Source organism: Triturus cristatus, chromosome 10, assembly GCF_964204655.1.
Source record: "Triturus cristatus chromosome 10, aTriCri1.1, whole genome shotgun sequence".
NCBI lineage: Eukaryota > Metazoa > Chordata > Amphibia > Caudata > Salamandridae > Triturus > Triturus cristatus.
The window spans coordinates 1087901378-1088045556 of record NC_140593.1 but is presented as its reverse complement, the minus strand read 5'-3'; positions in this window follow the sequence as shown (position 1 = coordinate 1088045556).

The following is a 144179-nucleotide window of genomic DNA, read 5'->3' as shown; positions in this document are numbered from 1 at the left end:
CATTTTGCGTCTACTGTCTTACATGTCCTTGCCCAAAGCAATATATTGGCAGTACGATCCACCCCACAAAAAAACGTATCCTAGAACATGCCAGAGCAATTGAAAAGCAAGACCCCTCATACCCTGTAGCGAGACATTTCGCACAATACCACAATAGTGACAGAAATCTATTGTCATTTTTTTGCCTTGATCATGTCCCAGTCAGTGACCGAATGGGAAATCGGGAATTGAGGTTGAGGAGATTAGAATCTCGCTTTATTATTGACCTCCAAACCACTACACCTTATGGTTTGAATACAGAGGAGGAACTGTCATGTCATCTAGGTAAACGCTGAAATACTTTTTGATATTTGGGGACCGAGATGTTATAGTGTTTTTCTGCTTCTTTGTGACGAACAAACTACTGTCACTTTATGCCCATACAGGGCTCAATTATGTTTCGAATGTTTGAAATGAATTACATATATTTACTTATTTTTGTTGTATGCAGAATTCTGACTTGTCAATCATTGTAGGCTGATTTGACTCATCTAGGGTAACAATTCGCCTAAAATTGACCGCCTATCGATGTATTTACATTATTTGTTCCCAAGTGCTTTTTTCACTTGCATTAATGAACTTCAGAACTGTATTTAATTTATGATGCAATATATATATTATTTTCTTCAAGTGAACAAAAGTCCGATGTATAACTGTATTGGCAGTCTTTTCACTATGTTTTTGATTAAGTGAACCGGAACTAGATCATGTGAACCGGATATAATACTGCCCACGTAAACTGCACGTTGTAACTCAGTCGAAAAAGGCGCGAACGCCGAAACGCGTCCTGCTGTTACTGCTGCTATCTCGAAATAATGCAATAAATTAATCGCATCGAGAAACCTTGCTGAGTGCGGTCTCCTTCATTCTTCGAGTGGAGTTCTTGGAGCCTAATATATATATATATATATATATATATATATATATATTACCTCATTAAAAAGCATTGCAGTTAATAGAAGGTTTTAAGACTTTAGTTACATTATAAATCATTTGTTGATGGTACCATACTCATTTTAGGGATTGTGGTATGTTCTGAGGTGATTTTACCATGTGACAAAGCCTTCTGCTTGTATATCATAAGTCATGATTGAGAGAAAAACATTTTCTCATGCTTTTCCCACAGAGGTTTGGAAGGTGTTCTATAAGCTAAACTGAGAGCATATTTTCTGTAAATTCACATTATCTTTCTCAGTCATGTGAGAATGAAGTCTGATATTCTCAGTAAAACATGTACATCCAACAAGGGCAGAGACTGTCAGTTGATTCCTTTGTGTTCTACTGCAGCTTCCCAGAGTGTTCCAAAGAACAACTAGAGCGCTAACAGTCCTACTTATTATAAACGTATGGCACACCTGAAACCATCTTGATTGGAATAAAGTGGTAACTCTTAAATCATTTAATTTAAAAAGGAACAACATGAGGGGGTTCATTTTGCCATAGAAAGTATGAGTAGTGCTGCAGAAAGAAAAATTAGGGCACATTTTGACTTCTCAAATCCTCTTCTATTTCATTAAAAAATTCTGACATGCAGACTGAAACATGCACTTTGAATACCAGCAGCAGACTTCCCTGGTGAGCAGTAGCTTTACTACAGTGATCTAATTAGGCACTAGAGTGCAACCATTCAGAATTTATGGCAAATGTGTGACATATCTGAATACCTTCTTGATGGAATCAAAGTAAAAAACTGAAAGCATTTCCTACTGAGGAGACTGCAGTAAATGAGGAAATTAGGAAACTTCATAACAAATAAATCTCCCAAGATGGCCACCAGAGACAAAAGAGCCCAAATGTAGCCCAAATATCACCCAGATGTTGCCCAAGTATAGCCCAATGACAGAAGTGTGCAAAACACTTATTTTTTGTGTTTTTGCAGTTTTATATAGTGCAGACTTGTCAGGTATTGGAGTGCTTTACATGAGCATTGATTACATCACACAAGAACATATTTATTTTGGTTGTAGACATGGGGAGATTAAGTGATTTGACCAGAATCACAGAATGTCGAGCTGAAGCAGAAACTCCAACCTGATTCCCCAGTTGCAAAGTCTGCAGCTCTGGAAGTAACACCACATCCTCTCCCCTAAGTGCAACATTTAATCAAGTGGTCAACTGGATAAAAAAACATAAAGATAACAAATAATTTAAAAGTGCTTTATCGCTATTTGAAAACTTAGAAAATATGTCCTCATTTTAGTTTTTTAGAGCACTAACCATAATTATGATGCAAATAAGACCCTCTCATATATGTAATTTCTAAAGGAAATGCTCTAGGTATTACAGTTTTGATTACATCAAGATGACGTCAGGCGTTCCACACTTTTGTAATAAATATAGAATGTTAGCAATCTAGTTGTTCATTGGGATACTGTTGAGAGGCAGAGGCCAGGGGCACGGACTCTGAAAATTGAAGGGAGGTAGGAGGGTGTAGAGGCAACAATTTGACCACACTGGGCAGGCAGGAAGTGCCGTGGCAGCACAACAGACTATGGAGGGCAGTGGAAAGGGGGGCAGGGGCAACAAACCAACAATACAGGACTGGCAAGAGAGGCTGTGGCAATATAATAGACCATTGTGGGCAGAAGGAAGAGGCAGTGGTAATACAACCATACATGCCAACAGACCCGATTCAGCCAGGAAACATCCAATGTTTTTAAGCTCAAATGGGCTTTATTTGATCTGTCTCCTGTCTACAATCTCCTCTTTTTCAATGTAACTCAAAGGGGAAAATCAATACTCCAGTTTTTTTTCTCAAAATCTCCCGCTTACCAAGTTCAAAATGTTCACAAGTATGGTACATTGGATCATGGAAGGCAGGAGGAATTGGGGTAGGGACATGGACTTGGATAACGGAGGACAGGAGGGACATGGAGAGGTGCACCAAACTGACCCTGCAGGGCAGGCATCAGGGTTTGCAGCAGCACAAACACCACACAGGACATGTGGGACGGGAGTGCAGCACAACAATCCATAGAAAGCAATAGGGAGGGGACAGGACCATGCACATGGACAACAGAGAACAGAGGGGAAAGAGGCAATGGTAGCTAGCTGACCATAATGGACCGACAGGAGAGAAAGCTGCAGCATAACAGAACATAAAGGGCAGGAGGGACGGATCAGGGGCATTACAATGGAACAGACAAGCCAGGAGGGAGGGAATAGGGGTCTGCACATGGAAACAGAGGGAAGGGGGCAGGGCAGGAGCAGCAAGATGACCATGGAGGTCAGGCAGGATGGGCACTAGAAGCAAGACACACCATGGAGAGCAACAGTGAGACTATCATGGCATACGAACAGACCATGGAGGGAAGGTGGGAGGGGGTCAGGGGCAGCTAGCTGACCACACAGGGAAGGTGGGAGGGGCCGTGGCAGCACAGAAGACCATGCATGGCAAGCGGGAGGGTTAGTGGCAGCACAATGGCTATGATGGGCAAGAAGGAGGGTGCAGGGGCATGCACAAAGGACCAAGGAGGATAGAAGGGAGGGACAGGACCTGGACACAGACAAGAGAGTTCAGGGGAAGGGGCCTCACAACAGACCGCACGGGGCAGGCAGGAGGAGCAGTTGCAGCACAACAGACCAGGGAGGGCAGAAGGGTGTGGCAGTAAAATGGACCATGGAGGACAGGAGGAAGGGGATAGGGGCATGGCATGTGGACAGGCAAGGTGGAGGTGGCAGGGACAGGTTACAGTCATCTGACAATTCTAGGCAGGTGGGAGGGGAGTGGCAGCTCAACAGAACACTCAGAGTAGATAGGAGTGGCAGGTCCATGGAACATGGTGGGCAAAAAGGATGGAGCAGGAGCATGCACAAAGACATCGGAGGGCAGGGGGAAGGAGAATAGGGGCAGCAAGCTAAGCACAGAGGCTAAGCAGGAGGTCAATGATGGGGCAAAGAATTGGGCAATGGAGGGTAGGAGGAGTGGACTGGTACATCATGCTAAATGGAGGGCAGTGGCAGCATATCAGACCATGCATGGCAGGAGGGAGGAGGCTAGTCCATGGATTCAGACAACAGAGGATAGGGAGGAGGGGGATGGGGCAGCAAGCTAACTGTTCAGAGAAGGTGGGTATTAGGAACTTTATTGTTTTTAAAACGTGTGTCTGTGTGAACTACTTAAAATATGAACAAGTATGCAGCATAATCTCACTTTTATTCAGGAAGACGAGGACGTTTGTGACTGTGACTCCAGGCTCACTTGGCAGAAACACCCCCTGACCCTCCACCCCCCCCATCGCAAAATGTAATGCCCGTGAAAAGGCTAGGTGAACGCAGTGTTATATAGAACATAGTCCTGAGAGCACCATGAAAATGAAAGCTAGATATAGTGTATGGTACAAACTATGCACCAAAAAGTGTGATATAAGATGAACCGGGCGTGATATATAATATGCAATTTTTATTTTTTATTTTGACGGTTTTGTATAGCGCGAACAAGACCCTTGCGGGTATCAGAGCGCATTACATAGCAAACATAGGAAAACAGGAAGACGTGTACATATAAATACAGGATTATGTGTATACAATATACAGAATACAGAGAAAGGCACATAGCTATAGGTTCATGTGAATTTGGACATGAGGATCGATTTCACTTCTTTTTTGAAAAAAGCCGTAGATGCATTGAGTCTCGTTTCTGGGGGTCAGGCATTCCATATCCTGGGGGCCATTCCTGAGAAGGTACGATTGTACGTTTTTTTCTTGGAGAAACGTTGCAGTTTCAGTAAGAGGTTGTTAGAACTCCTGGTAGACCTGTTACCACCTGATAATACCAGTTTTTCGGCTAGGTACCTCGGGGTTTTGTGGTGTAGTGCCTTATGAGTCATACAGGCGATTTTTAGCTGGATCCTGGCCTCAAAAGGTAGCCAGTTTAGGGCATGCAGGTCAGGGGAAATGTGGCAGTTTCTTTTGGTGTGATTAAACAAAGAGGACTAGCTTAAGTTGACCAAAGTGTTACAGTACTCAAATAAGTTCTTTCACGGGCACCTTGTTGGTGTATTCATGAAGCCCTCACCCACCAACCTAGTTGGTGGCATGCTTCATCATCGGGCCCACCCAGTGACACCTAATATGTCCCGGGTGTGCTACGATGCCTGATTACAGCGGAGCTGGTATATTGCTGAGAGTGCAGTGAGGTGGGGTGAGTTGTGATTTAAAACGGCTTGGTGGTGGTCCCAGTACCCGAGAGTAAATTAAATTTTAATAACTGGGCCGTCACCAGCGGTTAAAAGTAAGGCTACAGGACGCGTGAGGGTGGCGAGTTATTTCCCCCTGCGACCTTCAGATGGTCGACATGTTTCAGCCAGTGCCTTAGAGTGTTCTGCCTTTCCTCAGGACCGTTTTTTTAAAAAAGGTGTGGTGAAATAAAACAGACTTAGTGTTGTGGTACAGACTATGTGATACACTCACTAAGGCGTTTTTCTATATGTGAGAGGGGGATTCCCTTCTCATGCATATCTGTACAAACAAACATTAAGAACAAGGACAAAACATTTACAGAGAGAGTCAGTAGTCAATTTAGATATATGGTCAACAATGCTTAGGTGGCCGGATCTATAGTGCAAGGTGAGGGGACTATAGTCGGCTGGGTGTGATGGTACTGGTGGTGCCATCAGAGTGAAAATACGCGACTAATTAGGAGCGTGGTGTGGCTAAAACACGGAAATCACACTGAAAGGAGTTGACTTAGTGTGGCAGGGCGCAAGAAAATTGTTCTTACGCTTTGGGTTATTAGCCAAGGCTTCCTGGAGGGAAGCGGTAAGGGGATGACCCTATGGGAGAAAAAGAGATAGGCTGTACGGGTTAGGGACCTGTGAGGAGAGAAGCGCTTCCCCAGTTTGTGGTTTGGAGGCTTGTCAGGTATGTCATACTCACAGTCTTTCTGGTCAGTGCCTGCCTTGTACCTGTTGTCCCGCTGTCGTCCTCCGGTAGAATGAGCCTGTCGGCGTGTGGGCTTTTTATACTATGGTTAACAAGGTAATGATGAGCACCTGTGGGAATAGTAAGGGTGGAAAGACTACCCCCTTGTGTTGTTGCTGCTCATGCTCGTGGTTTGCACACTAGTCTCTCGTGCATGCTCAGTATATCAGCGCGGTTGCTATGTTGTTGCTCATGCTCATGATTTGCACACTAGTTTCTCGCACATGCTCAGTATGAATGCGTGATTATAATGCAGGTGATTTGTACTCTAGTCTCTTGCATATGCTCAGTATGATAGCGCGATTGCATTAAGGTACATGTAGCAACTAAAATATGCCGCCGTTGGTACGGGGAAAGGGGCAACACCCGTGTTAGGTGTGGCGTGGTCTTATCTGCGCAGGCGCGAAGGGATCAGCGTTGGCTATGTATGCGCTAATATTGGGGAAACATGCCTGTGGGACGCGCCGCCTCCCAGAGTGGTTCGGCCCGTTAATCACTGCTTAGTGTGCATGCGCTGCTAGGCGCTGCGCGCTAAAGTTGACATGGCAGTATTAGGGGGGTTGAAGCATGTGCCCATGATTATGGCAGCCTAGTGGTACACACAAGGGGGAGCATGATCTATGTCTATGTACAGAGGGACTATGGCACGGGGGACTGACCACTGTACACAGGCGAGGTAATTGTGACTAGTGTAGGTCTAGGGTGTGACTGAATTCCACGGTATGGCGTCGTTGAGGCCATTGGTTTGGGTGGATAGGCGATATATCCAACGTTGTTCCTTGCTGAGTAATTTCTTCTCATTATCCACTGCCAGTTCCGGTAGTTGTTCGATGATGGTCCAGGTCAGGTCACTGGGAGTGTGTCCCTGGGTGATGAAATGACTGGTCAGTTTACTAATGTTCTTCTTGCACCTGATTGTGCTCCTGTGTTCTGTGACTCTAGTTCTTATTTTGCGGGCGGTCATGCCGATGTATCGGAGGCCGCAGCTGCAGGTAAGTAGGTAGATCACGTTACGTGAATTACAGTTTGTGTGGCTGCGTTGAGTCCACACTTTGTCTAGTTCTAGTATCAATGTTTTCGTATGGCTGGTAAGATGGCACACGCTACAGTCATTGCATGGATAATGTCCAGAGATTTTAGGCAGTCCCCACGCATTCAGGATAGTGTTGGGTTCTCTATTGGTCAGGGGTCTGGGGCCTGGGGCGGGTGCTCACGAGTTGGTCTTTCAGGTTGTTGCACCTTTTGTAGGCAAACCTAGGGGTTTCCCATTGTCGTTGTCCAGAGTTTAGGATTTTCCAGTTTCTGCGTATGAGCTTCGCCACCTCATTGGAGGCTGTGTTGAATGTGGTGACACACGTGATGGGTTGGTCACTCTTGTCCTTGGGTACAGTTTCCAGGAGGGCCTCCCTATTTTGGTTCCTGGCTCTTTTCTTGGTTTTGTTAATGATGGCCCGGGGGTAGCCTCGTTCCTCCAGTTTCTTAGACAGGTCTGCCGACTGATTTTTGTAGTCGGTTGCTTGAGTGCAGTTTCTGCGTATACGCAGAAATTGCCCAAATGGTAAGTTTTCCCTTAAAGGGCGGGGATGGAAACTTGTGTAGTGGAGGAGTGAGTTTCTTGAGGTAGGCTTGTAATAGGTGGTAGTGATCAGTTGGCCATCTTTGGCCCATATGTTCAGATCAAGGAATGCCAAGTGGCTTGCACTCGAGGTGCTTGTGAATTTCAGGTATGGGTCTCTTTCATTGAGCCAAGTGAGGAAGAGTTGTAGAGTTATTTCTGATCCCTGCCAGATCATAAGGATGTCGTCTATATATCGACGCCATGTGAGAATATTCCTGGTATAGGGATTGGTGTTGTGGGTGATGTGGGTCTGCTCAAAGAGGTGGACATAGAGTCCTGCCACGCTGGGGGCGAAGACGCTGCCCATTGAAGTTCCGTTGGTTTGGAGGTACAGGCTTCCCTCGTACTCGAAATAGTTTTCCTTTAGTACTATTGTGGCACATTGGAGGATGAAGTCTCTGGGTGTGCGGTGCGGCCATGGGGACTCCATAAGTACCTGTCTCAGGACTTGGATGGTGGCGTCCTGGGGGATACTGGTGTAAAGGCTTTCAAGATCCAGGCCCACCAGGAGTTGGGTTTCTGGATTGAATTCAGTGTTGTTGATGACTTGTAGTAAGTGTTTGGTGTCCTTGATGTAACTGGGTGTTTGCTGGACCAGTGGGTTAAGAAAGAAATCGCAATAGCGAGAGAGGGGTTCCAGAAGGGAGTTGATGCCAGACACTATAGTTCTCAGAACCTAGAACCAACCAACTACTTCAACAACCTGTCGAAGGAAGACAGAGAAACCATCCAGGAATTCAAAAACAATCCCTCTATCATAATAAAACCTGCCGACAAGGGAGGAGGCATTGTGCTCTTAGATAAACAGGACTATGACACCGAATGCCGCCGACTACTAAGCGACCAAAGAAACTATAAGAAACTGGAACATGACCCAACCAACTCACTACAAAGCACTATTCAGGCACTAGTGAAGACCGCCCATCAGGCGGAACACATCTCCAAACAAGAAGCAGAGTACCTCTGCCCCTAAAAGATAAAAGTACCATACTTTTACACAGTACCGAAAATACATAAAGGTATTCTCCCCCCCCCCCGGGCAGACCTATAGTGTCTGGCATCAACTCCCTTCTGGAACCCCTCTCTCGCTATTGCGATTTCTTTCTTAACCCACTGGTCCAGCAAACACCCAGTTACATCAAGGACACCAAACACTTACTACAAGTCATCAACAACACTGAATTCAATCCAGAAACCCAACTCCTGGTGGGCCTGGATATTGAAAGCCTTTACACCAGGATCCCCCAGGACGCCACCATCCAAGTCCTGAGACAGGTACTTATGGAGTCCCCATGGCCGCACCGCACACCCAGAGACTTCATCCTCCAATGTGCCACAATAGCACTAAAGGAAAACTATTTCGAGTACGAGGGAAGCCTGTACCTCCAAACCAACGGAACTTCAATGGGCAGCGTCTTCGCCCCCAGCGTGGCAGGACTCTATGTCCACCTCTTTGAGCAGACCCACATCACCCACAACACCAATCCCTATACCAGGAATATTCTCACATGGCGTCGATATATAGACGACATCCTTATGATCTGGCAGGGATCACAAAAAACTCTACAACTCTTCCTCACTTGGCTCAATGAAAGAGACCCATACCTGAAATTCACAAGCACCTCGAGTGCAAGCCACTTGGCATTCCTTGATCTGAACATATGGGGCAAAGATGGCCAACTGATCACTACCACCTATTACAAGCCTACCTCAAGAAACTCACTCCTCCACTACACAAGTTTCCATCCCCGCCCTTTAAGGGAAAACTTACCATTTGGCCAATTTCTGCGTATACGCAGAAACTGCACTCAAGCAACCGACTACAAAAATCAGTCGGCAGACCTGTCTAAGAAACTGGAGGAACGAGGCTACCCCCGGGCCATCATTAACAAAACCAAGAAAAGAGCCAGGAACCAAAATAGGGAGGCCCTCCTGGAAACTGTACCCAAGGACAAGAGTGACCAACCCATCACGTGTGTCACCACATTCAACACAGCCTCCAATGAGGTGGCGAAGCTCATACGCAGAAACTGGAAAATCCTAAACTCTGGACAACGACAATGGGAAACCCCTAGGTTTGCCTACAAAAGGTGCAACAACCTGAAAGACCAACTCGTGAGCACCCGCCCCAGACCCCTGACCAATAGAGAACCCAACACTATCCTGAATGCGTGGGGCCTGCCTAAAATCTCTGGACATTATCCATGCAATGACTGTAGCGTGTGCCATCTTACCAGCCATACGAAAACATTGATACTAGAACCAGACAAAGTGTGGACTCAACGCAGCCACACAAACTGTAATTCACGTAACGTGATCTACCTACTTACCTGCAGCTGCGGCCTCCGATACATCGGCATGACCGCCCGCAAAATAAGAACTAGAGTCACAGAACACAGGAGCACAATCAGGTGCAAGAAGAACATTAGTAAACTGACCAATCATTTCATCACCCAGGGACACACTCCCAATGACCTGACCTGGACCATCATCGAACAACTACCGGAACTGGCAGTGGATAATGAGAAGAAATTACTCAGCAAGGAACAACGTTGGATATATCGCCTATCCACCCAAGCCAATGGCCTCAACGACGCCATACCGTGGAATTCAGTCACACCCTAGACCTACACTAGTCACAATTACCTCGCCTGTGTACAGTGGTCAGTCCCCCGTGCCATAGTCCCTCTGTACATAGACATAGATCATGCTCCCCCTTGTGTGTACCACTAGGCTGCCATAATCATGGGCACATGCTTCAACCCCCCTAATACTGCCATGTCAACTTTAGCGCGCAGCGCCTAGCAGCGCATTCACACTAAGCAGTGATTAACGGGCCGAACCACTCTGGGAGGCGGCGCGTCCCACAGGCATGTTTCCCCAATATTAGCGCATACATAGCCAACGCTGATCCCTTCGCGCCTGCGCAGATAAGACCACGCCACACCTAACACGGGTGTTGCCCCTTTCCCCGTACCAACGGCGGCATATTTTAGTTGCTACATGTACCTTAATGCAATCGCGCTATCATACTGAGCATATGCAAAAGACTAGAGTACAAATCACCTGCATTATAATCACGCATTCATACTGAGCATGTGCGAGAAACTAGTGTGCAAATCATGAGCATGAGCAACAACATAGCAACCGCGCTGATATACTGAGCATGCACGAGAGACTAGTGTGCAAACCACGAGCATGAGCAGCAACAACACAAGGGGGTAGTCTTTCCACCCTTACTATTCCCACAGGTGCTCATCATTACCTTGTTAACCATAGTATAAAAAGCCCACACGCCGACAGGCTCATTCTACCGGAGGACGACAGTGGGACAACAAGTACAAGGCAGGCACTGACCAGAAAGACTGTGAGTATGACATACCTGACAAGCCTCCAAACCACAAACTGGGTAAGCGCTTCTCTCCTCACAGGTCCCTAACCCCTACAGCCTATCTCTTTTTCTCCCATAGGGTCATCCCCTTACCGCTTCCCTCCAGGGAGCCTTGGCTAATAACCCAAAGCGTAAGAACAATTTTCTTGCGCCCTGCCACACTAAGTCAACTCTTTTCAGTGTGATTTCCGTGTTTAATCACACCACGCTCCTAATTAGTCGCGTATTTTCACTCTGATGGCACCACCAGTACCATCACACCTAGCAGACTGTAGTCCCCTCAACTTGCACTATAGATCCGGCCACCTAAGCATTGTTGACCATATGTCTAAATTGACTACTGACTCTCTCTGTAAATGTTTTGTCCTTGTTCATAAATACACCAACAAGGTGCCCGTGACAGAACTTATTTGAGTACTGTAACACTTTGGTCAACTTAAGCTAGTCCTCTTTGTTTAATCACATATAAACCCTCGGGGACTCGGACTAGCTAACTAGTCCTCTCTCTCCCTCTTGTTACATGCAGTTTCTTTTGGTGCCTGTAACGAGTCTGGCGGCTGTATTGATTGATGCTCTGAGAGGAGCGGTCGTTGACTTGGGAAGACCACAGAGAGCGACGCTCCCATAGTCAACTCTGGGAATTACTAGGGATTGAACCGTCTGTTTGAAGTCCTTTGCTGGAATGAAGGGTTTCGATTTTCTCAGTGTGTTAATCTGAAAGTTTGCTCCTTTTGTTGCAGCGCTAATGTGCTTCGGCATGTTTATCTTATTATCCAGGGTTATTCCTAGAGATTTAGCGGAATCAATGATGAGAGGTTGAGCGTCGAGTGCAATTAGGTGCTTCATCCACTCACGGATGATAGTTTTTTGTTTAGGGGGAGCGATTAGGAGAAATTCTGTTTTTAGTGTGTATAGTTTTAAATGGTTCTTAGCTAGCCAGGTCTGTGTCTTTTGGAGCGTTGAGTTAAGGGACTGAATGTCTTCAAGAGATTGGACCTTAATGTAGAGTTGTGTGTCAGCCTGCAGAGCTCATTCGTAGAGCTCCTTACTTGCCACCATCTTGATTGGCACATATACCGTGTATAAGTCAACCATATAATGCCTTCCAAAAAAACATGATGATATGAAAGAGGAACAAAATGTATGTCCGAGGGAGGATAATGGGTCCGCCACGATAACAAGCCAATTCCTGTAAATGCGTCAGTTTTCCATGACAAACGGCCTATCATCATTCGCTGCCCACCTGTTCAGAGTTGTCCAGGGATGTTCCAGGCTTTCCAATGCACTTCTTGAAGCATTTGTCGGTCATTATCTGCAGCAGCTCCTGCGCGTTGGCCACGGCTATCTGCACCTTTACTTGCTCCATGATGAGGCCCGGGTCCACCTTCCCAGAACCCCCTGCCCCCGCCGGGGCAAAGTCAGACGAGAAACCGTCCATTTCTGCAGGGACGCGGATCAATGTCACAACGTGCAAGACATTACATTGTGCACAATGACAGATTCATTGGAGATCGCGAGATAGCACAGGCACTAGCGCGTGCTATGCGATATGCGCCTTGGAGTGTAATATGTAACCCTGGGCACAGCGCTACGCTCCGGCCGCGGAGTGTGCGTAGCGTTGCCTACTTCGTGATCCGCGAAGTAGGCGTAGGGCATGCAGGCTACGCACACCCACGGCGGAGCGAGTTGCGAGTTCTTCCTCACAAATGCGCATGCGCAGCCGCCCGCGCATGCGCATTTGTCGCGACAAATGCGCGGGCATCCGCGCATGCGCATTTGTGAGGAAGTCGTCGGCGAGAGAAGGAAGAGGAAGCCCGGGATGCCGCAGCTCAGGTAAGTTATTTAAATTACTTAAACCTTGTTTTTTAAAAGTTTAGGAGTATTCTTAATGTATTTTAAAAGCGGGCGGGAGGGAGACGGGTGGCGCGTAGTGGGGCTACGCGGAGTGTGCGGGTGGGCGTAGATTTGCCCCCACTCCGTGATGCTCCGCGTAGGCCCACTACGCCCACTACGCCCAGCCTTAGTAATATGCACAGGGCAGTGTTGTGTAACCTAACTAGTCTCTAAAGTTGTAATATAAAATATGTGCTGGGGAGTGTAACGTTGCATATGCACTGTGACAAGGATATGGATCCCAGATTGTAATACGTATGGCATAGCGCTGTGCGTTATAACATAGGCATCGAGGAAGGCACGTTAGATGGCGCAATATAACCCGTGCGAAGGCAAGTGTGGCATGACATATTCACGGGGTGGTGTTACAGTGCACATGGGCTAGAGAGTGTCATAGCATATGCACTAGCTGGTGGAATACAACACAGAGGTGTGTGGCACTCGGCAGGCACTGGTGGGTGTAACACAGCATTGGGCTCAGCCAGGAGCGCGCTGTGACTCTCAAGTTAGGTTCGTCGCCTTTGCAGAGAGTAAAATAAAAAGTATTACACATCCGGCGGTGGATGTGTGTTTTATTAACCGTGAGGGGGGTTTCTTGCATAGTTTTGGTTGAATTTTTGTCAAATCCCCTTTGAATGGCTTGGTGTGCGTGTGTATTAAATGTGCCCGTCAATAGCTACCCATGTTTGTATAAATAAACAACAAGGGTGTCTACTTGGAAAGTACCCACCGGCGGGGGCGCCGGGATTAGGCTCGGTAGGGCGTCAGACACGTCAGAGCTTCACTAGCGGTGTAAATACATTCCACATGGATTCATTGTATGCATAGTCGCCTTTTAATGAATATCACGCAATGGTGATAGGTGCGTACGGTTTGTCCAGCATGTCCTAGGTGTTTCTATAAATATATATTTTAAAAAAATAATAAAAAACAATGGGCGGCCCCGGGGGATGGGGTCCCTGGGCCATAAGTGGCCTGAGGAGGGGGGCAACGCAGCCCCCCTCCTAAAGAATTATTTAAAAAAAAAGGCCATGCCATGGGGGTTGGGGTCCCTGGGACCGATTAAGGCCTTGGGAGGGGGGCCACGTGGCCCCCTTCCAAAAATGTATTTAAAAAAAAGAAATTAGGAGGCAGGCCCTGTGGGATGGGGTCCCCAGGTCCAATAAATTAGACAAAGAAGGGGGGCCACACAGCCCTCCTCCCTGCAGCACTCTGCAAACGCACCCCCTGGCGAGTTGTAAGTTGGGGAATTAATTCCTCTTCAATACTGAGGGTCCCTGAGGGCCAACTAGCCCAACAGGTATCTCCAGTATGCGCCAGGGAGCTGCGTTGCAGACAGGTGGTCTGAGGCCACACCCCTTTTTACACCTCTCTGCAACGCAGCTCTGTGGCGCTTACTGGAGGTACCTAGTGGGCTAGTTTGACCCTAGGGACCCTTAGGATTCAAGGGGACTTAATCTCTCAACTTAGAACGGCCACAGGGCGCGTTTACACAGCGGTGAGGGGAGGGGACGGGGCCTGAGGTGATGTGCGCAAACACGCTCTGTGGCGCGTTTTAAGTTGGGGAAATAATTCCCTTTCAATCCTGAGGGACCCTGGGGGCCAACTAGCCCACCAGGTGCTTCCAGTAAGCATCACTGCGCTGCGTTGCAGAGAGGTGGTGCAGGTCGTGCCCCTTTTTACACCTCTCTGTAATGGCGCTTACCGGACGTACCTAGTGGGCTATTTTGCCCCTAGGGACCCTTAGGATTCAAGGGGACTTAATCTCCCAACTTAAAACGGCCACAGGGCGTGTTTACACAGTGGGGAAGGGAGGGGACGGGGCCTGAGGTGACGTGTGCAAACACACCCTATGGCACGTTTTAAGTTGGGGATATAATTCCCCTTCAATCCTGACGGCCCCTGGGGGCTAACTAGCCCACCAGGTGCTTCCAGTAAGCGCCACTGAGCTGCACTGCAGAGAGGTGGTCCAGGCCGTGCCACTTTTTACACCTCTCTGCAACGCAGCTCTGTGGCGCTTACTGGAGGTACCTAGTGGGCTAGTTGGACCCTAGGGACCCTCAGGAGTCAAATGAACTTATTCTCCCAACTAAAATTGGCCACAGGGCGTGTTTACACAGTGGTGAAGGGAGGGAACGGGGCCTGAGTTAACGTGTGCAAACACGCCCTGTGGCGCATTTTAAGTTGGGGAAATATTTCACCTTCAATCCTGAGGGACCCTGGGGGCCAACGAGCCCACCAGGTGCTTCCAGTATGCGCCACTGCGCTGCTTTGCAGAGAGGTGGTCTAGGCCGTGCCCCTTTTTGCATCTCTCTGCAATGCAGCTCTGTGGCGCTTACTGGAGGTACCTAGTGGTCTAGTTGGACCCTTGGGACCCTCAGGATTCAAGGGGACTTAATCTCCCAACTTAAAACGGCCACAGGGCTTGTTTACACAGTGGGGAAGGGAGGGGACGGGGCCTGAGGTGACGTGTGCAAACACGCCCTGTGGCGCGGTTTAAGAGGTAGTTTTAATCCCCCTGCCCTATTATATACTAGGGGCTTACAGAGGAGATCATGCTAATCACAGGGGGACCCCAATGCATAGTGTTCCCTAGTGTATGTAGGTGTTTTCACTGTATTCTAAGTGTCTTTTAACATAGCACTGGCTCTAGGACTGGTTAGTCAGACTCAGTTACCACCAGTATCCGTCTGAAAACGTTGAGGATACAGGATGATTTTGCAACAAGGCTTTCTGCTCTTCTGTTTGTTCTTTCTGCACGTTATCCTTCTTCCTGCACTTTTCTTCGTCTTTGAGGACTTCTGTTGCTTCTTTCTGCATTTCTTTTTTTTATTTCTGTGCATTTTTTCTTCTTTCTTCACATGTCCTATCTCTGTAGGCATAGTTAGAAATTAGCATTTAAAAAACCTTTGAAATTCACTGAAAAAACCATAGGTTTCAGGCATGTTATAGTTAGGAATTAGCATTTAAAAAACCTTAGAAATTCACTGAAAAAACCATAGGTTTCAGGGGCGTTATAGTTAGCTGGACTTTTCACTCATACAAAACCATTGAAATTCCCCCGTTATAGTTAGTTCAGCTAACTATAACTCGCACACCCGCAATGCACTGCTGATGACGTCACATATTACATCACTCATGACATGGTCAGTGACATCACTGATGACATCACTGATGACATCACTGATGACATCATCCTTGTGATAGAGTGGCAGACCTCCTCTCACCCTAATATAGCCTTTGATACACACATTCAAAAATAGAAACTAAAATTTTCAAAACAATGAACATACCAATACCAGTTACAACAACCTATCCAGTAATTCTAAGATCCACATCCACATCCACTCATTCACCAACAGTCCTATGCAGTCACTCATACATGTACTCACTCATCATATGTACTCATACACCTATACATCCTGTTACAAAACGCCACTCATCCATAGAGTTACTCACACACATAATCACTCATGCTAATAAAGAATCAAACATCCATTTACTTGCATATACAGTTATACACATACCACCACACTTACTTCTACAGAAACTTACACATAGAATCAAACATCCATTTACTTGCATATACAGTTATACACACACCAGTACACTTACTTCTACAGAAACTTATACATACTTAGTCTTTTAAACAATCACTTATAGAAACACATATTTATTCATACAGGAACTCTTCCAATCTCTCACTCTCACATATACTCACTTATATACACCAATAGTCACGTATACTAGTTTAAAACATATGTAGTTACTCATAAAGACACTATTGAGACAGTCATTCACTCACTAACACACCCATACACACACTCATCCACCCATACAGTCCTGCACACATGCTGTCTTCAACACATACAAACAGTGAGTCACTCATTCATGCACCTATGCACTACGTAATACCCCCCACTGAAACATACAGACACTCAGACACTCATACTGATACTCAAAAAACCAACTAATAACCTATATAAACACTCATGTAGCTACTCACCAACCCCTGCAGCCACTTAAACACAAAGTGAGAGACTGATACAGATATTTACATATTTAAACATTACTCACTAAGCCATGTATTCACTAAGATACACTTAATCAGTCAGTTATACAATCAATTTTTCAAAAACAAATCATCCATTTAGACACTTATATACCCATTTATTCTTCCATCGACCTTGAGATATACATATACACCTGAGGCTTGAGCCGGGTGTGACAGCAGGCGCGTTCAGCGAGGTTCTGGTAATTAATTTTAAACTATCTTTTAACCTTCTTTTATTTTGAGGCGAATTTTGCACAGAGAAACGTTTGACTTGCTAATTTGCACAGCTAATCTGCGCAGCAACCTTTACTCTACCTGGTTAAGCGAGGGCTGGCCGCCATCTTTGTTGTACTGGGGTCGGCGCTCTAGGCTTCCACGGTACTCTCCTACTAAAAGCCGATGCCAGCGCGAGCGCGCTCAGAAGACACCTGAGGCTTGAGCCGGGTGTGACAGCAGGCGCGTTCAGCGAGGTTCCGGTAATTAATTTTAAACTTGCTTTTAACCTTCTTTTATTTTGAGGAGAATTTTGCACAGAGAAACGTTTGACTTGCTAATTTGCACAGCTAATTTGCACAGCAACCTTTACTCTACCTGGTTAAGCGAGGGCTGGCCGCCATCTTTGTTGTATTGGGGTCGGCGCTCTAGGCTTCCACGGTACTCTCCTACTAAAAGCCGATGCCAGCGCGAGCGCGCTCAGAAGACACCTGAGGCTTGAGCCGGGTGTGACAGCAGGCACGTTCAGCGAGGTTCTGGTAATTAATTTTAAACTTGCTTTTCACCTTCTTTTATTTTGAGGCGAATTTTGCACAGAGAAACGTTTGACTTGCTAATTTGCACAGCTAATCTGCACAGCAACCTTTACTCTACCTGGTTAAGCGAGGGCTGGCCGCCATCTTTGTTGTACTGGGGTCGGCGCTCTAGGCTTCCACGGTACTCTCCTACTAAAAGCCGATGCCAGCGCGAGCGCGCTCAGAAGACACCTGAGGCTTGAGCCGGGTGTGACAGCAGGCGCGTTCAGCGAGGTTCTGGTAATTAATTTTAAACTTGCTTTTAACCTTCTTTTATTTTGAGGCGAATTTTGCACAGAGAAACGTTTGACTTGCTAATTTGCACAGCTAATTTGCACAGCAACCTTTACTCTACCTGGTTAAGCGAGGGCTGGCCGCCATCTTTGTTGTACTGGGGTCGGCGCTCTAGGCTTCCACGGTACTCTCCTACTAAAAGCCGATGCCAGCGCGAGCACGCAGCGGGCGCGCCGCTGGCGCGCCGAAGGCGTGCCCAAGGCAAGCCCGTCCGCGCCCGTCCGCGCCCGTCCGCGCCTGGCCCGCGCCCCGCGCCAGTACTCCTGGCCGGCTCACTACGGATTTCTCAGGGCGCAGGACTTATTCAAGTGAGATGCTACACAGGCTAAGCACTACTAATTCTAATTGTAATCGAAAATACATTTTTCCGGATATTACAACTGGTCCCAGTATGACCACTTGTACCAATTGCGGAACTAGGATTCAGCTTCAAGGGCATAAGATCGCCAACAATAAAAAAAAACACAACTAGGGCAGGCATAAATAAAAGTATCAAATGTCTATTACTCAATGCTAGGTCCCTAGTAAAACATAGCATTGAATTGGCCCACCTCATAGAAAACGAAGGGATAAAAATAGCATTTATAACGGAGGCTTGGACAGACGAAGCTTCTGGCCCTGACATTGTGAAAGCCACACCCCCCGGTTATAATTGTCATACCCAGAATAGAATCAATAAAAAAGGTGGCGGATTAGCCATAATCTACCATGGATCTTTTAAAGTTACTTTTAACAACTCCACCAACGCTGACTGTGAAGCACTGGACTTCTGCTTTCGCCTCTCTCATCAATATACTTTTAGAGGTACCTTACTATACAGACCACCTGGTCCCAAAGCAGGGTTCCTAACAAAAGCTAGTACCTGGGTCGAAAACGAACTAGGATCAAGTTCCTACTCGATCCTAGGTGATTTCAACTTCCACTTAGAAGTGGAAGATGATCCGGACACCATTAAACTCACCGATTTATTTAAGGTAATTGATCTAACTCAACGAGTTGCTGGACCAACGCATAAAGCAGGTCACACCTTAGACGGTATTTTCACCAATAACACGGAAGTTACCGTGAATGAAATATTACCCATCACTTGGTCGGATCACAATGCTATTATTTTCCTGATCTCACCTTCGATGCAAAATTTAATAAAAACTACGACCAATTATACGGAGTTCCGCTCCTGGAAAAAAATTAATGCCGATGTCTTTAACAAGATGCTGAAAAAATCACTCCCCATTATTCCTGAGGATTTGGAGGCCGCAGCCACTGACTACTCCATGTGGCTGGACTCTGCATGCACGCAATTGGTCCCCAGGATAACTCGACGCAATTTCAGAGTTCATCCATCCGTCCCATGGTACTCTCAAGACTTGAGAGAAATGAAACGTGAGTGTAAACGTTTGGAAAGACTATGGCGCATTAAATATGACACGCAGGACAAACAACGATATAAGATTTGTTTAGCTCAGTACAAACAACATCTCTTCAAAACCAAACAAGATTTTTTCGCCGCCAAAATTAAAAAAGCAGGAAACTCTTCCAAGGAACTGTTTAAAACGGTTAAATCCCTAGCTGAACCTACCACTCCACAGCTCGAATCCAGCCAAGAACTGTGCGACAAAATAGCAAATTTCTTTGAAAAAGTGGATAACATTTTTTCAACTTTTACCCAATCAACCATTTTTGGGGTGCCAAACTCACACGACTCAGCAAATAACCTCGGGACGCTAAAGACTTTCTCACCCACCTCCCCTGTGGAGGTTCTTAAACTTTTAGACTCAACTAGATCAGGCTCCCCGATGGACCCCTGCCCCCTTTCAGTACTCAGGCTAGCCTCCGAACCAGTCACGGAAACCCTCACTTCTATTTTTAATTCGATATTTGTCAAGGGTTATTTTCCGAGGACCTGGAAAGTAGCCTCCATTATACCGCTATTAAAAAAAAACCAGCTTGATCCCCTTGACCCAAATAACTTTAGGCCCACATCAAGGCTGCCTCTCCCTGCCAAACTTATCGAGAAAATCATGAACACACAACTAAGCAGATTCTTGGATGAGACACATGGTTTAGACCCTACACAGTATGGTTTCAGATCAGGACACAGCACCGAATCGGCGCTGGTCAAATCCACAGAAGAAATCAGAGAGACTTTAGACCAGGGTGGTAAGGCGGCTATGATCATGTTGGATCTGTCTGCAGCCTTTCACACGGTCCATCATGGCTTATTGATGGACCGGCTTCAAGAAATTGGAGTCAAAGACAAAGCTTGGAGCCTTATCAAGTCTTTTTTAGCAGACAGAACCCAGGCGGTCTCGCTGGGAGACTTCACTGCTAAAGCCTTTTCCCTGCCATGCGGTGTGCCACAGGGATCCTCTATTAGTCCTACTCTCTTTAACGTATATGTTAAACATCTGGCATCATTGGTAGAATCTTTTGGTTTCAACCTCACATCATATGCAGATGATACCCAGATAGTGGTATCCTTATTACCGGCGACACCTACCAATGTTGCGGATGACTTTAAAGAGTGTATGTCAGCAGTGGGCAGTTGGATGACCCTTAATTGCCTCAAACTAAACTGCAATAAAACGGAGGTAGTCCTGTTTGGAAACGATCCCAGTTTCTGGACACCTGCATGATGGCCAGACTCAATGGGTTCATTACCTACGCCCAGCAGGAAAGTCAAGAACCTGGGCATTATCATAGACGATAAACTTTTGTTCAAGGACCAGGTTAATTCAGTTATCTCCTCCACATCTTTCATTCTTAGATCATGTAGGAAGATACTTCCACTGCTTCTCAAAGAATTACATCGAACGGTTCTCTCGGCCCTTGCCCTATCCAGACTCGACTACTGTAATAGTCTTTACATCACCATGCAAGAAGGACTACTTAAAAAACTGCAGCTACTTCAAAACGCGGCGGCAAGACTAAAATCAGGCATTCCTAAATATGCCTCGATCTCTGCCGAAATAAAAAAACTACATTGGCTCCCAATAAACAAACGAATCCGGTTCAAAGCTTTATGTATGACTCACAGAGCTCTTCATAAGAATGGACCGCTTCACCTCACCAGGCTCTTCCGATGGTATTCGCCTGGAAGAACTTTGCGGTCTTCTCAGGCTAATTTGGTTGTAGTCCCCAAATTAAACAAAGCCAACTGGGGAGGACGCAGCTTTCTGGTAAAGGCCGCTACTGCATGAAATGCACTACCGCTATACCTGAGACATATACCCAATCACTTAGAATTCAGGAAGGCACTTAAGACCAGCCTCTTTACCTCTTAATACCTGTTACACCGTCTTCTACTCAGGACTGTTTTCTGTTCTACAGCGCCAGGACACCTATGGGTATTAGCCGCGCTATATAAAACGGAATAACATAACATGACATAACATATATAAAACATATTTAATTTTCAGAAAAACACACATTCACTGGATGATGTGATGTCATTTGAGATGTCATCAGTGATGTCATGAGTGATGTCACTGACCATGTCATGAGTGATGTAATATGTGACGTCATCAGCAGTGCATTGCGGGGGCGCGAGTTATAGTTAGCTGAACTAACTATAACAGGGGAATTTCTAGGGTTTTGTACGAGGGAAATGTCCAGCTAACTATAACACCCCTGAAACCTATGGTTTTTTCAGTGAATTTCTAAGGTTTTTTAAATGCCAATTACTAACTATAATGTGCCTGAAACCTTTGGTTTTTTCAGTGAATTTCAAAGGTTTTTTAAATGCCAATTCCTAACTATAACGTGCATGAAACCTATGGTTTTTTCAGTTAATTTCAAAGGTTTTTTAAATGCTAATTCCTATCTTTAACTTATCTCTGAAGATGTCATGTTTAATGATTTTGATTGGATTTGTATATTTTTCAAATTCAGTGTGTCAAATTCATTAATTTTGTTTTTTATACACTTTTTTATCACCATTTTTTAAACTTATTTTTTCAATTAATTCTTTAAAAAATTAAAAAATATTATTTGAAGTTAATTGCTTTTTCAAACATATTTTTTTATATTTTTCTAAATATTATTTGAACTATATGTGCAAAACTTTATTTTATATATATTTTTTTTAATGTTTTTGGATCCGCGCACCCTAAGCGCACCGTTCACGATTCCTACGGGCATGGTAATCTTTATCTCCCAACAATTTCATTTTTTTTCCCCTGGATTCGCGAACCCACCGCGAGAGGATCCGTGCATCCAACGCGTGCATCCGTGCGCGCATTTTGCTGTATTTTTTTTTTTAAATGGGGCCCCAAGGGGTTCTTCTGGGACCCCCTAAGCACCTCTAGAGGGTTAGAGTATTTCCACTCTGCCCTCTTTGTATGTTTTACACACTTTTTCCCCTTGCTTCTTCAGAAAATGGCCGCCAACAGTTCCTGATTTCAAATGTAGAGAGACACTCGACAGCCAATTAGCATTCAGCGCGTGATCGGGAGGGTGCGCGCTTGGTTCGGGGAGGGTGCGCTTACGGTGCGGGTAGGGTGCGCGGATCCTCCGAGGCCATAGATATATATGTACTTTTAACTCTAATTTTCTCAGGAACTACTGAACGGATTCACACCATATATGCAAAAGGCACGAGTTCGAACTGGGGACTACCTCTTTGCCAAATTTGGTGTCATTCCATTCAGCGGTTCGGGCTGTAGCTGCGACAACAGATCCTATGGGAAATTGCATGGGAAAAACGTGTTTTGGGACCCCCCTTTTTTCTCGGCCCCTGCTTGACGGATCACCGCAAAACTTTCAGGGTAGGAGCGGAGCGGAGCTGGCCAAAAGTTTGGAAAATTTCACGAGGATTCGTCAACCAGCGCCAGACTTATTGGTAATAGAATGTTGCGGATTTCCTATGGAAAATAGGTCCTAACTATAACTACCTACTGGCGACCGCCAGTAGGTAATATATATACACATGCTGCCATACTACATGTCCCATGATTCATCAGGAGTCGAAATGGGCAATATTCATAAAGTCCTTGACGCACTGCAAGCCAGAGGATTTACCGGCGATAAGTGCAGTGGTGATGAGAAAGGGAGCGGAAGGGGGGTTGATACCTCCTGGTAGGAGGCTCTGGATTCAGCGTCTTAATTTTGACATTGTGCAACTGCTACGTGAACGAGTGTGCACCAGAGTTTGCCAGCAACCATACTCACCTGTAACATCATGTCGGAGTTTGAGGTGGGATTCAACAACATTAGGACTTTATGAATATTGTCCATTTCGACTCCTGATGAATCATAGGACATGTAGTATGGCAGCAGTCCGGCAGGTACTTACCAACTACTTCTGGGACATTGCACACGTGTTGTACCTCTGAAGAAAGCAATACGCTGAAACGCGTCAGGTGCTTCACCATCGTTGCAGCCTGCGCCAATCATAATAAAGGCCAGTTTTTCCGGAACCAGTGTTGTGGCGCATTTTTGGTATGGATATATATATATATATTCGTCCAAAGTGTTATCCACAAGCGGAGGCGCACACAATGATAGGCAGACCCCAGTTTACGTTGAAGTCCTTTATTCAGCATGAACTGGCAAACACAGAAAATTCCCCTGTAATTCCCTACGCGTTTCACGGGAAATATGCAAATATGCAGAAACGGAAGAGAAAGTCCCTTAATTGGCCATTATATCGCCCTCCAATGGGAATTCTTATTTGAAAGGCTTCTGGGCTTTGTAGTCCTTCCGTTGAACATACGATCCGAAATGGATTCTGCCACCAGCATGCTTTGGGGTTAATCTCCCAATGGAGCCTTCCGTGTATTTTGACAGTTCAAATCCACGCAGCCTATCATCCTGCATACCGGACCCTGAAATCAAAATCCACAGTCCACTCCTTTTGTAGTGTTGATGCTGCCCCCCAACCTGGACCGGCCGGTATACATTTGTCCAAAGTGTTATCCACAAGCGGAGGCGCACACAATGATAGGCAGACCCCAGCTTACGTTGAGGTCCTTTATTCAGCATGAACTGGCAAACACAGAAAATTCCCCTGTAATTCCCTACGCGTTTCGGAGCTCCTGCTCCTTGCTCACGGGAAATATGCAAATAGGCAGAAATGGAAGAGAAAGTCCCTTAATTGGCCCTTATATCACCCTCCAATGGGCTTCCTTATTTGAAAGGCTTCTGGGTTTTGTAGTCCTTCCGTTGAACATACGATCCGAAATGGATTCTGCCACCAGCATGCTTTGGGGTTAAGCTCCCAGTGGAGCCTTCCATGTATTTTGACAGTTCAAATTCACGCAGCCTGTGGATTTTGATTTCAGGGTCTGGTATGCAGGATGATATTTCGGATCGTATGTTCAATGGAAGGACTACAAAGCCTAGAAGCCTTTCAAATAAGGAAGCCCATTGGAGGGCGATATAATGGCCAATTAATGGACTTTCTCTTCCGTTTCTGCCTATTTGCATATTTCCCTACTCCTCGTAGTGCAATAAACTTGATTTATGTAAATTTCATCTGGCAGATACAAAAATGTATAGCGTCAGACACCTGAAGGCCCCCGCTGACCCTGCTGGCTCCCCGCTTCCTGCGGGAGCCGGCATTGCTTTGAGACGCAGGGAGCTGCTGAATATGCAGCTCACTGGATCCCATACCAATGTGTCTGTTTCCCTGCTCGCTGCACAGCGGGCAGGGAAACAGACACATACTCTGCTTTCAGAAAGCTAGAGCATTTTGTGCTCTCAATTGCTGAAAGCAGGGCACTTGTTTGCTATAGCCAAGACAAAGCAAACTGCAATGTCCCTGTGGTGGGCACCCCAGACATTGCTGTAGCTGGCCTGAGGGGTGGCGGTCCCCAGGCCCGTGTAGGGTTCCTGGAGGGGGGGCCCCCCTTCCTTTGTTCAAATTTGCCCCGGGAGGTGGTGTTCCCCAGGGCCGGGGATCTGCAACGGCCCCTTTAATTATTGCATATGTGCCCTGGGGAGGTGGCGGTCCCCGGGACTGCTGGGCAGGCCCTAGGGCCTCCCCCACATTACTTTTTTTTATGTGCCTGGGGAGGTGGCGGTCCCAGGGCAGGGGGCGTCTGCAAGGCCCCCCATATTATTTTAATTAGCCCTGGTGAGGTGGCAGTCCCTGGGGCAGGGGGGGTCCACAAGACCCACCCACATAATTGGAATTAGTCCCGGGAAGGTGGCGGTCCCAGGGGCAGCGGATGGGTCCAGTGAACCCGCTCGCATTTGTAATTAAAAATGTCCCGGGGAGGTGGCAGTCCCTGGGGCTTTAATTAGAAGGGGAAACAGACGTGTTTTGAGAAGCTTTCTGAATACTTACAAGGTTGGCAGCATACTTTAGAGTGAGTGGAAGATTGTTCCATGCTTCCCCTTGTTTATAACCTGAACTTCGGGATAGCTAGAAGATTATTACAGACAGATCTCAACGTTCTTGGTAGTGGGTAGGGAACAAAATGATTAGAGAGGAATTTGAGACCAGTTTCATAATAGGCCCATACTCAATAGTTAAAATATCTGTGATTGACCTTTGACAAAGGAGTTTAAGTACCAGTCTCTGCTGCATTTTGTACCACTTGTAGCTTCTGGATCAGATAATTAGGCACACTCAAGAGGAGACTGTTGCACTAATTGTTTTTTGCCATGGGTATGGGGTACCTGGGGCCTCTCAAGGCTGAGGGAGGGGGGACAATGTAGCATTGAGGTAGTACCACAAGAGTAGTTCTTGGCAATATCACGTGAAAGTGTTTTCATGCACAAAGAACATTTTACTTTTTTTACAGTAGTCTTGCTCTCACCCGAACGGATTGTAAGCAAATTCCAAGCCACACTCTGCTTCTTGGGTGGCGGCTCTTCATCATTAGGGTCTTCCTCTCCTTCTGGCACCTCCAGCTCTTGAGACTGGCTGGGCAGATGTTCTTACTCCTCAGTTGACCCTGATGCCATTTTATTTTTCCAAAAAGAACAAAGAAACTGACCAAAATGCTCAATTTTTTCAATATCCCCACCAGAGCTCCAAAAGTGTTCCTATCCCACAGAGGAACATTCAAGAAGGAAGAAAGAGATGGGAAGTTCCTTCCAATATTACTGAAAACTGACTTCTCAAATCAGATGTCTTCATTTCCAAACCACATGATGTTTGCGTGTACCGGCGTATTCGCAATCACATAGATTATTGTGGTGGCCGGCACCATTGCAAAAGTGGGAAATACCAACTAAAAGTAATTGTGTTCAAATATCTTTAATTAAGTACAAGTTTAGAGACCATACTACTAACCAACTGGGGTCAAATACTGCTTCAAATAAAAATGTATATGTGTTTCAAACTTTTAGTAAAGCACACGCTCTTCGTGGTCACCGATATCATCGAAGTAACCAACACCATTGCGAAAGAGGGAAACACCAACTAAAAGTAATTTTGTTAAAAAATCATTACATATGTACAAGTTTAAAGACCATACTAATAAACAACTGGTGTCAAAGACTGGTTGAAAAATGTGTATATATGTATTCAGACTTTTCGAAAAACACGGGCTCTTCGCAGTCACCGACATCATCACAGTGACTGGTACCACCAGGAAATCAGGAAACACCAACTAAAAGTAATTTTGTTAAAATATCATTACATATATGCAAGTTTCAAGACCATACCACTAAACCACTGGTGTCAAAGAGTGCTTCAAATGTGTGTATATATGTGTTTGAGACTTTTTGAAAAACACACGCTCTCCGCGGAGTTCCCGCGGTGATAAAAATGTATTTAAAAAAAAAAAAACAGTTATAATCCATTTAAACAAATAATGATAGGCACGCACTAAAAGGCCTCTCCAGCATATTTTCTAATGATTTTGGAGAGGGGCTCTTCATGTCTAGGAATACAGTTACATGTGCACCACATAAAAAGGCACTTTCTTCTGCAAAGTAAAAATCAACAACTCTGTTTTCTCTGCAGTACCATCTTCTATAGTTATCTGTTGAACATGGTTAATCAACAATTACAATGGGAAACTTACATACACACGTGAGCACTGGAGACATTTCCTCAACATTCTTTACAATATTACACCGCTCTGCCAACGCACCTACTAGCTAAAAAAAGTATACATTCACTTAAAAAAACCAAAAGTTACAAGGACGTTATAGTTAGCAAATGGAATTTTTTTTAAACTTTGAAATTCACTGAAAAAAACAAAGGTTAGAAGGACGTTATAGTTAGCAAATGGAATTTTTAAAAAAACTTCGAAATTCACTGAAAAGAACAAAGGTTACAGGGACGTTATAGTTAGGAAATATTATTAAAAAACCTTAGAAATTAATTGAAAAAAACAAAGATTACAGTGGCATCACAGGTAGGCTGATATTTCACTCGTACAAAACCAGAGAAATTCAGCAGTTACAGTTGGCTGAGCTAACTATAACTTGTGCCCCCACAATGCACTGCTTATGCCCTCACATATTACATCACTCATGACATGGCCAGTGACATCACTGATGATATCTCAAATGGCATCACTGATTACATCATTCACAAAATAACTAACACACTCACTCACATCCCCATAGAACCATTCATACACTGGCTTCCACTCCCACACAACCATTCAAAAACCCATTCATAGACCCACACCAGTACTTTCTACATACACACCCATTCACTGATTCATAGACCTAGATAGACATCCACTCAATCATCCATACTGTCACTCATACACCCACACACTTCCTAATACAGCCACTGACATATCCACTCATACACCCATACATCCACTCACACACTGATGCATTCACCCATACAGCTACTCACACACCTACCTACTCACCCATACAGTCAATCACACACCCACTTACTCACCCATACAATGACACCCACCCACGTACTTACTTATACAGATACTAAGATATACTCACTCACCTTTACAGTCACTGACACAAGCACACACTCACCCATACAGCCACTCTCATATTCACTCACTCACCCATACAGTCACTCATATACCCCATCACTCACCTATAATGTCTTTCACATATCAAGTTACTCGCTCATATACCACTGACACATCCACTCACTCAACCACAAACCCATTCACAAACACTCAGTCACCCATACAGCCCCTCACATACACACTCACTAACCCATGCAGTCACTGACTCACCCACACTCTCATCCATACAGGCAGTAACACACCTCCTCACCCACCAGTACAGACACTCAGACATCCATACAGGTACTCAGACAACCAATCACTCACCCATACAGCTGCTCACGTACCCACTCACACACCCATCAGCCACTTAGACACCAACTGACAGACTGATACAGACATTCACACAGCCAGTCACTCTCCCATACATTCACTGAGACACCTAGTAATCATTCACTTAAACAGTGAGTCACGCACCCATTGAATCATCCATTCAGGCACTCATACACCCACTGATTCACCAATACACCTTGGTATATATATTTAACACTCATAAACTTTTTTAAAACACTCACAGTCACTGGATGATGTCATTAGGGATGTCATTTTAGATGTCATCAGTGTTGTCACTGACCATGTCATGAGTGATGTAATATGTGAGGTCATAAGCAGTGCATTGCAGGGCGTAAGTTATAGTTAGCTCAGCAAAATATAACTGCTGAATTACGCTGGTTTTGAACAAGTGAAATGTCAGCCTGACTATAACGTCACTGACACCTTTGTTTTTTCAATTATATATATGTGTATATGTATATTCACCACTGTGTAGTTATATATAAGCCGGGGTTTACATCGGAAGAGCTTTTTTGTTTAGCTAACAACTTTGGTGCCGTTTGATAAATCTTCATGAAACTTTTCAAAAAAAGTTCATCCACCTCAACCCCTTATGGAAAGTTTCAGTGCACTCTGTCAAGCGGCTGCCAAGACAAATGAAATTTCCAAAGGGAAAACTAAACAACGATACAGAAAAAAATGGGACAACGGAATGACCCCAAATTTGCCAGAAAGCTAGGGAGCAGATTTATCATAGTGTTGAGTTGACCTTGCGTCATACAACGTAATGCAAGGGCAACGCAACACTAAAGTCAGATTTACCAAGCAACGCAAGGCCACCTTGCGTGGCCCTGGGGTTCTTGGTAAATCTGGAGTAACGCAAGGCAGCGCAGGTCACTGCCTTATGTAACTCTGCACCAGGGAGGAGTTCCATGTGTGGAGCGTGGGTGTTCCCACGCATCCACCCATGGATTCTGGCGCATTCCCATATTTACTATGAGTAGTAGACCTGAGAATGTGTTGAAATATTATGCCCTCTCAGGGTGGCATAATTTATTCCTCTTTCTACGTGTGCTACATTCAGCAAAACCCATAGAAAGAGGAAAAAGCCTCAGAGGATTGTTTTTGTTCAGGAAGGTGTTCCTTCCTTCTTAAAACCAATCCTGCCTACAATGGCGGCACCCTTGCACCATGGCGCAAGGATGCCTGTGTTGGCACAAGGCAGCACATTGAGTGTGCCATACAAGGTCACATATGACACATTCCTGCCCTCTCCACTTCATACAGCACAGCAAGGTGTCTTGCTGCATTGCTTGAAAGTTTGATAAAGCTGGGCCCAGATCTTTATCCAGAAGGCGTGCTTTTTGTGACTTGGTGTAAATCTGTTATGCCGTTTCAGGGAAATTTTTAAAATTTAAAAATCGTGATATCTAGCGCAGCAGGAGTGTCCAAGTAAAAAATGACAAAATAACCATTCTGATTGGCTGGGCTCATGGTACGAGAGTTCTGTTTGGCAGGCTGCTACATGAAGAGAAATGCTGCTGCTAGTACAGGCCTTGAGGACTCAGTCCCAATGTCCTAAAAAATAATTTTTTAAAAACTGTATTGGAGTTAGGATATACTTACCACATATCCCTCTTTAGGGTGGTCCCAGAAAGATCCTGCCTGCGAACAAGGTGCCATCATGGTCCCTGGATATTTTTTTTTAAAAAGGCATACTTGAGGTAGGACCTGTATGGTGTTGTCCGCCTGTCTTGTCAGGGTCCGCCTGTCAGGGGTTGACCTCAGGGCCTGGTAGTAGGGCAGGACCTGTGACCAACCCCAAGCTACACACAGTCAAAGGGCGTGCTTGGCAGGGATTTGTCTGTCCGCTTAGGGTTGGCAGTTGCCCATCTGTGCAGTGTCGACCGGAGACGTATCATAATAGGACTTAACTTTATGTTAAAAAAACATAGAAATTTACTGCAAAATAGGAAGGTGAAAGTGGATATATATGTAAATAAGGTAGTAAGATTTTAACTTACGTTCAAAAACCTTTGAAATTCACAGTAAAATCAAAGGTTAAAGTGGAGTTAGATGTAGGAAATTCTCCAGTTATATGTAACTGCCTTAAGTATAACTTGCATCCCTATGATGCACTGCTTATGACCTCACATATTACATCACTGATGACGTGAAATCTATGGCGGTGCAAGACTAAGGGCCTTATGAATTTTGCGGTGTGGCAGCGGGCCGCTGCACCAGCGCCCCGCTGCTGCACCACCAAAGCCATATTGAGAACACCTGCCAGATTCCGAGTGGAATCCAGGTTGGGCGGTTCTGCGGCAGCTGGCCCGCAGCTGTGCAGTACTATGGCTCATACTTGAACCTTAGCAAAGCACTGCAATGGGAACGCCATTGCCCGTTCCTGCAGGGCATGGACTATTAAGTCCATGCCCTGCAGGAATTGGGGATGCATGCATATAGGGGGGCACACAATGTGCCCCTCTCCATGCATCCCCTAGCAGAGAGGCAACAGGGGGCTCTGTAGGGCCCCCTTTGTTTCCTCACCACCACACTTTTAATTGTGCGCTCAACGCCATGAAAACTGTCGTGGTGAGGAAACTCCTAATATGCTTGACGGTGTCGCAGACGCACCACCAGCTTATTTGGGGACTCAGACCGCTCCAAGACCGCCAGGGATCGGGACCCCTGGCAACAGCAGCGGTCTCATGGCAGTCCAACCGCCCTTCTTGTAATAGGGCGGTCGGACCGTGGGTTTGACTGTCAAATGGACCGCCAAACTCATAATAAGGCCATTAGTTAGGTAACTTATGTATAACTAGTGAATTTCAGTAGTTTTTAGTTTTTTTTGTTTTTAAAATGGTCATTTTATTATTAGGAGACCTACGTGTAAGTCCACCTTAACCTTTGTTTTTTTCAATTAGAAATAACAAAACATTAGTTATAGTTAGGAAATAGAATTAATAAACCTTCAAAAATCACTAAAAACCAAAGGTTACAGGTACGTTATAGCTAGGTTCATATTTTACACACACAAAACCATATAAATTCAGCAGTTATAGATATCTGAAGTAACTATAACTCGTGCCCTAAGGTAACTATAACTTGCACCCCCACCACGCGCTGTTTCCTCATTAATAATTTCACTGCAAATGTTGCAGTGATATTATCAATGATGTCACAGAAGATGTCATGAGTAATGTAATATGTGGGGTAATTAGCAGTGCGTTGCGAGGGTGCATTCTATAGTTATCTTCGGCGGGCACGAGTTATAATTACCAGTAGGTAATATATATACATATATGCGCCAACCACAAAACAGGAATACAGAAAACTTTTCTGGGATTACGCTCCGAAAGTTGTGATGCGGCACTGTTTCAAGTTTTGATTCGGAAAAGTTTGTGAAACCCTAACTATGCATAAAAAATGTATATTTGGCACCGAAAATTGCTATTCATAGTTTCACTCTTTTGTTTGTGAATTTGGTGCATTGTATTCAAAGTGCTTATTCTATGGGCCATATCATGATGGGCTGCGCTAGCTCAGAGCAAGTTGGAAACAGTGAGTGGGGATTGCCTCTCTGCCTCGGTTTTTGACTTATTCTGTCTAAAGTTCATGCATTAACTAAGAGAAATTCCAAATAATACATTTGAACATTAGACACCTCTCACGCAAAAAACCCCACACAAATAGAATGTTAGCTCTGCACTGAATCAATGCAGCCTGTCATGATACAGCCCTATATGTTTTTATGCACCTGTATAGCGCCCGACCAGCGGCGGGTTCTTCCCAAGGGCAGGGGAGCGTCCCGCTCCCACCCGCTGCGAGCTGCACAGGAAAAAATAAAATGGCAACGAAAAGATGGCATTTCCATTGCATTTTTTTACCGATGTGCGCACTGCAGCAGCCAGCCTACCGCGAGCCCAGAGACATGTAGGGCGTGTCACCTGCTGCCGCTTGGCAACATGGAGTACTGATGCAGTGGCTGGCCATACACTTCAAAGAGCCCAAGTCACTTTGGCCGGCTGTCTTACACAGGCCAAAGGGACACGCCCACATTGAAGCTCTCCACGCGGCTGTGTTAGACAGTTGCGTGGAGACCAAGCACAGGCCTCCAGGGCCTGAAGGAGCGTCCAGCCAGCCAGCTCCATCCAATCCAGGCACTTCTCTCATGCTGGTTAATAGCGTGAGAGCAGCGTCTGGATTGATTAGGGGACTTCGACTTCCACAGTAGACTCAGAAGTGGAATACCGAGGAGGACGTGCAGTCATGGGTAAGTTTCATTTATTTATTAAAAATGTTATTGCCGTTTTTTTTGGCTTTTGTAAGGAGGGGTTGTTTTATTTGGTCTTTTGGTGGGAGGGGGTATTTTATATAGGGCTTTTGGAGGGAGCAGTGTTATACTCTGGGGTTTTGGCGGGATGGTGCGTTTTATTTTGTTTTTTGGGAAGTAGTGGGGCATGTCACTCGCCTCACCACTTTGAAACAGTACCAGCCGCCCCTGGCGCTGACGCCCTCCAGACATCATTGCGCTGATACCTGGAGACAGTCAAAGACACAGCAGCGGCATCGACCTCACTCCTACGCAGCACTCGACGTGTCCGCCTCGGGCGCCATATTTGTCGCTGTGATGTTCATTCAAACAGCTCTCCGGGATGTTCCGATTGCCAGACCATTGATACAGTCTGTTAAACGATGCAAACTCATGCGCCGTGGGGCTTTAATTCCAGCGAGAGCATCCAGAGGCAGCAGCGCTTGTACCAGCCAGAGAACAAGTGGTAATTAGCTGCTTCCTTGCTCTTCAGAACAACATAATGGATGAATGCCTATTAAAAATGATATCATAAACAGACTACCACATGGGCTGATTAAACACATAGCAGGTGCTGCTGGGCCGCGCGCCTGACCTTTCATTAGTCACTCGGGGCATCTCTTCATTGCACTTCACCACACTTCAGGTAATCAGGTCATCAGGAACTCAGGGAGACATAATATAATTTTAAGCACAAGTGGCCCTCTCTGGGAGATGTGCCGGATAATGTCGAAGATCAGCAGCAGTGGGGTTTGAGGCAAAATGGAAGCCTGGGCTGCCCGGGCTTGTTCTGCAAGAGATAGGCCCCTATTTATAAAAGTTGAGCCCATTTGGGACCTTAATATGGTTAGTAAACTGACTCTATGGTTGGCATTTTATTGCACTGTCCTTGCACACAACTTTAGTAAATAAAGGAACCTAACTTTTCTGTAACTGTGGAACCCGAAGAGTACTTTAGCATATGAGGTAGCTGCTGTTTTTGGTTGCTACATCTGGCACTGCCCTTTTAATGCGCCATTTCTCAGGGTCCATGAAGGCAGCGGCAGGAACAGGAAATAGAGTCACAGAGCGCGAGCAGCCCTGCTTACTTCCGGTAGCTTCCACTTCTAGCTCTTCCTTCTTGAAGCCTATCAGAAACAACTAGGATGCAACTGAGAAACTAAGGATGGGGCAAGGTGTCAAAAGTAAGCTGGTGTGCACGTGTTACTGTACAAGCGTAAAATTGTCTTGATCCCAATTACCCAGCAATGCTGAGCTCACGTAATTTCCTGTTGCCCTGAACGTCTAATGTTTGCTCTTAGAGCTGCGCTAGCAGGGTTCACCCTATGACGTATAGAGACTTAACAGTGGACAGTCGCGAGGAAGAGGTAAGCTACAACTATTGTTTTTGGAACAAACGGTGAAAAGGGGATCTTGCAATGAGAACCATCCCCAGTTTTTATGCTGATTGAGATACTCGCCTATCACACTCAAAACTCAAAGTTGTTCCAGAAAAAACAAGCATTTGCAATGCAATAGGTTTCGCATTCCTGAGAGTTTGAGCTATTGGGATTGTAAAGAACAGTGCCTTTTATTTATGTGTTTTGAAAAGCTGCAGGCGGTGCATAAAAACGCACTTTGTACTTATAGTCCTTGCTAACAAAAAGCAAGGCTGGCAGTAAAAGAGGTGTAGTTACTGCCAGCGTTGCTTCACATAAGCAGCGACTGTAAGTACAAAGTACATGTTAATGCACCGCTTGCAGGTTTTTAAATTGCGTAAATAAAAGGCATTGGTATTTACAATGCCAATAGCTCAAATGTGAGACCTAGTGCATTGCAAATGCTTGTTTGTGGAGTCATTGAGGCTGCCTCGCACATCTGACGCATCTTCACAAAACATTATGGCCAAGGCAGGCTTCAGACATGCAAATCTATCCATGTGGCCATTTGCACCCTATCTGTGAACGCGGCCTGCCAGACCCTGGTCTTACAGTCCACGAACTTACACATACTTGTTGGTAGTAACACCCAGTTATCACACCTTCCTAAGGGGGACAACAGTAGCATGCATACATTGCAATTTACCCTCTAGATAAGGGCATTCCTCCTATGCCTAGTCACCGTGCTAGCTAGTCCTTTCAGTCTGTAGGACTATAACAATATTTTATGAATGCATGGATCTGACCCTGTATGGTATTTAATTTAGTATGGTTCTGCGATATTTGGTAACAGTGTGTTCAAGTCCGTTTCTATTTCCCTCGTTTATATACGGCTGGGAGGTAAGCTACAACGATAATTGGAAGATGGTGTGTCTTAGTGAAGCAGACTTTGAGTCTAGGTTATGTCTGTAATGGAAGACATCTGTTGAGAAAGATGAAGAAAGGTCTGTGGGAGTACGTTTGTGAACCTAACTGAGCGATGTGGGCTTCAAAGTGAAACACAGCCTGCTGATCAGAGGTCCTGGTGGTGTGCTCGCACAGGTCCACAGAAACAGCCTTTACTTACCTGCTCCTCCACATTAGGAAGCCTTGCTCTCTGTAAAGGTTTCTTTGGCCGGTAAGGGAGTTCCCTGATAAGGTGTTCTCTTCAAGAGTGATTTTCTAATTGCACTTCCTTTTGAGTGCCTTTCTGTGCTTAAGCCACACCAGGGGGGTGGGGGCTTTAACCCCTTGTGCGCTCATGACGGAACCACGCCGTCATGAGCCACGGGCGGCGTGTGCTCATGACGGCGTGGTTCCGTCATGCTGCGGCCGTTGGCGGCCGCTCCTCCCACGCGGCACTAATTCTCCGCCTGTGCGGGCGAAATAGACAGTGGGCGGAGTCGTCACGGAACCACGCCGTCATGAGCACAGCTCGCCCGTGACTCATGACGGCGTGGTTCCGTCATGAGCATGGCGGCGCCACGCTCACCCCTCACCCCCCCCCAGCGCTGCGGCGGAATTCGCGCCGCAGCGAAGGGGTTAAACTATTACAAGATACTGATAAACTAACGTTCAAACATTACTACAACATATCAGTTTCCCCTACAGTTACCCATCACAGCAGAGCTTGATTTCTGGAACTCTGAAATAGCACATAAACCCACTGCACCAGAGTGATGCGAAAAAAGATGTACGCCCTCTTTATACAAGTGCATTCTCAAGGAAAATGTGAGTTCAGTTAACGAACAGCTATAGCATAGCTGAGAGTTCACAATGATACAAATCACATGGGTAATTCTATAACTCAATGCCTGAAAAAAAAAAGAATCGTGATACTAGAATCGCCTAGTCACAGCTTAGGCCTTAACCCAACTTGGATGCTATGTTGGGGTCTAAAGACAACTGTGTATACTTGAATGCCATCAACATCCGTTTTCATAAGCAGTTTTATGGGGAGGAGTGGGCCCGAACTACTCCCAGACAATGTTAGCGGCTAATAAACTATCACAGGAAAATCTTTATTCAAGTTATTGCTACTAAACTGGGCCCCATCCTTCTTATATTTGTCCCTCGATGCTGTTCCACGTTCCATGTTCTCACACTCAATTGCATTGTGGGAATTGTGGTTTCTTTATTCTTAGCGCAGTTACATGGTAACGTCACCTATTAATTGTAATTAATTGCAACTCATCTTTTATCTATACACTAAATGATGTTATTTTATCTATATAGTTAGAATTGATCTTTCTCTCCTACCCAGGTAATTAATGAGATGTGGAGGATGGCTTCACATTCACCTTTGCTGTCCAGGTCGTACCAATAGCCGGGACAGGTACTTACATCTCCTTTTGAGTATTTTCATCTTATTATATTTCCGTGGTGTTTGTTGAAACCTCAGACGCTATATTTTCTTTTTTATTTTTTTTTTTTTTTTTTTTTTTTTTGAAACCGTTTATTACATCCATAAAAAGGTTACAGTTATGGGCCTACAACCGCACGGCCGGCCGCTAGAGCATCACAAATGTAGTACACCCAGACAGTAAAAGTCTCTCAGCGGTGCACAATAGAAACACAGGAGTAATCAACGGTGCAGGCCTCACGGCGTCCTGCCACAGAATACGGTTTCATTTTAAAGACTAACAACAACAACAAAAACCACAACCGCAGGGCAACCCAAGATTCAAGGTGACAACACTTGCTCCATAGTGGGGGATCCAGAGTGGCAGGAAAGATCTGAAGAGGGGGATGGGAGGAGATCAGGGACTGGGGGGCCGCGTGCCCGCGGCCGAGCAAGGGGGTCCAGCTAGGGAGACGGAGCAGGCGAGGCAGCCGGCAGCTGTGGCGGCTCACAAATGCCCCCACGGTAGGCGTTCCAGGGGCCCCAGAGTTTCACCCACGCCCCAGGCTTACCCCTCGCCACATACACCACCTTTTCACGGAACATACACCAATCCATGTGCTCTTTCCAGGCCGACACCGCAGGGGGCCTCTGGGATCCCCACAATTGAGCAATATCACGTTTCGCTATCATGTATCCCAGAGTCACCCACCGCGTCTGCGGAGCCAAATAGTCATTCGGTTCCCATACATTCAACAAGCACCTCCTCGCTTCAGGCAGCAGCGCTACACGCGTGACCACACGCAGGACCTCATGCACACCACGCCAGAATCGCTCCACCTTCGGGCACTCCCACAGTATATGCATAAAAGTCGCCAACGCACCACAGCCACGCTTACACAGTCCGTCCACGGCATAACCCATACGTAGAAGCCGTGGCCCCGTCACGTAGACCCGGTGAAGGATCTTGAGCTGGACGAAACGAAGGCGAGCCGGGATGGCCACCTCTTTTGGAGAGGCCACCGCGGACATCCAATCCTCGTCGTCCAGCTCCAGCCCGTCGGCCACCCAAGCTTCGCGCAGACTAGTCAACAGGCACGATCTATCATTAATCAGCTTCTTATATATGAGGGAGATCGTGCTGTCCGGGACATGGCCATCTAGCACTCTGTCCTCCAGGGGGGAAGACTCCGGAATGGATGCAACATCCGGGAAGACGGAGCCCAGCGCATGGCGGACTTGTAGGTACCGAAAGTACTCACTGCCCAGCAGCTGGAACTCCGCCTGCAGCGTCTCAAAAGTTTTGAATCCCCCCCTCGTCCAGAGATCCCCCACTGTGCTGATTCCGATCGTGTCCCACTTCTCGAAGCCCTTTGATGTCCACAGGGAGCCCAGCCTCTCGGAGGCATACAGTGGAGACGCCCGGGTCAAACGGTCCTTCCACCCCATAGCTGCATTTGCCGCGTGCCAAACCCGCACCATGACACGCGTCGGTCCCGTCAGACGGGAGTCGGGCGCGCCAGAGTACAGTGCTCGATTGTAATCGCCACCGGGAAGGAGCATCTTGTCCATCTCGAATGCCGGGTTCAGGGCGGGCCCGTAAAGGCCATGATTAATTGCAGCTAGCTGGGAGGCCCAGTAATACCGTTTAATGTCCGGGAGGGCGACCCCTCCATCGTACCACGGGAGCGTCAGTTTAGCCAGAGCAATACGCGGCCTCCCGTCCCAGAACAGGCGCCGCTGAAGGCCCTCCACCTCACGAAAGTAGCTTGCCGGGACCATGTCCATAGTGTTCTGGAGGGCATAGAGGAAGCGCGGCAAGGACATCATTTTAAACAAGGCCGCTCGACCGAGCGGCGAGAGCGGGAGACGCCGCCAGCGCACCACATCCTCCCTCAAACGCTGGAGAGGGGGCAGGAGATTCCGCTCATAGCGGGCCTCCGGGTCAAGAGTGATATATATACCCAAGTACCGGAAACCCTGGGAGGCAATCTGGATCGGGCAGTCCCGCGGCAGGACCGGAGCCTCCCCGGAGAGTACGTAGACACAGGATTTCGCCCAGTTAATGACTAGGCCTGAGTTGCGACCGAAGGAGCGCAGCACATCAACTAGGACGATCAGGGACTTGCGCGGGGAGGCGAGATACAAAAGGATATCGTCCGCGTAGAGGGACACACGGTCCTCGTGCTCGGGGGTCCAGCGGAGACCCCGGATGGAAGGGTGCCACCGCAGCCACTCCGCCAGGGGCTCCAGGGCCAGGGCAAACAGAAGAGGCGACAGGGGACAACCCTGTCGCGTGCCCCGTCCCAGCGCGAACGGGGTCGACACACGCCCGTTCACCACCACCTGCGCCATTGGGCCCGAATATAGTAATTTGACCCAGCTGATGAAACCCGGGCCGAACCCAAACTTCGCGAGCATCGCCCAGAGATATGGCCATTCGAGCGTATCAAACGCCATGGTGGCGTCCAAGGACGCCAAGATGGCTGGCTCCCGCACAAATGGAACACGCGCAAGCACGCCGTGCAAGCGCCGTAGATTAAGCGCCGTGTTGCGGTGCGGGATAAAGCCCGATTGGTCTTGGTGGACCAAATCGCCCACCACGCCAACCAACCGGTTAGCCAACACCTTGGCGAGGATTTTGGGCTCCGCGTTCAAAAGCGAAATCGGCCGATAGGATGTGACCCGTTCACGGGGCTTTCCCTCCTTATGGATCACCACAATTGTAGCCAGACGCTGGTCCGGCGGGAGGGAGCCCTGCGAGTGAGCCGCGAGGAACATCGCACGCAGGTGGGGCGCCAGCACATCCGGGCGTAGCTTATATAGCTCAATGGGAATGCCATTGGGGCCCATGGCCTTGCCAGATGAAATCGAGCGAATAGCTGAGGCAATTTCGTCCGAGGTGGGGGGGACGTCCAGCGAGTCTCTGTCTTCCGCCGTAAGGGAGGGGAGTGCAATATCCTGAAGCAGGGCAAAGGAGTCCGCTTCCGAACAGGAAGAAACAGGGGAGTAGACTCCGCGGAAATAATCCGCGAAACAGGAGACAATGGCTTCCGGCTCCGTGGCACACGCACCATCCACGCTCTCAATCAAAGGCACCACTCGGCTCGCTCTCTCTCTCTTATCCAACCACGCAATCAATTTACCGGCCTTATCACCCACATCGTACAAGCGCCCCTGCTGCTCTCTACCAAGGCCCCTGGCCGCCTCCGTGACGAGGGCCCGGTAGGCCGCCTGCTTTAACTGCAGAACATGTAACTTGGCGTCTGTTACCCCGTTCTCCAGGTCACCCTCCAATTCCGCAATCTCGGCCTCCACCCGGGTCACCTCCTCCCGCTCGCGCCGCCGGGCATTGGCAATAAAGGAGAGGGCCTCCCCTCTAAGAACCACTTTGAAAGCCTCCCATAGGGAGAGGGCAGATGGGACCGACCCCTCATTCTCCTCAAAATAGCGCTGCAAGGATGTGATCAAGTCTGCACGAATGGAGGGGTCGCGCAGATACCAGGCGTTAATCGGGGCCACCCTGCCATCCCCCCTCGGGATGACATCGAAATGCAACAACAATGGGGAGTGGTCTGAAATACCCCGTGCCAGATGGCGCACCTCCCCCACCCTCCCCGCATGGGCCGCTGGGACAAGGATGTAATCAAGCCGCGAGAGACTGCCATGGGCCCCCGAGTGGAAGGTGTATTGTTGCAATACGGGATGCTTTAGGCGCCAACAATCCACCAGGCCCAGTGTGTCTAACAGGCCAGGCAGCCACGCCTGTGCCCGAGGGAGGTCCCTAGGGGGATGGCGATCCAGAGATCCAGATACAACCGCATTAAAGTCCCCTCCCACCACCAAGAGGCCACTCGGAAGTTCCAGAAGGAGGCGCCCCAGGTCCGCAAATGTAGTGGCCTGTAGCCCAGGCGGGACGTACACCGACACAAAACTGAACACTCTACCCTCCATACGTCCCGCCAGAGCAGTGTAACGTCCCCTCTCATCGTGGTGCACCTCATCAATCTCCAGCGGGAGCGAGTTCCTAATCATAATACCCACCCCCCGCGAGCCCGAGGTGAAGCCAGAGTGGGCCGCCAAACGATATCCCCTCCGATTCATTGCATGAAAGGTGTTACCTATAAGGTGCGTCTCTTGCAGAAAGACAACATCTGGTGAAATACGTTTTAAATACTGCAGGACCACACCACGCTTAATCCTATCCCCCAGACCGTTAACATTCCATGACAACACCGTCAAGTCCCTACCCCCCATCATACGTCGAAACAATCGGTCGTCCCCCACCGAGCAGTCTAAAGACAACAAAACAGCTGCAGGATTGCCTTGCGGTACAAACAAACAACACACCCCCCCCACCCCCCGGTCCCAACAAAACTCCCCCCTCCCTGCACCCCTGCATGAGCCCAGACAGCCCCCCCAAAGTGCAGTGTGCCTGTCGCCCCATAGCTAAATACTAACTAGTCCCCCAGAGGAGGAGGGAAGCCCCCAGCAGGCCCCACACGACCTCCATGGGAGGGGAACCTACAGAAGCAGTATGTGGTGAAGGAACAATGTCCCGAGCAAGGCAATACAGTCATCCCTCAATTCTGATCCAGCGGGCCCTCCTCGCCAGCCGCGCTCCCCCCACCCCCCCGGCCCCGATCCCCAGGCAAGGCGTCCAACCAGTCCCCAGCCGCCTCGGGCCGGTCGAAGAAGTGCGTGCGACCATCCACCTCCACCCGCAGCTTAGCCGGGAAGAGCATTGAGTACTTAAGATTTAGGTCCCTTAAACGACGTTTGACGCCAATAAAGCTCTGCCGCTGCTTCTGGACCGCCGGAGTAAAGTCTGGGTAGAAGTTGACGTCCATGTTGTCCAACCTGACCGGTCCCTGTTGCCTGGAGGTCTGGAGGATGGCATCTCGGTCCCGAAAATTAAAGATTCGGGCAATAAGGGGCCGTGGCGGGGCACCGGTCTTAGGGCGGCCCCCGGGGACGCGGTGGGCACGTTCCACCGCAAAAAACTTACTCAGCCCCCGGGGCTGGAGGTGGGTCAGGATCAAGTCTTCCACGAAGAGGTCCGCCGCCTCCGCCTCACGTCCCTCCGGCACACCAATAATGCGGATATTATTCCTCCGGGCGCGACCCTCGGAATCCTCCAGTCGCCGGTCCATCAGGGCGCTCGCCTGGCCAAGCCGGCGCACCTCCTTCTGGAGGGCCACCACGTCAGTCGTGAGGCTCGTTGTGGTGTGGGTCAGGGAGTCGACTCGGTCATTCGTTTTTGACAAGTCCGCCCTCACAAGTCCCACATCCACCAGGACCGAGTCAATTTTCTGCGACAAGGTGTCAAAACGCTGGTCCACTGAGGCCTTCAGTTCAGCGATGGCGCCCATGACGTCCCGGAGGGTTAGATCCACTGGATGGGCGGGTGCCTCCGTCGGGCCCACCGGGGATGACCGCGTTGTCTCCGGAGAACCCCTTTGGAGCGTGTAGCGGTCCATACTATTGGCCTGGTGCGCCGTACCACGGCGGGTCGTCTTCACCTTCGCCCGGTCGCCATCTTGTTTGGTGGCCATGCTGGCCCTTCCACCGTCGCGCCAAGATCTCCAAACGGGCCGTCACACCAGATCACGGGTGTCAAGGGGGGGCGACCACAGAGCTGCGGGTCGATCCACCGCAGGCGGGTCAGCTGGGCACCGGGACAAGGCAACACCACCGCACCCCGCTCCGCAGCCCGACCTCGCCAGAGAGCAAGGAGGGCGCAAAAGCGAAAGTGAAAGTGCGGGGTACGCGAGTCGCCCAGCCCCGCTCGCCGCTGTTATTCACCTTGTCCCCGGATCACGCCACTACTCCAATCCGGGGGGCCGGCGAGGAGAAGGCCGCAATCTTCAGGCGATGTTCCCACCGGTGTTCGGGGTCCGATTCGAGCCCAAAAAACGGGTAATGCCTCAGCTCGGGTTCCCCGACACAGTCCCCTTAACAAGGACAGGATATTTCCAGGATTTATTCAGGAGGTCGCGGAGGTCCACGGGAGCCTCGCACCTACGCGGCCATCTTGGTTGCGCGCTAGGCTCCTCCCCATATTTTCTTTTTTAATACAGTACTAGGGCGAGTAGTCAATTGTTCTTTTCTCTCATTTGAGTATACTGGTGTACTCATCTGACAATTGAAAATACATTCTCATCTGTTGCATTGTTTGTATTTTTTCTGTATCAAGAAAACCTGTACAGAAGTTAATCATGGATGTTTAGACTGATATTCTGTATTCTGGCTTTTTGATGAAACATCTATTTCTTGCTTTTAAGCTTTTTTTTGTTGCTTTTTGTCTTATTAGGTTCTGTTTTGAAAACTAGCACGTTTACATAATTGTGCTCTTCCTTGCAACGTTCAACTACTCCAATACGCTTTAATTTTGTCCAGAACTGGACCGGTTCTTAATAAGGACAATCTTCTTCGCCTTAATATACAGGTATGAGGCACTCATTTTAGTAGTTTTTGGATCACAGGTTAGCGAAACGCTATAGGTTTAATGCCTCTTTTTCTGGATCCATTATTCATCTTTGATATGTTTTTTCATTTAATATATAGTGAGCACTTCCTCTTGCCTCTGTAATTTCCACAAGAATAGGACCTATCCACTTCTTGGAAGAATTCCACAGGCTTGGATGGTAAGTGGAATTCTTTTTGTGTTCGTGATGGATTGGACCATTACATGCAAATTATTTTTCTATTCTCTGACGTGTATAAATGAGGTGCTATCCAGTTTCTGATAACTAACATCATGGTTTTTTTCTATTTATTCTTGTCAACTATACGTTGTTTTATCAGACACCTATGACATGAAATGAATTATATATATCTAAGCTGTTTTCATGTTTTGTGTTTTTGTTTCCCTTGTACTGTCTGACATAATTTTGTTTATACTGGCATTTCCAAACACTGTCATATTTATTTTTTGTGTATTCTTGCATCCTTTGTATAAATTTTGTAAGGCGTTGACATTGATGTCTTCAACAACATGTTTTCTAAGATCTTTCTTGTATGCTGGCTTTTTTGTTGTCTCTGCTTGGTTTTTAAACATTTTTTGCTTTGGAACTCATGTTGTAAAATCTGTCTGTATTCGTTGAGAATTAATGTTTGTGTATTTATGTATGTTGCAGTCCTGAAGAAGCCCGCAATGGGTGAAACGCGTTGGTTGTATCTATTTAACTGCACTTGTCCCTTGGAATCTTAAACCATTGAAATAAAGGATAAAGAAAATTCAAGACCTCCTCTCGCTTAATATCGTCATTGCTAGGCATTCATGCCATGTACCTTGTGTAAATGCTTACATTGCCTCTCAGATTCCTGTTGTGCATAATTTAATATTTGTGGTTTAGTGGTGGCAAACCAAACTCTGAGGTGGGCATATGTAAAGTAGTTGGTTTGTGTCTCCATACTCTATCATAACTACACGAGTCGGTGCTTTAGTACACTTCCCTGGCCATCATTGTTCATTTAATCTCTGGGCCCCATACGAGGTGCATTTTGTTCACACAAAGCTAATGAATGTTGGCTGATTTTTCAGAGCTAAAGATGTATATGAGTAGGCAGGGCACTGGGCATTCTAAATAAGTAAACTCACTTTCCCCTTCCACTGCCATCAGCCCGGACAGCGCCATCTTCTTCAAGCCAGCTTTTCACTTCTGGGTTTGTGGGCGTGGCCAAGGCTAAATTGTGGAGTCATAGCAGAGTTATCACAGGTTGTGTCAAAGCAATGCCAGGCACAGCCCCCTCTTTAAGCTAAACTGAATAATATATATATATATATATATATATTTTAACTGCACCAGATAATGCTGTAGCTCATTATTTAATTTTATATCACGCGAACTGGGAGGAGTGAGTGCCTGCATAACCCTCCTGTGTGATCATGGACTTGGCCCGGAGGCATCGGCGCTCATTACAAAGGGGATACTGCCGTAGTTGGAGTGAGCATCATGAAGATAGAATTTGTAGGAAAGTGGCGGGTGGAAAAGAGACGGGCAGACAACAACTTACTGCGCAGACTGTATCCTCCTGTTATATAACACGAGCAGCAGTCTGCTGCTCGGACCTTCAGACTTCTGCAGCCAGTCCTTCAAGCCGCTGTGCCACGGCGCTTTGCCACGGCGCCGACGAACCAGATTTGGCGCCGCCGTCCCCCCCTTTTCGAGTGAACACGCTGCGGGCAGTGTAATGGATAATTAAGAGTTCCCCCGCTCCACGATTTGCATGTGAGCTGACAACCTTGCATAGAAGATAATTCCAAATTGAACACGTTCGCCATGGAATTGGCCAGTCTTTTCTAGGCTTACATTGCTGCCACTCTGTGTCTTGGTCCTGAAGAGAACCCCTCTTTTGACACACTAAGATCAGGGGTTCGAAACGCGTCGACCTTTTTGTTTTTCTGTTTTGTCAATCACTGGTGTAAATAGCACAAATAGGTGCATTCTCAAAAAAAACTTCCTTAAATGTGTAGGTTTGTTCTAAATAGATTGATATGCACCTTTAAATTCATTGTAGTTTAAAGTTCACCAGGTTTGTTTAGTCCTTTGGCTATTTTTGACTAGCAAGGAATAATTGTCCGAAGGATATTTTTGTGTGACTGTTTGTGTGGATGGATGAGGAGTGGTGTCTGTATGTTTACAGAATCTAGCACATCGGTTTTTCCGGCAGAAAAGTGTAAAATATGTTTCTTTTTATTATGTTTGTATAGGTTTTTGTATGTTTATGTATTGACGGCTCTTCGTTCTTGTATATAAAGAATTGTCATACAAGATGGGAAAAAAAACTTCAAGAAAATATTTCGAAATAAATACTATTAACTAGTACTATCGTGGTTGTTTCATTCCCTCTTCCACAGTCTTCTAATTATTTAGACTAACCTATCAGCACTGGCATCTCTTTGTTCTCATAGTGCCAAACGTAGAGACACACACAACAGCACTCTGCCTTCTAGTCACTGTCCTGGACCGTGGGGTAGCTAAGTGAGATTTTATTATTTTTACATCATTTTCCAGACAGCCTTCCGTTTCACTTTCACACAAAAAGATGCACATTCACACAATCTGTCCGGCCTGCCTTTCCGGAATTGTCGGATTGCCCTGCGGGCCAGTGCAGGTCAAGCACCACAGTGCGAAGAATCCAAGGAAAGCACGTTGGATGATGTAGATGGGGATCGCCGGTAGGGTCCTGGCATAAGGGGGTGCACCCCAAATCGGGATCCCGCTTCTGTCAACATCAATTTTATTATAATTCTCAGCCTCCAGGATAACGCCTCCTTTCTCCTCATTCCCAACGCATCGGCTTAATCTTTCTCCACATCTCTTGAAGCGGCTTACGGCGAGAGAGAGGAGACAGAGCTTTGAAGCTGAAAGCGCCATGCTGAATAGTCGGCGAACTGCGCCCTGTAAAAAAAAAGAAAATAAAGTACAGCTGAAGGGTTCTCCCTTTCTCTCGTGAGGCGGGGAGAGCCCTTGCTCCGTGAAACATGTCATGTGTATAAATACGAAAACGGGCGCCATGCTGAAACAAGCATTGATCTCTTAGCTTTATGGGGCCATGTGTTTCTAATTAGCATGAATTAGAAACACATGGCCCCATAAAGATAAGAAAGTGCTTTGCTTAGCATAAACGGTGACGCCAGCCAATGGAAATGAGGGGCGGGGCTTAAAGCCCTTTTCTGAAATCCCTCTCTCACAAAATTTCTCGCCAGCGAGCACCGCATGCGCTGCAACGCAGGTGAGACCTACAAAGCGTCCTTACCCACCTGTAGATAAATGGATCGTATTACTGGGGTTCAATAGGTATCTGATACCACTTTCACTACCCGTGGCATATGGGTGAATTATTGTTCAGTATTATTTATGGACTTTGTCAACCTGAAACGTCAGCACGGCCTCTACCTTTGAAATGTTGATTCCAAGTGAGTCGAAAACTGACTTTAGTTAATGCTCATTAGGCCGCTGATGGCGTGTGGCATCCAATCAACCATACTGTACACTAGGACAAGGACAAAAACAACCTAACTAAAATACAAACATCACTAAAAATCAGATACTGTACTCGATGACCGCAATCTCTTTTATAGGAGTGTGCACCAGGTACATGTTAAATATAAAGCATGCATGAAAGCCTGTATTGAGGATATGTCCACACCTGCAAACAAAACACACTTAAAAGATTATTTAGGGCGTGGTGTCTCTGGAACACCCCACCTCCCTAGGAATCTTTATCCGTCCCAAAGAATTCAACTGACATGGCCTCCTCCCACTCGAAGCACGTGCTGCATCCAAGGAAACACAGAACCATATGAGTTTTACCAACCGGAACACATTTCCCATCCCTCCACTTCATTTGCCTTTTTTCAAAGGTGCTTCCTTTGGGTTTCTTTGCTGAGTTTTCTTTGTGAATGGGGAGAGGTCCCTTAGGGGGCGCCCTTCACTAGTGTCCTCTTTTACTCACTATAATGTTTTCATCTGTGTTCACCTTTCTGTGCACCTCTTCTCCTGGCATCTCCACTTCTGCTTGCTGTGCGGGATGATGGTGCTAATATCACTTGCAATATTTTTTTCTGATACATTTATCAAAATGAAATCCTTTTTTTCCCACAGAAAACATCTGTTTAGGGAAATCGTTGCCAATAATGTGCCAAATCGTGTTTGATGGGGAAAAAGCAACGGACATGGAGAAAAGCAGGGGTGAGGTATCTATCGTGCTCCCTCAAATTATTGGGGCCATACCCTATATTTTTTCTAGAGCGCCAAAAGAAGCATTGTGAGGAGAAGGAGCTGTGGGTCTTTAACCAGCAACAACTCAAATACTGTTTGGGAGTTTTCTTAGCTTAGGAAAACCCCAACCAGCGCCTGGCTCCAAAATGTCTGTGTTCTAGATTGCCATTTTTTTTTTTTTTAACGTTCTGGCACAGAAGTGGGCAAGCCCCCCGGAAGTGACAGGGTTAATGAACTAGCCCACACACACAACAAACAAGTCTATCCTCCCCGCATGTATTCGACAACCTTTTCCCATGTCGCACCCCCTGATTTGTCTCATCTCTCGCGGGGTGCCAAAGACAGTAACAAGCCACATTTGTAACCCATGGCCTGTGCATCTGGTGTGACCGAGACCCACCTGGAAGAAAGACACGGTGATTGTGTTTCCTGCTCCGAGCTTGTCTTTTGGTACCTCGTAATAAAGTATTGAAGGCTAAAATGCAAGTTTCCACTGTGAGGTCTCGCTAGATAACAGAGGTCCTTATTCTTAAAAATGTTGCTTAGGGCCCACAGGCTGTTATGCGCATGCGCAGATTATAGATCCCGATTCATAGCAATCCCGTTCTGTGCACATTTACGTGTCAGGACTGTAGGTCCGTACTGTGGAAAATCTGCAAGGAGGCCCTCTATTCCGCAGTTGTAAGCTTGGGAAGTGGGTCGACACAGATGTTTTCGGTGCCTAGGAATCACTGGGAATGTTTGGAACATGAGCCTGGAGGTGACATTTAGAACATGGTGTTAAATAGAGTGATAATGGCACACAGCGGTAATACTGCTTCTGTGAGACACTACCACCATCAGGGCTTTAAGTGGGCCGGGTCCTGCCGGTGCTCAGCACCGACCGGCCTAAAAAGCAGGTGCTGAGACAGGTCCCTATCGGGTTCTCCATTTTTGCAGCAGAACCACCCTTCACTGCTTTGAGGGAATTTCAAAGAGACTCGTTATAGTTCTTTCAGTCTCATCATTTCAGAACTGAAGCATTTTCACTATTGTATACAACAAAGCCATAGTTGTTGCTTATTTAGCTTTTGCAACTAACAACCATTGGCAACAGCAATAATCCTGGCTTGTTGTAGGTGTAATGTTACTTGTTGTATTATATATCTGGAGCAATGACAGAAGCAGTCGGGTGGGCACACTGTGCTTGGCACAGGTTTTTAGCTTAAGTGTTTTAAGTCATGCCCTTAATTACAGTGGCCACGCCCCTTTGAGAGACCCCCCCCAGTTTTTCCATCCCACTTAAAGCTCTGCCCACCATTAAATGTGGCCCGGAAAACGAGGGGGCTTGTCCCCTTGCAGCATTTAGAGGATGTCATTGCTAATCATCACTTCATGATTTCACGGTAATAAAAGTCAATGTGTGAATTAAGTTAGAAGTAAAAATATACAGTAACCCATTTACTGTTCATTATAACAACACCTCCATATTCTAAATGGCCTTCAAAGCTGAACCTTTGGTGCATATTTACAACAGAATTGAGAAGCGTGGCGTTAAGTAAACATTGCTGACTCCACGCTTCTCAGTTCTGAAAATGCAGAGATGCGCCGTATTCACAAGAATGTGGCGCACCCCTGCTTTTCCCCTAGCGCTGGCGCTGAGTTCAGCTGCCTAGCGTCAACGCAGGCAGCCTTGCACCATAGTGCAAGGGTGTCTGCGTTGGGGGAAATGATTGTTTATGTGCAGGAAGGTCTCCCTTCCTGCTCATTTGTGGCATTTTGAAACTTCTATGTGTGCTGCTTAATGCAGCTCACATAGAAGTTGCAAAACATCATTTTTTTGTGTGATTGTTTATGTACAGAAAGGGTCACCCTTCTGCACATACACAATCAATGGCAATTTGCTGTTTCTATGTGTGCTGCACAAGGCAGCAGACACGGAAACAGCAAAAACGGGGAGAAATAAAACATTTTTCCTTGTTGCGCCAGGGTAAGACCAGGTTTTCACTGGTCTTAACTTTAGCGCTGAATCCTATTTACACCACCCTTGTAAATAGGGGGCAGCATCAAAATCAATGGGTGTTGCGGTGGAACGCCCACTGCAACACCCTTTGCCCTCCTCTTTCACGCTGAGTACAGCGCAAAAGGGTGGCTTGTGTACAAGGTAGCATTAAGCCACACTAAGTGGCTTAATGCTGCCTTGTAAATAAAGCAAAACCCCTATCGCCATCACATCACTGAAAGTAATGTTGTGGTGGCGATAGGGGCTTGTAAACATGCCCCTTTGTGTCTAATCGGAAACATCCCCACTTAATTTCCAACCCAAAATACACATGCATGTATACTTCCAATAGGTTGGTGTAAGTGCACTCCAAATAACCACCCATCTCTATTTTTGGAGCATTTAATGGAAAACATTTCTCCACATAAAAATGTGTATTTACACAATTGCTTAGGGTAATCGAGCATGCAACCTGTCATGCATGCCTTTTGCAGTTTACAAGCATGCTCTTTGTGGTCTAGTAAATCCCCCAAAATCCCAAATCCCCCAAAAAGAGCTCATATAGAAAATTCAAGGTGTACCTAACTGATGTACCTACTAATTTGTAATTCATTATAATAGGTGGGCCATAGGTGTTTTAGTTGTCCGTTGTCCAGGTGATCGCGCCTGTTTGGATGTGTTACAGATATGGTTCCTATTGCAATAATCAATTGCCCCTGCCATAAAACAATACATGCATTGGTACAAGAAGGGAAAATAATGGGTTGTCAGTGACTGCAAATTACTTTTGTTTTATGGGGTCTGTTTATAAAACCCTTTGCTATTTGCATGCCTTACATTTACTGGGAGTTGAGAAGGCTACATTTTTGGGCTTGTGGTCGCCACTGATATGATTATGAGGGGGGATAAGCTTTATTTTGATCTCCAGGACCTTAAAAGCAGTGTGCAATACATCACAAAACAACAATAAATAGTTGCACTTAGATTTATACATGGCTGCATGGTTAAAACTTTTTATATAACGTTCAAATTACTGGCCATAATTGGCTAATAGCAGACGGTAGTCAACCCGCAAGGACATACCATGTGCAAATAATCATTCTCAATACAGAGTCTCTCTCTTATGTCAGTTTTCTAGACTAACCCTACATATAGAATAATATACAATATAAAAAGGACCAGAAAATATGATTAATAATCACCACCTCACACAGTGAGGAGAGTGGGACGTGCTTAATGGCTGCACATAAACACTACACTGCCAGCGTGATTATCACAACTGCTTCTTATTTTATTTCCAGTGACCTGTAGAGTGTGCCACACTGTCTGCAAAGCGAAGAGACCGCCAATTGAAAGCTGCAAAAGAAAACATGAACTTCCCCCCTTTTATAGTCCTGGGCACACCTCAGGAAGAAACCCTTTTGGTTTGCTCATTTGACAACATATTTGGAAACTATATTTCTGCCAGAATTATATTAGAAAAAACACTTGGACAGGATAGCATAACAGGGCCTTCAGCCAAAGGCAACACCCTATTGATGGACCATTCCAGACTTTGCCTGCCTGGGTAAAGTGCTCTCTCCTCCAAGGCAGCAGACCATTTCTGAACAAATACATTGCCATTCCAAGTCTATAAAATATAATATGAACATAAAAACTGGAAGAGGTGATGATGGAATTATCCTATATTCGAACCATTTTAGAGTCACACCCTTTATATGTCTGGAAATTTCAAGTTACCCTGCTTGGCTTCAGGCTTTGAAGATCAAACCCTAACTGGACTTACTTCTCCTATGCACATATCTCACTGCATTGTCCTTCATGGCACTAAAGAACGCGGATAGTCCATGCATCGCCACTGGGTCATTATAGTTTGGACCATAGTTATTTTTTCCCTAGGAAATTGATTTTCCGTTTGCCTATAACTTTGGTGTCCTTTGAGAAATCTTCCTAAAACTTTCCCAACAAAAGTCTCAACCACCTCAGCTACTTCTTGGAAAGTTAAGGTGATCCATCAAGCGGGGGCCAAGATAAAGGGGATATCCAAAGCCGCATCCCCCCCCAAGCAATTTTCCGCATGAAAATTGAACAGCAATATCGCAAAAATAGCTGAATGGAATTACACAAAATTTGGCAGAAAATCCTGTTTCAGGATTATCTTTTTGAAAATAAAAAAAGAAAACAGTTTGGTGTATGGCTTTGTAATGTTGTTACATCAAACAGCGAAATACATTGACAGGATCTGCTGTAATGGTGGTTCATGGCAATGCTTTATAAATGACCGCCATCTTGGAGGATATTTATAAATTTAGAGAGCAGTCCCTTTACCAGGTGATGGAGTATTTTTACTCCATCGTCCTGGCGCAACAACGGGCCTTCTGCCATAAATTAAATCGGCCCCGCTGACCTTCTAGACCTGGTCGTTGGGTCCCCCCAAGTGCACATGTGGCAAACAACACATTTAAAAAAATGGTACAGCAGATCTACAGAGAAACCACGGTTCTGTTTAAAAAACAAAAAAGGGTGGTTCTCCCGTCCTTTCATTTTGAATAACCCTGAGGTTGACCAGGCCACGGGGTGGACAGGACAATTCAATTTAAAAGGGGAGGGGGATATGCTGTTCCCTCTCCCTGAGCCTTTAAAAGGTCTCCGGGACCTTATCCTCCATGGCTGATATCCGTATTTTGGGTAGGAGATGTGCGGCCCACTCTATTAGCCATTGAAAGCCCCCCATTCCCCAGGTCGAAACATTTTTTAATTGGGGAAGTGGGCATTGGGACCCCTTGCCCGAGCCTTCATATGGCCGTGGTGACCCCATTTCATGGGATCAGACAACCACATCCCCCAAGACACTGTGCTGTGCTCTACGCACAACATCAACTCCCTGCTGGCACTCTTATGGGCAGGAAACACAGGATTGCTCCTAACTGCTGGGGGCAGAGAACAAAGCTGCGCCTGCCAGGCAGGACTAACCACCTACAGCTGGGTCCTGAGGCACCTAGGATGGGTGCAGACAGGGGAACCTTCGGGGGTTGCATGGATCATAGGCCTCCTCCATGACCCCCCAACAGCTCTACATGTTCTGTGTGTCCTGGGTGGGTCGAGGCACCCACCAAACAAAAAATGAAGGCCTGCTCCCACTGGACCTGGGATGAGTGCAGGCAGTGGAGCCTGCAGGCTGCGGGGAACATGGGCCTCCCTCAGCTTCTCCCAACATTGAAATACTTGTTGGGTGCCCCAGGAGGGAAACTGGCACCCATGTAATAATTATTTTTAAAAAAAAGAAAAGAGTGGCTAATTCCAGTGCAGGGAGCCTGTGCTGCCACAAGGCCATGGGGGTCTCTCGTGACCTCAAACAAAAACAGAACGCAGTGGATGTCTTGGGTTGGAGCGCGACACCCACAAAAACCATAATATGAAACAAACCACAGGGTAACTGAATAATAAATGAGCGGCTGGAGATGCTAATTTATTATTCACTGCTCCAGGGAAGGAGCGCCCCATAATGTCCTTCGAGGGTTAATTTACATATACTTCCTTCATGGTGGGGCCCCACTTTGAGCATGGGCAACACCACTGGCATAACGAAAGCTGAGGGGGCCCCCCTTGCAAGATACACGGGGGGGCCTCCATTCCGGATTTAATCCGGAGCTCTAAGGCCCGAGTATTGTGCGGAGGAGTCCCCCTGCAGCTTGGGGGCCCCCCGCACTGCAGGGGATGCGGGGGCCTGTGTTACACCCCTGGGCAACACTAGCAAGTTTTTTTAATGCTGTTTGGGAATCTGAAGGAGTGCAACAGCCCACCAGAAAAATATAACCCAATGTTTCCTGGGGTCTATAGAACAAGAACACATAAAACTCTGATATCTGAACCATCCCCAGAGCAGGAGCTTTCTTTTGTTGTTCAGCTTGGGGATGCAGAGACCCCTTGTTGTTGGTCTTATGGTTGTATGATGTGGTTTGAGGACCAAAACACGAAGGGGCATATCAGCAACAACCGGCGACAATTATCTCTAAGCGCACTTAGCGCTAGGATAATTATCGCCGGCTATCGCTGGATTCTATCGCGGAGATAATGTGCTATCAGCAACGCTTATCTCCAAAGCGATAGTAATCCAAGCGTTATTTACAAAATAGTGCGATTATCGCTGGAAATCCAGCGATAATCGCACTGCGACAGGCGATACCTTGCTGATAGGGCAGGGTGGACTTAGTCATGTAATCCACCTCCCATTGGATTACATGGCTAAATTAGATTGAAAGCAGGCGTACAGGAACCTGCGTTAAGCGCGGTTAGCGCTTCTTTTCCAATCGCTAAGCAGGTTAGCGATTTCCTTGTTAATTGGAGAAATGTCGGTTAGCGACATTTCTCCAGTTATTTTGGGAAGGAACGCCCACTTTGCATCTCATTAGAGATGCATAGCTGGGCATTGGGGAAAAGGGCGCTAAGGCAAGGATTCACGCGATAGCGTGACCTTGCTGATACTGAGATAAAATTATCGCCTCTTTTCGCCCGAAAACGGACGCTAAAGCAGCGATAATTTTACTGCGCCGGCTTGATGATATGCCCCGAAAGGCTTTATTTAAACGTTTAGTGACAGACTTTGCAATGATTCTTTGACAAAGCCAATGGGTTTGTCTTGTCTACTGATGTAGTCACCCCTTGACAAAACCAGGAGACTCACCTTTTATATATTGACATTGATTTACATTTAAATAAAACTTGAAATTCAATGAAAAAATTGAAAGGTCAAAGTGACAGGTATAGTTAGGAATTAAAAAAATAGAAATTCACTGAAAAAACCAAAGGTTAAAGTGATGGTATAGTTAGATTAAACAAAAAAAAAAACACTGAAATTCACCATTCATAGTTAACAGAAGAAAATATAACACAAGCTCTAAAGTAAATATAACACGTGCCCTCGCACTGCACTGCTTATATCCTCACATATTGCATCACTCATGACATGCTCAAACTTAGCATTGCTGACATTACTGATGACTCTGAAATTATATCATTTATGACTACACTGTGCATGCCGGGGGCTCGTGTTATAGTTATTTCTAAAGTACATGTTTTTAACAAAGCATCTTAAAAACAGTGCACAACGACACAAACTTTGACCCCTCAATCAAATGCACACAGGACAATGCAGTTGTTATGTTACAATGTTTATGTTTGGTCGAGTGATGTTTCTCAGTTGGACCGTGTTTTGGGGATTCAAATGGTATATGTTTGGGATCACAAGCTGGGTGTACCTTCCGCATGCAATTTAATACATGAGCCCCGACTAGATACACTCAGACACCACACAAACTCTAAACTGTCCTTATGGCCGCAACTCACCATCATTATTTCACTACCTGGAATATCAGAGGGTTGGGTTCCATTCATAAACGTCATAGAACCCACGCTCGATTATGTAGACGCAAAGCACAGATGTAAGATGTAGAGAAGATGTAGCCTAACGACTAGGGCGCTCGATCTCAAATCTGGGGAACCGGGTTCCAGTCTCAGCAATGGCGCTCAACATCCTGTGATTCTGGGCACATCAGTAGGGGCCACATGCATCAAACTTAGGAATTACGATTCCTAAATTGCGATTTTTAAGAAATCGCAATTTAAGAACCACAATTCCTTATGCATGTAGGAATCGCAAAACAAATTGCGATTCCTACACATTCCTTATTTGCGACTTGCAAATTGCGAATCGCAAATAAGGAATAGCTTCCCATTGATTCCTATAGGAAACAATGGAAATTACATACGCAATTTCAAGGGTGTAAGGGTGCCAAAAGGACACCACGATGCACCCCTGAAAGTGTAATTAAAAACATGTTGCACACCTACATGCCCCAAAGCCATGTTTGTGTGCAAAATAGAACTTTGAAGAATGCACTTTTGTGCATTTTTCAAAGTTTTCGCAAATTACTATCAACTTTAGGTTGATGGTAATCTGCGTTTCTTAAAAGTGAAATTGAAAAACGATCTTTTGTTGCATTGCATGTTGGTGAATCGCAATTTAGGATTCCCAAAATGCAATCGCAATTTAAGTAAACGCAAATTTTGCGATTACTTAAATAGCGATTTTTGCATTTGGGAAGGTGCATCCCAAATGCAAAAATTGCGGTCGCAAAGGGGCAGATTCAGAGAATCTGCCCCTCTGCGACCGCAAAAAGCAATGATGCATGTGCCCCTTAATCTCCCTGTGCCTAACATAAATTAATGTGTCCTTGTGTAACACGCTCTTGCTCGTGGTGCTCGTGTAAAGCGCTCTGAAACCTAATGCCTAAGGGTACAGTTTGCGCTATATAAAACTATGGGGAAAAAACAGCTAGTATTTCTATAAGAAATGCACTTGACATACTCAGAGGCCCTCAATCTCCAGAAAAAATGGCAGGGACAGATATTTCACACCTTTTGCTCTGCGTTTGTGATGGGAGCTGCTGTGTGGATCAAGGCGGGTATCCCCTTTCAGTCACTAAATACAAGGATGGATTCTAACAGCAGATACACACTGATGAGGGGGAAACCTCGATAGCGTACCAGTAGTGCTCGGCAGCCTCTATGCTCCAAACACAGAATAAGACACATTCCTGGCCACAGCACTGGCAGATTGGTCCATGTACCGATTTTATTGCAGTACTGGACATACACCTGGACTGCTCACACCTCCCCCTACCGGGAGCAGCAACAATCTGCCAGGCCAACGCCCTCCAGTCCTGATCCCACTCCATGGCATCAGAAACAGCCGGGTTGACCAGACAACCCCAAGACAACCACGACGATGGAGATAAGGCACAGCAGGCACCTTGGAGGACGCTGGAACAGACAGACCAGCTGTCACCCCTGAAATAAAGTTCAGATGAAGGGTAAAGAGCTTCCACTTTATTAATCCATCGGCCCCAAATGCCCGGCAGCAACTGCCGACTCACCACCAGAGTTCCACACAGTGAATGCAATATTCCCACATTTCAGTGCCTTCACAACCCAGCACTTACATATCCAACATTAAGTTACTTATTTGTCCCTAGTAAAGTGGTACTATATGTACCCAGGGCCTGTAAATGAAATGCTACGAGTGGGTTTGCAGCACGTATGGTGCAACCTACTTAAGTAGCCCTTTAAACATGTCTCAGACCTGCCATTTGCAGTTTGTGTGTGCAATTTTTAATTGTCATGTGGACCTGGGTAAATAAACCTTTTGCCAGGCCCAACCATTCCTTTTTAATACATATTTGTCAACCTAAGGTAGGCCCTAGACAGCCCAGATGGAAGAGTGCAGTTTATTTAAAAGATTGGACATATACTTGTAAGTTTTACATGTTTTGGTAGTGAAAAACTCCCGAATTCATTTTTCCCTTCTACAAGTCCCACCTCTCCCACATGACAACATTGAAGTTACCTCATTACATTTGGTAAGCTGTAATTATCAAATGAGAGCATGTACATAGTTCATATTTCTTGTCTTTGGAATTGTAAAGAAAACTCATAACTTATGGTTGGATTTTAAATTAACATTTTAAAAATGCTGTTTTTAGAAAGCTACTAAAAAATAAAAACATCTGGCTGACTATTTGTAGGGTGCTAACTTTTAGGAAGACTCAGGCCAAATTCACAAGTCAGTTGGTCTATTTCATCTAATTAATCATTTTTAAATCATTTCATTTTCTGAATCTTCAAGACAGGTGTCAGATACACATAACGTTCACATAACATCAAACCAAACATGATTGAGATATAGTGACAAATAACAAATAACAATAACCTGAAATGATTTCCACTTTTCCAGTCCAAAAACAGAAATACCGGGTAACCCACAAATCAGATATTCAAGAAACACTAAGGTTACCACTCAACGGGGTCAAAAGCATTTCAGGTAACAAAGGGTTAAAGCATTCAATATATATATTTCCCTAAGTTGCTACACATATTCTTATTTAAATTCTTGCTCTTCCTATAGACTTAGGGCCTGATTCCGAGTTTGGCATGGTGGGAGCGGCCCGCCATGCCAGCGCCCCACTCCCACACCGCCAAACTCGACCGCGGGTTGCCCGCCAGATTACAAGTTTTCTCGTGGTCTGCCAGGTGGTCCTTTGGCGGTCCCACTGCGATGCCTATTGGAAAGGCACAGCAATGAGAGTGCAAAAGCCCGTTAATGCACGAGCAGTCCATGCCATGCATGAAAGGGGGTGCATGCACACAGGGGGGCACACCATGTGGCCCCCTGCATGTATTCCCAGGCCCAGAGGCTACAGGGGCCTGTAGGGCCCACTTAGTTTCCTCAGGGCCAGCATTTTCATGGCATGAGCACGGCCATGAGTGCGCTGGTAGTGAGGAATCTAGTAATATGTTTGGCGGTGCTGCAGCGGCACCACTTAGCATATTACGGCCTCAGACTCCTGCTCCACCACCAGGGATCGCAGTTCCCTGGCAGATAAGTCGGTCGAACCACCAGAGTCATAATCCGGCAGTCGGACAGCCGGTGCGGCGGTAGCTGCACTGCCACTGCTGCACCACCGTTGGTTTGGCAGTCCACAGCCCGCCAAACTCATAATAAGGCCCTTAGTACACAAACTGAAGCCTCATTTACATAATTGTCGTAAGGTCAACACCAACTTATTCAACAAACTAAGTGGGATATGTACAAGAACTGCCACTAACTAACTCTAACGTTAGTTAGCAGCAGTTTTCTTAACGCGGCCCATCACCAAAAACTATCGCCTTGTTAGTGATGTATTTACAATACGTTGCTACATGGTGACAGTTTTAGGTAACCACGGTAAAAACTGCCGCTAACAATAGCGTGAAGGCGATACAAATTCTGACGTTAGCAGGTGAAAACTGACGAAAGGCCAATTAGCTGCAAAAAAACTCACCTCAGTTAGCCCAACTAGAGGCAAAAATAGCCTATAAGTCCTCTTCCAATGAAAAATAGGAAATAAAACTAATGGAATGCAGAATGAAGCAGCTAGGGCCAAGTACAGCACAGATCGACAGCCCCCCAAACCCCTAACACCCAGGATGACCAGCCAGAGTCCCAGGGGAAGAGGAAACTCAGGGCTATAATCATTAAAAGATGCGCTTCGCTGGGAAAAACCAGTGATGATTCACTTATCATTGCGCACTCCATGCAACACCATGGCATCCAAAATATTGAAAGTATGGACAGTCCCCGGGGCCTGGAGGCCTCGCTGGACCTGCGTCTGGGACCCAGAGTGGGGTGCTGTGGAGTTGCTGGGCCATGGCGGTAGACATTGAGACGTCCGCAATCGCCCTTACCTGGTGGTGAAGTCTGCCAGGTCGCATGGAGACACGTTGCTGACCTGTGTGAGAAGTCCTTCTGGTGTCACTTGGAGCTGTGCACAGTAGAGGCGCTCCTGCGCACCAACATAGGGAGGTCTGCATTGCATACCACGCACCACCACTACACCAGGGTTCACATAGGAGAGTACCAATGGTGGGCCGTGCCTCTCTGCATCACAGGCCAGAGGATGTTGTGCTGGCTGGACGCTGTGGAGGGTAAGGCCCCTGAGCTGTGCCAAACTTTTGTGGCGTGAGTGCTGCAATTTCACGCCTAAGGGGCCCTGTTGCATCACCTGCATCGGGAGGTTTCCTAGTGGACTTGGCTTGTGAAATCCTACCTGGCTGAAGCTCCTGCTGGCTGAGTCACAGATTTGGAGAGAGTGCAGCGGATTGTGCCATGGTGTCAATGTCCAGGTGAGGAGAAGATGGGGCCTGTAGTAGAGGAGGCTCGGGGGTTGAGTCGGGCCCAGGCCTAGAACCTGTGGGTGACGCATCCCCAGTGGCGGCTCATTCGCTATGGGGAAGAACGTCGCCCCACTGCTTTCAAGCAGTGCAAGAAGAGGAAACATAACATGATGATAACTTTCTGATCTACTCAAGCTATGTTTCCTTTGCGGGTGGCAGGGTGGGTGGGGCTGCTCTACTCAACAGGGCAGTGGTGGAGTGGTATGCCCACTCAAGTGTGCAGTGACTGTTTGGTCGGCCCTCTCAGGCCGCCCAAAGCAGTCATGTGCACATCCCTGTCCACAATGCAGGCCGCATTACATCCCACTCCTCCAGCCCCTGTCTGAACGGCTTGTCACAGTGCTCAAGAACAATCACAACGCCGCATTGCAGCATTGTGATTGGCTTAGGGAAGAGAGCCTGGCTGCCTGCTTCCTGTTCCTGGAAGGAGACTCAGGAGAGCAGGAGCACAGAAGACACGGGACCGAAACTCGAGGTAAGACATTTTAAAAAATATATTTACAGCCCCCGCTGCCCCCCTCGCCCCCTCCAGTATCCTTTCCTACGTTTCCCACCTCCCAGCTGTCCAGTCTCCCCAGAGCACTACATAATGGCAGCCGCTGTGCGGCCATGCACAGCAGGCGTACCACTGGTGCGTCAAAGGCAAGCCCGTCTGCGTCCGTCCGCCCCTGGACCATGCCCAGCACCAAGGACCCTTCCTCTCTGATGCTCCACTGTTACGACGCCAGCACCCTCCTCGCCATCAACCCTGGATGCCACACCGCCTGCCATCTAGCACCACTGTAGATTTCTCTTCCACCCTGCGCCTGTCGAATCTGCAAACACACCTTCTGCTACATCAGCATACCAACTCCTCCTGCCGTCCAGCCAACCTATAGTGCAGCCTACTGGCTCAACTGCATCCTCCTCAATGTGCGGTCCCTCAACAAACGCGCAACAGAAATCTGGGATCTCCTCGACGCCACCTCTTCAGACATCACCTTCTTCATGGAAACCTTGACCCCCTGCTCCGGACCGGACACCACCATGACCATCCATGACGGCTACAAATTCAACGCACGGACCACCCCGAGCGGGCAGGAGGAGGCATTGTCATTGTCTAAAAAAGGCACACTCCAACTGACCATGCACTTTAATGACCTGACGGTGACCATGGAACACCTCCACTTCCAGACCCGGACCTACCCCAACAACACCCTCTGCAGCACCCTCATCTACAGACCCCCTTGGCCATGAACCCCCATTCATCGATGTCATTGTAGACCTCATCACACCCCAGGCTCTCCTATCCACCAACTACTTCCAACTCGGAAACCTCAAGTTCCACCTGGACAACCCCTGTTACCAGAACACCACCCCCTCCTGGGGAACCTTGCCAACATCGGACTCAAGCAGCTGGTCACCGCACCAACCCCATAGCCTGACACACATTCAAGCCCATCTTCTCCACCAGCAGGAACTTCAACTACAGCCACACCACAGGACTCTCTTGTACCAACCATCATTGTTTACATCACACCTTCACCAGGCCCACCATACACCTTCACCATCACCATCGTTGTCCCCTCGTTGCAGCTGGATCAAGGCCACTATAGAATTTCCCGTCATCTCCCTCAGCATCACTACTCTGCCAGCGCTTTAAGATGCCAACACTGAAACCCGCAGCCTCCACCGATGATCTCCAACACCCTGACACCCCTCAAGAAAAGACCAGGCAACCAACACTCCAAGAAGGCCAACTAGATCACTCCCACCATCCAAGAATCTATCCCCACCTGCAGATGTCTTGAGAAGAGATGGAGACACAACATCAATCAACAGTCACCCTTGCACCATGGCACAAGGGTGCCTGCGTTGGCGCATGACAACCATTGTGCGCCAATGTAAGGGAAAAAGACACGGGGGCTAATTGATGAGCCCCTTCTGATAGTTTCACCACACCAGTGTGTCATTTCCTTGACGTACTTGCAGCGTGATTCTTGCACAACGTTGCGCTGTATTTGCAAAGTGACGCATTCAGGCATATGCGTGACCTTGTGAAGACCTGTGCCACATTATACATACATCAGGTATGATGTATGCAGGGTGAGTGTTCCCACGCAACAACGCCTCAAGGGAGTGGCACAGTGAAACCCATCAGATTTCACCGCAACAATTGTAGGACGCCACTGCGTCAGTACCTTATGCCTGCCTCATGGCAGACGTAAGGGTGACGCATTGCCACAGGGATAGGTTAGCCCCATGCATTGCTGGAGTTGCATCATGCTTGTGACACAACTGCAGCAATGTGTGACTTTTGCGCTGACAGATACGTCAGGATTCCAGACGTATCTGTCATTAATTGCAACATGGAGCACTGTAGAGTGAATACAGCACATCCATGGTGTCGCAAGAAGGGTGTAGTGAAAAGTGTAGCAATGCTGTTTTTTCAAAGCGATGTAACACTTTTTATGAATGAGGGCCAGGAATGCACCGTATCTTATTGATGGTGCGCATTCCTGTCCTGTAGTTTTGTCGCAGGGCAGTGCAAAAACATTCCTTGCAGCGCTGTTCAGCACCCAAACCTTCTGAAATGAGGCCCCAAGTGTTTGCACAATTTTTAACTGGAGTTAGTGGCAACTTGTAAACAAGGCAATAAAAAAAAACGCCGTAACGTCAAAAAATGGACACTACGGCAGCGTTAAGTCCTTGTACATATGCCCCTAACTGCCTGATTTAAGGTATGGCGGGTGGGCTGCTGTCTGTCAGGATGGCAGAGGTCATTATCTCCATCACCCTGATAACGGCTCCTGTGAAGGCACAAAAACTCTGGAACCTGTCCACCATGTTTGTTTCTAAAGCTGTTTGTTTCAGGAGAAATAAAAACGAATGCCCCCTCTCCCTCCCAGGAGCTTTCTCCCAAGGTTTGGGGGTGGCATTATATTTTTCAGTTTGTTGTGATATCCAGATCGACAGAAGAACATCCACTCTAAATAGGGCAGCCAGTCTGATGCCCTTACTCTACGCTGGGGTAATTTTACAACTGCAGAGCCAGTGAGGACATCACTGTTGGAAAACTGATGATCCCTTTCAGTTGAAATGGGAAGAGCAGGATATTGTAGACATGGAAACTTCATCCCATTTATGAGGAGTATTGTGTCCACCAAACTCTATGTCAGGCCAAAGTACTCATGCCTCATTCAAGTGTTGTGAGGGATACCTTTATTAGAGAAACATTGCTGTTTCACTTATAGCATGATACCAGTGTCCCCTCAAACAAAAATGCACATTTGTAAGTGAGTATTGACCAAGCTGCCCAAACTAGGGTCTCTGGACTGGGGTGAATGTATGACATTGTTCTGCATTCTGTCCATCAATTGTTGTTTTTGCATTTGTCACCCCGAGTGGGACGGGTATGCTCAGACGTCAGTCCCGTGCTCTCCATGCCACTGGAATCAAGCTATTCTGGCTGAAGAGGGGTGAAACCCCGAAACCGGTCCTAGGATGCTTGTTTCCAGTCCACTGAGGACCTGGCTTGGCAATTCGGGCTGGACTGTTCCCATGAGGCACAGGGTCAAGACTGATTTGCATATGGCTGGATTCAAACTGGAATGGCATGGGGAGCAAAAAAACGATGGATTTAGGCCCAGATCTCTGGACTGGGGTGAATGTATGACATTGTTCTGCATTCTGTCCATCAATTGTTGTTTTTGAATTTTTCACCCCGAGTGGGATGGGTATGCTCAGACGTGAGTCCCGTGCTCTCCATGCCACTGGAATCAAGCTATTCTGGCTGAAGAGGGGTGAAACCCCGAAACCGGTCCTAGGATGCTTGTTTCCAGTCCAGTGAGCACCTGGCTTGGCAATTCTGGCTGGACTGTTCCCATGAGGCACATGGTCAAGACTGATTTGCATATGGCTGGATTCAAACTGGAATGGCATGGTGAGCAAAAAAACGATGGATTTAGGCCCAGATTTCTGGACTGGGGTGAATGTATGACATTGTTCTGCATTCTGTCCATCAATTGTTGTTTTTGCAAACTAGTAAGAGCAGGGTCCACATTCTTTTTTGTTCTTTTTTATTCTCGGGTCTTCTGTTTTGTGTGGCCCCAACACCGCATCAAAGAAACCCCAAAAGAGCACAAACTTTGTGGGTCATATACAAGCCAACCTTACTATTAAAATGGGATTTCTATACTGAAATCACTTGTAGTAGCCATTATTTAGCCTAGAGAAGAACATTGACTCTTCTCTGAATGTGAAGCTGAGAGTGACTAAACTGAGATGAGATTTTTTCCGCAAGATAAATATAAACTCTGTCCTGTGCCTTTTTTTACGTTTCAAACAATAGGGTGGGGCATATCAACAAGGGCCTTATCTCTGCTTTTTTGGCTTTAAAAGCCAAAAAAGCGGAGATAAGATTATTGCCCTATCTACAAGGGGATGCTAACATGCATTACCGCATTGTAGCTCTCGTTTTCCCGACGCCTCGCTTCGCATCCCTAATGAGATGCAAAGTGGGCGTCACTGGGCGTACCCCTGATGGACTACCTTGTAAATTATCGCTACATACATATCGTGATATTTACAATGTGGCCCTCAGGATTTTAACAGACGTTAGTTAAACTAACGTCTGCTAAAATCCTGACTTAGCTATACTTACCATTGGGGTGGATTATGCTGATACGACCACAGGGTCGTATCAGCAAGGTTATCGCCGTTTTCCATGGAACATCGCTGGAAAACCAGCGTTGTTCCATGGAAAACGGTGATATCCCCTCTATCGCTGGAACTTTTATCGCCTCGGTGATACGCATTGTTAATAACGTGCTAACTGTGTGAAAAATTCTAGCGATAGACGGCTATAAATAAAAAAGCGCTAATCGCGCTTTGCGATATTTATCGCCGTCTACTGCTAATATGCCCCGGCGTACGTTGCCTGCACTGTATCGATCCATGTGTTGGGTCTTTGAGTGCGACACCTCCAATTACAAAACCTGATGAATTTTAAGTATATTCATTAGAAATGCATACATCTATGCTCATTTAGGGCCATATGTAGGTAGCATACAAGTTACCACTTCTTAAATACCGAACTTTACCGATTCGGTATTTAAGAAGTGGTTATTTGTATGTAGGTAATCATTCGGTAAATATTACCGAATCGGAGAAATTCGGTAATTACCGAATCGGTATTTACCGATTCGGTAATGAGGCATACCTTCCCATTGATTCCTATGGGCCTGGAGGCCCATAGGAATCAATGGGAAGGTATGCCTTATTACCGAATCGGTAAATACCGATTCGGTAATGGGGGAGCACATTCAAGGGTGACAGGGTGTCACATTGACACCCTGTTGCACCCCTGATTCCTGCATGTGTGCACATGTGGCGCACATACATGCCCTAAGGGCATGTATGTCTGCCACATGGCACTGTTAGTCCAGCAAAATATTGCTTTTTGCAATGAATTCGGTATTTAGCACCAACATATATTTGGTGCTAAATACCGAATTATTTTCCCTACACATCACTCATTTGAGTGTCACCTACATCTCATTTCAGGATTCGGTATTTACCGAATCGGTAAAATTACCGATTCGGTAATTTTACCGATTCGGTAAATACCGAATCCTGAAATGTTCCCCCTACATAGCAAATGCCTAAATACCGGTCAGTAACGGGATATTTACCGAAAATCGGCCATTACCGACCGGTATTAGGCTACCTACATATGGCCCTTAGAATCCACAGTAAAAAATGTGTGGTAACCAAGGGCACTGAGTGTGTCAACTGCTAAGTGTCACAAACTCGTGATTTTTTTCATTAAAATTGTGTAGCGTGAAAGGATTTGTTTTTTAAAGGAACAGTTTAGGACGCCCTTGTAGGTCCAGAAAATTCAGCTTACTGTGTTACTCCTATATGGGAAGCATTTGGAAAAGTGCAATAGCGTCATACAGGTGATTCAGTCTTGTCAGAGGCATGTCAATGTTTGGTAGGGTACGGTGCACACTCGCTAGGACCCCACTCTGTAAGCCAGTCTGGCAATATGCCACTCTACTGGTATATGGGGGAGCTGCAGGGCTCTGCCTTGGACCCTGTATTGTCATATGTTGCTAAACCATTAGAGGTTGATGGTTCAGTGGCGGCCGCTAACAGGGGAAATCGGTAGGGTCAGCGCAGGGGAAAAGTAAAAATAAAAACAAAACTTACCTGCAGCCTGATGTTCGCTGCCTTTTCAGCTCCAACGATGCTCATAAAGGCTCCCAGACTCCCCTGCACCAATCCAGACGCTACTCTCATGCTGGTATTACCCAGCATGAGAAGTGTAGGGATTGGGTGGAGAGGCCTGGTCCCACGATCGAGCGGGGACTGGGAGCCTGTGCTCCTGAGCCCTGCTGATATCTCCAAGCAACAGCCTAAAGATATTCAAGTGCACATATTGGTTTGCCCGTCCTAAGATGGCCGCCCAAACTGTCATGCGCATTGCCAGTGCCCTGAGCCCACCACTCCTCCTGCTGCTGGTGGCCCCGCCATCAAGACTCGGCTTTGGCCCCGGAGTAAAATGAAATAATAATAGAGCAGTTTTATTAACTGCTTTATTATCGTTTTATTTTACATGCGTCTGCTGGTTCCAACAGTGCCGCGACCCTCCTCCGCCATAAAGGAGGAGCCGCCCTGTGATGGTTATACAATGAGCGGCAATAGAATGTAAATGTTTCTTTCCATGATTTATTTTTGGAGGTTTTTTTGCAGTTTTATATAGCACAAACTTGGCTCAAGGGCTGTAGAGCGTTTTATACGAGCATCAGATCACATATTCCACACGGGCACGATACCCCAGCTCCTCCGGTTTAGGCTACATGTTCTTCTGGTGTCATTTACTGTTGAATTATTGTTCTGTTTCTCTAACATGCGTTCACTAAATATTGATGCCTGCGAGGGCTTTAAGTGGGCCGGGTGCCTCCGGCTCTTAGACCCGGTAGCGTTTAACAACAGACACTGAAACAGATTCCTTTCAGGCACTTTGTTCATGTCCTTAACTTTACAGGCAAAAATGCTGATCAATTTCTGAACAATAAGTGTGAAAAAGGTAAGGTAATCCATGTCATTTCACTTTATATTTCATATGCTTTACTTGCATTCTCTAAGAGTGGTAGCTATTTCCAGGATGTTGTGTTACGGTATTTTTTTCAGGCAGTATTTTACTCTTGTATCGTTCATGCTTTAAATCAAGTTGCACCAGGTGATTATAGGGACAACAATTGAGTTGAGGCTGAAGGCAGTGCAACTTCCTTTCAATGCCTGTCAGTGGATCAAAAAGTTATTCAGAACACATGGACATCCAATCCTTGGCCTCTCTGTAGAGAGCACAGATCAGTAATCACGTATGTCTGTTACACTTGTAATTCTCTGCAAATGTGTGGGTATGGTGGCACTCTATGGAAATTTTAGGTTAGATATTTTAGCCACGCCCTTAACTATGAAGGCCACGCCCCTTTTAGGGAACCCTACTTTTTTCATCCCACTTAAAGCCCTGATGCCTGCTATATGTTTCAATGTTGATTCCACCATGTATTCACTTCTGCTGATACTTTCCTCCCCTGCCTTGGAAACCTTCTTAAGGTATTAGGGGCATGGGATGGTCAAGCGGTGTCTAGGTTGGTATGGTCCGCACGGTGACGCGCACTGCAGCCAGCATCAGTTCTATTTTCAGATTTTAGCAGATGCCAATTGCCTCTCTCCTGATGGTTTGATACTCTGGAGTCTATTCACAAAGGCATTTACAAGTACATATAGCATACTCTAAATGCAATTCACATAGATGGGCCTATCGTGGTCCAATATGTTATGTGCAGAGTTTTCTGCTGAGAGTGCACAGAACTCTGTACACATAGTCTTAAGTTTTAGGTGTAAATATAGAAGTGGGGAGGGAGGGGATTGGGACTATACAGAGCGAGGACAGTAGGGAAAATTGAGGGGGACAGATGGAGAGACATGCCAATACAAAAGCACACTCACGAAAGAGTAAGTTACAATACAGTAAATGGACACCCACATCTGCACCAAACCGAACCCACTCCAGTCACAAACCACATATGGCCAATCCTACTCTAAGGGAACCGAAAAGAAATCAAAGCATTCGGAGATAACCACTATTGACACAAGGTCCAACACCTAAAAAAACAACAACAAATGGTCATATAACTTTAGACACTGCAGACCCTCGAATGCACCAAATTGTAGAAATGTAAAATGAATAAATAAATGAAAGATAAGATTATTGTACGCGCCTGGATACCCTCTAAGGTGATTAGCCGCGCTTTATAAATCCTGATTGATTGATATAAAAATTAGAGGCATCTACACAAATCACATTATTAAAATGTAAGCAAATTACAAATATATATATTGTTAATGAATATTACAAATACCTCAAACATCTCACATCCAACACTCCTATACACACACACTCAGAAACACATCATAACACACTGCATGTCCCAAACACATACATATGCACCCACACATTGAAACACAACACTACTGTAGCTGGTGCCTCGTGTCCCAACGTCTCGCATCACAAGAAGGAGAGAGCAGAGCACAGGGTGTGGACACCATACATGTGCTCCCTGTAGTAATGTTTGTCAGGTATGTTTTATTTTCCTCAGGTGATGCCTGGTTTCCTATATTTTGCAAATTCATAATTCTGCATAGCATAGGGGGAGATCTCTTCCTCTGCTATGTAGAACTGCTTTTAACAGATTTAGGCCTAAAATACACCCGTAAATTACTAGTAGTAGCTTTACAGTAATATCTTTACTTATATCTGTTTCAAACCCTCATGTAAGAGGAGTGGGGACATGTGCACCGAATACTAAGCATCACCCGGGCCACTGGAATCATGCAATATTGCAGCTGCAGCATTTCCCGCATAATTGTGGATTTGCCACATATACAACATAATTCATCATTTGCTGCATAATCTGCAGATAAAAAATACATTCTAGCAAAAACGAATCTAAAGTTACTAAAAATGCAGAGACACGCGTTACCTCGCAGTGGATGGCCCTTCTCTATTGCTTATTGCTTATTTGGTTGTAAAATCGGTATTAATAAGGTCAAACCTTTGTCCAGGCAGTATTAATGTAGAAAAAATAACTAAGTAATGAAGTAATGCTGTCACAAAATGTGCCGCATTTATCCACATAATCTGCCTTTTCATGCTGCTTAATTTAGTCCACCATGTCGCATAATGTGAACCTCCCTTGCCGCATAATTCCAGCGGCCCTGAGCATAACTCTCCATCTGCAGTTGCTGAGTTGTATTTAGGTGGAGATGTAGGTGTACTTATACATCTATGCTTGGAATTTTACCTTTAGTAAGTGTCTCCCCCTGGCCCATTTCTGCTTCTTTTTTTCTGCTGCTCTACTTTGCTCCCATGCACTTTGTTTGATAAGTGATAACATGCACTCTGCATGGATTTGCTTTGCTAGATGCCATATTTTGCTACTGCTAGATAAGCTCTCCCAAGTTTGCTTTAGGATTTTTTTCTCTCTTGTTGCACTCCTTACTATACATATAGATGATATTTCTCACCCTGTCTTACTCATATAACAGGAAACATTTCATTTATTATGGAAATCCTATTTTGATGTTCTTCTATTAATTATAGTTAAGCCACTTCGTCAACTTTACCAGATACTGAAGGACCCCAATAGCCCACTTTTGAGAAAGAAAGCCCTAAAGCATCTGAGTAGAAAAAGCCTGATATTGCATCCTTACAAGAAACCCATCGAGAGTAATGCCGACTATATGTTGAATACAAATGTATACTTCTGCAGTCTCAAGGCATGACAGACCCAAAAATCAGACAGATTAAATGATTTTCAGAAGCATGTTCGGCATGAATTTAAGAAAGTGATAGCAGACCCTGAAACAAGGTATGTATTGGCAGCTACTGCTGTAGAGGTCGGTGTATTATTCTGGGCAGTAACTATACTATAAATTCTACATTTTATTGGGAAACACCCTTTGCCGTGCAGTCTGAACCACGCGGTGCCTTTAAAACGCGAGAACTACAACGAACGCGCCGTTACCACGTGTTCCTTTAGCATGCAAGTTGACTTGCTTTAGGGAATGTGTTGTTGGACTGGTGTTGATTTTTTTTTTCAGAACAAATTTTATAGGGTTTTGACAATATAATAGGGCTAGTGCAGCCCACATACAGACTGGTGCTGAATTATAAGTCCAGCACTTTCTCGACTGTTACACAGACTGGAGTTGCAATAGTAAATTATACTATTCTAAAATTCAGCGCTTCCCTAAGGTAAGTAAGTGGTTGTAATAACTTGCGTGCTAAAGGAACGCGTGGTAATGATGTGCTCGTTGTATTGCTCGTATTGTAAAGGCAAGTGTGGTAAAAGCATGCGTTATTCGGTCATACAACCCTTTTATGCTTCAGTATTGCCCTTTTTAAATGGTTTCGTGCCTAGTACAAAACTCATATTGTGAGGGGATTTTGATGAAGTTTTTGATCATGTAGAAGATACCTCCAGCTCTTCCCATTGTGGGATATTAAATCCTGTGAGTGAGTTACAACATAGGTTTTTCTTAACTCTTTTTTTCCTCTGTGTCTGATTTCTTTTGTAACATAGACTTCTTCTCATTACATGGACCATTGGTGGGCAAAATCCATAGAACTGAAATTGGCAGTACTGTTGTATGTGAGCATGCTTGCTCCAGGTTCAACCGGTTATTGGGTGGAACAGAAAAAGACACATGGAAATCTTTTCTGGTGAAGATTACTACTATCATGTAACTGATGTATATTTTACTGACCACTAACCAATGTGGGATGCCAATAAGACCATGGCAGTGCTTAATTTGTAAATAAATAAGTTCCAGGGCATAAGTTATTGCTCAGGAGACCACTGCAGGTTGCTCCTCCGACTGGAAGAGCCACCACTGCTACATCACATGCCTCTGAATGTGGCAGCTTGGATCATTCCAGGCCATCCAAAGCAGTAAGAATGGCCTGAACATTCTAAAATTATTTTTTAGATGCGTATTTAATCGATAAACTGATGTGCTCCATACAAAAATGGACAGACAATGCCACCATGTGATGGACTGCCATTAGTAAGTACCAGTGTTAACAATAAAGTGCTTGGTAAACACCGGCACAAATTAAGCACTGGGTGTAGGGGATCTGATCAGTTCAGTTTTAGTTTTAAAAGAAGGAAACATGTTTATCTGGAAAGAAATAAGAGATCTCTAGTGACAAAATATCATAATATTCTAGTCAACAATCTATTAAAGGTCATAGTGACAATGAGAAAGAATATGAATTCAGTGCTTTGCTTGAAAGCTGACAATAATGATTTTATATAAAACAATACTATTGGGAAAGGAGTCAGAAGCCTGGTTCTCTCCCAGCCTCCCAAGACGTCAATATCTGACAAATTTGTTTTTTATTTTTTTGTTCAAACGGTGCTGATAATTGTATCACACCCAGCTATGACATAGTCATTGTTTTGCCCAGATATATACTTACTTATTGGAGAAGATTTAAATCCAGCAACCAGGACACACAGGGGGAGAGAGCCGTGCACAGCGGGTCTGACGGACTCCATCTCCCAACCTCCTCCGCTCCTTTGCCAGCAGCCAGCAGCGCCCGGAGGCACTTAAAATCAACGCTGGGCTCCCGCAGCACGGGAAGCTCCAGCAACCGGGACACATGGGGGGAGAGACCCGTGCACAGCGGGTCTGACGGACTCCATCTCCCATGGCTCCTCCGCTCCTTCGCCAGCAGCGCCCGGAGGCGCTTAAAATCAACGCCGGGCTCCCGCAGCGCGGGAAGCTCCAGCAACCGGGACACACGGGGCAGAGAGCCGTGCACAACGGGTCCAACGGACTCCATCTCCCAGGCTCCACCGCTCCTTCGCCAGCAGCACCCGGAGGCGCTTAAAATCAATGCCGGGCTCCCGCAGCGCGGGACGTGCGCAGGTGCGCCCGGGCCAAGGGCGGGACCATCCGTGCCCATCAGCGACAGGAGGAGACAGGGCAGGGTCACATCTCTTGGTTTTACCCAGCGGCGATTGGCTAGACCGGTAAGCGCCCACTTGTTATGGTTTATTAAGTTCTAGTTAACATGCAGAGCTAACATTTGGAATTCTTATGCGAATGAAAATAGAATTGGCCGTGGAATTAGCGCCCTCTTGAACACCTTAGAGACTAAAGGAAGATGCAAACAACTCAGAGCGGGACTATCTTGCCAATTGACATTTATTGTTACAATTTCTGGTGCTGACTTCCAGGGTTTTCAATACATAACTGTAAAGAGTTTAGTGGGCTGACCATGCTATTTTTACCACATTTGGGCATCTTAGATTGGAACGCCTAAGCAAGGTTAGAGGTACAAACTCCACAAAAACGCAGAGACTTGCACTGCTATTTGCCCAACGGTTGGTAACTACTAGGGTTCACAATCTATTCGGGTATATGTAGTCACACTCGCTACCTGTTCGATTTAATTATTTGTACCGTGATTTGCCCACACTAGTATATAAAAGTAGTACTGTGCGGGGGTGGGTTTGTGGTCCACTTGGAGAATCAGACTTAGAAGGCTTTAAAAAATGGGGAAGCGCTCATGTGTGACAAAGTCAAAAGCTCTTAGTTCAGCAGTACTCCCTCCAACCTCGATTGACAAAATGCTGCAGAGGGCTATTGGGGTGGTTAATACTAAAAAGAGCTCACAGAGAGGCGCTTGTCACTAACCAGGGACCTAAGTATTTTAGCGACAGATTTACTAACTGTGCAAAATGATAACCATGTGCCCCCTGAAGAAGTACTATTGTCTACACCCCTTGGAAGCCCCACCTAAAAAAGCTGCTAAAAAAAGTAGGAAAACCACTATCAATCCTAAAAACGGAAAGTGTAAACAATCGACTGAGGTGGGACCCAAAAGGAAGAAACTGCGTGAGGATATTGTATCTAGCGCAGGGGGAGGGGGGAACTGGGGTCCTAACCCAAGCAGTCCACTGAATTGTAGAGCTGAGAAGAACTATCCTACCTGGGCACTGAATCTCCTGACTGACTTAAAGGCCCAAATACGGGATATTGTAAGAGACAAGCTGGCCCCCCTACTCACTCGCTTAGATAATTTGATAGCAGCTGGGGAAAATAGACAAACACATCTAAGCTCAGCATCAAGAGGAATTGACTTTGAATGCCAGGCAGACATTACTGATGCAAAATCTCCGGGCGGGTTGGGTGGTCAGACAAGTAATGGTTGCACCACAACTCAAGAGGTAAGGCATCAGATTGCTGCCAATCAACAGCCAGGCAGGAGTACAAGTTACGAGAACGATGGTAATGAGTTTGTTCCCTCCCAAACAGGCAGAGATAAACCCAGTCGGCCCCAACATGGGCCCAACAGGTTGTTGACTACGCAGGCCTTGGCAGAACGCCCTAATGATAATCTAGAAACAGCAAATCTGCCAACTATTAACCTGCCTCCCGCCTGCGCCCCGTATGTAATTATACTGACTGGTGTCCCCGAAATTGCTACCAATCAGAGGGAAACTCAATTTGATCTCAGGAACAAGTGCCTTTATTGGTTAGCAAAATATAGGCAGTTTGACTATCATAGGGCAGGGGAAATTCTAACGACCCGCAGAATAGGCTGGGTGGGAAATCGACAAAAAACAGAGCAGGCAGACTGTGTAGTCATAAATTTTACAAATCCGGAAACTATGAGCTACTTACTCTGCCAAACCATGACTCACCAGGGTTTAAGAACAGGAATCAGGCTATACCCACTGGACTTTTTCTACACTCAACACCAACTGTTGTATAGAGGCCGCACTGCCTTTAGCACTCTAAGCTGCCAACCAAGACAGCTAATAGAGGGCAGGTGGAATGCCCCCCCCCCCCCCCCGCAGACCTCCACTATACAATCTACCAGTAAGCAACAGATTTGGAACCCTTGAGGAGGTAGATTGACACAAGGCAAGTCTGACTCCTGGTGGGGTTTCTGAGAAACAGGGGTTAGATAACAACTTGGTGGAGTGCAGTGGGATGGGAGTATCTAGGGGGAAGGGGCAGACCATCAGGGGGCCTATCCATATGGGTAGGATCACACTTGGGTTGTAGTGCCGAGCAGATACCCACACCTACAAACGGTATCCAATGTGTCCTACTTACCTTCCCTACAAAGACAAAAATCGCTCTCATTAATGTCTATTCCGGACCGGTTGCCATCAGCTCGGAATCTACCACCATAGACCACTTGGGCCTCTTTATTTCCACCATGGATTCATCGGTGTGGAAGATCATAGGGGGTGACTTTAACTGTCAATTCGAACCTCTCATTGATCCGAGCAATACCACCCACAGTGAAGAGGATTCTTACTGGCAAATTTCTGACCCTCAAATTTTGACCCATTAAAGCCTGGTTGCCGCTGGCACTACAGATTAGCTCGATCACACTAGTCCATTCACTAAGAGCATGCAATGGCAGAACATCATCAGATAGTCTGGGGAAGCTAACTTTTAACAGAGTAGGCCAAGAGTCTCTGTTGGATTATATCCTGGTGGAGACTAGACTGTGGCAAATGGTTCACGATTTTGGTGTCATAATGAGGCAGGATAGTGACCACAACGCCCTGGTTCTGGAACTGAAAAGGCTAAACCTGGGATACACTAACACCGATCCCACGACTGCACCCAGGGACAATGGACTAATATTAGCTAACAACAGAAGGAGAGCTAGGTGGCCGCAAATCAAACAGTCACCTGACAAGATGGCCAAGGTCTATCAGCTGGTATCCCCAATACTCGTAAAAATGGGGGAACTTGCAGGTGCAAAGGGCCTGCCCTCAGCCGATGAGGAAGTTAATAATAATAATATCGAGTTTATAGAGCGCACAGTAACGCCATCACGGCGTGTCCCCGCGCTAACAATAGCCAAGAACTCAGCATACAGACCAACCGGGTTAAGAGGAGTAAAGATGAGTTTTGAGCAGGGAGCTAAACCGCGTTTCGTTGCTCTCCAGTCTCATTGCACAGGGGAGTTTATTCCACTGTTGGGCTGCTTGGAGTGCAAATGAGCGTCCGCCCATTCTAGCCTTCTTAGTTCTAGGTACTTTCAGCAGTCCGGCGCCCTCTGATCGAAGGGACCTGGTAGGTTCATATCTGCTGATTAAGTCTCTAAGATATGTCGGTGATCTGTCCCAGACGATGCGGTGACAGAAGAGGAGACACTTGTAGCGCACCCGTTTCTTTACAGGTAACCAATGAAGCGCATCTAGTGCTTTTATTGAATTTGCTCTCCTGGGTCTTCTTAGCACCAGTCTGGCGGCGGAGTTTTGTATGACTTGTAGGCGACCTATGCTGCCTTCGGTGGCCCCTAGGAACAAGACATTACCATAGTCTAAACGCGAGGTTACTAGTGCCTGCGTTAGCGTTCTTCTGGCCGATAGAGGGAGGAGGTCTAACGTTTTGTTTAGAGTCTTTAGTACTCCAAAACATTTGCCTACAAGACGCCTAATGTGGCCGTCATAAGAGAGAGCAGGGTTCATCCAGATCCCTAGATTCTTAGCCTCCTGACAAGGTATGGGGGTAGGACCCAGACAAGTAGGCCACCATTCATCCGACCAGTCTTCCCTTTTTCCCCCTACCACCAACACCTCCGTTTTAGAGCCATTGAGCTTTAAACAGTGGGCGTCCATCCATTCAGCTAGGGCCTGCATACATGCTTTGAAATTGTGGGGGATGTTGGAGGTGTTTTGTGATAGGGAGATGAGCAGTTGGGTGTCGTCAGCATACGACACCAACTCCACCCCATAGGACTGTACCACTTTTGCTAGTGAGGCCATATATAGATTAAAAAGAGTGGGGCTAAGAGCCGAGCCCTGAGGTACTCCCTGGTCTAATGACACCTCCGCTGATCGGCATGTCCCTTGTTGTACTTGGAAGCATCTTTCCGTCAGAAACGATTGCAGCCAACCCAGCGCTGGACCAGCGACCCCGGCTTCTTGTAGACACCGTAGCAAGATGGAATGTGCTACGGTGTCAAATGCTGCGCTAAGGTCAAGCATAATCAAGGCCATAGTATGACCTGCGTCTGCCCCTGCTCTTAAGGTCTCAGTAGCTCTAAGGAGGGCTGTCTCCGTAGAGTAGCCCGCCCTGAAACCTGATTGAGAAGGATGGAGTATATTCCATTTTTCCAGGTGTTCAGTGAGCTGAGCGTTGACCACCTTCTCAGCCACCTTGGCCACGTATGGCAGTAGGGAAATGGGTCTGAGGTTTTCCAGATCCTCCAGACTTCTTGTTGGTTTTTTTCTAATAGGCAATACTATGGCCTTCTTCCATTCCATCGGTACCCGTTGAGTGGAGAAGGAGGTTTGTAGGACGTGTCTAATGTGAGGTTCCAGGGCTGTTAGGCCCTCTGAAAATACCCAGGCCGGGGCCGGATCATTAGGGGAACCAGACTTCACACCTCGACAGATCTTTGTCAGTTTGTCATCTGTGGGGACATTAAAAACTCGTAGTGTGGGCTCAGGGGCTAAGGATGGACTTTCTACTATGCAGTCTAAACGATTTCCTGGTTGTTTAGAGAAGGAGGTATAGATCTTTTTAACTTTATTAGAGAAAAAGTCTGCGATTTTATTGCAACCCTCTGTGGAGGTGTTCGTAGGGGTGTTGGAGCTAGAAACTATTGAGATTTCTTTGTAGATCCTGAACAGTTCTCGTGAGGAACATTCAGAGTCCTCGATTCGTGTCTGAAAATATTTTGCTTTTGCTCTGCGCACCGCATACTGGTAGCTACGGTGGGATGAGCTGTAGCTGGTTTTGTTTTGTACACTTGGGTTCCTTCTCCAGGTCCTTTCTAGCTTTTTACAGTTCGATTTTAGTTGCTGTAGTTCTATAGAGAACCATGGGGCAGTACGCTGTCTGCCCTCTTTGGTTTTACCTTTGCACATAGGGGCTATCTCGTCTAAGGTGGAGGTAACAAGTAGATTAAAGTCCTTGTTCGCCTGTTCAGTATCCGTATGCAGGGGGAATTGTGCTTTCTGAATTACGTTTATAAATTTTTCTTTGGAGTATAATCTCCATTTGCGTTTCTTAGTGTTTCCTTTCCCATATTCAATGTTCTTCGTAGTGTGGTAGAAGCATTGAAAAGGGACCAGGAAATGATCGGTCCATGGAAGCTGACATGGAGTAAGAACTTTAATCATATCCCAGCTTGCAAAAATGGGATCCAGACAGTGCCCTTTTTGATGGGTGGCTGCGACACTCAGAAGTTTAAATTGTAGTTCTTGTAGGACCAGACGCACGTCTTCTACTTCCTTGTGTCCTTGCTCCTCTAGGTGTAGGTTTAAGTCGCCCAGTACTAGAACTTTTTTATGTTTAATCGCGGTCTGAGCAACCCCCTCTAATAGGCTACTGCGAAAGTTGCCCAGGGACCCTGGAGGTCTGTAAATTAGGATGCCCGAGATGCTCTCATGTTGAGTCATTTTTATGCTAAATTCGCCTGCTTCGCTATCATCAACTTCTGCTGGTTTTAAAACACACTCAAATGGGTGTTTAACGATGATGGCGATACCGCCTCCTCTACCTTTTTTCCTGTCCAGTCTGTGGAGGGTATATCCTGGAGGGATGGAGTCTACTATATCTGGGTCTGAGTTTTCTCCCAGCCAGGTCTCCGTCAAGAACAATATGTGTAGGTCCTCCTCTAGTAGGAGATCCCATAGCTGAAGAGTGTGTTTGCTAATGGACCTACAGTTAAGAAGACCCCCCTTGACCAGAGTCGTTTCCGGGTTTTTGGCAGGTAGCGCTAGGCTGCTTCCTCTAAATGAGCAATGTGGGCAGGGACCTAGGTTCTGTGGCTCCATTGTATTATGACAGAGGGTAAGTGTGATGGGACACAGGTCTCTCAATTTACTGCTGGAATAGCACTGTCGATGGCGTATGGGAGAAGTAGGGGTTAGGGTCCCTGGTCCCGGTTGGTCGCGGACGGGCGCAGACGGGCTTGCCTTATGCGCGCCTTCGGCGCGCATTCGTCGCGCCCGCTGCGCTCGTCCGCTGCGCCTCCGGTACATACACATTCTTATAGGTCAGAGGGAGGGGGGTGTATCCGCAAAGTGGGCGTGTCCCTCGTTCCGTCGGGCTGATGGCGCCTACGAAGCCTCCCACGAGCTCTCCCTCTCAGCGTGTCACCGCTGCTGGGTAAGCTTTCCAGGTGGTATACAGGCAGGTAGAGCGAACGTGCGCTTTAAAAACAATTGCGTGCAGTTTTTAAAATAATTATTTCTTTCAAACAACAACTATCTCCCGGCTGTGCCTCAGGAGGTTACGGCTATCAGAAGATGTAAGAATGCATTTAGAATTAACTACAAAAATGGAAGATAGATTTTACCCAGTGGCTCCAAGGAGGGCCAAAACCCAGTATAAATTCAAATGGTTTAATGCAAAATGTCGCAATGCAAAACGGGCCCTATTGGACGCGGTTAAGGTAAAGGAAAGGAATGGAACAAAGCTAAAACGAACATTGTATAAAGAAACCATCCAAGTGGAAAAAAAGAACTGGGAAATGGAAAGGTGGAAAAGCCTAAAAACTGCACTAATAAACAAAGATCTGAGGACATTTTGGGCAATAGTCAGCTCAGGTGACAAACAAGAGAGGTCAGCTATCGAACGGAATATATTATCTGAAGCCTGGGAGAATCACTTCCGCTCTCTGTATAATAGGTCCAAGACTGATCAAGCTGGAGGGGCACTCTCATTGATCTCCAGGAGGCACCCCCTGGTACCCTTACATGCCCGGTCTTCCATATGACGGCCCGGTGGGGTGTGGTCCATATTGTTTATTCATGAGAATGGTGATTGCCTGGTGTGCTACCAGTTCTCTGCTGCCTTGGCCGCAGCCCAGAGAAGTATTACCTAGGACCCCTCAGGGTATTCCTCTCACTCGTTTAGAATAGAGGCAGCAACATTTGCTGCAAGTGTGGGGCTATCACAGCAGGAGGTTATGAGCATCAGCAGATGGCCATCCATATGCTATAAATGTTATTTTCGCCCTCAGCTTTTTGAGTAAGCAGATTGGTCTGCATGGTCGTATGGTCACTGTTGCTTCCTTACACCTCTCTTTTCGGTTTAGTAGGTACGCCATCCAAGGTGGTATGGGTGCTCGGCCAATCCTTTGTGTGGCCAGTGGCATATCAGCTGCAACAGCTCCATAGGCCTAAGCAACTATCCATCCAGTGCTTTAAATGGGCCGGTACTCTCCGGTACTAAGTACCGGCACTTCTAAATGTTCTGCCTTTGAGTACCGGAACTTTTTGTTGTCTCAAAGAGAGTACCAGTACTCATGGGGCAGCAAGGCAACTCGGTTCAATTTGGCATGTAAAGAAAGAAACGTGACAGATGAGGAGTCGGTCCGTTTGCGTGAAGCACTCGAGTGCTAATCTCCCTTTACAATCTGCTAATTAAGCATCGCCCATATGTATTCAATAAGAGCAGGCAGGGGGTTTGGGAGGGGCCCGAGTCACACTGTGATTAGTGACAGTGTCCACTCAGGCTCTGTGGAGACAATTGCACTGTAGGTGTGCGAGAAGGGCCTGCTAAGAGGCACATCTCCTGACTCGGGAAACCTAATAGTAGGCTTCCTGCTGGCATAGCAGAGTAGGGCAGCACTTGATTGGAGCCAGATCGAGGAGAAAGGTGGTGATGATGACGCTGTACCACAGCCGTGTGGGGGTGGGGGGAGGGTAATCAAGGTGTAGTAATGCGGACATCAGGATATGAGTTTCTAAAACACATGAACTAAATACCCTGTCTGCGTGCACAAGTGCTTCTATATCCCTGTGCATGTTCTTGTATGAGTGAGTGTTGTCTGCAGTGTGCATTTCTGCACACCAATTAACCTTCAATCAAATTAAATGTGTGCCTATGGCCCCGCCCCTTAGCACTGCCCGTAGCCCGGCCCCCATAGCCCTGGCCCCCTAACCCCGCCCCCTAGTCCACATCTCAGGTGAGTACCTGCACTTATGTTTTTTCCATTTAAAGCACTGTATCCATCCATAATGTTTTCTTTAGATGGTGCAGTGTCGGTGGCCTCAAGATATCGCAGCTACGTGGTCTAGTAGAGGACGTGAACGATCGTGTGGGACTGCAGTTCCCAGATCTAGTTGTGCAGCTTGGGGCAAAGACCTGATTTGCCTGGGGTGGAACGACTTGAGAGAATCCATCCTGCAGGAGTTTACTTGGTTAGGAAGGACATTTGCTAATGTCATCATCACATGGTCTCACATGCTGCCACATTGTAATTGGGCTATACAGGTCAGGGCCATGAATGTGTCTGTGTTGCCATCTGAATGCCAAAATGACGAACATCCCGCACAAATTATTCAAGGGCGGACACATGTTGCACAAGGTTGGGGTGCATTTGTTAGATGCAGGAACCAATCTCTTTATTGAGGGCATATGGGCCTTTTCACAGTCACTGCTCTTTGAAGGGGAAGGCAAAAGAACGTATTGGCCTGGTCACCCTTGTGGTGTTTTAGCATCTCACAAAAATAACTCTTCTCAGCAATAGAGGGACTCTCCCTTCAATACTTCCTTCAGCACAGAGGTGACAGTGCAGGAACAAGAACCCAGTTCTTGGCAGGGACATTCACACTGGCTCAGGAGCATCGGTCTGTGGTTCATCAGTGTAGGCCCTGAGGCTGTCGCCCCCTGATCTCACTCCCTAGGGGTTCTGGAGGCAGCCTAGTGTTGGGGGTAGGGACCATGACAGCTGGCCAAGGGCTAGAGATGCTAGTACTGCCCCACAGGGACACAGGTGGTTTGGCGTGTGTGGTCCAGTTAGGATTGGGGGTTAAAACCTTGGTACTGAGGCTTAATTTCCTTCCTACTCATTCGATTGATTCATCATCCTTTATGTACTTTGCTCTGAATGTTTTCTGCGAAATTGTATTTAATGTTATTTTCCATAACTGTAGATTAGTGCTTCTTTGTAGAGAGTTAAATTTAGTTTCAATGACAATGTTGTGTTTGTGATGTGCTGTGAAATAAACCTGACCAATCCCACACCATGATGTAGAGCCTTATTTGGGTGCAGGGAGAAGAGGGTCCAGACTGGGACCTTCCAGGTCTTATAAACAAGTTCACTGCTCTGAGTGGGCGCCTTTAGGACCCAGGGCCCCCATGGACGCGCGCCTCCCCGCTCCTGCTCTGGTGATTCTTTGGCAGGGGATTTCAGGGACTGGTTGAAAGGTCTGCCCTCGTCATGTGAGACACAGGGCCAGGGCCATGAACAGGAAGTTAGATCGTGGGGGTGCGTCACTTCCTCCCCGTCATTGTGATGTCGAGATGGGGCTTATATTAAGGCCAATACGCTGTGACTCCTTCCTTTTACAGTATTGCAGCGATGGGGGAAGGGCCTGACGCATCGAGGAAGGAGGCCCATAAATGCATACTCCCTCCCACCTGATTCCCCCTTGATGTCATGATAGACATGGGATGGGGTGGCGTTTTATCATCTCATTTTAGCATCTTGCAACAGTAACTCTTCTCAGCACTAGAGGGACTCTACTGCCAACACTTCATAGGTCAGCACCGAAGTGACAGGAACAAGAACCCAGATCATGGGATCGACCTTCACACCAGCTCAGGAGCATCGGCTCGTGGTTCATCACTGTAGGGCATGAGGCTGTTGCACCTGCTCTCACTCCCTTGGGGGCTCTGGAGGCAGCCTGGTGTTGGGGGGCGAGACCATGTCAGTTGGTCAAGGGTTCAAGTTGGCGGTACTGCCCCTCAGGGACACAGGAGGTTTTGCCAGTGTGGGCCAAATATATAATTGATTCATCCCCCTTCATGTACTTTGCTCTGAATTTCTCCTGTTTCATTTGTTTTAATGTTATCTTCCATAATTGTAGATTTGTGCTTCTTTGTAGAGAGTTACATTTGGTTTCAATGACAATGTCGTGTTTGTGATGTGTTCTTTGAAATGAACATTACACACACACAAACAACAAACATTCCCCTATATTCGGCTCTCAAGTATGGGAGTGGGACATCCTCATTAGTGAGTAATTTAACCAATTCAGGATGATTTGCATCCCAGTACCTGCAAATAGGAGCGGAAGGTATTTCCAAAAAAGAACTAGTTGGCCTCACATACCCCCTGGGTGTCCAGTTCCATCATTGGCCATCCCACGCTTGCCAAAGAATCCTCTAGTGAAGGGCGGCCTTTGTCGTGAGTTGAAGGACTGTTCAGGGATGATCCGGGGGAAAGGGACCCAGGTAGCTAAACATCCCATACATCTACCCGTATCAGAACAGTGCCTTTATGGGGGGAGTGTAGGGATAATCAAAACAAACAATCGGACACTAGAGGCTTAATTAAGCAGCTCATGTCCTTATGGGTCGACATGTTTCAGCCCTAAAAAGGCAAACAAAGGTGTCCGATGCTTTCTTCAGGACCAGAATTCTGCTTGTCTCTATGTGAATCCCTGTCTACATGTATAAACACCCACTCAGTGCACATGCATACATATTACAACAGTTCCTAATAGCTGGTTATGGTAAAAATTATTTTTGCTCTTTGTCAATGTTAGGGTCCTAAAGAGACAGAAAATATGTATATGCAATTAAAATATACTGATACTGTTACAGTTGACAGAACAGTACACAAGACACCGGTGACTGGGACATATCTTTGAAACTCAGGGCCAACATACGACTGCCGGCCCTGTGGAATCAGGGTGTGCCACTCTCGAGACAGTAGAGCAATCATTATTAAGAAAGCATGCATGTGTAGTCTCATTCTTTAATACATGCAATGAACACAAGGTGAAGGGGAGACTTTGAGGAGTTCACACACAGACCAGGCATCACACTCTATCACGTACCCTAACGTCTGGAAAATCACACCTCTTGAAGGAGTGAGATGAGTGGAGGCTTGTGGTCAAACACTTATTGGAAAGGGGAGGCCAACCGGTTTGTTGGGACGGAAGTCTTCTGCATGTCTCTGGAGAGAGTGCTTTCCTTTCCTTATGCTGATCTCCAGCCAAGTCACTTAAAGGTTACTGTATGGTTTTTAGATCCCTACCTCAGTGAGCATGACAGTCATACATATACGCCGAAGGTCTCCCGGTTTACATGGATTGAGAACCGAGAGCTTGTCTCTGAGGTCGAGGGGAGGGCATGCATAGTGCACCCCTATTTCACAGGGTGGCTACTCCCCTCTCTCTCTGCACAGGCTGTGATAGACTGACAGTGGTAGAAGCAATAAATCTATAGTCAGGGATATCTGTATCCCTGTATTCTAACAAGGGTGGATGACTTGACAGGCTTCTGAATAAGTCTGTGCAGTCTATCATGCCTGTGGTCCTGTTGCCTTTGTCTACCTGAGGTGTGTTTGAGAGCCTGTGGGTATACAGGGGAAGGATGGTGAATTGAGCCATTGTGTGTAATGTGAGCTGTTCTGCTGGACATTCCAGCTCCCCGTGCCCCGCTCAATTCCTTGGATAGGCTTGGTGGGCGGGCGGTAGACACTCGCTCTTACCTGTGTTTAGCTCCCCTAACCCTGCTAGGAGGGACCATTTCTGTTGGGCGATGGTTAGGCCCCCCCTGGTCTGGAGTCAATTAAAGATCCTCTCTGGGGAATAGCCTGAGCTGGCACAAGGGACAACAGTATATCATCCTTTTCATGATTTGGACACGAAGTGGACATACGATAAATGTGCCTTGTGATTACAGGGTCACCCAGGATTCAAAAGTAGCAGACCCTCCGACTGGATCAGCCTATCAATCAGAGGTGATAACAGTCTAGCCTTAGCGGCCAGTGGTTTTTCAAGACTGGTCTACGATTCTCAAGAGGCAGCCCGACGGCCCACGGTGCAAGGGCAAGATAAGAGGCCTGCTCACTGTGTCTCTGCACACCCCTGGTTGAGGGTTAACTTGAGGAAGTTTTCCCCTGTAACGGATGGATTATGCTGCAAAGGAGTTTGCCAGTTTGACAAGAAACAGCGGCATTGGCCAAAGTGCCTGCTGTCCCTGTGAGGATTGAGGAGGCAGGCGCTCTGAACACGTCAACTGCAGACAGGCTCAAGATAAGGAAGCGCAATAGGTCTGGGGTTGACTGAGGCATACCCTCCACCTCACCAACAATCTGGCCTACTTTGGCACAATAAGGGATAGGTGAGGTGGGACAGACTTCCACACCCGGAATCGCTGGCTTATAGCGGTGGAGATTCTGCTGAGGGACACTTCCGACAACACCTGAATAGGCAACAGAAATGAAGCAGGGTCCACAAGGGGCGATGTGACAACTGGACTGTGTCGCACTTTGACCCCAAGGTTTTATGCCAACAATCCGGCCCGCACCTGATGCCACTGCTGTTCGTTAAGGGTTCCTTTAAATTCCCTTCCTCCTAATCCTCTGTTTTGCTTTTCTCATACAGAGATGATATTTTAGTTGACTGGAGAAGGAAGTTATAGCATAGGAACATTATAAGAATTATTTCTGTGTGGTCTGCAAATTTTGGTTGTAGCAGGCGGCCAAAGAACTCTATAACCTATCACTGAAGAAAAGCTTTTGCTAACCATTACTTACTAACCATAATGAGTTCATTGCACATGTGCATTTGGTGTGTTTTTTCCAGGTGCAGGGTGAAGGATTGAGATTCTGTATGGTAGTGGCCTTTCGCCTATCATCCCGCTGCAGCACGTAGGGACCCACATATTAAATGGTAGATGAGGAGATGGGCAGGCTCGGGATCCTAATCTGATTTGGGCGGTTGTCTGCAATTACACACAATATTTGGCATATGGGTGGTTTTATTTGTGTTTGGATAGAATGGATGGAAATGTAGTACTTAAACCTTTGTGTTGTGAAATGGGCATGGGCCTAATCTAAGCTGCTATGATTGTACATATGATGTATTTCATGTTTTTGAAGAATGATGATTGTATTTTGGAAATGTATGTGTAAATGGGCTTAGTAACTGTCCTTTGGAGTTACAATCACTGTAATAAAATAGGGCGCATACTGACCCATTGCTTAGAGTCGAACCTTGTCATTGTCTAGTTATAGTGAGGGGTTTGGGGAGCCTAGCTGGACTCATTCCAGTGTAAGCACATATGCAGCTGGCTTAAGTGGAAACCATCTATAAGGTACAGTGGTGCTGGGACAGCTTTCAGAGCAGGGTGCCACCATCAGTGTTACATCACTGAAGTCATGGAGAGTGTGAAACTTCTAAGCATCACTCAAGTGTAACAAATGAGCCAAGCACATTCAGCTGAAGAGCCATAAGGTTGTGACAAGTATTTGGTGGAGCACACTGTCGTAAATATATTACAAACGCATGGTGTGGTAGCGCACTGTCAATTACAGACAGCACATTTTCCATTAAAATAGCGACTACATTTTCACATATATAGAGTTTTACTGATAAAACTCTATAGCGCACAAATGATAAAAGGAAAATAATCAAATTAAACTCTTTGTCTACATCACACTTCAGGATTAAAAATGTGTTTCATTTGTGCTTTCCTAACTGGTGATATAGTTAGAAAAAAAAAAAAATATATATATATATATATAAATTTACAGAAAAAACCATAGGTTTCAGGGGTGTTATAGTTAGCTGGCCATTTCACTTATACAAACCATAGAAATTCCTCCATTATAGTTAGTTCTGCTAACTATAACTCGCGCGCCCGCAATGCACTGCTGATGATGTCACATATTGCATCATTCATGACATGGTCAGTGACATCACCGATGCCATCACTGATGACATCTCAAATGACATCACTGATGACATCACTGATGACATCATCCAGTGAATGTTGTTTAGTTTGAAATTCAAATATGTATTATATATATATACCAATCTGTATTGAAGATTGAGTGGATATATAACTGTCTGGATGGAGGATTTAGTAGCTGTCTGACTGTCTGTTTAAGTGAGTAATTAAAAGTGTCTCACTTAATACATGGATTAGTAACTAAACTATGTGAATGTGTGCAGCACTGTCTCTGTTGTTGTATAACATGCTGCATCAGTTGGTCACAAACTACATGAGTGTGTATATTAGTTATTGATTAGTTGGGTGAGTATTTGTATGGGACACTGAGTTTGTGTGTGGTTGGATGGGGTGTGTGTAACTCTATGCATAGATGTGTGAATGGCTGATTGACTAGGTGTATAGGTTTAAGAGTGCATGTGGAAACAGTTGTTTGGGTGACTAAGTGTATTTATTTGTGTGTTGGTGAGCGAATATATGTTTTAGTTGTACATCTTCAACAAAGTAAAAAAATAAAAGGCATTGTATGTGAGAGTTGGTGTATATAAATAAGTATGTGTAAGAGTCAGTGATTGTGAGAGTAACTATATGAATGAGTGTATAATTGTAATGGTGCTTTTTTAACATATTAACTATGAGTTACTATGTGTTTGAATAAATAAGGTGTTGTTGGATAATTGTGTAAGTGAGTAAATGTAAGTGCGATTAATTTTTTTCATGAGTGAGTAGGATGACTGCATAACCGACTAAGATGACTGCTGATGTGTCAATGTCTATATATGTGTATAAGTGCATTTGATGGTGTTCTATTAATTAGTGACTGCGTGTATAAATGTTTCTGTTGTTGAATGGGTAGTTATGTGTGTAGACTTAGGAATCAGTGAGTGGGTATGTAGTAACTGGTATTGGTGTGTCAATGGTTTCAAATATGGTACTTTGTATTTTACAGTGCGTGATGAAAGGTTATACTAGTGTATGATGAGGTGTATCAGATTGTCACGTGGATGATGTCATCAGTGATGTCATTTCAGATGTCATCAGTGATGTCATCAGTAATGTCACTAACCATGTCATGAATGATGCAATATGTGACATCATCAGCAGTGCATTGCGGGCGCGCGAGTTATAGTTAGCAGAACTAACTATAACGGAGGAATTTCTATGGTTTTGTATGAGTGAAATGGCCAGCTAACAATAACACCCCTGAAACCTATGGTTTTTTCTGAGAATTTCTAAGGTTTTTTAAATGCTAATTTGTAACTATAACGTCTCTGAAACCTATGTTTTTTTCGGTGAATTTCAAAGCTTTTTTAAATGCTAATTTCTAACTATAACGTCTCTGAAACCTATGTTTTTTTCAGTGAATATATATATATATATATATATATATATATGTATATATATATATATATATATGTGTGTGTGTGTGTGTGGTTTTTCCAATCAACACTCCAGCTTGCTCATGCTGGTTTTATATATATACATATATATATTCACTGAAAAAAGCATAGGTTTCAGGGACGTTATAGTTAGTTGGACATTTCACTCGTACATAACCATAGAAATTACGCTGTTATAGTCAGTTCAGCTAACTAGAACTCGTGCCCCCGCAATGCACTGCTGATGACGTTACATATGACAGCATTCATGTCATGGTCAGTGACATCACTGATGACATCACTGATGACATCTCAAATGACATCACTGATGACATCATCCAGGGATTGTGTGTTTCTTTAAAGTTTAAATATGTATTATATATATGCCAATGTATATTGAAGAATGAATGGGTGAATAAGTGTCTGGATGGAGGATTTAGTAGGTGTGTGAATGACTGTTTAAGTGAGTGATTACATGTGTCCTACTGAATGCATGGGTTAGTAACTAAACTATGTGAATGTCTGTATTAGTCTGTCTGTTGTTGTATAAGCTGCTGCATGGGTTGGTCAGTAGCTACATGATTGTCTATATGGGTTATCAATTGGTTGCCTTAGTATTTGTATGGGTGCCTGAGAGTGTGTGTGGGTGGGTGGGAGGTGTTTGACTTTGTGCATAGATGTTTTAGTGGTTGTTTCTCTGGGTGTATGGGTTTAAGAGTGCATGTGGAAACAGCTGTATGGGTGGGTGAGTGTGTGTATGAGTGTGTTGGTGAGTGAATGGATGTCTCAGTGGTACATGTCCAAGAAACTACATATGTAAAAGGCAGTGTATGTGAGAGTTGGAGTATATAAATGACTATACGTGAGAGTCAGTGATTGTGAGAGCGGCTGTATGGATGAGTGTGTACTTGTATCTGTGATTGTATAAGAGAGTAAGTATGCATTTGTTTCTGTTTGAATAAGTGATGTGGCATGTGTCTAACTGTGTAGGTGAGTAAATGGAATTGTGATTGATTCTTTGCATGGCTCACTAGGTATGTGAGTAACTCTGGATGAGTGGTGGTGTGTGAGTGTCTGAATAGGTGTACGAGTGCATATCACAGTGTTGTATTGATGAGTGACGAGGAAGGCGGGGCCAGCATCGGCTGATTGAATCACTTCCGGGTCATGGGAGGCTCCCCCGCGCCCCGGAAGTGATCTGATCACTTCCGGGGGCGTGGGCGACCCTCGGGTCCTTTAAAGCCGGGGGGAGCACAAGAGACGATCTCTTTCTCCCCTCGGCAGCACATCCGTTGCATGTGCCACCCCTCCCTCGGGAGGATCTTTAACCGTTTTTTCCTGTTTTCTAGGTGTTCGGCGCTGCTGTGGAATCGGGGCTTCGAAGGTGCAGGCGTGTGGAACGAGGAAGTCTCGCCGGCGGTTTTCGTTTCAGCTGGAGGCTTTTCGTGTTGCAAGCAGCGGGCATCGGAAGCGAGCGGGAGGCTGGGTCTGCATTTTGGCGCCTTTTTGAACTGTGGACGGGCGGACTCCCAGTGGGGACGCGGGCAGTGCTTTACAATCCTCTCAGGTGGCTTCTCTGATAAAGCGAGGTTAGCGCTCTAGCTCTGTGTCCAAGTTCGAATCGAACGCGAGTTGGTGACATCATCATTTGATTGACTGAGGTAAGGTGTCGGGGGCTTGGGCGGTGTTCGTGCGGCCTTCCCGGTCGACGTGTGAGTGCTTCAAGGTACGGGTGTGTTGTCGGCCCTCGGAGGCTGCCCGGCACCACGCACAGGCTTCTCGGCCCATACTCGTTGCATCGCGTGCGGGGGGGGGAAATAGTGAGGCGCTTTGTGCCAGCCCACCGGGCGGATCGCTGGTAACGTGTGAATTGTATTCTGGGCCGTAGTGAGACACAGCAGTAATCAGGTGACATCGCGGGTAGGGGGGGGATTTTTTGAGGCGGTGTGCCAGCTTATTGGGCAGATTTGTGTTGAAACGTTTGTGTGCAAGTCTGCAGGGGGATAACATGGTTATCAGGGACATCGTGCGGGGGGTAACGTTACCAGTGCTGTTGCCCGTCCATTGGGCTACTTGGCTACTAGTTACATCTTGTTTTCCCAGTGCTGGGGCGCGAAGTGTGTCATCAGGTCGCCTAAATACTTGATTTGCACAGAGGGGGCATTTTATTAATCACTATTTTGTTGTTTGCATACCAGGAAGGCGGTGACTGTATCACAGCTTTGGTTAAAGATTCTGCGCGGATCACGGAAAGCAGCTCCAAGTGCTGGCAGGTGCCTTCTCACCGGTGTGACGCGGCGGTGACCAGTGGCGGAAGCACAAGGACGTGGGGACCTGCGCAGAGGGTGCCTGAGGACACGGTCAGGGGTCTGCATCCCGGCGCTGCTGGGAGCCAAGCGGGTTGGAGCCTGTTGCCCACCTGCCCTGCTGGGCTAGCCAGTAGTGAGGCTCCGGTAGCGGGGGTGAAGTGGCCCGCGTGTTTCCTCCATCAAAACATTGGTAAAAGTTGGTACAGGTAGCAGGGTAGTCATGCCCCCGAAGGCTAAGTGTGGCGAGCGGCGCCCGAGTATAGCGACTGTTTTAGACGCGCTCATGAGAAAGATTGGGGAGATGGATAGTACCATGGCGCAGCTAGCAGAGAGGCTAGATGCGCAGGAAGGGCCATCTGGGAGGTCGCGCAGGGACGCTTTACCACCAAGGGAGGCTTTTCCCCCCTTGCCGAGAAAGAGTAGGGCAAAGAAAGGCCCGCAGGTTGTCCCTGGGAACAGTGGGGCCGCAATTTTGCCTGTAATTCCCGCATTCCCTAATGCACCGGCGGGCGAGCCTTTTCCTGTCGACCCAGTGGGGGGGGGCTGTTCCTTTGCTCCCCGCGACGCCGGTTATCCTGCCGCCAGCACCGGCGCACCCTAGCCCTACTCCCGCGTCAGCAGTGCCAGTACCAGCAGTTCCGGTGCCAGCGGTGCCTGATCTTTCTTTACCTGTTCCCCCCGCACCTGCAAATCCTACCCCTATACCAACACTGCCAGTCCCGGCGGTGCCTGCACTTTCGGTACCTCTTCCCCCCGCACCCGGGGGGGTGCCAACACTGCCTCCCGATTTTGTTTCCAGTTTAGCAGCTGTGCTTCCCTGGCTGGGGGGGCATGGGTTTGAACGTGAGTGCGGCGGGTGTTGTCGGGGCGGATGCATTGGAAAGGGCGAAGCAGCTTATCGATCTGGCCAAGCCTAAAGACGTGCCGGCGGTCGGGGCCCCCAAGGAAACCCCGGGACCTTCGCAGGGTAAGCCACAGACGTTGCCAATGTTGGGCATGGGTGAGGCACGCACGTCTTACGAATCTCTCACGCCACCTGTCGCAAGAGGTTAAGGAGAGAATTTGGAAAGGGACATATATCGATATTTTTTCACTTTTGATAGATGAGGTTGAGAGGGAAGAAATGAAGAGGAAGAAGGATTATATGCCTGCGCGTGAGTGGGCTAATGAAATGTTGAAATACAGGGTTGAGGAGATCATTAGGCATTGGATGCTGGCCTACAACATTTACATGGCAGTGGTGACAGAGCGTTTCCCTGAGGAGGCACCTGCGATGGCTATATGTCTAGGATCAGCACGGCGCAGGCGACAAAAGGGGGCTCGGGTGGTTGGAGTATGACAAGCAGTTTAGGCGCATCAGGGCGTCTGATCCTACGTTAAAGTGGAATCAGGTGGAGGGAATTTCATGGTTGGATCATGTGGGCGGCCTTTCAACTGAGGCGGCCAGTGACCCGCCTAAACCCCAGCCCTTTCGGGCGTTCCCCCCAGCTGCGCAGGGCGGGGGGGCGGAAAGAAGGGATGTTGCTGGGATTACAACCGGCGCTCCTGCATTAGGGCACCAGGGACATTCAGATTTAGACATGCGTGCAGTTTCTGTGGCAACGCAGGGCATGGTGAGGCAAAGTGCCTTAAAAAACAGAAGGATAGGGGGGGAAGAAACCAGATGGAAGGGGTTTCCACCAGAGCTAGGACACCCATCCTCCTCCACGCCATGATGCCCTGGTTGAATAGATATAAGTGCGCGGCTTCAGCAAAAACTTTAATTGGGGGTTTCAGAGACGGTTTTAGAATTCCTGGGGAGAATTTTGTGGGTCCCTCGTTCTGCAAGAATCAAGTATCGGTCACCCAGAATGCTGGGGTGGCAGCAGCCAAGATCGGCAAAGAATGCAGATTGGGTAGAGTGGCAGGTCCCTTTGACACAATACCTGCTCACAACTTTGTTTGTTCCCCCCTGGGGGTAGTCCCAAAAAAGGAACCGGGGGAGTTTAGGCTGATTCACAACTTGTCAGCGCCAAGAGGGCAGTCTGTGAATGACTCCATTGATGATGTTTGCTGCTCTGTGCGTTATGCATCTATTGATCAGGCTATTGAAATGTTGAGGGGTTTGGGTCCGGGGGCAATGATGGCAAAATCAGACATAGAGTCTGCCTTCAGGTTACTACCCGTCCACCCGAGCGATTTTCACCTCCTGGGATTCCAATTTGAGGGCAAGTTTTTCATGGACATGTGCATGCCAATGGGGTGTTCGGTGTCGTGCGCCTACTTTGAAATGTTTAGTACGTTTTTGGAGTGGGTTTTCAGACAAGTGTCAGGGCATGGGCATGTGCTGCACTACCTAGATGACTTTCTCTTCTTGGGGCGACCGGGGGGCGCGGGGTGTGGGCAGGCGCTGGAGCAGTTCTGTGCATTGATGGCGAGCTTTGGGGTACCCTTGGCCCAGGGAAAGACCGTGGGCCCTTCCCCGGTTATAGAATTCTTAGGGATTGAGCTGGACTCAGTCGCGGGGTGCTCACGGCTTCCCGCCGACAAGGTGGCTAAGTTCGGGGAGACGCTGAGGCAATGTCTGGAAGCGAAAAGGGTGACGTTGCATCAGCTACAACAGCTGGTGGGGCAGTTAAATTTTGCATTACGCATTGTACCAATGGCACGCCCCTTTTCAAGGTCCATTGCCCAGTCAATGTCAGGCCTCAAGCAGAAACACCATCACACCAGATTGAGCAGCGAGGTCAAGCAGGACATGCAGATTTGGCTAGCATTCCTGCGGGACTTCAATGGCTCGGTCCTGTGGCCCGGCCCTGTCACTTCTTGCGCGGAGTTGGGCTTAATGACAGACTCCGCGGGCAGTGAGGGGTTTGGTGCCATTCTGGGCATTCAGTGGGTGGCGCAGCGTTGGCCAGCATGGTGGGTGGACAATGGACTCACAGCTAACATTGGTTTCCTGGAACTATTCCCCATTTGGGTGGCTTTGGGGGTCTGGCCGGAGCAGCTACGCAACAAAGCAGTGGTGTTCTGGTCTGATAACATGACAGTGGTGGAGTGTATAAACAACCAGGCAGCAAAATGTAAAATGATCTTGCGTTTGATTAATGAAATAGTATTGAGATGCCTCCAGTTGAATCTGCAGTTTAAGGCGAAACATGTCCCAGGGGTGTTGAACCATGCTGCTGACGCTCTATCTCGTTTCAAGATGCAGGGTTTCAGAGCCCATCTCCCGGGAGCAGCACCATGCCCAACGCCTTTTCCCGAACAGCTCTGGCAGATTGGTGCCCACATTTACCAGACTTGGTGGCAGCGAGCCTAGCACCAGGAACAAGAAAGGCATACGAAGGGGCGTTTGGTGCATATTGTAATTTCCTAAAAGATCAGGGTGGGACACATTGGGCTGATTCTGCCGGGGTGTGTTGCTTCTTGCAAGCCCTACGGGACGACGGGAAGTCGGTTGGGGTAGCTAGGAGACACATAGCAGCAATTTCATTCTTTACACAGATGGGCGGGGGGCGGGACCCTACGCAGTCATTCATAGTGCGCAAGGCATTGAAGGGTTGGCAGCGGTTACAGGGGTCTGCGCCGGATACTAGACGCCCTATAGGTTTGAATACCCTGACAGCAGTCTTGGCAGCGTTAGATCAGATCTGCGATGACGTCTTTGAATGCTTATTATTCAGGGCAGCCTTTACTTTGGCTTTCTATGGGGCCTTTAGAGTAGGGGAATTAGTGGCTAACAACAAAAGGGACCTGGAGGGTGGCTTACAGCTGGGTGACATTCATTTCCATAACGGGGCATTGCAGGTTACAATCCGGCGTTCAAAGACCGATCAGCCGGGAAGAGGTCAGGTAGTGCTGCCCGGTTTTTCATGTGGAGGCTTTCCTGCCATACAGACCGAGTGGTAGGGGGGGGACATTGCTAATACACATGGGGGGGGATCCACTGACAAAGTTTCAATTTAGACGGGTTTTAGACAAAGCAATAGGCAGGGCGGGTCTGGACCCCGGTAGTTTTGGGACACATTCCTTCAGGATTGGTGCCGCCACCGAGGCGGTTGCACAGGGTCTTGGGGAGGAGGCTGTGCATAGGATTGGGCGGTGGGCTTCCAATTGCTTCAGGCGTTATGTGCGTGTGGATATGTTGTGACTCCATATGTTAACGGTACTGATGGTGCTCTTTTCTTGTTCTACTACCAGTTCCCTCGGCCTGTCACGCAGGAAGAGTGAAGGCGACGTCCCACCAAGACCGTGGCGCAGTCAAGTCAATGAGGATGTCCCCGAAAGCACAGCGGGAACGTCATGCATGTGTTTTTGGCCATTCTTATGTGTCCCGGTTGGGCAGTTTTTTCAGGGCAGGCGATGGGGCAGCGCGCACAAAGCGATTAGGCTTCAGGGTTTCCTTTTTCGGCCATGGGGGCTTACGTTTTGACAGGTTCAGGGAACAGGTAGGTCACATGCTCACCTCTTTGGATACTCCTCCCGACGCGATAATTTTGCATCTGGGGGCAACGACTTGGTACATCTCAATAGGAGGGTCCTGCTAGAAACTGTGCTGTCGGAGTCGGCATGGCTGGCCAAGCAGTGCCCTGAGACGGTTATCGTGTGGTCACACATGATACCAAGACTTCAGTGGCGTGGGGGGGTATCAGTGAAGGCTCTCAACCACTCTGCCCAGAGGATCAATAACAAAATAGACAGGCTGTTTAGGACCCCTAGATTACAAGTAATTGCTCATGGATGCATCAGGGGGGACATGTGCTATGTGCAAGACGGAGTGCACCTGTCGCGCTTGGGTAATGAGTTATTCCTGGGCAACATTTTAGCTTGGCTGGAGGGTTTTCATTGGTAAGTATGATCTTGGGTTTGGGGGGGGGGGCCTGATAGTCGGTCTACTATGCAGGCCTGTGCGGTAAGGTCATAGGTTGGACAGACTAAATTGACTCATCTTTTGGGGCGTCTTATTACGTGGGCCGCCCAGAGAGGAGGGACATTTGGCTCTCACCAGACTCCAGGGGCAGTTACAACCGGTTGGTTGGAACGGTGCGGGGGTTGCCTGGGGGTAAGTACTTCCGGGTCAGCTGGGCCTCCGGCGCATGTGCATCCCGGTTGGGGTGCGCGGGACAATTCGGTGTAAGGGGGGGGGCCAGCGTTTTGACCTTGCCGTAGGCCCAGAGGAGTACGCAGAAATGTGATCAGCAATGTGTTAGACTAGGATAGGAACATTTATGTGTTAGAGTTTTGTTAAAGCTAGGATTGAAGCAAATGTACCGAATCCTGTATTGTCATTTCTGCGTTATGGTATTTATGAATATAACTTGTTTTGTATGTTAATAAATACGATCGGGGGTCAACGAGCCCCTATTCCAAAAACAAGAACGCTATCTTGTTTTTTGTCACAGTCAGGGGAGGAGGGGGCGGTAGGCCGTACCAGACCATAGAGGAAGGCGGGGCCAGCATCGGCCCCGCCACCATTATGGTGGTCGGCCGTGCCCCCCGGAACCGTGCCCCAATCATGGTCTCCCGCCGGCGCTGGTGGACATGCCCCGGAAGTGATTGAATCACTTCCGGGTCATGGGAGGCTCCCCCGCGCCCCGGAAGTGATCTGATCACTTCCGGGGGCGTGGGCGACCCTCGGGTCCTTTAAAGCCGGGGGGAGCACAAGAGACGATCTCTTTCTCCCCTCGGCAGCACATCCGTTGCATGTGCCACCCCTCCCTCGGGAGGATCTTTAACCATTTTTTCCCCCACCCACCATCCCTGAAATAAGAGTTTGTTGAAGAATGTATGTTTTCTGTAATTCTTCCACAGGATGCCAATTTGTAGATATGTTGTCTATGCCTTTTTTGTCGTGTTTTTAGGCGATATTCCATAGGCGGGCGGTAAGGTCATAGGTTGGACAGACTAAATTGACTCATCTTTTGGGGCGTCTTATTACGTGGGCCGCCCAGAGGGGAGGGACATTTGGCTCTCACCAGACTCCAGGGGCAGTTACAACCGGTTGGTTGGAACGGTGCGGGGACAAAGGGGGGGTTACGCTTTCCATTGGCTGGTTGGCCACCCCGCACGCGGGCGTAAGTAAGCTGCGCTGTCTGCATGGCCCCTTTATGGAGTAAGTCCTGAACGTTTGGGGGTTGCCTGGGGGTAAGTACTTCCGGGTCAGCTGGGCCTCCGGTGCATGCGCATCCCGGTTGGGGTGCGCGGGACAATTCGATGTAAGGGGGAGGGGCCAGCGTTTTGACCTTGCCGTAGGCCCAGAGGAGTACGCAGAAATGTGATCAGCAATGTGTTAGACAAGGATAGGAACATATATGTATTAGAGTTTTGTTAAAGCTAGGATTGAAGCAAATGTACCGAATCCTGTATTGTCATTTCTGCGTTATGGTATTTATGAATATAACTTGTTTTGTATGTTAATAAATACGATCGGGGGTCAACGAGCCCCTATTCCAAAAACAAGAACGCTATCTTGGTTTTTGTCACAGTCAGGGGAGGAGGGGGCGGTAGGCCGTACCAGACCATATGCATGTATGAGTGATTTTATGGGTGAATGAGTGGATGTGTGTGTAGACCTAGGAATCAGTGAGTACATATGTAGTAACTGGTATTGGTGTGTCGATGGTTTCGAAAATGGTAGTCTGTGTCTTACAGTGGATGTGTCAAAGGTTATATTAGAGTGTGAGGAGGTACATCAGATTTTCACATGTATGATATCATCAGTGATGTCATTTGAGATGTCATCAGTGATGTGACTGACCATGTCATGAATGATGTAATATGTGACGTCATCAGCAGTGCATTGCGGGGGAGTGAGTTATAGTTTGCTGAACTAACTATTACCGTGGAATTTCTATGGTTTTGTACGAGTGAAATGTCCAACTAACTATAACGTCCCTGAAATCTATGGTTTTTTCAGTGAATTTCCAAGGTTTTTTAAATGCTAATTTCTAACTATACCATGCCTAAAACCTATGGTTTTTTCAGTGAATTTCATTGGTTTTATAAGCGAAAATTTCTAATTATTACATGCCTCAATCCTATGGTTTTTTCAGTGAATTTCTAAGGATTTATAAATGCTAATTCTAACTATAACATCCCTATTAAGTCCCCTTGAATCCTAAAGGTCCCTGGTGGCCAAGTAGCCCACCCACCAGGTACCTCCAGTAAGCGCCACTGAGCTGCATTGCAGAGAGGTGTTCCTAGGCCACGCCCCTTTTTATACCACGCTGCAAACACAGCTTCTGACGCACTGCTGCTCGGACGATGAAGTCCACCTGTGTCCTGAGGTCCTCAGGACACAAGAAGACCTCATCACCCCACCAGCAGTGCACCACAGCCGCGTTTGCAGAGTGGTGTAAAAAGGGGCATGGCCTCGTACCACCTCTCTGCAACGCAGCTCTGTGGCACTTACTGGAGGTACCTGGTGGGCTAGTTGGCCCCCAGGGACCCTCAGGATTCAAGGGGACTTAATCCCCCAATTTACAACGTGCCAGGGAGTGTGTTTGCGCACTTGTCATATCAGGTCCTGCCCCCTCCCTGCACCACTGTGCAAGCGCATCTCCTATTGCGGCTAAGACACGCCCACTGGTGCTGGGACTATAATCATGTATTAAGCGAGTGTTTCTACAACGATTGCATTTGTCCTATGGCTCGTGTTCAAGAACATTGAGTTCGAAACACGTTGAGCCTTTCTATTTGGATTAAAAGTGTCAAACCTGATTCGGCTGTGGTCCTCATTTGTTGGAGTTTAACTTTCTGGGAGGACGTTCTCTCAAGGGTAACCTTTGTTGTGAGGTGGAAATTAGCGGCCATGCCCGGTCGCGAGGATGGCCTGCCGCTGAGCAGGGGATCTGTGGCACTTGAAACAGAGGTGCCGTGTTGGAACAGAAAGTCCAACTTTGAGTGACATCGAATGACAGCACAATCAGTTCTTTTTTAACTTTTGATCACTCCACTGGGATTGTACTTGCTGATATTTCAGGACTGGGTTTTTAACCCACTTAGGATTTTATCTTTTTCTGTAGAAACTGCTGCGACCAGAAAGCCAAGCAGCACATAGCCAATTGGCACGCCTATTGAGGCCAAGACACATTGAGCCCTTCTATTTGGATTAAAAAGTGTCAAACCTGATTCGGGATTTTATTTTATTTTTTTAGAAACTGCTGCGACCAGAAAGCGAAGCGGAACGTAGCCAAACAGCACGCCTATTGAGGCCAAGCCACGCCCGCTGGGACTATAATCATGTATTAAACGAGTGTTTCTACAACGATTGCATTTGTCCTGTGGCTCGTGATCAAGAACGTTGAGTTCGAAACACGTTGAGCCCTTCTATTTGGATTAAAAGTGTCAAACCTGATTCGGCTGTGGTCCTCATTTGTTGGAGTTTAACTTTCTGGGAGGACATTCTCTCAAGGGTAACCTTTGTTGTGTGGTGGATATATATATACATACACAATTCATTTACGTGTATTTAAATTCACATTACAAAATCCCCTTACTTTGCAGTCAGAGAAAGAAAAGTAAAAACCAGTCTTCATTTTAAAAGAATAAGCAGCAATTTGTGAGAAGACATAGCCTGACATTTGACCTCTGTCTTTGAACGCACAGCAAATGTGAAAAGATAAAAAGAACATTTAAAGACATCATTATTGCTTATTAACCATATGAACTCCAGCATGGCTATTTTGGCAGCTCTACTTCCAGCACCTATAATAATGTAGAAGCACCCTGCACGCTATTGCTCTCTCTCTCATGCGCTGCTTGCGTTCTCTCTTGTTTGCTTCTCCTGCAAACCCCCCTGCCCCTGTACCCCGAATTGCTCTCCCCCTCTTACCCTTTCCTGTGTGCTGCCCTCTGCCAGTGAAGTAGCTAGGGGGGGCAGTCAGTCCATGGCAGCACTTTTTGGGGGTGGCGGGTGAAGTGAGAAATTTCGGCGAGCGCAAGGTAAATGGTTTTCTTTTATTTTCCCTCATCGTCGTTTGTCGACTCCCTCCCACTGCTCTTACCTTCACCGGCCGTCACTGAACGGCAAACTCAGGGACCACCCCAGGCGGCAAAAGCTTTAGCTATGCCACTGCTCTCTGCCTCATGTGCTACTAGCTCTCTCTCTGTCTCGTGCTTGTTCCCTGCACTCTATGTTGTTGACTCCAACATAAACCTGTATAGGGAGAACCAGAGGCTGTTTGAAGTTGGTCCCAACATCACTCTCCAGGCTACCCCGGCTGGACTAGGATTAGGTACATTAATCTCTTGGAATGTTGCTGGCCTGAAGGCCAAGATGGATTCTCCCGAATGGGTTGAATTCATAGGTAATTACGACATTTGCTTCTTCCAGGAGACCTGGTCCAGTGAGCCCCTGTTTCTGTTGGGCGATTTGAATTTTCATATACCGGCAATCAAGGGTCATAAGGGTCGCCCTATGGGTGACTAACTACCTGAGCTCGTCAGGATTTATTCGCTAAAGTTAATGAGATATCTACAGGTTCCCCTGACATCCAACTGGTTAGGTTATTCTTGGGCCATATGGGCATACTTGACATCTATAAGCTGTACCTTAGAGGGACCAAGGGGGCAAGGTCATGGGTCTTGGAGATCCTGGATTCTCTTTTAGAAGAGCACTCAAGTGAGAGGGGAGTGATCATTGCGGAGGACCTGAATGTTACGTTCAAACCCCTCTTGGATCCGGATTCTGATAGGAGTCTTGACCCCGAGGAGGACCGGCTGTGGGGTATACCTGGTTTGTCCCTTGCTCCAATCAAAAGATGGACAGAGGTGGTATTGCAGGTAAATGCTCTTTGTTACGAGAAAGGACTAAGGGCATTGAATGGTAGGACGCTGGGGGATAAGATGGGTGTTAATACTTTTGACAATGGTCGCTCCAAAAGTAGGATTGATTACGTACTTTGTTGTATGAAGCTATGGAAATCCATCAAAGATATGGTGGTTGAACCACGAGTTGAGAGCGACCATAATCCCATTTGTGTAACACACCGGTGGTGGGGGAGCACACAATCAGTAGAAGAGGTAACGATACTTGCACCTCCTGAAACTGTCCCTTCTAATAATATGCGCAGACTTAAGTGGCGAGAGGTCAAGTCCAATGATAAGGTCATTGCCATTATTGACACCGAACTAGATAGAGTAACGTTGAAACTAGAGGGTGCCATGGCCACTGAGGAAGATAGCGCTCAAGTCACAGGGCTTCATGAATCTTTCTTTGAGGGATTACGTAGGCACTCTCTAAAACCAGTGAAAAACTGTAAAAAGGTTCCTCCAAAACGTTTACGCTGGTATGACGGTGAGTGCAGAAGGGCTAGAGTCGATTTGTCTGCAGCCCTTTCTAGTGGTGATAAGGCCCGTGTCAGAAAGGCCAGACAAACCTATAAGAAATGTCTTTGCCAGGCAAAAAAGAAATGGGACGAACTTTATTGGCAAGACTTGAAGAGTGCAAGTTACGCTAGAGACTCCAGACTGTTTTGGAATGTCATCAAGTGGAACAGAGGAGGCTTGTCTGACAGACCATCAAACCATGTAACCCAAGAGGGTTGGTTAAAATTCTTTAAACCCCAATATGCATGTAACCCTTTACATAATCTCCCTAGGGAGATATCTTATGTTTTTTCTCCCAAGGTCCTTTTAGTCCTGATGACGTTCTAAAAGCTCTGGGATCCGTAGCTACCGGGCGTGCTCCAGGCTTAGACGGGGTTCCTTCTGATGTCTTCCTTCACAATAAAACTTGCTGGAGCAAGTACATCTCTTTAGTGGCTAATGCTGTGGCCAAAGGTGCCCCAGTCCCTAAATCATGGGGGGGCGCTGTTATAATCCCAGTATTTAAGAAGGGAGACAAAGCTCTACCAGGGAACTACAGACCTATCAGCCTGATTGACACAATCCAGAAGATCATTGGGAGGATGGTTTTGAACTTGATGTTAGATTGGATTGAAGACAACAGGATTCTGTCTCCTTTTCAGGCTGGTTTTCGCAAATTAACTAGCACAGTGGATCAGGTCTTTCGCTTTGTTCAACTCCACTGGAAAGTAGTCACCCTGGGTAAAGGTAGTCTCTACGTCGCTTTTGTGGACTTAAGAGCTGCCTTCGATCTAGTGCCCCGTCTGCGGTTGTGGGCAGTCCTTGAAAAGCTTGGGCTTCCCGAAGAAGTTTTGACCCTGGTAATGAGGTTACATGAGTCTAATTTTGTAAAAATACAGTGGGGTGGTCCTGGTGATGTTACCCCCGAGTTTCCGGTTGAGCGCGGTGTGCGCCAAGGTTGTACCATGGCCCCCACGCTCTTCTCATTATACATCAATGGGATAGTTGAATGCATGCTTAGCGTCAATACCGATGCTCCCAAGCTGGCCGGAGTCATCACACCGATATTAATGTTTGCGGACGACATGCTCATTGTATCAAAAACCCCGAGTGGTCTGCAAAGAGCTTTGTTGGTGTTTGAAGACTTTTGTCTTGGCCACGGTTTGGAGGTAAATGTGGCCAAGACTAAACTCATGGTCTATAATCCACATCCAAGCTATAGAGCGGGGAAATTTTTTATGAATGGTCAATCGCTAGAAGTGGTTAATAACTTTGTTTATTTAGGTATGCACGTAACAAACGACAACAAGTGGGGCAAGCATATCGAGATGTCCGCCATGAAATTTAGGCAGATTACGGGAGCACTATCAAGTGAGCACAAAAAATCTCTCACTAAACCCATCAAACCAGTACTCCAAGTTTATGAGGCAAAGGCCTTAAGTTCTGCATTGTCCGGGGCCGAGCTATGGGGTTTTGAACGGTTAACTTCCTTAACTGTTGTTGAAAATAAATTATTTCGCAGTATAACCGGCCTCCCACAGAGTACACCTTTGGTTCCCCTCAGATATGATTTAGGCAGGAAGGCCATCATAGACCTAGCTAAACTCCGTCCGGTCTTATACTGGCGGAGGCTCTGGACCACCCCGGAGCTTTCTCCGTATGCCAATTGCCTCTTGGATGTCTTAAAATCTGACAAGTTCCACAAGATTAGCTGGCTGAGGAATCTCCGTGAGACCTTGATAGATCTGGGTCTGGAAGGGCTGTGGAGGGACCCAGCGGCGGCCTTGTTCCCTTCTAAGAGATCGCTGGGAATGATTTATTGGGAATGAGTTTATTATCATGTTTGGAGCAGTGCGAATTGTTCCAGGATGACCAGTTGGTACCTGGAGGCAAAAGCTTTTCCCGTTCTGGAATCCTTCTGGGACCTGATCGCCAAACCTGGCGATAGGAAACTGTACTTCCAATTAAGAGCTGGTTCCTTACCACTTAGGTCCCTCACCACTTAGGTCCCTCACAAGCAGATGGTCCAGTGTTGGTGCGAAATTATGTCCTGCTTGCGGCCTGCAAGCCGAATCAATTGCCCACTTTTTGTTTGTTTGTCCTGCATATGCTACCCCAAGAAGAATTTGGTTGTCTCCAATGTGCAAAACCCTAGGTACAAGGAGTAGTACTGTTGCTTTAAGAATTTTACGCACAAGCACTTTACCGATCATCTCTATTGCTCTAGCTAAGTATTTGGGCTGGGCATGGTTTTTAAGAAACAATGATCCTAAGTACACTCCGGTAGTACCCCCATGAAGTTATGTTAAGTTGGATTGTGGGTCCTTTATCATTGCTGTTTCCCATTCTTCTTTTTGTATAGGTTGTTTTTTCAACATTTTAGTTCACTCTCTAGTCTTATGATCTGTTTAATGTCTTTTTAACAAACTTTTTAAGTATTTATTGATGGATTTCAAGCATTTTATATGGTTTGCAACAGTTGTTTTTCCTTGTTTTCTTTGTTTGTGTCTTTTATGATATTTTATAATTGAATAAAGACAACGATGATGATGATGATGTTGACTCCATTGTATAGCTCTGATGTGCTGATTTTCCTCTCCTCCCATCACCTGCTCTACCTGTTTCTACGTTATCTCACTACCCCTTCAGTCCTCTATTTTTTATATTGCGCTTTTATGTTAAGAAAAAATCAATTTCTTCATTTAATGATGCAAGTGGTGACAAGGAAAATGGCAACCACGTCATTTTGTAGGTGCTAGCATGCTTTGTGGCTCATGTCTCACCTACACAATGGCATGACCAGAAACAGAAGTCGCGTCAGTGCAGTTTTCTTTTTTTTTTATGATGCTGTGCAGTATCAGCAAAATGCATTGGCAAAGAGCTATTATGTCCAAAAGGAGAGACATATAGGCTTTGTCAATGTTTATTTTATTTGATATGATGACATGCAGTGTACATATCTAATGGCGACACCCCTGGGTTAATTCTATTAGACCAGTTACAAATGGTGCCTACGGTAAACAACGTTTACCCCAAAACTTTTTCAATGCAGGGAATCACAACGCGGTTGTTACAACGACCGCGTTGTGATTCCGCATACCATTACTCCGCAAGTCGGAACAACGACTTGCGGGTGGGGGGGGAGGTGTTGGATTTAAATTCCAACACCTTCCCTAGTGTCCGCACAGACTGGAGTTGGAATAGTAAATGATACTATTCCAACATCCAGCGCCCCCCCGGAACAACGACTTGCGGAGTAATGGTATGCGGAATCACAACGCGGTCGTTGTAACGACCGCGTTGTGATTCCCTGCGGGGAAAAAGGCTGCGGAATAACGTCATAGATTCGTGCCTACTGGATCCAGAGTCAGCACATGGGATAGTGGAGATTGGTCAATATATGTCCTGTGAGGAAACAGAAGGGACTCTTGCTTGGTGAACTAAAACAAGGTGCACAAATATATATGACTTTCTAGTAAATGTATAAAGGGGCTGGTTATCGTCCAGCATGTATTTTATTTTCACAAAGCCAATGCTGCTTCAAGATCTCTGCAAGGATGTACTGCAGCCCAATAAAAATCGCTGGAATATGTAGGGTGTCAGTACGAGCGCTCAGATATCAGGTATCTTTAGAGAAAGGGTATGTCTTCATCACCGCATACACATTTAATTTGACATTTCATTAAGAAAAAGCAATTTGACCGTTTTGAGACGAAACCATGACTGTGATCTGGTAATCAATATTTCACCAGAATGTGTTTCTGTTTCCTAACTCACTTTGATCCTATTTGACAGGCCGGCTCGTGCTTGTTAGCTAATAATAATAATTATAATACACAACATTCTTATTTCCATTGATATTATTCTTATACCCAGGTCCACTGGAATTATACGATTGTGCGGCTGCAGCGATTTGCGCATAATTATGAATTTGCCGCATTTGCCACATAATCCATCTTCATCTGCTGCATAATCTACAGATTTTAACAAAAAAATAATGTTGTTTCTTGCTCAAACGGTTCAAAAGTTACCCAAAACCCAGTGCCACGTGTTACCGCACAGGGAAAGGCCTTTTGAAGAGGTTGACTGGTCACCTTTCTTTTGTTTATTGCTATATGTGGGTATTAGACCCGTACTAATGAGGTGCACCTCATGTCCAGACATTGTTTACAAGTGTAAAAAGTACAAAATAATGAAGTACTACTTTTAAAAAATGTACCGCATTACATCTCATCATTTGCTTTTCCTTGCCACATAATTTATTCAACCTTTCAGCATTATTTAGCCCTCTCCTGCCGCATAATTCCAGTGGCCCTGTTTATACCTTAAGCCGCAACATGAACGGTCTCTGATAATAGCTGTATTACTCTGTACTTGTTGTTTGCCATCGAGATAGAGAGAGATTTGCTTGAGGAAGATTTCAATTGTTGCACGAAATGTTAGAAAGAAACAATTTCCCAAAGTCAGTGATTTGTCCAACACAATTGTGCGGCCCTGTGCTGAGCGACAGTCGGGGCTGGTGGGAAAGGAACAGGCAGGCCAGGAGCCCGCGGGCCCGCGGAAAGGAGAAAGTGCGGAATTAGCCGGCAGACAATGAGCTCAATAAAGCGGCGGATCGGATTGCAAGCCTTTGTCGGCGGAGCCCCCCCAGTGCCGGGGGGTTAATGGGCCAGAAGAGATCGGAGAAGGGCGACAGAAGTGGGCATTGAGGAAGGTGTCAATAAAAGCCCAGCAGACAAAGGGCGAAAACACACACCGTCAAAGGAGGACAGATGGGAGTGAAAGGGACAGAAATTGGGAAGAAAAACAATTAGGGGCCGATGGAGTGAGGAGGAGGCTTCATCATTAAACAGTTAGCCAGCCCGGGCCGTGTTCTGGTGAATTAAATTGTCGTCGACCGCCCCCCCCCCCCCCCCCCCCCAAGCCCTCTCACCCCCTTTTTATCGCCTCCGGACAATGAGAAACGACCCAGAAAGCAGTTATCGACGCGGCTGTAGAAACAAGGACCTTTACGGGCTGTTTTTAGGGATGATAAAATAAGGGGGTCTAGCCAGCGTTATATAAAACTCAAATAAATAAATAAAAGGGGCATCCGTAACAGACGATCAAGTGTGGAGCTGAAAGGCTAACAACATCTGAGAGAAAAAGATCGGTGCGTCACATTTTGCAGATGAGAAGAAAAAAATCAACACTCGATTGGATGGCGCCAGATAATTTTAACACAGACGTCATGACTCATCTTGTATGTCATATCCTTACATGTGCTAAAACTGATATTAGGGCGCTACTGACGTCAGTGCTGTCTAATCTGGTTTCTAGTGTCAGAGCACGACGGATGACGTATGCAATAAGCACCCCAGATGCCTTTCGCTCACATTTACGCCGATTCAAGGCAAAAAAAACTAAAATTAAAATTATGTTACTTTTAGTTACCTCATAAAAATACCAATATTTCCTTTATTCCAGTTAGAAATATGTTTAATTGTTAGCGCTGTAGTTAGCATTCGGTCCCGCTTTTTTTCTTTCAACACAGCTAACACTCCAGAAAATGCAGGTTTTGAGAGCTTTCCCGGCTATGCAAGAGTGCAGCTCCCACCGCGGTCCCTAGGCGGCAGTATGTCCCCTTCAAACGGCAGCTCGACACAATTCCAAGCCGGTGCTGTTTAATTAACGTGCAAATTGAGCAGATTAAATGACTCTAAATAATTAGCTGCAGATCTCATAAACAGGAGAACATATTTAATTAAGCAACGATATAGATTTTGGAACCCGTTAGTGTGCGTGCGTGTTTCTTTTTTATTTTATTTAGGAGGGCTGCCTGGATTACTCTTAGATTATCCGAAGTTAAAACTCCGGAGTGTGGCAGATCTGGAAAGCAAATTACAGCCGTTAACTTGCAGTTAATGAAACTATTGGCTTAACAGCGCTCGGGGCAGGCAGCCCGGTCACTTCACACTGCGCAGGCGCACTGCATGTCAGCCGCATTAACGTTAAACTTATTTTTCTGGGTGTTGAGATAGGGGTGGAAAGGGAAAAGGTAAGTGAAAATAAAATCCAATTTCATTATATCAATCAAATTTAATTGGCAATTTGTATAAGCAATGGGCAGGCTGGCTTTAGGTAAAACTATTAGAAAGAACTCGGGTTGCTACTGAAATTCCTGGTTTAGTTAATTAGTGTCTGAACTGCAGAGGAGGAAAAAAAGATCCTGCGATTTACTCTCTACAAAGAGAGAGCATCACAGACAATTCATTAGGCAGGCGGCTTGTAAATTAGAGCTAACTTAACCTGATTTCCCTTAATTAAAACATCTTTTCTCGTTTACGATGTGGATATAAGTAGATCTCTGGGGTTTTGAAATTTCTACAACAGCAGATGGTCAGCTGCGAGCAGATAATGGTTAACGCTCTCTCTCTAGCAGAGCCGAACAACGTGAGCCGCCGGCCCATCCGAGGATTACACTGAAGGGGGAACAAAGGCCCCTGAACCCGTCGGAGGGCGGGTTACAGTGAAAGAACCTTCAATTGGGCCGATTGGCGAGCGCGAGGGGTGCGCGCGAGGGGTCTGGAAGCGCGTCTGGGCCTAGAGATGCGCGTCTAGGCCTAGAGATGCGCGTGAGGGTCTAGATGCGCGTCTGGGCCTAGATATTATGCGCGTGAGGTCCTGGATGGGCACTAAAGGTCTGGATGCGCGCGAAGGGTGTGGATGGACGCGAAGGGTCTGGAAGCACGCGAGGGGTCTAGAAGCACGCGAGGGGTCTAGATGGGCGCGAGGGGTCTTATGCGCGTCTGGGCCTAGAGATGCGCGCGAGGGTCTGGATGCGCGCTAAGGGTCTGGATGCGCGCAAAGGGTCTGGATGCGCGCAAAGGGTCTGGATGCGCGTCTGGGCCTAGAGATCATACGCGTGAGGGTCTAGAGATGCGCGCGAGGGGTCTAGATGCGCGATTGGGCCTAGAGATGCGCGCGAGGGGTCTGGATGCGCGATTGGGCCTAGAGATGCGCGCGAGGGGTCTGGATGCGCGTCTGGGCCTAGAGATGCGTGCGAGGGTTCTTGATGCGCGTCTGGGCCTAGAGATGCGCGAAGGAGAGGGATGGAGGGACCTGGGCGCGGGGGAAATATAGAGGGGGCGGTGTGCGGTTTTGATTGAGAGTGTGGCAGAGATGTGGGCCCAGCATGAGAGGGAGAGATGGTCCAGAAAAATCAAGAAAGCGTGAGAGATCGGAGAGGATGTGGCCAGGGCTGCAGACATCGGGTGGGGATCAGGGTTCGAGGCTCGGCGTCGACTCAACATCCTGTCATTCTGGGCAAATCAGATAATCTACCCCGTTCTTTAAAAAAATGAATTTGACCTTGTGTAGTGTAATTGGTGCTCGTGTGAAGCGCTCCAGTACATTCTGGTTGAGCTCGCGCTATTTAACACTGCAAAAAAAGGCAGAGGAGACGCGGGCTTAGGGTGAATGGGTGGGGGTGTCGAGGGATGATTAAAAGGGAGACCCGGGCCCGATGGCAAGGAAGAGAGTTGGGTTCAAACGTTTACCAAGAAGGGAGGTCGGAGGGGAGACCTGAGTCATATGCTAGCATTGAAGGGACAGGAGATAACACCTGGGCCCAGAGGGTGCAGTGAGACCTAGACAAGTCTGAGGCGAGAGACAAGTGCAGACTTGAGACCAGGGCGAGGAGCAGAAAGATGGGGGTGAGACCGGCCTAGACAGAGAGAAGGCTGAAACCTGCACTAGGATGAAATAGAGAGGGTGGGATCTGGACTAGGGTCAGGAAAAGAGTAGGGTGAGGAGGGGAAGGGGTGCACATGCCTGGAATAGCGAGAGATGGAGACCCGGGGCCAGAGTGAGGAGGACGCGGGGCGGCGAGGCTTGCCACGAAGGCACCACGAGGGAGGGAGACATTGCTCCGCTGCAAAGCTGCACTCCCGCTTCTAGGTGGGCGCTTGAACACTTGGACTCAGATACATTTTGCTTCCAGTGCCAGTAACCAGCCATCTCCTAGCCCCCTTCCATGCAACCTCTACCCCTAGGCGGCCATCCGGAAACAGAAATACTTTTCACAACTATGTAGAAAAAAGAAGTGACATAAAGATTGCGGCAGTAGGTGGGCCGGAAGCTGCACCCAGACCTGTGGGCATGCTGCAAACATGTCAACAGAGAGGATGCCCCAGTACACGAGTTCTAGCGCTGAACCAGGGGCTGGAACGCCTCTGGAGTCGAGGAACTGTAGTCGCACGAGCCCTTGTCCAACTCCTCTAACTGTAGACCTCCGGCTCTGACCGCTATCTGGACGGCCAGAAAAAGCCCCCAAATCCTATTTTATCCGGAATTCTTTCACTTGGCGCTTTACACTTAACACTCATTAGAGCGGCGGGTGCAGTGCGGTAAAAAGTCACGCTTTGCGCTTATGGGACCTGCAGAAGCAGGGAGGAAATGTCAAAGGGGTGAAAGGGAGGGGGTCAAAAGGTCACCTCGTCGAGCTCGCACGATAATAGGAAATGATTGTGTCAAAAGGGACTTTGGCCAAATCTGCCTGTGCCTGACCTTTCGCTGGCTTCGATAATTGACCATTTTGAATTTAATGTTAATAATCACGGACAGAAGCAAACTGGTTGTATGATAAGCGAGGCAGGAGCGAGACTGTACCATCTTCAACAAAAACACTCTATCATCAACTTTCTGTACAGGAACAGATGTGTGGAGCCCTCATTTTGGTCTCATTGCAGTAAAGGCATAGCCGCTAATATTATGTGGCAAGGGTGAACCAAATGATGTGTCGCGGTTTATTAAATTATTCTGCAAGAAAAAGCAAATGATGTGTCATAATGCGGCACATTCTTTGACAGTATTACCTCATTATATTGTACTTTGTACACATGTTGACACAATCACAATTGAATCGAATTGACACAATGTGGGCAAATGTGTCAGCGTGTTAATACCAGTCTAACGGCCAGTCAACTCAACAACATGTGTTGCTGTGTTTTTTGTAACTTTTGATCCGTGTGAGCTAGAAACATTTTTGTGTTAACATCTGCAAATTATGCAGCAGATGGTTAATTATGTGGCAACTGCGGAAAATCTTTAAGTATGCGGAAATTGCATACTTTTTGTGGTCCTGCTTAGGAATATTAAAGGGACCATCCAGTGTGGGGAAAAAACGTTGTACTTTTCCCAGTCATGCATCCCTTAAACATCAGCAACAATGGGCATTCTAGAATGTTCGTTTGTTTGGTGATGTCAGCTGAGGTCATGTGACTTATGGTGACATCAATCACCAGAGATGCCCTTTCACTTAAAATGCTGGCTGTGCTGTTTCCCCTCAGGTGCACTGCCCAGCCGATGGTATTGCGTCGTGTAGGACAGGAAGGGGCACTCACAGTGGGTTGCAGTTTGACACCCCTTAGTATCAACCCAAAAGGACATGTGCTGTCTTCCCACTGGTTTGCGACCCATGTCGTAGAAAGGGGTCCTACAATGCATCCTCCGAAGGGATACATACGTGTTTGTAGTAGAGTTTCTTTTCAGCTCAACATAATTTTGTGACATTACGTGGCATTTCACAGAAAATAATAGGTATGTGGGGGCTTAATGCAGCATTACAATATATACCTCAGAAAATGACATGCAGTCAATTATACTGTTGCACTAGGGTGTGATCCATAGAATAGGACATGTGCACTCTCATTACGTAAGGTGAAATTTCACAGAAGAGGAAACCCAGAGTGGGTTATTCTACTACACTAGGCCGAACTTCACAGAAAAAGCACTCGTACAGTCGATTGTAATAACACACTTGGTTGAAACTCATAGAAGAGAACGTACGGTCAGTTGTACTAGGTTGTATGACACAACCACGTTTTCCTTGCCCATGCGTTCCTTAGCAAATCAGGCGGAACAACAATGGGCATCTGGACCACGAATTCAGATTGCAACGCAAGTCCTTACAATGACTAGCCTTAGGGTGGCGCCAGACTTTGGAATAGTATAATTTACTATTCGAACTCCAGTCCCCGCAACAGTAGGGAATGCATTGGACTTTAAAGTCCAACACTGCTTGACCTAACGCATATCGTTGTAACAACTTACGTTGTAAATGGAATGCCTGGTTCAGACGCATTTGTTGTTCCGCTCGCGTTGCAAAGGCAACGTGATGTTCGGCGGTCATGGTATTTGGTGTTTCCCGTTGCACTATCACCCTTGGTTGAATTTCATAGAGAAGAACTCTTCGGGGCCTATTCACAACCTGTACTGTGAAGAACATTTAGTGGTACCACAATAGTATCAATCACGTACTACGAAATGCTGTTCACAAGCCCACATACGGAGACCTCTGCCTTGCCTATCTTTTCTATGTGGGGGTCTCTACACATAGGTATATGTTATAGAAGTAACTGGGAAAAACCTGGAGGAGTGGCTGCAATATGGAGAATGCTTACTAAATGGGAGGGAACTAGAAAGGAAGAAGAAGGGATTTAGAGAGGGACATGCAAAGACAAACACTCGCTCACAAAAGAAAAAGCGCATTGCTGTTCACAAACTGCATCTACAAAGTTACTGCAGCCATACTGTCATACATGTCCTCCTGCCCAGCGGTGGAGTAAGTCCAGCACCACACACAACCACTCCTAGGTACTGCAGCACGCTCCCATGGAAGATAATGGAGAAAGAGGCTTGAAATATACCACTAGGAAATAATGTTAAATAAAAAAATATATTTTCAAATGTACATATATATATATGTATATATATATATATATATATTCAGTTTTAATACATATTAAAAATGAATTAAACAAATGTTTTAATACACTGCTTAATAAATATACAATTATGAGGGTGGGATTTTTTTTTTTTTATAATTATGAATTCAAATATTTTGCAGACATCTAGTTTAAATTAAGGTGCTGAAAGTTTTTATTTTTTTAGTTCTAGTTTAATAATAATTTAAGTCAACATTTTAATTTTATATTCAAATATTTTATGTTTGTTATAATAATTATTCAACTTTATTATTTTTCCCTGTACTTTACCATAGGAAGACCTCTACCCCGGTGTCGGAGGCCTCCACCTGTGCGTGACAAGTCAGTAGACGTAACTTTAGATATGTAAAACATGTCCTAGCAGGCACCACCCCCAGTTTTGAGGGGCGGAGACATGTAGGTCAGGACCTAGTAGTAAATTTGCACTCCGAAATGGTAAATAGCAAAAATGTGTGAAGTTGCTGCTAAGTGCAGTGGTTCGTATATAGCTGAGTAAATGTACACATGTAAATTTACCTTTGTGACTATACTCCAGTAGAATCGGAGAAGCAATCACACTAGGTTGGATTTCACAGAAAACAACACGTCCAGTTGTTTTTTATCGTGCTAGACTGAATTTCATTCAAAAGGACACATACAGTCATTTTATCACATTAGGTTGGATTTCAGATAGGACAGGGACAGCCCTTTCCACTATCACACTTGTTAAATTTCCCACAAAAGGACAGGTAAAGTAAGCTACACTATTGTGTTACAGTTTACATTTTACAAAAAAAGAGATTTCTAAAGTAGAATTTACTTTATGCAACGGATTTCTAACAGCGATGCAAACATTGTGTCTTCGTACTTGAACATCAGCTGTTTCTGCCGGCACTTCCACTACCCCGGGATTGTAAATAAAGCCTTCATTAGGTTCCACGTTTGCATTTAGTGACTGATTTCTGCTTTATGTCTGTTTTTTAAATGACCTTTGTCGGTTTACGGACAGAAAGCACTAATGTTCCTGCTGTTCGAGTCAAAGCTACACGGGCTGGTTCTCGCCCACGGAGCGACAGGAAGACTAAAATAGAAAATTAAAGTGATAAATATTTAATATACTAATCCTCGAAGCTATTCGCCTGACGACCCCACGGGCAATTGCTGCGGGGGGCTATTTGTTCTGGCGCGGGGCTGTGTTAAAGCCATTTACACACACAAATTAAAGTCGAAAATAGACAGGCTGAGCCCTTGCAGGGGAGACGTGCGCCTTGCCAGGGTAGAAAAAGGCACTTTTGAGCGCATTTCCATCTGTTTGCTGAATTAGATATAATTTACGTCAAGTCCTAAACTGAAATGTTCAGTTTGGGGTGGACCACCCACCTCGGTAGGAAAAGAGCAGAGACGCCCTGGAGAACTTATTGAAAAAATAGCACAACTGGCAAAGACATCCTAGAGTGCATAGGAAACAAGAAAATAACATAAAACGATGGAGCGCTATTATATCTGCTCGTCCCGCTTGGTTCAAATCCGTTAAAGTTGTCATAACTGTGGCACGTGCATGTAAACATAAGTGATGGGAAATGTACGTCACGTGAGCAGACCGGTGACGTTAAAGTATATACGTGTGTCTCAAGAGGGACTCGTCCATGGCAGTTTTTTTCCTGGTTGTTGTATCCTTGTACCTCTTATTTACGTTGGATGCACGTGACTCGAAGTACCAGGATGTAAACAGGCGTGTGTGGCACCTTGAAACCCGGAGCTGCTGTCATGGCCGACATGCTCCCGGTCATCATTTTCTCAACCAACAATTACAACTCCAGTTCTCGTGTTTAGGAAAGGGCCACATTTATACGATGCCAGGCTTTCCGCGAATATGTCAGCACGGATGGCTTTGAAGCTTGCACGAGTTTGGGAAAAGTGCAAATGATGCAAAAGAAGGAGGCGGGGAGATGCATTTGAGTGATGGTAGGCTGCTGGAGACCCGGGTTCGAATCCCATGGTCAGTACTTGTGTAAATAAAAAAACGTGTTGAGTTGGGGAAAGGTACTTTGCCTGTTTGTGCCCGAATTTGTGTCATGGGTAAAGAAAAGTGGGGCCAAGACCGATACAAAATCAGGGCATGGCTGCCTACACTTCACATAGTTAGCATTTTGGAAGTTTTGACAGGGTGCATCCATATGTTTTTGCCAGTGTACTACGGCCTCAACAAACATAACGGGCGAGTAGCTGTTTGCACAAATTGACATTTTAACAGCGAGGTCATGAAGATTCGAAGTATATGGTGGTTCTTAATTTCCCTAAAGGCAGGTGTCACAAATTGGATCCCCTGCCCCTTGAAATTGTGTGATCAGGCACGTCAGCAGAGGAGGCCATTTTTCAAATCGTATGATTTTCACCTAAGATATAAGTGCATTCTGGGAGTTGTAGTCTTGCCCCCCACCCCCCTCAACATTTTGTAATAACAATTAAATCTAAATATTCTTGATATGAAACCCGTGGCTGGAAAATATTTGTCTACCGGCGATGTATGGTAATATGGAGTGCCCCCTAATCCACTTAGATGCCCCAAACTACGCATCAGTCTCCACGCACACTGGACCATTTAGGCTATATAAACCAACACGCGACGCCTTCAGCAGCACGATGCATTCTGGGACTTGTAGTTTGTTATTTAGTTTTTTTACCCGCAGTACAGACGGACTCAGAAATCGCACTGCGCAGCATTGCTGTCGACCCCAAAGCCAGGCCTGTCCGGAGGTGCCATGTAGGACACAGGGACAGGTGGCCGCCATGCACAGCGCCTGCGCGCGCGCAGCATCAGATAAAACAGGGCTGCTCTTCAGCGCGAGACACAAGGTTGAAAGAGTCAAAAGGCCTGTTCTCTCACTGCCACTGCATATGTTAGAGGCGTGTTTAAAAGGGCTTTTTATGGAATAGGAAGTCATAAAATCTGGATTAAAATAACAAGGCCCGCGCCTCTCTTTTCAGCATCCCCTCAATGAGGCCTTCAGAACATACACTTATTTTAACCAGCAGAGAAATTAAACAGATTTCCAATTCAAATCTCCCCTTTCTCTCGCTCCCCGCGCTCTGAAGGTGTTTCTGAGTGAAACGGGGCTATCTCGAGATTTGGTTACATTTTCTCCCTCCATTGTGCTAAATTACTAAATTGAAGTTTTATAATAAGAAATAAGTCAAATTGCAAAAAAAAAGGGGGGGGGGGGGCAAAAAAACCCATCACATCTCTAGCTGTGATTAACAGGAAAGGCAGGCGGTGGAGGGAAAAAAATGCAAATGATTGCGCACAAAGAGCTGCTCGCAAATTGGCGTCACCATTTCTCAAATTATATCATTACTGTATTTTGAAAATGTTAATCTGCTCTGCGGATTTCCCGGGGGAAGAGCGGTAAATGAGTTCTGTTTCCGAGCTGCCTCTCTGCCAAGGCAGAGCCGGCGACAAGCACCTCCGATCTGCTGATTACAATTAGCCCCACCGATTTGGGCTCCTTCAAGCATTGATAATTTTCGGCATATTAAGCACGTTTTAGCAAAGGTGATAAGTCAGTTTTAATTGAAATGAAATTATTATTCTGATGGAAGTTTGGTTATTATTATTAAAAATCCGTCCTCATTTCAGATTCAGCTTTTTTCCTCCTTCCTTCTCTTCTTAAGGGGGGGGGGGGGTTGGGGGCGGGGGTGTTGGAAAGATTTTTGAAGGGCATAAGGATTGTCGAGGTAATTTGAAGCGAATTACTTTTTCTGCCTTTCTATCAGAAATGAACTGAATTAAAACTCTAGATCAGTCGCCCCCACCCCCAACCTCTGTCTTCTTTGACGGAATTACAATTATAAATAATTACATGGAGAGGAGAAAGTTTTTTTTTAATTGTCCGGATTAAAAAGGGATAGAGGTTTTTTTTTTTAACTTCATGGATCAGAAGAGAGTTGAGTAAAGTATATTTGCCCCCTCTCCTCCAGGATGAAAAAAGAAATCAAAGAGAGGCCAGTGTTTAAAAAAAAAATCAACAAAATAAATCGCTTTGTCGCCTAATTGGAATCGCACCCGGTTCGACGGCTGGATCAGATCACCTCCAACAATTAATTTAGATTTAATTCTGTAATTATCAGCAAATCGGAGTAATGTGCGAGTTAATTTAGATAGTTAAAAATTAACTTGCGTGAAGTTAATTGAGTAATTAAAACCCTCAACTGCCGCCTATTAATTTGCTAATTAAAAATAAATTTGATTTTGTGTAATTTAAAGTAATATTGACATCAGTGTTGGATGGGCGGTTTTATTAGTTGATTGGGGGAGGGAGGAGAGAGACACCTGGCAGGGAGTTCTCAGCATGGGCTGGGGGACAGCGCCTCGATGTGAAGAGTGATGGCGAGGAGTTATGGGGTTATTTATGTGTTCATATCCCCCTGTGAGTAGCTGTCAGCTGGCCCCATGTCATGTGGACGAGTCAGTTCTTGTTTTTGAACCAAAGGTGGATAGCATCCTGGGACTTGGAGGTCCTTACTTTTAATATGAAAATTAAAACTACAAGTTCCAGAGTGCTTAGTGGTGTTGGCTGACAAAACAGGTCTTTCTAAAAAAATTGTTTATTTTGCATATGTCGCCCTAAGTGGGAAGGGTATGCCCAGCCGTGGGTCCCGTGCTCACTACACCACTGGATTCAAACTAGCCTGGCTGATGAAGGGTGATATCCTGAAACCGGTCCCAGGATGATTGTTTACGGTCCAGGGAGGACCTGGCTTGGCAGTTTGGGCTGGACTGTTCCCATAATGAACAGGGTCAAGACTGATTTGCATATTGTTGGGTCCGAACTGGGGTGGTGTGGTGAGCAAAAGAATGATGGATTTAACCCAGATCCTTGTGACTGGGGGTGAATGTTTCCATTTGCCAGCATTCCGTCCATCAATTGTTTCTTTCCAAAAGAAACCCATATGAGGGCTCACTTTTGTCTTGGGGAGCAGCAGAGCTAGGCTAAGCCGGCCATTGCTCCATGATGTCACTAGGGAAGTCTCCGCACTCTCCAGTTTGTCACCTATGGATACCAGCCCAGAAGGAATAATCTGTGGACCACACACCCACTCTACTATGTGGACCATAAAGGTTACCATCAGATAGTCCATTGACATGTGCCCATCCACTGTGGAATGACAGACACATCTGGCTCACACCTGGGAGAATTATGAAGTTATTAATCTGCTAGAACAAATAATTCAATTTTCAACGCCAAAGAATTGCAAATAGATTGCTAGTGACCCTTCTTACAAAATCTAAGCTCCTCAAAGAACCAAAAGCAGGAAATAAATCAAAATAGGATTCAGACTATCCAAAACACGGCCGCCCAGATACTGATGAACCTTCCAAGGCATCAATCCGCACAGAAGGCGCAGCACACCCTCTATTGGCTTCCTGTGAAGCAACAAATAATTAAGGCAGGGGACGGCATCGGACACGCCGAATCTATGGCGGTCGTGCCAGTCCCCCGCAGAGGCAGCAGGGAGGCGGGAGTGCGCCGCATACATGAGTGACGTGGCGCCTCACCTCCCTTCCCAATTGGCAGTTCAGCTCGCGACCCGGAAGCAATTGGAACTGCTTCCGCATTGCGCGTTGGAACAATGTTGGGAAGCCGGTTAGAACCTGCTCCCGGCATATAAAAGGCTGGGGGAGCGGCGAGGATGTCCTCTTTCCTCGCTGCCCTCACAGCCGACCGCAAGTTGGGACGTGGACCTCGCGCAAAGGTCCCATCAATTTTTCTTTCTCTTCTCGTCTCTTGCAGATTCGGCGCCGGAGTTTGAGGAGAGCGCTCCGATCTTTTTTCAGTGGGAGAGCATCGGGATCCCTCAGTTTTAAGTTGTTCCCCACAGCAGGTTTCTGGGCACAAGGCAGCAGCTGGAGTTTGGGGGCAGCGCTGGGAGCATCTAGGAGTTGAGGACAACAACAGGAGTTTTTACCAGGGAGTGTATGAAGGGACTCAGGGACCTCGTTGTTTGGGCAGCTCGGGCAGGCTTGCACTTCATTGCCTCTGGGAGCCACGCGGGTTAGAGATCACTCACCCGACCTACCAGAGTAGCTGGTGGGCGTGGCTCCGGTTGCGTGGGTGCTGGTGGCCGGCCGGTGTCTGCTAAATCAGCAAGGTAAGGATCTGACCAGTGTCCCAGACCGGTTCACAGTGGGCACTATAAGTGACAGAAAATAGGGGGGGGGTGTTTTGGCCCTCATTAGTGGCTTGTTCCCTTGGTGATATTATAGTTAGGCTGCAATTTGATTAGGTGGTGTATACACATATTGAACAGTGCATTGTGGATGTAGTACCATATATTAATTTGGTGTTCAGGGTACCTGCATAGTTCTTGAACAGTGCATTGTGAGGGTATAGTAATATGGCCCCTAAGGCAAAACGGAACGAGCAGCGCTCACGCATGGACACCTCCATGGAGACCATGATGCGAAAAATGGGAGCTATAGAGTCCATGATGAAAAAAGTAGAAGAAATGGGTCAACCTTCGGAGGAATTCAGGAATAAGGTGGATGGGCAAGAGGGGGTCGAGGACAGGCCCAGGCGAGTCGGGGTGGCCCCTAAGGCAGCATTTCCCCCGGTGCCCAAAAATGCAAAATCTAAGAAAAGGGCAGAACCGCCACAATGCCAGTGTAAGCGGCTGCGGTCACTGCACCAGCGGGGGAGGTGCCACAGACAGTGCTGCAAGAGCCGGCAGGGGGTGTGCCACGGGTTACTGATGGGGGTGGTCAGTCAGGGGCAGCAGGCACTTCTCCCCGGAGAATACTCTGCCAGGGCCTTCAGGTGAGGTACCCCCGCCTCAGCTGCCAGTTATCCCGATGGGGGTAGGTACAGTAGAAAGCCAACCAGGGACTGGTACAAACCCTCCGTCCACAAGTGGGTCATCAGGGAGCGCTCCAGGGCAGCACGATTTAGTAGAGAGTCTGGCAGCAATTCTGCCATGGTTGGAGAAGTCAGGTACTTGGACTCCAGCAGTGGGGGTCTTGGGTGGCGGGGATTCTGCTCTTGAGAAAGCAGCAAAGCTAGTGGCGCAGGCTTTGGGTGGCAAGCCAGGGGAAGGACAGATAGCTTCATCCGGTAGTGCAACAACGGGTGGGGCAGCTCCCACAGGGGTCAGTAAAGAATTGCTAGCAGTAAACACACCTGTGGACTCAGGAAAAGAGAAGCCAACGCAGGTAGCTGCAACAGGTAAGCAGCAGACATTGCCAGTGTTGGGCTTGGGTGAAGTGCGCACATCCAGGGAAAAACTGGCAAGGCATGTGACACGGGAGGTGACAGAAAACATTTGGGAAGGAAGTTCTGTGAATATGTTTTCCTTGTTGTTAGAGGAAACAGAAAGGGAGGAGGCCAAAAACAGCAAAGAGTGGATGCACCCGAAGGGATGGGCAGGCGAGTTGCAAAAATATAGGGTTGAAGAGTCTTTGATTAATTGGGTCAGGGGTTTCTCAATCTATATGGCAGTCATGTCTGAATGCTTTCCAGGCCTAGCTGCAGAAATGGCATGCTATCAGAGTAGGATCAATGGCGCACATGATAAATATGAGGGGATTTGGTGGAAGGAGTATGATAAGGACTTTATGAGAGCAAAGGCTACCGACATTGCCCTTAGATGGGACCAAATTGATATGATTTTGTGGTTAGACCATTTGGGACACGGGTCGCAGGCCAGCTCTAAGGGCCAGTCCTTTCGGTCAGGCCCCCCTCTTAGCTCGGAGGTGGGGGGAAGGGGCATGCTGGGTCTTTAACAGACGTACGTGCACCAGGGCAGCAGGCACGTGTAAGTTGGTGAGCAGTCAAAATATCGATTTTCTTATATCGACTTACAGGAATATCGAGATTTTGATATCGTAGGGACATAATATCGATGTCAAGAACATCGTTTACCAGAATATCGACCTTAAGGTAAGTAATATTGTTTTTTTTTATATCGAAGTAAGTAATAGCGAAGTTAGTAATATCGGAGTAAGTAATATCGTTAGCAAAAATTTAGTTGTTAATAATTTCGATATTTATATTAGTGTTATGTATTTTAATATGTATTTTATATGTATGTTTAACATTTTTTGTAATGTATTTTTATTAAATTTAAATATATGTATTAAGGTGCCGATTCCGATCCGTTAAAAATAATTTGCGTACGACCCGTATCCGTATTTTTTTACGTACGAGTCGTACAAGTACCGTACAAACGGCCAAGTACGATTCGTCTGTGAAAAATAACTACGAATAGCGTCGGGAAAAGTCTACGAGAGTGCGTCGGAAAGTTTTCACGTCCGAATATCGTCGGGAAAAGTGTACGAGAGTGAGCCGGACATTTTTACGTGCAAATCGTAAAACACAAGTCCGAGCGCGCAAGTACGATCCCGACCGTCCGTCCGAATACACAATCGCACGTAAAAAGGCCGTACGGAGCCAACGCAGTAGCACACATGTACACGGGTAAACTCATGCCCGTGTACGAGCCCCCCACCCCCAAATATGTCAGCACCGTACACCACCCTGTCCGCACTGTACCCCAGCCCCGCAACTGTATGCGCCGTACCCCCCCATGTACGCGCCGTAACCCCCATGTATGCGCCGTACCCCCATGTACGCACTGTACCCCAGCCCGCACCTGTACGCGCCGTACCCCCCATGTACGCACCGTACCCCCCCTGTAGATGCATCACCCCCGCATGTACGCGCCGTACCTCCGCATGTACGCGCCGTAACCCAGATCCGCACGTGTACGCACCGTACCCCCACCGCATGTACGCGCCTTACCCCCCCGCATGTACGCGCCGTACCTCCGCATGTACGCGCTGTACCCCAGGGCCGCACGTGTACGCACCATACCCCCAACGCATGTACACGCCTTACCCCCCCCATGTACGCGCCGTACCTCTGCATGTACACGCCGTACCCCAGGGCCGCACCTGTACGCACCGTACCCCCACCGCATGTACGCGCCCTCCCCACATGTACGCGCCCCCCCATGTATGCGCCTTCCCCCATGTACACGCTGTACCTCTGCATGTACGCGCCGTACCCCAGGGCCGCACGTTTACGCACCGAACCCCCACCGCATGTACGCGCCGCACTCCAACACCGTACCCCAGCACCCTCACCCAGCATCGCGTATGTACAGATCGTACCTACGCGAAAATGACTCTTACAGGACCAGGACACTGTAAAACAGCACAAGGAGGGTCAATTCGACTCGCACAACACCACAAAACACGTCTACATGACCAAATACATCTCAATGACTGACCTGGCACATCCAAACAGGAAAACAGAGGCCCTAAATCACAACCACCACTTATAACACACCCACCAAAATTCAAACACAGCCACACCCAAACATGGACCAATAAAAAGGGCCCACACACACAACCCATGAGCCTTTGCAACAGACCCACTGCTGCCAGACCCCACTGAGAAACAACTCCACATAGAAACTACTCCACATCACTCATACCTCCACTACACCTTCACTCACACACCTTCACACAACCTCCTCCACAAACATCCCCCTCTTCACATTCACACACACGCTGTCACATTCACACCCACACACCCACAACCATCCACACCCACACCCCACACCATGCCCACAGACAAGAATCCAAAGTTCACAACGGCGGAGCTGGACCTCCTTGTCAACGAAGTCATCAGAGTCGAGCCACAGCTGTTTGGAACATTGGTCAGACAGACCAGCATAGCTGAAAAATCTGCCAAATGGCAGAGGATTGTCGATAAGGTGAATGCTGTTGCGCCCATCCGAAGGACCAGGCATGAAAGCCAAGCCAGGTGGTATGATCTGCGCAGGGCGGTCAAGAGGAAAATGAATGAAGAATATGCCCAGACTAACATCACTGGAGGTGGGCCGCCCTGCAGACCCGTATACTACCATCCCTGGGAGGAGAAGGTGATGGCCCTGCTACCGCCGGTGGGAGTACACGGAGTCGAAGGAGTCGCAGAACCTGGTGAGTACACAAACAACTTATGTAACATGGGGGCAATGGGGTCCACACCACATATACACCAAATGCACGCAACTTCCCCCAAGCACTCACCGCAAACAACCACACTAAAAAACCACGCTCATGCCACTAACGTCTCCATGCACCCTTCACAAATCAAGGCAAGGCCATGTCCAAGCCTACAACAACCACAAACACAAGACTGGATGTCCGGGAGGCTGGGAGTGTGGGCCCCACACAACACATTGTGAAAATGAGACGCAGACACCAATGCCCTCAGCCCATATGGCATAGGTACATAACCATGCACAATGCACAGGGACTGGCAAAGTACTGACAAGGTAGATGACACTTGGCCCTGCTGTATGCAGCACAAGGCCCTCCTGGGACCCCTGTACACTCAAACACCAACTCCACAAGCACATGTATCTACAAGACCGATCCAGAGCCAAATAAGCATCAGAGCAAACAATCTACAGGTCAAACACTCCGGAGAACATCCCAATCTGTCCCCCGCAACATACCCATCCCCAAGTGGACATTGAGAGGAATGCTAGGCACATCCAACTACCTGGAGGAAATGTGTCAACCTGAATATGTATGAAACATAGATGTCGCATGAAACACCATTAACATTGTCTCTCTCTCACACACAGGGCAACGTCGTCGATCTCCCCCCAACACTGGGGGGGAAGAATCACAGTCCCAGGCACCGCGTGAAGACGATCCCACCGGCAGCGACGACTCTCACCACTCCGTGGATGACCCCGACCAACCAGGACCCTCTGGTGCCCAAGCCCCTGCAGCACCTGCGTCAGGTACATCTGTGCCAACCACCCCCCCCATTCCTGACACATCCCAGGACACACCCAGCAGCCCTGCTCACAATGAACAACAGAGCCAGTCTGACCAGGAGGGACAAGGTTCTCCGGGCACCCAGGAGGAGGCAGGCAACCCTGCAAATGCCATCCCTCAGGGGTCCCGTAGACCCGATGTGCCCACAAGGGCAGGCCAGGCTCAAGTGGGCAGGGGTGGTGGGAGTGGAGGCAGGCGGAGGCGCGAACCTGACCAGGCAGCTCAGGACACCGGTATGTCACACATACGCAACATCCTGGAATCATACCGGTGTGACACCAGAGGCATCAACCAGGTCGTGTCAAGACTCTCCGAGATGCAGGGGACCCTCGATGACATTAAGAACCTGCAGGTCGAGCATCATGCCAGTCATCAACAACACCAAGGACGGATGGAGGCAAGACTGGCTGAGCTCCTGGCGGTGCACAGGGACGTGAGCCAATCACTCCGTCAGATCGCCCAAAGCCTGGCAAACCCTCCCTGTGCCACCAGGCGTAGACCAGCACCAGACACAGGGAGGGAGGAGGAGGAGGATTAATCTGACTGAGCATCCCCAGCATCGTCAAGGCCTGCATCTGAGGGTCCCCGGAGGAAGGTGGGTCGTCCACGGAAAAGACCGTGAGAGTCAGCGGACCATCCCCATCTCCCAGGTCACCTGGCCTGGCACCCGGCCCTCTGGCGCAACAGCAGCACCTCATCCAATGACATTCTCTGCCACATGGACTTGCTGGTCACAGTCTGACCAATGATGACCAACACTGTGGCCTGGACTCTGATGACTTCCAATGCCAAGGATACCATCTCCCCCTGTGAACTTTGGATTCTATTCCCCCGGTACAGCACCTAATTGTATCTACCAAACCACTTACCCCACCGTAAATAAATAATTCACTTTGGACATGAGACGTTCCTGTCATTTTGCATTATTCAACGACATATGTGTGTGCAAATGTTAAACTATGCCTGAGTGTTGAACCAACTCCAGCCATCCATACCCTGGGATCAGAGTCTGGTACAGGACACACATGGGTCACAAGGTATTATTCAATGTAGGCATGGAGCACAACACTCACCTGTGATGGCCTCTGGCTGCTGAGGGGGGGCTTGCTAAACTGTACGGAGAGACCTATTTGGGAGATCATCATCAAGGCGTAGAGGTCATGGCTCATGTGGAGGTTCCCGGGGAGGGAGTCCCAGGTATGTGTGGCCAGGTGGGAGAACAATGTCCTGTATGCTGGAGTACGGTGGATGTGAAGAACAGTGGCCAGGGCAAGGTTGGATGCACGGAGATGGCCCAACGGGATCTAGGATGACAGACGTACAAGGTTGGTTGCGGTCGGGGTTGTGGACTGCCTCCTGAGTGTGGGTGGGGAGTGTGGAGGTCACCCTGCAGCAGACAGTGATCCATTGCAGCTATCCATGGTGGACGGTGAGGTGGCTGGGGCGCAGGGTGTTGAATCTGAGGTGTGCAGATGCCCCCTGGAAGTGGACCAGTTTCCTGGGAGTTTGGATGTACTTGCTCCATAGAGGGCAGGGCAGTATTTGACACGGATGTTGTCATGGACCTGGGGGATGGTCTGTCTTTTCTTGGAGTGGATCTATCTGTGGATCATGTGCATAATGCAGAGGGCGTTGCAGCATGAGGTACAGAGGCTGTGGACTAGCATGGCATATGTGAGCGAGCCAAACATGATGCACACCATCTTGTGTGTGTGGCCACTGGGTGCTTGTGCAGGGCTCTTGCGTGTGGGACACAGGCACTTGACCTAGCTGGAAGGGGACAATCCTCAGATGTTCACCTCAGTCCTGTACAAGTCCAGCCTCAGGTGGCTCGTGTGCAGCCATTCATCAATAGATCTCATGCATACTTGAATGATGGAACTGCCAATGTCTGTGTCTTTGTTGAGGGTGAGGAGCACCTGGCTGTCAATGGCATACAAGCTGATGATGAGGTGCTGTGCGTATGTGATGGTGGAGAGGGGGGTCCTGGACACTCTGTAGATTGACATGCTGAGAGATGATACCTGTGCCATGTCCCAGACGATGACACCCAGTGCTTAAGTTCAGCCGGAGCTTTCCGGTGCTGAGCACCGGCACTGAATTGGTTTCCGGTGCTCGGCACCGGCACCTAATTGTCAACACCACACTAGGGCAGTTTTCCACAAGGTTGCGCTGCTCATGTAATTTAAAGATGAGCAGTATAACAGTTGTTTAGGACAACAATATAAATAAAAAAATTACTAATAACTACCTCCCCAGCCATTCCTTTAGCTTTGGGGATCTAGAATAATCTGAACTGTCGCATTTACATGCGAAAGAGATGGTTAGTAGTTGTTTTGCAGTGATGACAGTGGTGATGGGTGGTGCAAGCTGCAGTGGCCTCCTGGTCAGAGCCCTGGCACTTAATATTTTACAAATTAAGCACTGATGACACCATACTACATGCTGAAGCCTTGAGTCCCACTCCCATGCCCTTGCTGGGCTACAGAGCCGGTGGGGAGTATTAGGGACGTGACCTGGTTGGTGTGACAGGGCCTGGAAGGCGGGGCAGCGCAGTGTAGGCAGTTGGAGTTGCACACTCAGCATGCAAAGGTGTCGTGTGTGTGCCCAGGGTATGTCTGACAGCAGGCGTTAGATGTGCGGATGGACATAGCTCGGAGTGTGGCTGATACATCAGACTGTAGTGTGATGTGGGTAATGCAAGGACAGGGTGGTTGTGCAATGTGCACCTTGCATGTGCTGATGGTCCAGCCTTTGGCACCACGTGGCGGCAACAGTGGCATAGACAAGCTGAGGACAGCAAAATTAATGGGTGAAGGGAGGAAGTGAGGAGCATCCTGGAGGCGTGTGTGTTGCCAAATCTGGATACTCTGTTGGCCCTTGCTGCAGGGGCCGCAGCAGCAGGCGGCATCTCCTTGCAAAATGACAGAATTTGCACACATAGACTAGGATGTCAGAAGGACAACTGCAACAGGCGCGTGTGTAAAGTAAGGAGTGTCCAGTGTCACATGGCACACCCAGAGACAATGCATGCACAATCACCAAAGAAGCATGACACCGGATCAGGAAACTGAAGGCCGACCTGCGCACAGGAGACACACCCTCAGCAGCTGTTGATGGCCCATTGTGTGGACCAACATGCCCAAAAACATACACGACCATGTACTTCATGCCCAATAGGGAGCCTAACCCATGAGCAACTGCATGCATGTTGCTAAACTACACATGGACTCCTATGCATAATCTTCCACAACTATGCCAGATATGCCGCATGCAAAGTGGCAAGAGACCTGCATTGACAGAGATGAGGCACCTTGGAGTGTGACGAACACCTTTATTACTCAGCCTCACTCATGCATCAATTGGAACAGACTCACAGGTCATTTGGCTGACCATGTGTGACCTACACTGGACACCCCCTTCAACACACAGATGTGTAAATCCTACTGAGCTGGCACACAAGTGAAGGGGTTGAGCCTAACACCCCTTGCTGAACACAGAGAGTCTACAATTCCCCATTGAGCCTCATATGGGGATGTCCCACACTATGTCCACCATTAGCATCCCGTATGTTCCTTGGAGACGTTATACACACATTGATGCCTTCATCAGAATCCACACACCATTACAGATGACTGTCAGGAAGGGTGACCATCAATTCATGGGAGCCATGCAACACATCATGTGGCCCATGGTGAGTCGACATGTATGCATTGTAACACAACATGCACAGGAGCAGTCCCCACATATCACAAACACGTACCACCCACAAAATGCCTTGCTGCACTCCTTACCTCAAATGACTTTTCACCATGTCTGTGCATGTAACTCTGTTCCAGCACACGTTGTAATACTCATGAGGAATAGCAGGAGGGCAATGATGACATGAGCAGATGACAGCCGCAAGAACCTGGGGAGGACAGACACACAACAATTCAGCGAAGAGCTAGTAATCCGCAGACATGTACATGTACTCTACAGGAATGATGTTGTCACCATGCCCTTAACAAATTTAGTGTCCCAGCTAATATGTGTGGAATGACATCATCACTTGAATGACACATCAGAAAACACCTCAAAGTCACTTAGCACACAGTCAGCTCGACACACACATTGCAACACATGCCACACAAGGCTCAAAGCGTGCACACTCAGACACAGGGACTCACCATCATGAGAAGAAGTTGCGGATACGCTGACTCCGGATGTCCTCATCCTCATCCTCACTTGCCCCGTGCCCGAGCCCTTCATCCTCCACGGGTGGATGATCCTGCTCATCCGGATCAAGGATGAGTGGCACGGCCTTCTCCACTGCCATGTTGTGCAGCATGCAGCACACAATGAAGATTTTGCAGACCTTCACCGGAGCATATGGGAGGGACCCGCCGGTCTTGTGGAGGCACCAGAATCTGCTCTTCAGGAGTCCAAACGTCCTCTCAATCACGCGCCTCGTCTGCCCATGGGTGTCGTTGTACCGGTGTTCTGCAGCTGTTCTGGGGTTGCGGAGAGGCATCATCAGCCATGGCATGTTGGGATAGCCAGAGTCCCCTACATGGAAACATCATGTGAAGGAGTGGGTCAGGAGATGCCGTAAGATACAAAGATAGCGCTGAACACAGGACTAACAGAGTATACCCACCAACAAGACATGCTCGTTCCGCGTGCAGCTGCAGCATCATTTCTGGCACCCTGCTATGCCTCATGATGTATGCATCGTGTGCGGACCCTGGAAAACGTGCACAGACATGGGAAATCAGCATGTTAGCAAGACACACCACAAGGGCATTAATGGAGTGGTAATGTTTTCTGTTTCTATAGGCTACCTCCTGTGCCTGTGGTGGTACCAAAGCCACATGTGTCCCATCAATGGCCCCAATTACATGACGCATCCCTCCCAGGGCATAGAACTCACCCTTGACACCTGTCAACTGCTCAAGAGTGGGAAAATGGATGAATTCATCCAGGTGTACCAACATGGCTTCTATAACATCATGCAGGACACGGCTGAACATTGTCTGGGACATGCCACCGACATCAGCTATGGTCAATTGAAACGTGCCGGTGGCAAAAAAATGTAGGGCTGCCATCACCTTCACCTTGGGGGTCAGAGCTGTAGGATACCTGTGTTGTGGTTGGAGGTGTGGTGCAAGCCGGCGGGTCAAGTCCTCTATCAACTCTTGCGAGAAGCGGTATCTGCGTATGCAGTCATGTTCATGCATGGCATCCAGGTCTGGCATTCGTCTGGGGAGAGGCGGTGCCCTGCAGAGATTTGGAAGGAATAACGAAGAGTGAGTACATTACCACACCAATGTCACTGAGGTGAGCACATGTTCAACAGCTAATACACATCTGCTTAATACAGAGTCTGTGCTGTGCAATACATCCAGGACACGTGGGCCAGCCAGGTGATACTCTTTCGAAGAGCCAGCCACAATAGTTGCATGGCAATGTTGACGTGACATGCCATGAAATAGCTGTTGGCCAGTGTAAGTGACAAGCCAGACACATTACATGAGTGACAGACATCCACATATCAGCATTTGAAGGATGTCATCTCATATAGACAGCTGGCGGGAGTCTAGACGCACAGGTCACATGTTATCTGGAAATGGACAGATGACACACATTTCCATTTAGGGGTCCATGTCAAAAACTGATGTCACAGACATTGAGACAATGCAGATATTGCCTCATGTGAGGAAGTCATCTTCGAACCATCATGACACATGTAACGTGTGAGTCCACATGTGGCATGGTGTGCGTATATGTGTGTCATGCACGTATGCACACAGACACATGTTGGATGCTGCAACAGCAGATGGAGTTGACGGAACACCTACGGAAAGCTCATGGGAACACATGACACACATGACATAGTCACATCGTGGCACACTGGGAGTCACATGTGAGGAGTAATTATCCGTGTACCTGCCATCAGGGGACAGTTGCGGGTGTTGCTGACTGTGCCATACCAGTGATGCAGTGCTTGACACGTGTGTCGCACATGCACACATGTGCAAAGTGTGAAGGGGAAGTGTGCCACATAGTGCCCCATCACACATGACATGTGTAAACAACTCATCACACATCTATTGTGCCACAACATGAGGTGACATGTGCCACATCACTGCCTGACACACCTAGGACCTGCACATGAAGGACTGTACTGACAATGACTTGATGTACAGCTTTGTGCGAGTCTGACACCTCCATTCCTTTTGTGTGCGCCTCCTATCACCAGTGTAAGCAGTGAAACGCAGTACACACGCTCTGAGGGCGTGTGTAGGGCCCGTACTCACACGTGTACGGGCCGTACATGCGTGAGTACGTGCCTATCACTATAGTTGTGGGTACCGTAGGGCCTACTGATACGGCACGTACTCACGCATGTACGGCCCGTACACGCGTGAGTACGTGCCTATCACTAGGCCCTACGGTACCCCCAACGATAGTGATAGGCACGTACTCACGCGTGTACGGGCCGTACACGCCTGAGTACGGGCCTATCACTAGGCCCTACGGTACCCCCAACTACAGTGATACGGGCCGTACTCATGCGTGTACGGGCCTATCACTAAGCCCTACGGTACCCCCAACCATAGTGATAGGCACGTACTCACACGTGTACAGCCCGTACACGCGTGAGTACGTGCCTATTACTAGGCCCTACGGTACCCCCAACGATAGTGATAGGCACGTACTCACGTGTGTACGGCCCGTACACGCGTGAGTACGTGCCTATCACTAGGCCCTACGGTACCCCCAACTACAGTGATACGGGCTGTACTCATGCGTGTACGGGCCGTACACGCGTGAGTACGGCCCGTATCACTGTAGTTGGGGGTACCGTAGGGCCTAGTGATACGGCACGTACTCACGTGTGTACGGCCCGTACACACGTGAGTACGGCCCGTATCACTGTAGTGATGGTGCCCTAGGGGTACGTGTGTAAAGCGCCGTACCTGTGTGGGGATTTAACCCCTTCAGTGCCACCCCCTTTCCCCCTCCTGTGCCGGGCGTTGTATTAGTGGGTGGGGTTCATGACGAGATAGTCTCGTCATGGGCACAGCGCAACCGTGCTCCATGACGAGACTATCTCGTCATGGGCACAGAAGAGGTTAAGAATTACAATGGGGACACATGAGGGACAAGTATTAGGGCCTAAATGCATGCTGGTTGTCATGGATACCGAGTTTCAAGTTCAAAATTTTACATCATGTGATCTGGAAAAATCAGTTGGCCACATTTAACATTGTTGCAAAGTGGTTGTTGACTTGACATGATTCTGCAAAATCGAAAGATGCAAAGGCTGTCACTGGTGCATGTTTAAAGGGATTGGAGGAAACATAGGATGCAAATGAGTCTGACCAATCACTCTGTACTCCTGTAAATGAAATAAGCCAGCAAGGCAGATATAAGGCAGGCAGAACCCATGAGAGGGCACTTGCCTGCACTACATGTCAGTCGATACCACTGCTGCTGTATTGTCTCCCTCTGGCACCATGTCAAGGACTGTGGAGAGGGCCCAGCCTTTCACCCAGGAGGAGAACGAGGCCCTGCTGGATGTGATCCTCACACAGTACCCCATGCTGTATGGTCGACCAGAAGAGCAGGTGAGTGCTGACTCCGGTACCTTTGCCTGTGCACCTTTATTGTGTCTGTCACTTCTGGCATTGTGGCCAGATGTGACAGACATGCAATGTTGGGTGGAGTGGGTCCCGGGGGGGGGGGATGGCTTATGTCTCTCATGCACGGCTTGATGTAGTTCATGTGTGCACTCCTCACTTGCATTGTGCTTACTGTGACATTCACTGCATAGTGCATGGCACATTCCGCCAGTCAAATCCTCTTGGGCATTCTAATTCTATATTGTCCTGCGGTGATTCAGTGGTCACCCCGGTGTGACAGGTGACTGCACAAACAGATGTGTGTGAGAGTTGAGTGGAGCTGTGGTGAGAGTGGTGAGAGTGTCCAAATGATGTGTACGCCCCCTGGACATTGATGTGTGTGAATGTTTCTTGTCATGTGGATGAGTGTCTATGTGGAGTGTTGCACCACAGCTGCATGGAGGAGGCAACTGCTCAATCCATCTGATGTGTGAAGTGAGCCGTGCTGTGTGTCTGACTTGCTGAGCTAGCCCCACACCTGTGACCCCCCCCTGGCAAGTGGCACATGTGCAGAGTGAGGTTTGCATCCGCTGTTGCCAATGGCAGGTGATTGATGTGTGCCTGTGTGTGTCTGTGTACTCTGCAGAGGTTTCGTCAGTGGCTTGGGTAATGTGACTGCTTTGCGGTGCTGTCCATCAGCCTTGTGTTGCTTGGGATGCACATTGTGTGCCATGATCAGGGATTGGTTCGCACCCCTCATACCACCTGTGTACTTACTATGCCATGTAGTGCATTGGTGCGTCCCCAGTGGAAAAAGTCCCTATGACTAAGGTGCTATTACTTGCCAGCATACTATGCCCTGTTCTACAAATCTAAGATGTTCAACTGTGTGTCTCTGTGACATGGTGCAGGTGTAGTGATGTTGTCCCACTTTGTCATCCACACAGGTATCACCCTACCACAAGGGGAAGATCTGGAAGGATGCCGTCAAGGCTGTGCAATCGGCGGAGGGTCGCAGTCGGCACCTGCCACAAGTGAAGAAGAGATGGCAGGACATCCGGTGCTGGACCCGGAGGATCGCCCGGGTCATGCTGAAGGAGGAGGCTCCTCACAAGCATGGTGGGCGCCGGCACCTGACCCACCAGATGCGGCGTGTCCTGGCGGTGGTCTTCCCTGACCTGGATAGGCGGATACAGGAGTTACAGCAGCAGGAAGGGGGTAGGTACATGTGTGTTTGTTGTGTGTCGCCAGCTTTTGTTGCTGCTCAGTCGCCTTGAGACACTGCCAGGGTATATATGTGCAGTGCATATCCTGTTCCCCCACAGTCAACCTGTGCTGTTCTTCCTCCCTTCCCCTCCTTGACATGTGTTACCTGGTCTGTGTGTTATCACTATTGCACATGGTCATCTAGGCTGCCAGTTTATCAAGGTGCACACTGCTTTCAGCATCATGGGTGGGGGTGGTCTGCCTGTGCCCTGTCCTTTACAGTCATTAGGGGGTGCATATTTGTTGCCACTGATGCTGAGTCCGAACATAGGAGTGTGAGGTTTCAAATGAACAGACTTGCTGCATGCATTACCAATGTTGTGGCCTCAGACATGATGTGCATGAGTGGGATATATGCATAGTGCCAGGACGGTTGCTCCTGTAACAGTCAGCTCATTCCAGGACCATGGAGCAGTGTGCACACTACAGTCCCCTGTCACAGCCTGCCCTCCTACTCATGTGTGTCATCCAACACTGTGCACATTCACTGTGGGTTCATAATGGCTCTGCCTCTGTGGCATTGTTCCCTAGCCTAGGTAGTAGTTTTCACATGTGTGATGCATTTGCCCACTGGACAGGGATACAGCAGTTTGCTTGTGCATCCTCACACTGGGCAGTGCCTGTGTGGCTATTCACAACAATCTGTTGATGTTTGTTTGTGACCAATATGTTTTGCCAGCCCTACAAGGTGATGTCGTGTTAATGAAGCTAGTTTTCAAGCACAGTTATTGTAACCCTGAATAAGAGCTTTCACTTCTTGATTGGTATCAGTCACATTGACTCAGGTATGGGTGGGTGTGCGCGGGAGGGGCGTACATGTTCAACCCTGATGTTTCATTGCCAGTTCTGACTTGTGTGTGATGATTCGCAGTACAGAAAGTCATCGTGCAGTGCCCCCGTGATGTTGGCCAGTGCTTGCTGTTGGTGCTTTATTGCCTGTGTCAGTTCTTGGCAATCATGTACCCTGCTTGGACATTTTTGGCACCTGTGTGCGGTTCAGATGCTACACAGTTGTGACTTTGTGTGCTGACATCTGTGGGTACATTCTGCCTTGCCATGAGGGGGAACCCACAGTGCATTATCCTGGGTGAGGACATGTGTGCCACTCCAGATGACAGTCAGTAGGTCATATATGTAGCCAACTGTGTGATCAGGTGACGGATAGCCATGTGACAAATTACATTATTCAAGTTGTTACTCTGGGAAAATGTCCATTGGCACTCACTACACCTGTCAACATGTCTCAATGTTTCATATGCTTGACCTTGTTGTTTGGTTGTGAAGGACAATGATGTGCCTGCATGACAGATGTCTCCCAAGGAAGTGCACAAGACACCACCTTCACACTTTCCAGGGACACGCTGGCACATTTTAAAGTAAGGCACAGTTTGAACAACACTTGTTTGGAGTTCATACATATACATGTTCCCACAGTGTGCTAGCGTTTGGGTTAGTCCTTGGTTGTTGCTGATACCAACTTACGAGTGTCAAGTCATCCAGCCACCCTGGTGCCATGTATATGTACTTACCGCTACGCCATTTCTGCCTATCAGTGGTTGATTTGAATGAGTCTGGCAGCTCAGACAATGACTGTGTACATGTAGTTTGGTGTGCACCTCCTTGTGTGACTTCTGCTATACAGACACATGTGTGTTGTGTTCACAGAGTGCCACATTCACACATGCTAGACGTGTCCATTTTGTAAAGGGTTGTGATTCTCCAGGAGTCACAATGTATTTATTTGGGGTGTCAAAAGTACTCAAAGGTCTCTGAGTGTGGGGACACCTTCTGCATTGGCATGTGGTATTTGGCCTTGGGTGCGACAATACTGTTTGTTTCACAGTGAACAAGAGGTGGCATGCCTTCATAGTATTGCTGTGCTCAACTGATCCCAGACACTAGCTTCTCATGATCTTGTGATTTCAAGTTATTTGCTGTTGTGTCCTAATTTTCATTGTTTGCAAGTGGCATGGTGCGTCAACCAACTGGGGAGTGCAGGGCTTACATATGTGGGGAGTATCCTAGATGTTACTCATGATGCCTTTCCTGATGTACACTGTTGCCTATTTTGTTTGGACTCATGTGTCAGATGTATACAGGTGACTGATTTTGTCCTGTCTCTTCACCTTGCCCACAGCATCATCGGAGGACACCGAGGGAGACACCGGCACGGACGTGGAGGAGGGATCGAGCAGTGGTGCCACCACTGCTGTGGAATCGGTGGAATCTAGTGGCACGGAGGGCGAGGGGAGTGAGGCGGAGGACCTGCCCAGTACCAATACAGACTACGAGGCAGACGGGTCCGAGGCTGAGCTCCCAGAGGGGGCGGAGGCAGCTCCCACAGCTGAAAGCAGCAGTCCATCTCTCGCCGCCCCCTCCATTCCCATCACCGCCCTCCACTTGCTCGGGTCCCGTCTGTCCGTGCTAGGCCACACCGTGTCTCCTTCGTGCCAGGCACCGCACCCCCTGCCCCTGTCCCCCCTGCTGCCCTCACTGCCGAGTCTTTGGACATTCAGCAGCAGTTGCAAGTTGGGCAGACATCGATCCTGACTGTCCTCCATGGCCACACCAGACTGCTGACCCAGATGGTGTCGTACATGGAGGGCATGTCATCAGCGATGTCTGACCAACGGATGTTGCTGAGGTCCCTGGACTCGTCACTGACGGCAGTAGCGAGTCACCTGCAGCACTGCCTCCCCCCCTATCCCTGGCCTATCCACAAGTCCAACACCCATGCCTGTCCCAAGCACACCGAGACATCCACACACGCGCACCCCACCAGACACAAGCAGCACACCACCACGTAAGGGCAAGTGCACAGCTCCTGACACGCACACTCAGGGGGTAGCAGGCACACCCACTGGGTCTGGGGCACACAGGCAGGCACACAGCCACAGTCCTCATCCACATGACTCACTCCCCAGTCCCTCCGATGTCACTCCCCTTGGCTCCCCTGTCCCAGATTCGGAGAAGGAGGCCTACTTTGCTGGGCTGGGCCTCAGCCCCACTAGTTCACCTGGACGCAAACGGTCACAGCACTCCACCGGTAGCGGAGTTAAGTTCCCCAGCCCAACCACCGCCTCCCCCAGTAGCGCTGCAACCCATCCCTCCGACCCCCCCCCCTCCTTGGGGCCTGTTGTTTCTCCGGGTGCAGGGGAGACGCTTGAAGAACTGGCAGAAGTGTGCAGCGCTGAGCTCGCCTCCACCTTTGGTGCTGCCCCACCCCCTGTGGTGGAGTCGTCCGTCCCTGCACCCACAACACCTACCCTTCCCCCTCCTGTCCCTGCGGTGCCTGGTCCTTCCCCACATGATGCCCCACCCCCCCCCCCAGTCGACGACACAGTCTTGTGATGTGCAGGCAAGCTAGGGGAGACGCATGGCCATGTGTCCCCCCCAAGGACTGATGATATGGACTGGCCATTGGCCTTTGTGAATAGTCTCGTTAACACAGTATTATTTTCATGCTGAATAAAGCATTTTCTTTTTCGTTGGAAAAGTCTTGCATTTCAGGTATTGATGTTGATGCTGATGCTACAGGAGTTGGGGTTGTGGGCATGTGTTATGCTTCAGGGAAATGTTGTAGTCTGCTGCTCATGGGGTGGAACCTTGTATCTGCGTGCCATCACACGATCTCTGCAAAGATTCTTTGTCGTGTATGCTCTTTGTGTTTGGAGACATTGTCCCAAGGGGTGTTCCTTCCTCTGTGGCACCTGACATCTCCCCTGCAGAGAGTTGCACAATTGTTGTGTTGCCCTGTGTCTACATGTCCTTTGTTGGTGATGGATCCCTTGCCTGCTCAGCAATGTGTCCGGCTGCATCGTCTGTGCCATCCTTGGTACTCACTGTACTTGTGTATAGAGTATTTTGCCATGCCTTCATGGATAAATGGTCCCTGTTCCGCACAATGCATGTGTGTAATCCCAGCCTAGTACACATATGGTACTTGTTCTGCTGGGTATTTGCACACCTGACTCACAATTGTGGCCATTGTATCTGTGGGAACTCCACCCTATTCCTTCCATGACAGACAACATCTTGATAGCTAGCCCAGCACCTGAACATTCCTATCAGTCCTGGGATGTGCGTGACAGTGTGTTCTCTTTGGCTCTCTTAGTTTATTAGGCAGTGACATGACTATACAGTCTTGTGGCATGATCTCAGTGTGTATTGTGCTGCATCTGCCAGGGGTGGGTATGCATGTGTTATTTGTCCTCACACCCACATGTGGTGTGTCATGCAGTGGGGGTAAGACCTCCTTCCTCCTGGGAGTGGGACACTGCTGTCAGTGGTGTGTTGTTATGGCACTATCATCACTGTCCTAAGTTAGGGATACGTACATTCACCCATGAAGCTGTGGTCATCTGATAATGATGTACACCCCCCCATGTCTCTGTCCACTGCTGGGAGTCCTCTGCACCCCACCCCCATGTCTCTGTCCACTGCTGGGAGTCCTCTGCACCCACCCCTCATATGTCTGGGCACTGCTGGGAGTGATAGGCACCCACCCCTCATATGTCTGGGCACTGCTGGGAGTGATAGGCACCCACCCCTCATATGTCTGGGCACTGCTGGGAGTGATAGGCACCCACCCCTCATATGTCTGTCCACTGCTGGGAGTCCTCTGCACCCACCCCTCATATGTCTGGGCACTGCTGGGAGTGATAGGCACCCACCCCTCATATGTCTCTGTCCACGGCTGGTATTCCTTTGCACCCACCCCATGTCTCTGTCCACTGCTGGGAGTGATAGGCACCCACCCCTCATATGTCTGGGCACTGCTGGGAGTGATAGGCACCCAACCCTCATATGTCTGGGCACTGCTGGGGGTCCTCTGCACCCACCCCTCATATGTCTGGGCACTGCTGGGAGTCCTCTGCACCCACCCCTCATATGTCTGGGCATTGCTGGGAGTGATAGGCACCCACCCCTCATATGTCTTGGCACTGCTGGGAGTGATAAGCATCCACCTCTCATATGTCTGGGTACTGCTGGGGGTCCTCTGCACCCACCCCTCATATGTCCGGGCACTGCTGGGAGTCCTCTGCACCCACCCCTCATATGTCTGGGCACTGCTGGGAGTGATAGGCACCCACCCCTCATATGTCTGGGCACTGCTGGGAGTGATAGGCACACACCCCTCATATGTCTGTCCACTGCTGGGAGTCCTCTGCACCCACCCCTCATATGTCTGGGCACTGCTGGGAGTCCTCTGCACCCACCCCTCATATGTCTGGGCACTGCTGGGAGTGATAGGCACTCACCCCTCATATGTCTGGGCACTGCTGGGGGTCCTCTCCACCCACCCCTCATATGTCTGGGCACTGCTGGGGGTCCTCTGCACCCACCCCTCATATGTCTGGGCACTGCTGGGATCCTCTGCACCCACCCCTCATATGTCTGGGCACTGCTGGGAGTGATAGGCACCCAACCCTCATATGTCTGGGCACTGCTGGGGGTCCTCTGCACCCACCCCTCATATGTCTGGGCACTGCTGGGAGTCCTATGCACCCACCCCTCATATGTCTGGGCACTGCTGGGAGTGATAGGCACCCACCCCTCATATGTCTGGGCACTGCTGGGAGTGATAGGCACCCACCCCTCATATGTCTGGGCACTGCTGGGAGTGATAGGCACCCACCCCTCATATGTCTGTCCACTGCTGGGAGTCCTCTGCACCCACCCCTCATATGTCTGGGCACTGCTGGGAGTCCTCTGCACCCACCCCTCATATGCCTGGGCACTGCTGGGAGTGATAGGCACCCACCCCTCATATGTCTGGGCACTGCTGGGGGTCCTCTGCACCCACCCACCCACCCACCCACTTGCGCCCTTGCTGTGGTACACTGCTGTCCTGGGCATACACCACCCCCAATTTACAGCTGATGTGCTGCACCAAGCCGTACACCTACATCCGTGGCGTGTGTACGCCTTGTATCCATCATGTATTGGGGCTGTAGGGGTACGCGTGTACGGACAATACCCACGCTCTGGGGCGTGGGTACAGTCCGTACACGCGTACCCCTACATCACCACTGCAATGGTGGTACGGCCCGTACCCACGCTCTGGAGAGCGTGGGTACGGGGCGTACCACCATTGTGGCGGTGACGTAGGGGTACGCGTGGTACGGCCCGTACCCATGCTCTCGGGGCGGGGGTACGGGCCGTACCACCATAGTGGCGGTGACGTAGGGGTACACGTGGTATGGCCCGTACCCACGCTCTGGGGAGCGTGGGTACGGGCCGTACCACCATTGTGGTGGTGATGTAGGGGTACGCGTGTACGGACCGTACCCACTCTCTGGGGGCGTGGGTACGGTCCGTACCCGCGTACCCCTACATCACCACTACAATGGTGGTACGGGCCGTACCCAAACTCTGGGGGCGTGGGTACGGGCCATACACGCGTACCCCTACATCACCACTAGAATGGTGGTATGGGCCGTACCCATGCTCTGGGGGCGTGGGTATGGGCCATACCACCATAGTGGCGGTGACGTAGGGGTACGCGTGGTACGGCCCGTACCCACGCTCTGGGGGCGTGGGTACGGGCCGTACCACCATTGTGTCAGTGACATAGGGGTACGCATGGTACGGCCCATACCCACGCTCTGGGGGTGTGGGTATGGTCCGTACACGCGTACCCCTACATCACCACTACAATGGGGGTACAGGCCGTACCCACGCTCTGGGGGCGTGGGTACGGTCTGTACCAACGCTCTGAGGGGCGTGGGTACGTCCCGTACCACCATTGTGGTGGTGACGGGTACGCGTCCACTTCCGTTGTGGCGGGACGTGGGATTGGTGGACACGCCCCCCGAAGTGACCAGACCATGGAGGTAATTAATGTGCAGGATGTATTAGTATTTTGTGGGGTGTGGGTTATGTTTCCTGCCCCTTGCACACCCCCCCCCCCTTGGCCCCTGGGGGTTGTTCTGACCTTCTGCGGCATCTGCGTCGGTTTCTGAACACGAGGTCATAGGCTATGAGGGCCTGGATGACGCGTAGGTTGGGGTCCATCGCTGTCCGTCGCGTACCGGTGCTCCTTGTTCGCGTCGTCCTCAATTTCCCGGCAGTTTTTGGCTCCCGTAAAAAACTGCTACGTGCGGAGTGACGTCCAGAATCAAATTTGTATGTATTTTTTGGCCGGTCGGTATTTTTTACGACTCGTACAGAAATGGTATTTCTGTGCGAATCGTACTTGCCAGTTTGTAAGGTGTTTTTCCCGGGTACTACTCGGACGGAAAAAACGCTCCGTACGACCATTCGTACCCGGGTTTTACCGGATCAGAATCGGCACCTTAATGTTTAGAAATTAGTAATTTTTTTTAAGTAAATTTTGCGTTTTAGTATTAGAGCGGGTTGTGGGTTTATAGGGGAATAGGGTGGGAAGTAATTTAATTATGATTAATTAATTAATACGTTTTTATTTATTGTTATTTATTATTAATTTATTGTCCATAAATTATTAATTGATAATTAATTTGTAATAATTGATTAATTTATCATTATACAATTATAATTAACTTATTTGTATTTTTATTTATTGTTATTGGTAATTAATTTATCATTAATTATTAATTGGTAATTAATTTTTATTAATTGATTAATTGATAATTACATTAATTATGTTAATTTTTATGTGTAGTGGGTTGTGGGTTTATAGGGGATTAGGGTGGGAAGTAATTTAATTATTATAAATTAATTAATATTTATTTATTGTTATTGAGAATTAATTTATTGTTAATTAGTAATTAATTGGTAATTTTTATTAATTGATTAATTTATAATAATCTTAATTATAATTAATTTATTATTAATTTTTATTGTTAGTTTATTGTTAATTTATTATTAATTGGTGATTAATTGTGTTCTTTTTTATGTGTAGCGGGTTGCGTGTTTATGGGGGAATAGGATGGGAAGTAATTTAATTTTATTTACGTAAATATTAATTTAATTTTATTGTTATTTATTATTAATTTTGAATATGTTATTTAGTTTACAAAAATTATTTAATTAATAAGTATGTTATTTTACTCCCTACGCTAGCCTGCATTTTCAACACTGTTACATTCAGTGGAGTTGGAATATTAATTTTAAACCCCTACGCTATCCAACACTTTTCCTACTGCTGCACTCACTGGGGTGGGAATAGTAATTTTTACCCCTACGCTATCCAGCACTTTCCCTACTGTTGCACCCCCTGGAGTGGGAATAGTAATTTTAACCCCCACGCTATCCAACGCTTTTCCTACTGTTGCACTCACTTGAGTGGGAATAGTAATTTTTACCCCTACGCTATCCAACGCTTTCCCTACTGTTGCACTCCCTGGAGTTGGAATAGTAATTTTTACCCGTACGCTATCCAACATTTTCCCTAATGTTGCACTCACTCGGGTGGGAATAGTAATTTTTACCCCTACGCTATCCAACATTTTCCCTACTGTTGCACTCACTGGAGTGGGAATAGTAATTTTTACCTCTCCGCTATCTAATATTTTTGTATTATTTTAGTTAATGTAGTATATAATTAATATTAAAAAGAGGAAACATGTTTTTACTTTAGTTTTAATTTGTGGGGACGGCGCGGACATGGGGGGGGTGTTCAGCGCATATGCGGGCACATGTTTGGACGTCTCCATGGTTGCTGTGGAGGTTCGCTCCGTACGGTGTTTTTACCATACGGTTGTAGATTCGGGCGGACGGGACGGATCGTACTTGCGCGTTCGGACGTCGGTTTACCGAGTCGTACGTAAAAACGTCTGGGGATGTGTCGGACACTTTTTCCGACCCGAGGACGTGTCGGGGTATATTCCCAATGCGATTCGTATGGTGTTTTTTACATACGAATCGTACTTGCCAATTTGTACGGGACTTGTATGATTCGTACGTAAAAAAATCCGGATACGATTCGTACGGGGAATATTTCTCCAGGATCGGAATCGGCCCCTATATACATATGACTATTCATTTTTAAACATTTTAAAACATTTTTAACTATGTTTATTTTAATTATATGTATTATTTACTTTATTTTACATTATTTTTTTACCTTAAATAAAAAACGATATTTTTAACAACGATATTTTTGACATCGATATTTTTTTCCAGATATTTTTGTACTTACCATAATGTAGATAGGATGTCGATATTCTTAATTTCGATATTCTTGCGTCGATATTTCTGTAGGTCGATTTTCTGTCCATCGATATTCTGTCAGACATTCGTGTAAGTTCAAGCACTCATGTTCCTTCTGTGGCAACACCTCGCACCCAGAGTCCAAGTGCTTTAAAAAATCAAAGGATAGGGGGAGTAAGAAACACAAATGATTGTGTTTCCCTCGCAAAGGCCCGGTCCCCCATACCAACCAGTGCTTTGATCCCATGGCTGAACAAGTACGATTGCCCTACATCGGCCAGACTGTTGTTCGAAGGTTTCAGAGATGGCTTCCTGCACCTGACTATGTAGGGGTATCTCAATGCCAGAACCAGCTATCGGTGAGGGCTAACCCTGGGGTGGCGGCAACAAAAATTGAAAAGGAATTTTAGCTGGGCAGGATAACAGGTCCATTTGACTGCATTCCGTTGGAGGGCTTTGTTTGCTTTCCACTGGGGGTGGTCCCTAAAAACAGAGCCAGGGGTGTTCAGGTTGATTCATAATCTTTCGGATCCAAAGGGCCAGTCTTTGCACGACGCCATTGATGAAAAACTGTGCACCGTCAGGTAATCATCCTTTGATCAGGCTGTTGAAATGCTCAGAGGTCTGGGCCCTGGCGCGCTTCTGGCAAAGTCAGACATCGAGTCAGCGTTTCGCTTGTTGCCGGTACACCCTTTAGATTTCCATCTTCTGGGTTTCCAAGTTCAAGGGAAGTTCTAAATGGATAAATGCATGCCTATGGGGTGCTCCATTTCTTGTGCTTACTTTGAGAAGTTCAGTTCCTTCTTGGAATGGGTTTTCAGGCAGGTGACGGGGCACCGGTATGTTTTGCATTACCTGGATGACTTTCTTTTCCTTGGAGCACCAGGCTCTCACGATTGTGGCTGGGCACTGCAGGAATTCTGTGCGCTCATGCAGGATTTTGGGGTACCTCTGGTGCAAGGTAAGACCGTTGGGCCATCCACGGTGATTGCATTTTTAGGGATAGAGTTGGATTTGGCTCAAGGTTGCTCACGTCCGCCCAAAGAAAAGATCACCAGTTTCAGATCAGCCTTACAACAATGCTTGGCAAAAGAGAAGGTTACACTACATCAGCTGCAGCAGACTGTGGGTCAGTTAAACTTTTCATTGAGGGTCATTCCAATGGTACGACCATTCTCACGCTCCATAGCGCAAGCCATGTCAGGAATCAAAGAAAAACACCATCATACCAGGCTATCCAGCGAGGTCAAGCAGGACATGCAAATGTGGATGGCATTCCTGCAGGACGTTTATGGTAAGGTACTGTGGCCTGGCCCACCCATGCCCTGTACTGAGATAGTCTTAATGACTGACTCTGCAGGTACTGAAGGGTTTGGTGCCATACTAGGTACCGAATGGGTGGCACAACGCTGGCCAGCATGGTGGGTCGAAACCAGGTTAACAGTTAACATTGGTTTTTTGGAGCTGTTCCACATCCTGGTGGCATTGTCTGTCTGGCCTGAGCAACTGACGAACCAATCAGTGGTTTTCTGGTTAGACAACATGTTGGTGGTGGAGTGCATCAATCAGCAAAGTATAAGATGATCCTGCATCTGTTGAAAGAAATAATACTGCTGTGCATGAAACTGAATATGCAGTTTAGGGCCAAGCATGTCCCAGGGGTGTTAAATCACACTGCTGACGCATTCTCTCGCTTTAAGATGCAGGTATTCAGGTCTCATCACCCAGAAGAGGCGGAGAACCCAACGCCTTTTCCAGAACAGCTTTGGCAGCTTGGTGCCCCCAATTATCGGACCTCGTGGCAGCTAGCCTAGCACCCAGAACCAGGAGGGCATACGAAGGGGCATTTTGGGCCTACTGTAACTTCTTGGGGGTCGAATGGGAGGGGAATTGGCATGACACAGGGGCAGTGTTCTCTTACCTGAGGGCAATGAAAGATGAGGGGCGCTCAGTGGCAGCAGCAAGGTGACACGTAGCGGCTATCTCCTCCTTTGCGCAAGTGAAGGGCAGAAAGGACCCCACTAACACATTGATAGTGTGGAAAGCCTTAAAGGGGTGGCAGCGTTTGCAAGGTTCACAGCCGGACCCAAGGCGACCAATAGGTATTAACACTTTGGCCACAATACTGGAGGTGCTTGGTCAGGTTTGCAACACTGAGGCGGAAGCTTTACTGTTTAGGGACACCTTTTCACTGGCATTTTACGGCGCTTTTAGGATTGGGGAACTGGTGACAAAGAATAAACAAGACTGGCATGGGGGCTGCAGTTTAGCCATGTGAAAGTCCAAGGAGACTCATTATTCATATCAATCCACAGGTCTAAGACCGACCAGGAGGCCAGAGGGGAGGGGTGGTGCTGTGATGGGCACAGGGGAGCCCTTGCTGCCCCATCACCAAGTTAGAGGCCTTTTTGGAACACAGACCTAAAGGCGTGGGGGGGCCACTGTAAATTCATGTGGATGGTACCCCACTTACGAGATTTCAATTCAGAAGTGTCATGGGCTTGGCCATGCAGAAAACGGGTTTGGACCCCAGCAGTTTTGGAACCCACTCTTTCAGGATAGGGGCCGCCACCGAAGCGCCAGCATGGGGTTTGTCTAGGAGCGAGATGCAGAGGAACGGCAGGTGGTCCTCAAATTGTTACAAGAGTTATGTGCGGGTGCATATACGCTAGAATTGCACGGACGGTTTCACTGACAGTATTTTCTTTCTGTTTCAAATTGCAGTTTCTCCATCCTGTCACGTGGGAGGGAAACTCGCGGTGGCTCATCATCGGTCAGGATCTACGAGGGACCAGGTTCACGCCTGGGAACATGGCAAACACAACGTATGGGTCATTGGACATTCCTATGTGAAAAGGTTGCAAAAATTCTTTCTTTCAGGTAATTACGCGTTGAGAGCAAGGCAGACTGGTTTTAGGTTCTCTTTTCATGGGCGAGGGGGCCTTTGCTTTGACCATTTCAGGGGTTTGGTGGTAGATCTGCTGGACCGGGAAGGGACTTCCCCTAGAGTCTTTATTCTGCATTTGGGGGGGAACAACCTAGTACAACTGGGTAGAAGGGATTCGGTGGAAACCTTGATCACTGAAGTGGGTTGATTGGCAAAACGATGCCCTGGGTCTATCCTGGTGTGGTCACATATGATCCCAAGATTTCAGTGGAGGGGGGCTGATTCTGTGCGGGACTTAAACCACTCGGTGAAAAGAATCAATAGCAAGATGGATAGACTGTTCAGATCTCCAAAATTGCAGACGATAGCGCACAGGTGCATCAGGGGGGAGCCGTTCTTCTTACAAGACGGCGTCCACCTGTCCAAGTTGAGTAATAAGCTCTTCATGGAGAACCTTCTTGCCTGGTTAGTAGGGTCACGGAACAGGGCATGACCTTCGGTGGGGCAGAGGGGGGAGGCCTGATAGTCGCGCAACTATGCAGGCCTGTGGCGGTAAGGTTATGATTGGTGAGCTTAAATTTAAGGTCCTTAGCGGGCGGCGCCATTGTAAAATGGGGACACCTGAGGGGGAGGGACAGGTGGTCTCTCATAGAACTCCAGGGGCAGTTACAGCCGGTAGGCTGGAAGGGTGCGGGTGGAGGGGAGTTACGCTTTCTGGTAGGCTGGTTGGCGACCCCGCATGCGCACAAGGGAGCAAGTAAGCTACGCATAACTGCATGGGCCCCTTATGGAGATAATCTTCTGGACTTAGGGGATGCTCTGGGGGAGGTATCCTCCCAGTGAACAGGGCCCCCTGCGCATGGGCACTCCGGTAGGACTTTTGGGCATAGCTTGATCAGGATCCGGGGCCAGTCATTGACCTTGCCGTAGGCTCAAACAGGGATATGCAGAAAGATAATGTTATTTGTTGTTGACTGTTTAGCTTAGGATAGGAATGTCTATGTATTAGAAAACATGTTAAGGTTAGCCAACAAGACATACTGTACCTATCAATGTAACGGACTGGAATTTCTGCGTATTGTGTATATAATGTAAATATAGTAATGTTTGCGTATCGATTCATAATAAATACGGCCGGGGTTTACGACCCCTAATCTTGGTGTTAATGGGGTAGTTTGCCTTGGGGGAAGATGGGCGGTGAGCAACTTGGGCACCGGGAAAGGGAGCCATCACCCAGGGGCGGGAGTCAAGGGAAGGGGGGGACTCGGCCGTACCTGGCCATATATTAATGCAGGGGATGGCATCCGACATGCCAAATCTATGGCAGTCGTGCCGGTCTCCCGCAGAGGCAACAGGGAGGCAGGAGTGCACCACGCACATGAGTGATGCTGCGCTTCGCCTCCCTTCCTAATTGGCAGTTTGGCACGCGACCCGGAAGCAAATGGAATCGCTTCTGGGTCGTGCGTCAGAACAACGATGGGAAGCCGGTTAGAACCGGCTTCTGGCATGTAAAGGCAATAAAAGGCTGGGGGAGCGGTGAGGACGTCCTCTTTCCTCGCCACCCCCACATCCGACCGCAAGTTGGGACATGGACCTCGCGCGGAGGTCCCATCAATTTCACCCATCCACCATCCCCTAAAGCAGAAGTTGTTGAGCAATGTTTTGTTGTTTTTTCTCCTATGTCAGATAATATTGCTTGTTTACAGGTTCTTGATGTATTTATCATAGGATTTTTCTAATTTGTCGTCTTTATCGATGCTATTCCTTTGTCAGCGTAAGGTCATGATTGGTGAGCTTAAATTTAAGGTCCATAGCGGGCGGCGCCATCGTAAAATGGGGACGCCCGAGGGGGAGGGACAGGTGGTCTCTCATAGAACTCCAGGGGCGGTTACAGCCGGTAGGCTGGAAGGGTGCAGGGGGAGGGGAGTTACGCTTTCTGGTAGGCAGGTTGGCCACCCTGCACGCGCACAAGGGCGCAAGTAAGCTGCGCATAACTACATGGGCCCCTTAGGGAGATAATCTTCTGGGCGTAGGGAGTGCTCTGGGGGGAGGTATCCTCCCGATGAGCGGGGCCTCCTGCGCATGGGCACTACGGTAGGAGGTTTGGGCATAGCTTGATCAGGATCCAGGGCCAGTCATTGACCTTGCCGTAGGCTCAAACAGGGATACGCGGAAAGATAATATTATTTGTTGTTGAATGTGTAGCTTAGGATAGGAATGTCTATGTATTAGAAAACATGTTATGGTTAGCCAACAAGACATACTGTACCTATCAATGTAACGGACTGGAATTTCTGCGTATTGTGTATATAATGTAAATATAGTAATGTTTGTGTATCGATTTATAATAAATACTGCCGGGGTTTAGGACCCCTAATCCCAATCTTGGTGTTAATGGAGTTGTTTGCCTTGGGGGCAGATGGGCGGTGAGCAACTTGGGCACCGGGAAAGGGGGTCATCCCCCAGGGGCGGGAGTCAAGGGAAGGGGGGGACTCGGCCGTACCTGGCCATATTCAATTCAAAGCTTATGCATTTTGCATAAATCATGCCAGAATGGAGGCAATATTTTGTTATGGTCATTGACCTCTCCCCATATTCCTCGAAGACTGCTCAGATCCTCTTCTGCTCACCTGTTATATGTTCCTAAAGTAAGAAGATCTTGTTGGGCGGGGGAGGGTGTTCTTTTTTCTATTTAGCACCTAAACTGTGGAAAACTCTTCCTCTTGGGCTATGCCTTGTACCTTCTGAACTCCTTTTTCACAAGGCCTTGAAAACCTGGCTTTAATCAAGTTCGCTCTTCCCGTAAGTTGATATCTTGTGCTGTTCTAGCACTGGGAAGCCTTCGGGTAGCCATACGCTATATAAAACCCCCTTAATTGAACTGAATTGAATAGGATCAACAAAGGAAGATGAGTGGAGCTAGGGGTTTTATGCTCCATCATCAGTCCTCCTCATCACCAAAATAGGCCCAAGAGGCTCCCAGTCATGGATCCTGCCACCCTCCGACTCAATCGAATCAGTGACAAGAGCAGAAACTCACTTTGAATTGGGTACACAGAAGTCATGTTGATTAACAGAAACATAACATTCACAACAAAACTTTGTCATCAAACGCTTCTTTTAAAACAATTATCATAGCATTCTTATAACAGCAA